This window comes from Castor canadensis, chromosome 16 (assembly GCF_047511655.1).
Source record: "Castor canadensis chromosome 16, mCasCan1.hap1v2, whole genome shotgun sequence".
In the NCBI taxonomy this organism is placed as follows: domain Eukaryota; kingdom Metazoa; phylum Chordata; class Mammalia; order Rodentia; family Castoridae; genus Castor; species Castor canadensis.
The window spans coordinates 16242501-16362176 of record NC_133401.1 but is presented as its reverse complement, the minus strand read 5'-3'; the positions used below and the strand labels follow the sequence as shown (position 1 = coordinate 16362176).

General features: G+C 54.6%; 7 protein-coding genes and 1 long non-coding RNA gene across 14 annotated transcripts in view; 4 read left to right on the top strand and 4 right to left on the bottom strand.

The window, feature by feature from the left end:
• Positions 1 to 1361: 1361 nt before the first annotated feature.
• On the bottom strand, positions 1362 to 3813 carry LOC141417989 (uncharacterized). Its single transcript, XR_012442605.1, has 2 exons — positions 3462 to 3813; positions 1362 to 2185 (listed from the first exon to the last, which is right to left on the bottom strand). It is a non-coding gene; the product is annotated as an uncharacterized lncRNA (long non-coding RNA).
• Positions 3814 to 4636: 823 nt separating this feature from the next.
• Positions 4637 to 13620, top strand: Ckm (creatine kinase, M-type). The gene is made up of 8 exons (XM_020172963.2): positions 4637 to 4781; positions 6428 to 6637; positions 7499 to 7653; positions 8169 to 8301; positions 10214 to 10385; positions 11440 to 11563; positions 12097 to 12286; positions 13136 to 13620. Exons 2-8 carry the CDS (start codon positions 6445 to 6447, stop codon positions 13312 to 13314), a joined length of 1146 nt encoding a protein of 381 aa, XP_020028552.1. The 5' UTR covers positions 4637 to 4781; positions 6428 to 6444; the 3' UTR covers positions 13315 to 13620.
• A 3888-nt stretch (positions 13621 to 17508) lies between these two features.
• Positions 17509 to 47962, bottom strand: Mark4 (microtubule affinity regulating kinase 4). 2 transcript variants are annotated; one of them, XM_020172967.2, is made up of 18 exons: positions 47634 to 47749; positions 42946 to 43146; positions 39441 to 39494; positions 39255 to 39303; positions 38593 to 38658; positions 38429 to 38499; positions 37540 to 37596; positions 34817 to 35053; positions 30824 to 30943; positions 30309 to 30408; positions 28268 to 28377; positions 28008 to 28167; positions 25619 to 25836; positions 23507 to 23610; positions 20953 to 21231; positions 20714 to 20793; positions 19708 to 19752; positions 17785 to 17993 (listed from the first exon to the last, which is right to left on the bottom strand). In XM_020172967.2, the coding sequence occupies exons 1-18, from the start codon at positions 47682 to 47684 to the stop codon at positions 17929 to 17931; spliced, it is 2067 nt and encodes a 688-aa protein (XP_020028556.1). In that variant the 5' UTR covers positions 47685 to 47749; the 3' UTR covers positions 17785 to 17928. The 2 variants fall into 2 exon arrangements, with proteins under 2 accessions (XP_020028554.1, XP_020028556.1); XM_020172965.2 differs by lacking the exon at positions 20714 to 20793 and having other exon boundaries at positions 17509 to 17993; positions 47634 to 47962.
• A 4025-nt stretch (positions 47963 to 51987) lies between these two features.
• On the top strand, positions 51988 to 74950 carry Exoc3l2 (exocyst complex component 3 like 2). 3 transcript variants are annotated; one of them, XM_074057606.1, is made up of 12 exons: positions 51988 to 52117; positions 56194 to 56729; positions 59163 to 59796; positions 62225 to 62336; positions 63641 to 63742; positions 64080 to 64180; positions 64350 to 64460; positions 66995 to 67130; positions 70515 to 70637; positions 70828 to 70983; positions 71948 to 72069; positions 74286 to 74950. In XM_074057606.1, exons 2-12 carry the CDS (start codon positions 56210 to 56212, stop codon positions 74575 to 74577), a joined length of 2409 nt encoding a protein of 802 aa, XP_073913707.1. In that variant the 5' UTR covers positions 51988 to 52117; positions 56194 to 56209; the 3' UTR covers positions 74578 to 74950. The 3 variants fall into 3 exon arrangements, with proteins under 3 accessions (XP_073913707.1, XP_073913706.1, XP_073913705.1); XM_074057605.1 differs by lacking the exon at positions 51988 to 52117 and adding an exon at positions 54061 to 54596; XM_074057604.1 differs by lacking the exon at positions 51988 to 52117 and adding an exon at positions 54062 to 54591.
• Positions 74951 to 92522: 17572 nt separating this feature from the next.
• Positions 92523 to 94815, bottom strand: Bloc1s3 (biogenesis of lysosomal organelles complex 1 subunit 3). The gene is made up of 2 exons (XM_020172932.2): positions 94564 to 94815; positions 92523 to 94162 (listed from the first exon to the last, which is right to left on the bottom strand). Exon 2 carries the CDS (start codon positions 94151 to 94153, stop codon positions 93554 to 93556), a length of 600 nt encoding a protein of 199 aa, XP_020028521.1. The 5' UTR covers positions 94154 to 94162; positions 94564 to 94815; the 3' UTR covers positions 92523 to 93553.
• Positions 94816 to 95098: 283 nt separating this feature from the next.
• On the top strand, positions 95099 to 103288 carry Trappc6a (trafficking protein particle complex subunit 6A). Of its 2 annotated transcripts, none has more exons than XM_020172933.2 (6): positions 95099 to 95248; positions 101380 to 101447; positions 101577 to 101694; positions 102123 to 102206; positions 102345 to 102438; positions 103061 to 103288. In XM_020172933.2, exons 1-6 carry the CDS (start codon positions 95117 to 95119, stop codon positions 103090 to 103092), a joined length of 528 nt encoding a protein of 175 aa, XP_020028522.2. In that variant the 5' UTR covers positions 95099 to 95116; the 3' UTR covers positions 103093 to 103288. The 2 variants fall into 2 exon arrangements, with proteins under 2 accessions (XP_020028522.2, XP_073913701.1); XM_074057600.1 differs by having other exon boundaries at positions 95109 to 95248; positions 101305 to 101447.
• Positions 103289 to 104714: 1426 nt separating this feature from the next.
• Nkpd1 (NTPase KAP family P-loop domain containing 1) lies at positions 104715 to 112736 on the top strand. Of its 3 annotated transcripts, none has more exons than XM_074057591.1 (5): positions 104715 to 104853; positions 105675 to 105793; positions 106912 to 107346; positions 109426 to 109557; positions 110666 to 112736. In XM_074057591.1, the coding sequence occupies exons 2-5, from the start codon at positions 105703 to 105705 to the stop codon at positions 112465 to 112467; spliced, it is 2460 nt and encodes an 819-aa protein (XP_073913692.1). In that variant the 5' UTR covers positions 104715 to 104853; positions 105675 to 105702; the 3' UTR covers positions 112468 to 112736. The 3 variants fall into 3 exon arrangements, with proteins under 3 accessions (XP_073913692.1, XP_020028500.2, XP_073913693.1); XM_020172911.2 differs by lacking the exon at positions 104715 to 104853 and adding an exon at positions 104961 to 105050; XM_074057592.1 differs by lacking the exons at positions 104715 to 104853; positions 106912 to 107346 and adding an exon at positions 104961 to 105050.
• Positions 112737 to 115815: 3079 nt separating this feature from the next.
• The window catches only part of Ppp1r37 (protein phosphatase 1 regulatory subunit 37), a 35378-nt gene continuing 31517 nt past the window's right edge, over positions 115816 to 119676 (bottom strand). The window contains exons 7-13 of the mRNA XM_020172969.2: positions 119538 to 119676; positions 118819 to 118931; positions 118027 to 118168; positions 117763 to 117929; positions 116913 to 117675; positions 116566 to 116655; positions 115816 to 116480 (exon numbers count right to left, since the gene is read on the bottom strand). The exon at positions 119538 to 119676 is cut by the window's right edge and continues 17 nt beyond it. Coding sequence (XP_020028558.1) covers positions 116573 to 116655; positions 116913 to 117675; positions 117763 to 117929; positions 118027 to 118168; positions 118819 to 118931; positions 119538 to 119676 — 1407 coding nt within the window. The 3' untranslated portion in view covers positions 115816 to 116480; positions 116566 to 116572. The remainder of the gene's footprint in view (positions 116481 to 116565; positions 116656 to 116912; positions 117676 to 117762; positions 117930 to 118026; positions 118169 to 118818; positions 118932 to 119537) is intronic.

Genomic DNA, 119676 nt, shown 5'->3' with positions numbered 1-119676 from the left:
AAAAAAAAAAATGATGGCCACCTATTACCTTAATCCTAGCTACTCAGAAGGCAGAGATCAGGAAGATCTCAGTTCAAAGCCAGCCCCAGGGAAATAGTTCATGAGACCCTATCTCAAAATACCCAACACAAAAAAAGGCTGGTGGAGTGGCTGAGGTGGTAGAGAACCAGCCCTGCAAGTGTGAGGACCTGAATTCAAACTTTAGTACCACACACAAAAAAATTTAAGGTCTATATATTTAGACTTTTTTTTGTCGTACTGGGGCTTGAACTCAGGGCCTGAACTTTGAGCCACTCCACCAGCCCTATTTTTGTGAAGGCTTTTTTGAGATAGGGTTTCACAAACTATTTGCCTGGGCCTGGCTTTGAACCTCGATCCTCCTGATCTCTGCCTCCTGAGTAGCTGGGATTACAGGCGTGTGCCACCCGCACTTGGATAGACATTTTGTTTGTATACAGCATAAATCAAAACAAATCTGTAAGTGAGAAAAATGAGGCATGCTTTATAAAGGAGGTTATAAAATATGCGCTGAAAGAAAAAGAAGATAAATTTTCTTCTTTAAAGATGGCTGTGATTCCAAAATAGGAATGAGAGATAGGATGCAGAATTAGCAAGGGTTTGAAGTAGCTGTGAAAGTGGTGCCAGAAAACACTGGGGAGGCTGAGGCAGGAGGATGGCGAGTTCAAGGTCAGGGTGGCTACATGGCAAGTTGAAGGCTAGTCTAGAATACACAGTGAGACCTTGTCTCAAAAAGTAAAAGTGTTTCTGGAATTAAAGCCTGCCCATGCTCAAAGGCTGATATTTGGGAGATGAGAGTTGGTGGGAAGGGATGAGGTTCATCCAGGGGTCAGCAATCATTTTTGGTTTTGTTTTTGGCAGCACTGGGGTTTGGAGTTTTAACTCAGGGTCTCATACTTGCTAGGCAGGTGCTCTACCACCTGCCACTCTGCCAGCCCTGTTTTGTGAAGAGTTTTTTCAAGATGGGGTCTCATGAAATATCTGCTTGGGCTGGCTTTGAACCACGATCCTCCTAATCTCTGCCTCCTGAGTAGTTGGATTAAAGGCGTGAGCCACCGGTGCCCGGCTTGTTTTGTTTTTTTTTGACACAGGGTTTTGCTATGTAGCCCAGGCTTGCCTCAAATTCATGATCCTCCAGCCTCAACCTCCAAGTGTCGCAATTACAGGTGTAACAGTGAAACAAAGGGTTTTTATAGGTCCCCAGTACCATGGAAAAAGGGGACTTTTTTAGGGAGGGAAAGGAAAGGGAACAAGACAATTGCTGTGATTGCAGAGGTTCTTGACCCAAAAGGGCTCAGGAAAAGAATGAACAGACAAGACACAAATCGAGAGGACCAGAAGGCTGATGACCAACTGGCAAATTTTAATTTTTGCATCAGGCTTATAAGCAGTACAACGCAGGAAGTTCTACAAAGCAGGAAGAACTTCTATGCCTGGGAAACAATGCCCTGGCTCCAACCTCCCTGGTTTCATAAACAAAACCCGGACCTCCCTAGTCTCACCTAGTTTCTTATACAAAAACCCGGACCTTAGCTGCCAAGGACATGTCACCTGTTCCTGACCTTTCTGTCTTGCTCATACTAAAACAATACCTTCAGGTTATCAGTCTCTTTTCTCCAGACAAAGGAAGCCCCTCCATGTTCCCTCAAAAACCCCAGTGAGAGACGAGGTGCACCTGCAGTCCCCGACCTTGTCTGGATCCTGCTAAGCAACAACCTTGTCAGATTGAGGCTCATGGCTCCCAACAGACAATGGACAGGAAGACACATCCAAGATGTGTCTCCTTTTTTTCTTCTTCACCTCTTGGTCGAAAGAAAGAGAGAGAGAGAGAGAGAGAGAGAGAGAGAGAGAGAGAGTCTCCACTATGTAGCCTAAGCTGACCTTGAACTTGACATTGATCTGTGTCAGCCTCCCAAGTGCTGGGTTGGTTGATACTTTCCCTGTAAAATGTAATAACCTTTTCTTTGTTGCTGTCGTTGTTGTTTGTTTTTCGCAGTGATGGGGTTTGAACTCAGGGCCTTGAACTTGCTAGCCCCACTTGAGCCACTCCTTTTTTGTGAAGGGTTTTTTTCAAGATAGAGTCTTGAGAACTATTTGCCTGGGCTGGCTTCGAACTGCGATCCTCCTGATCTCTGCCTCCTGAGTAGCTGGGATTACAGGTGTGAGCCTGTAAAACAGACAGGATTAAATGTAACAATGAACTCCAAATTTGCTTAAACTGAGAACCGCTCCTTCTAATCTCATCTGCTGCTCAGATGTGGCTGGAAGGATTTTGTCACTGACTCCTGGTCATCTATCCCTCCCTTCCAGAACATGGGTCCAGATCAATTCCAGAACCAGGGCAGGTCCATTCTGGCAAGCTATAGGATGGTGGACCAGTGATGTTTTCAGAGAAAACGGAGTCAAAATCAAAATGGAGTCACTTGTGTCAGCCCTACCACAAAGCAAATACAGCCAGAGGCCTGCCTAGCAAGTGCAAGGCCTTGAGTTCAAACCCTAGTACCACAAAAAATCATGAATAAATAAACCCAAAAATAAGTAAATCCAGAGATTCTGAAGGAAGGGTTCTTATCCACAAATGCCAGACACCGGAAGCAAAAGCCCACTTATCAATTGCCTGCTCACAGCAGAGCACAGCAAGAGGAGACTAGGGCACAAGGACCTGGCCTCTGATTGGCTGAGCCCAGATCACATGACTGAACCGTGGCTACAAGGGATTCTGGGAAACTGAGTTTTGGGTATTTTTGGCTTCAGCAAAGGAGGCAGGCTTAGAATGGGGACTTAACCAAACATAGAAAGGGCTAAAAAAGAATGTCAAATGTTCCACAAGGGGTTTTCAGGCCCAGGGGGGCTCAGCTGTGCCACCCAGCAGATATGTGACATGGTTGGATCCTGCCTCTCTGCCCATAATCTGTAATGACTCTCATGCAGAGGAGGATTGAAATTCCTCCCATGGTCCCTAGGGCCCCTCTCCAACTGAATGTTCTTCCTCACACACTCCTGGCCCCTGGCCTCCAGCCTGTCCTCAGATGTGTCACGCCACACCCACCTCAGGCTCTTTGCACCTGCTCTTCTCTTCAGATTCTGGACACAGCTGGCTGTCCCTCATCTTCTTCAGGTCTCTGCTCAGATGTCACCTCCCTGAAGAGGCCTGCCTTGACCTCCTCCGTTGTGACACTACTACCATCTGTTACCCTTTCCTTGGAAGTCCTTGTTGAAATATCACCTCCATTAGGGAGACGGGGGTGACTATATTCTGCTGTTTCTCCAGTTTGTGCTCAATAAAGAAAAGCACACAGCCCACTTCCTTTTAATTCTCTGGACCTCACCTTCAGTAACCCAGAAGGAGGTCTTTGCTAATCTGACCTTGCTGGGAAAGGAGCAGAAACCAGGAGTCTGGGGAGAGGAGAGGCTCCCTTTTCCCCATGCCAGTCCTTACTTGCCTGCAGAGAGATGGGGAAGACCCAGGAGACCCCAGGAGGAACCAGGGGTGAGGGAGGAGAAGAACATTCTCTTCTTTACTGAAATCTTTACTGGAGGAGGTGCTGTGTCAGCCTGCAATCCTGGTGTCTCCCAGGTGGAGGAGGCAGCTTCTTCAATACTATCTTCCATTTGACAGAATCCTCTTCTCAGCTCTTGAGGTCCCTAGTCACATTTGGGGTGCTACGAGTGTCCCTTACACCTCAACCTGCTCAAGTACAGTCCATGGTAAATGGCTGGACTACCCAGCCCATCTTACTGTTTCTGGGGGTGGGTGCAGCCACATGGGGCCTGAGCTGTCCTTGTAAGGAGGTAAAGTCTGGGGACACCCGAGACACCCAGTTATAATTAACCCGGACACGTGCTCCCCGCCAACACCTGCTGCCCATGCCCCCTCCTCGCCAGTGCCCGGGTCTCGGCCTTTGCAAAAGAGGCAGCAAAGTGTGCTCTAAAAATAGCCCCCTTCCTTGCTGGCTGGGTCCCTCCCTGTCCCCTCTGCCACTGCAATCTCCCAGTGGCACCAGAGGGTGTGGAGGGAGGAGGGCAACCACTGCTTCCAACCATAGCCCTGAGTTTCCATCTCTCCAACTCAGCCCAGCCTCAGTTTCCTTCCCCCTCATCTGCCCAGAGGAGGGGCAGCCCAGTGACCCTGGGGTGAGGCTGCCTTGGGTCTCACATGTAGCTTTAGTCACTGCTCTCCTTGGACTTGGGTGGGAGCAGGCAGGTTGCACACCTCTCTGGCTGGGCCTCTGTGTCCTTCTGGGGCACCTGTCCTGGGACTGTTGCAAAATCTCCCCTGGTGTTGGTACCCAGCCAGCAGGGAGGCCCAGGGATGAGCATTTGGTGTGGGTCAAGGCCGTGGGGGGCCAAAAGGGGAGGATGCTGTAGGCTCAGGGCCAGGGGAGGGAGGCTTCTACGTGCCTGGGACATCTAAAAGCACTGTCCCATGTTCCCGGCGGGAGGCCAGTTGTCCCCTGCCAGCCCAACTCAGCATTTGGTCCAGGGATCAGCTTGGTGTGGATGAGGTCTGCGCCCAGCCCCTGGGGCAGCCCATACAAGGCCATGGGGCTGGGCACAAGGCATGCCTGAGTCCGGGGTGGGCAGAGTGCCCAGGCAATGAGGTGAGAGGCTCCACTGCCCTCTGGGCCTTCCTCCCTGGGGACAGCCCCTCCCAGCCAATCTCACAGCCCAGGCTCCCTATATAAGGCCAGGGCTGCAGGCCCTTCCTCTGGGTCGGTGTCACCTCCAGGATACAGACAGTCCCCTTCAGTGCAGCCCACCAGGTACTGCCTAAGAGGGAGTCAGGGTGGCAGCCACAGCTGGGGTCCCCATGGGTGGCTCAGGAAGAGGTCTTATCAGCCCCTCTCATCCTCCTGCACACAGAGCTAATTGTGCATGAGCAGGTGGACCTTGTGCATCCAAGTCCCCCCACCTGTGAGCCTGCCATTGTCACTTGTGGCTTTGCAGCCATATGGGGAAGGATCCGGGAGACACTGAAGATTGTGTGTGCATGTGTGTGTGTGTGTGTGTGTGTGTGTGTGTGTGTGTGTGTGTGTTGGGGGGAACTGGGGTTTGAACTCAGGGTTGTGTGCTTGCAAAGCAGGCGCTCTACCACTTGAGCCATACGATAAAAGGAGTCTTGACAGCTGCCACCTGTTACCCCTGCAAGGGGTAGCTGGGTTAGGCCTCTTCATTGTGATTTGTCACCAAAACTGGGTGCCACAGAGTGGCAAGTGTCACATGTCACTTGCCACTCTATCAGAGACTGCAAAAGAAATGTTGTAGTTTCTTCGTGTTTGTGATTACGTAGTCCCTGTTGTGTCCCTATGACCTTGTGTCTGACTGTTCCTCCATCTCTGTGTGGCCCTGGGCTTAGTGGCGTGACCACATAACTCGATTTCCAGTGGGAGTTGGGGAGGCCATGGCCTTGTGGGTGTTTCTGTTTGTGTGTCTGGGGGTCACCTGCTTTGCCTCAGTGCTCTATCCTGGGGTGTCCCTGGCAGGGATGAAGTGGGGACGCCCTCTGAAGGGAAGGGTTCGGGCTGGAAGCCCAGGATGTCCTTGAGCTTTGAGATCTGGCTGCTGCATGTCCTCCCAGCCACCCTGGTCCACCTGTCCCACTGCTGACTTGGTGCAAGCCGAGCTGGAATGTGGGGTGGGGCGGGTGGCAGAGGAAATGGGGGACAGAGGCGCCAGGATCTAAAAATAACCACTGGTTATTTAAAATAACCAGGGCTTTGGCAAGGGGTTGGGGGCCCTCCTCCTGCCCCACCACCTTGCCCTGCAGTCCCTTCCCATAATTCCCCTTGCCTCTCATCACTGAGCTGAGCATGGGGGTCCCCCACTATCTCTGTGGGAGGGGGTACTCCCACTCATTTCCCAGTTAGGGAAACAGAGTCCCAAGCAAGGGTATTAGTCTTGGGAAGAGGTTTTTTTTTTGTCTTTTCTTTTTTGGTGCTGGGATCAAACCCAGGGCCTCACGCTTGCTAGGCAAGTGCTGTACCACTGAGCTACATCCCAGCCCTGGGTATTAGTCTTGTTGGGCACTGGTGACTCACGTCTGTAATGCCAGCTACACAGGAGGCAGAGATCAGGAGGATCGAGGTTCGAGGTTCGAAGTCAGCCCAGGCAAATAGTTCATGAGATCCTATCTCAAGAAAACCCATCACAAAAAAGGGCTGGTGGAGTGGCTTAAGTGGTAGAGCACCTGCCTACCAAGTGTGAGGTCCAGAGTTCAAACCCCAGTACTGCAAAGAAAGAAAGAAAGAAATGTTATTACTATTATGTCATTGAGCTGGCTAGGCTTCCTGCCAAGGCGCAGGGGTCACTTGCTCCAAGTGCACAGCCTGCCTGACCCCCGCATCTCACTGGGCTCTCTTGCTGCAGTTGGCTGGGCATCAGCTCCCTTCCCTGCCTTCCCATCCCCCAGGTCCTCCAGCCGCCACCATGCCTTTCGGCAACACCCACAACAAGTTCAAGCTGAACTACAAGCCTGAGGAGGAGTATCCAGACCTCAGCAAGCACAACAACCACATGGCCAAGGTGCTGACCCTTGACCTCTACAAGAAACTACGGGACAAGGAGACGCCCTCTGGCTTCACCCTGGATGACATCATCCAGACAGGTGTGGACAACCCAGGTGAGCCTCCGGATGGAGCACCGAAGGACCAGAGAGGGGCTGGAGGCTGCCAGCCAGCCCCAGTGTCCCCCCAGAGGGAGCACATTTGTGGGGAAGTGGTGAGACCCCCGATATGTAAACACAGTAAAGGGGTTTGGGACAGGATGGGGTGCACAGTGAACCACTCACACAGTTATAATGCAACCCCCTGGGCCCCAGTTACCTCACCTGAAAAATGGGCACACATTCTGGAAAAACACCACAGTCCATTCACATCCGGGGCTTGGAGTGGAGCCTGGCATGATATGTGCACACTTACATGATTTTTTTTTTTTTTTGGTGGGAGTAGGGTTTGAACTCAGGGCCTCCTCTTGCTAGGTAGGCACTCTGTAGCCCAGGCTGGCCTTGAACTCATGATCCTTCTGCCTCAGCCTCCTGAGTGCTGGGATTCTCTTTTAAATTTTGAATTTTTATCATTATTGAGTTGTGTTGGTGCTGGGGTTCGAACTCAGGACCTCGTGCTTGCTAGGCAGGTGCCCTGCTACGTAAGCCACGCCCCCAGGCCGTAAGCGGCTCCTTCAAACATCGTATCTTCACCCTCCTGACGCTGATCGCCCCAGACTCGCGGCGTTTTAGGCTGAGATGCCATGGTCCGGAAACACCGAAATGCTAATATTTTCGGCAGCGCGATCCTTGTCCCCAAGGCCCCCTTGTCCTTGCCGCTCCCGGCCTTTCCTCCCCAGTCCGTCCCCTGGCTTCCGCTTCTGACTTGGAGGTCCTGAGCCTGCGGATGGGCGGGTCGCACGCGCACTTGCCCTGCCACCGAGATCCCGGGCCTGCCTGCTGGGGACCAGCACCTCTGACCTCGGCCCGACCCTCCAGGTCACCCCTTCATCATGACCGTGGGCTGCGTGGCTGGGGACGAGGAGTCCTACACGGTCTTCAAGGACCTGTTCGACCCCATCATCCAGGACCGGCACGGGGGCTTCAAACCGACGGACAAGCACAAGACCGACCTCAACCACGAGAACCTCAAGGTCAGCGGCCCCCACGGCGCGCTTCGCTTCTGGGGACAGAGGACAGAGGAGGGGACACGGAGATGGAGGGGCAGGGGGAGCCAGAGGCAGAGCTAGGGGAGCAGAGCCCGGAGGGCTCAGGGGAGAGGCAAAGGAATGCGCGGAGCTAAGAATCAGCCTGGCAGACCCAGGATCTGGGAGAGACCCCCGAGAGGTGGAGGGGCTTGGGAGGATCTTGGGGAACCCTAAGATTTGGGGGAGACCCCAGAGATCTGGGGGAGCCCAGGGAGATCTGGGGAAGATCACAGAGATCCAAGGGAGGCCCAAGTATCTGGGGGGAGCCCCATGGAGAATCTGGGGGAGACCTCAGAAATGTGGAGACCTGGGGGGTGGGTCTTAGGGAATCCTAGGATCTCGGGGAGACCCCAGAAATCTGGGAGGGGACCCAAGAGGATCTGGGTAAGACCCAGAGACCTGAGCACACTGGTGCTGCACTCCGGAGAGTCTGCCAGCCCTGACGCCACACTGCTCCCCAGGGCGGAGACGACCTGGACCCCAACTACGTGCTGAGCAGCCGCGTGCGCACCGGCCGCAGCATCAAGGGCTACACGCTGCCCCCGCACTGCTCCCGGGGCGAGCGCCGCGCGGTGGAGAAGCTCTCCGTGGAAGGTGAGCCCGGGGGGCCCCAGCCCCCCATAGATCGGAGTGCGTGGTAATCAATGGCTGGCTGCATTTACCTGCATTGAACAGCTCTAGGATCTCATATTCATTCATTCATTCAACAAACATTGGTTGCCATAGCCCTGTGTGGGGAGGGGGCTCCTCCACAAGCATGGGGACAAGGTCATTGCTGCTCTGGCAGAGCTCTCCATCTGGTGGAGAGGTAAGAGGAAGCAGAAACCAACAAATGAACAATTCAAAAAGTGCCCAGAACCAGAGAGAGGGAGAGAGGGAGAGGGAGAGAGAGAGACAGAGAGAGAGAAAGAGGGGGAGAATAGCTGTAAGCAGCTTCCCTATAAAGGAGGAGTTGTGACCTTGGCAGGAGGGAGTCTGCCTTACTGTAGGTGCCAAGACCCTGAGGTGCACTGTGGAGCAGCAAGGAGACCAGTGTGGCTGGAACAGAGCCAGGGCAGAGCAGGGGATAAGGTCAGACAGGCATGGATGGTCAGACTGCTACCTTGTAGGCTGGCCAGAGGGCTTTGAATTTGGGTGAGGCATGGAGGGTGGTGAGGAGAGAGGTCAGGTTCACACTTAACGTGGATTCCTCTGGTTGCTGACTTTGGCTGTGCAGGCAGTGGTGGGACCAGACAGACCTTAAGGGGGAATGGACGTGGTCCAGGCAAGGGATGAAGAACAGGAAGAAAGAGTGGGTGTGTTTTGGAGGTAGAGCCACCAGGGCCTGTGGCAGCATGACTCTGGTTAATATTTAACAACTGGCGTTTAGGGACAATTGGCTGGGTGTGGTGGTACACAACTGTAATCCCAGCTACTCAGGAGGCAGAAGCAGGAGGATCACAAGTTCAAGGCCCACTGGGACAAAGTTAGTGAGACACTTTCTCAAAAACAACAAAAGGGCTGGCCATGTGGCCCAGTGGCAGAGCACTTCTTGAGCATACATGAGGCCCCAAGTTCAATTCCAGTACTACGGAGGGGAGAGGGGGGATCCCTTATTTGCAGTAACTGTGATGTAAATTCTCCTACTACAACCAATTTTAAGCTGTCAGGGTGACGTCACACAGACATGAGAATAAATGCCATTACACACTATTTCCTCCACACAGGTACAAGAGACGAAAATAACTAACGTTACATAGGACTGGGGTGTGGTGCAAAAGGTGGAGCAAGCGCCCGGAGGCCCTGAGTTCAATCCTCAGTACCGCCAAAAATAAGTATACACAGATATAATTATTTAAGTAATAAAATATATATTACATAATAATCATGTAGTTTATTATAAAGCATAAAATATATATAAATATGTATTACAAATATATATTATCATGTATCTGTGCAAGTGTATTCTTTGTGCACAGAATATATATTTTATCTGTGTGAATATATGTATATCATATAGACTATTTTAGGATACGTTTTACTAGGAGCTCCTCAAATAAGATCTTAGGTGGTGATCATCTGTCCCTTGCCTGTGGGTTTGTTGGTTGTTTGGGATTTTTTGTTGCTTTTCTTTTCCTTTTTTTTTTGGCAGCACTGGAGCTTGAACTCAGGGCCTCACACTTGCTAGGCAGGCGCTCTACCACTTGAGTCACTTTGTCAGCTCATTGGCTTTAGTTTGTTGTCAGATGCCAGGGCAGGCCTCAGACACAATCCTCATGCCTTGGGTTTGGAGTAGCTGAGGTCACAGGCATGTGCCCCACACCCTGTTGGCTGAGTCTGCTTTCTGTTTCTGGGGGCCTGGGTGGATGGGGGAGAGGAACAGATTTAGGGGGCAGGTCATGATTTCCGGTGTAAACATCCATGAGATCAAGGCCAAGACCACTGGGGCAGCAGTATGGGGTCCCTGGGATCCCTGTCCCAGCTGCCATGGGACAGGCTGCTGACCAGACCCTCCCATGCCCCTTAGCCCTCAACAGCCTGACGGGCGAGTTCAAGGGCAAGTACTACCCTCTGAAGAGCATGACAGAAAAGGAGCAGCAGCAGCTGATTGATGACCACTTCCTGTTTGACAAGCCCGTGTCCCCACTGCTGCTGGCCTCAGGCATGGCTCGAGACTGGCCTGACGCCCGTGGCATCTGGTGAGGCCCTTTGTCCCTCGGTTCACTCTTCCCCTGGTTTCTTTTAGTCCCCCATGACCCTCTTCCACCAAGTAGAGACCATGATCTTACCCTCCAGCCCTGTCTAGCCTGCCTAGGCTTGAGCTGAACTCCCTGGGCTCAAATCCCAGCTCTGTCACTAGCTGTGTGACCTGGCATGCCTGTAATCCCAGCAACTCCGGAGGCTGAGGTGAGATCAGAAGTTTGGGATCAGCGTGAGCAACGTAGGAAAGCACCGTCTTAAAAAAAAAAAAAAATTCATTCAACTGTGCCTTTTTTTGGCGGCACTGGGGTTTGAACTCAGGGACTTCACCTTGAGCCACTCCACCAGCCCTTTTTTGTGAAGGGTTTTTTGAGATAGGGTCTCACAAACTGTTTGCCCAGGGCTGGCTTTGAACCGCGATCCTCCTGATCTTTGCCTCCTGAGTAGCTAGGATTACAGGTGTAAACCATTGGCGCCCTGCCAATTTCAAATTCTGTGATTCCATGGTTACAAACCTTTCCAGGTCTTCATAGTCTATCATTCTAAGAGGATTTCTCAGATGTTATGATTCAGAGGTGAATGCCATGGGGAAAATGCTCTGATCCTGGGACCAGACGAAGAATTTACAAAAGTTAGCCATTCTGTTCCAGGCTTCTGTTTGCCAAAGATTCTAAGAGTCCAACGGTCTTAAATTATTATTTATTTATTGTCCTGCTGGGGCTCCAACCCAGTGCCTTGTACATGTAAAGCAGGTGCTCTACGGCTTGAGCCACTCCTCCAGTCCATTTTGCTCTGGGTATTTTGGAGATGGGGGATCTTGCAAACTGCACAGGCTGGCCTCCAACCGCGATCCTCCCAATCTCAGCCTCCCATGTAGCCAGGCTTAGTAAGTGCGATTTTGAGGACGCCGATGTCATTTGATGGCCCTCAGCCCGCTTCCCCCCGCGGGGAATTGTGTTTGGGTAATGGGGTGGGAAGGGAAGGGAGTGATGGGATTTCTTGGGGAATGGGGCCCCCGCGGATCTGACTCCTTGGCCTCTTGTCCCACTTTAGGCACAATGACAACAAGAGCTTCTTGGTGTGGGTGAACGAGGAGGACCACCTCCGTGTCATCTCTATGGAGAAGGGCGGCAACATGAAGGAGGTTTTCCGCCGCTTCTGCGTGGGGCTGCAGAAGGTGGGTTAGCGGCCGGAACGCCCCACCCACTTTCCAAGGCCACGCCCTTTTACTGTATCAAGCCCCGCCCCTCCGTACCTGTCCGCCCACTTTCCATGCCCCGCTCTTCAGAACCCGCCCACTCACGTTCCAAGCCCCGCCCTTCGGACCTCCCGCTCCGCTCACGTTCCAAAGTCCCGCCCCAAACCAGGCTCCTCCTCTATCCCCAATGCCAGCCTCTAAGAACTCGCTTTCAGAATCCTCAAGCCACGCCCCGGCCTAAGCCCCGCCCCATTCGTAGCCTGTGCCAAGAGCCATCTTCTAAGAACACCCAGTCCTCAAGCCACGCCCCCCGGAATAGAATCCCGCCTCCATCTGTGTCGTCGGGCCAATCAGCGCACAAGCTCCTCCATCCCCAGTTTTCCAAGTCCGCGTCCTCAGAACCCCGCTTCAGCCCACGTCCTCACGCCCTGTCCCTCCAAATCCTGTCCCGATCGCGGGTGTATTTGGGGGTTCCTGCTGCGCTGACCCTTGGTGCTCTGCCCCCACCTCAGATTGAGGAGATCTTTAAGAAGGCTGGCCACCCCTTCATGTGGAACGAGCACCTGGGCTACGTGCTCACCTGCCCATCCAACCTGGGCACCGGATTGCGGGGCGGCGTGCACGTGAAGCTGGCTCACCTGAGCAAGCACGCCAAGTTCGAGGAGATTCTCACCCGCCTGCGTCTGCAGAAGCGGGGCACAGGTACGGCCCTGCCTCCCCTGCGCCGCGGCGTCGGGGGCGGACCCTTTGTGATGGTGGAACAGGGAGGTGGGACATCCCGGAGTGCCCAGGTGGGTACTGTTTCTTCCTCTGTAAGATGGGCATCAACACGTCTATCTCATAGGAGTTATATGATAACTCACCATGGTTATATGATAGTCACTTTGCATACCATTGGGCCTCCCTTAAGGCCTCAGTTTCCCCACCTGTAAATGGGTATGGTCAGGATTTGACTCCAGACAGTCCGATTGCGGACTTTTTGTTTTCTGGTGTGACTGGGGTTTGAACTCAGGGCTTTGCACTTGCAAAGCAGGAGCTCTACCGCTGGAGCCACCCCTTCAGTCCATTTTGCTCTGGTTCTTTTGTTCTTTTTTTGTTGTTGTTGTTAGCACTGGGGTTTGAACTCAGGGCATCACGCTTGCTAGGCAGGCACTTTTACCACTTGAGCACTCTGCCAGCCCTTGCTCTGGTTCTTTTGGAGATGGGGTCTCGTGAACTATTTGCTCAGGTTGACCTCAAACCACGATCCTCCCGACCTCAGCCTCCCAAGTAGCTAGGATTGCAGACGTGAGCCACAGCGCCCGGCCCAGAGCCCATTATGTCCAATATGCTATATTTTCACGTTGGGCGGTTGAGGAGTGAGGTACCTACCATACAGAAAGATGGGCATGGGGCCCTGGAGTAGACAGACATTAAGAAGGTCTGTGTGGCGGTACCTTGTCACACGGTAAGGCACTCAATACATGTGGCTGTTGCTGTGGACACAGGGCCCAATCCCGGCCCCTCTGCTCCTCTGCTCCCTCCTCATGTGCCTGCCCTCTGTTCCCGCAGGTGGCGTGGACACTGCTGCCGTGGGCTCGGTGTTTGACATATCCAATGCCGATCGGCTGGGCTCGTCCGAGGTAGAACAGGTGCAGCTGGTGGTGGATGGTGTGAAGCTCATGGTGGAGATGGAGAAGAAGCTGGAAAAGGGACAATCCATCGACGACATGATCCCTGCCCAGAAGTAGGCGTTCCGCCCCGGCCCGCCCGGCGGTCGCGGTCAGCTGGAGACCGGCGCCTGGGAGGACCTGGCCGCTGGAGCCCCGCCCCTTCATGTCTCGCTCCGCCCCCTTCCCCGGAGTCCCGCCCATAAAGTTTCATCCCTCGGGGCGTTCGTTCCACTCAGAGTTCCAACCAATGGGCTCCATCCTCTGGATGGTTCTGGCCAATGAAAACCCTGCTCACAGCCTCCTCTGGGTTCCCCAGAGCCCCGCCCACCACCCGGAGCTCTGGCGCTCCATGCCGCGCAATGAATAAAAGCGATGATGGCCTTAGCTTTGCGTGAGAAAGGCATGGACCGTCACACCTCCGAATCATTCACGCTCAGATGTCAGAGTCCATAAGGGGCGGAAGGGACACAGGCCGAGAAAACATCTGAATCTGGCCTGCGGGCCTCCAATTTGAAACCTCGTGTGCATCTCAGCACACCTACCTCTATTATATCGTACTGGTTTCCTTCTGTCGGGTCTGACGTTGATCCCCCATACCTACAAGTCTAAACTTTTTTTTTTTGGATCGGGTCTTGCTCTGTAGCCCAGGCTGGCCTCAAACTCACGATCCTCTTGCCTCAGCCTCCTGAATGCTGGGATTAAGTTAGCAGCAGTCTTTTGAATTTATTTTGTTTAAGAACCTGCCGTGGCTGCTGACACTGCTGTTTTTAGTGATCCTTCCAGGCCACACGGAAATCACACCATCTGGGGAAGGCTCATCTTTCCCGTTCTTTTCCCATTATTGTCCTTACAAGTGCCACCTCTATGCCTTTCCCAAGCTCTCCCCTCCTCCCAACCAGCACTGGCGTCATAAGCATCCCGAGGCGGCATTTAGCTACGGGTCTTTTAGAGAGCTTGGTCTCAGGAAAGAGCCAAACGGGAGCTGGCAGAGCAACTGGGGGAGAGAAGTAGGTAATAGAAGTTAATTCATATCTGAACGTGGATTGGTTGTTGGGCATGTCAATTAACTCCATTCAGCCAAACAGACCAAAGCCTCCAGTAAGAATAATGGGTGGGCCCCAAAAGAGACACAGATACCAGGGTGAAGAATGCAGGGCCCTTGGAAACCTGGCTGAGAACCCTAAGAGACAGCGGTTAGGACCCCTTAGGTAGGTAGGCCAGGTGGTGCACGGCCGATGAGATCAGCACTTGTGAGACTGAGGCAGGAGGATAGAGAGTTCAAGGCCAGCCTGGGCTATATAACAAGATCTTTTGTTTAAAAAAAAAAAAAAAGCCCTTAGGGGTAAACAAATTGTTTTACAGAAGGGAAACTGAGGTTCAAGGATGTCCCAAGAGTTTTCAGAATTTCTGAAACAGGAAGGTTAGAAGACGCCTGAAGCTGAAGGGTGGTTGGGGTGTCAGATGCCAGCCAGCCCAGCCCTTAGGGTATTGTCCTTAATTGGAGACCCCCATCTCTTATCCTGGATGCACCCCCCAGGCCACAGAGACCACAAACACTCCAAGGGGACAGGCTAAGCCAGCCAAACCCAGCACAGGCAGTTACCATTTCCTGCCCATTGTGCCTCCTAGGCCTTTTTGCCCCTAGTACTGACCCAGGGCTACCTGACCCACGCCCCCAGCCCTTTTGTTTTTGAGGTAGACTCTCCATACCTTTGCTTGGCCTTGAACTCAAAGATCCTCCTGCCTCTACCTCCTGAGTTGCTAAGATTACAAGTGGGTACCACCACGCCCAGCTTCATAGATCTCAAATCCACCCCTTCACTCCCCACCTGCTGTTCTACTCTGACCTCCTTTGCCCCATCCATCCACTACCCAGCACAAATCTTCCTGACTCTCCCCTGCTCTCCACCTCACCATGGTTCCTCATTGCCCCTGAAAGAGCCCAGTCCCCTTCTAGCAACATTCAAGGAACTGCCCACATCTCTAAGGTGACTAAACTCACCCTGAATCACAGAAAGCCTTTCCAGCCATTCTACATTTACTTCCCTGTCTAGAATACAAGTCCCCACCTCTCCTCCTCCAGGAAGCCCTCCCTGACTGGGGCAGGCGCCTCTCTGGACTCTCCTACACCACCCTGACCACTGTTAATTAGAAAGCAGGACTGGGGCTATCCAAGCATAGAAGACACTGTTAGGGCCAAAAGCCACTCCCTGCACCAAGCCCTTCCCAGCTTACCAGGGATTTGCGAGAAAGTCTAGCCTGGCTGGTGGAGTGGCTCAAGCAGTAGAGTGCCAACCTAGCAAGTATGAGACTGTGAGTTCAAAGCCTAGCGTTGTACTGCCTTCCCTCCCTGCTTACTTCTGTCCAGCTAACATTCCTCTCATACTCATGTCTGACCTTCTGCGGAGCCTAAGTGCAGCTCAGTGGGCCTGGCCACTGTAGCCACCATGACTGGCTCTGGAGTGATCACATGACTTATCTGGGCCAGACTCTATCTGCCCCAGTCTTTACTGGAAGCTGGCAAAAGAATCTTTCTCTGCAGAACCTAAGGGCAGACAGAAGCTTGAAACCACTGCATCATCTTACAATGAGTTAAATTTACACTAATTAAAGCAGAGATGAGATGACCTGATGCCTGGATGCAGCCATACCTGAAGTGGGGTTTTTGTGTGTGTGATGCTGGGGTTTGAACTCAGGGTCTACACCGAGTTATGCAACCAGCCGTATTTTTGTACTTTTTTTTTTTGATAGGGTCTCAAGAACTACTTTGCCCAGGTTGGCTTTGAACCGCAATCCTCCTGATCTCTGCCTCCTGAGTAGCTAGGATTAGAGGCGTGAGCCACCAGCACCAGGCTACCTGAAATTTTTTTTGTGGGACTGATATTTGAGCTCAGAGCTTCATGCTTGCAAAGCAGACACGATACTGCTTAAGCCACACCTGTCAAGCATCTGTTCTGGTCATTTGGAGATGGGGCCTCATAAACTACCCCCAGGGCTGGCTCTGAACCGCTGTCCTCCCAATCTCAGCTTCCCAAATTGCTTCGCCACTGGCTTCCAGCTTCATGCCAGAAGTCTTAAGTGACATAAGCCAGCAAATACTGTTTGCTTTAAGCAGTGTCGATGGATTGTTAGGCCCAATACAGCATTTTGTTGTTCTTTGAAAGGATCTGGCTATGAAGCCCAGGCTTAAACTCGCAATCCCGTCTCATCCTCCCAAACTGGGATTATAGACGTGTGCCACCACACCTGGCTAATACAGCATTTTTCTTATTCTGCACACACACCGAACATAGTAGCCACACTGAAATTGGTTCTCTGAAGTGATGCCATGCACTTCCAGTTCCTTCTAGGCTTTTGCTAGCATCATACCCAACGCCTGGGCAACTCCTACTCATCCTTGAAAACCCAGCTTCAACATCAGTTCCTGGGTCTTCTTTCCCAATCCTGCTTGGGTTCTTTTCTGGGTTCTCTGGTGTTTGTCCCCCATAGACAGGGACTGCCGTCTTGGTATCCAGCACTGGGCCTGGCATGGAGTCGGCACCGCTCAGTGACTGTTTATTGAATAAATGTACTATTGGAGAAGGAAGAGGCTTCAAGTCCAGTGTAACATGACGGGCAGGAGTGAGTGGACAAGTGTGTGTGGGGGGCTGAGTTCTTTTCTGCCCTCTTCCATGGTCATCCTTGCCCCTCCCATCCCACCCCTCCCATTCTGCAGATGAGAAAACAGGTTCAGCAAGAAGTTCTGGCCAAGGTCCCCCACTTCCTCAGCTCACCTGTGGGGAGGGCAGGCAAGGAAAACCCCAGGTTGGTGGGGGTGGGGAGGGGGCTCTCCTACTTTATTGGGCAACAGGCTGCAAGTGAGGGGCTGACAGGAGGGTGGGGGTAATAACTTAAAAACCGAGGTGACAGCGGCAGCTCCCCGAGAGACCTCTGCAGAGGGAGGGGCTATTTACAGGGATTTGTACAAAGTGCCCCGCGCCAGCCTGGGGCAGGAAAGGGGTTCAAGCATGAGGGCTGGGAGAGGAGAGAATCTGCCTCTCGACCCCCACTCTCAGCTCGTCTCTAGGCTCAGCAGCTGTTCCTGCCCAAGGACTCACTCTTGAGCTGTTGGGAGGAATGAAGTTTCATTTCCCTTCCTGCCCCTGCCCTGCCCCCAAAGTCTTGTCAGGTGTCCCACGGCAGGGTGATGGGGGTCAGGACTGGCTGGAGGCTCCAGGAGGGTGCCAGCTCCCCCACTAAGCCTCCTCATCCCTCTCTCTTGCCAAGTGGCCCTGGAGAACAGCAGAGGGGACAATGTGACCCCCAATCTAATCCAGGGAAACCGAGGCGATGACAAAATAGGGGATCCCCTCCCTGTCCCCTTTCCTTCTGGGAAGAGACCAAGGGAGAGGAAGAGGAAGGGACCTGGGCCGTTGGTGGCTCAGAGCTCGAGGTCGTTGGAGATGCGGGTGACCAGGGTGCGGAACGCCAGGGCGGTGCCCGCCACGCGGCGGAAGAGAACGCCCCGCAGGCCTGGCCGGGGCAGTTGGCAGACCTCCACTTCGAAGTGGGACAGGGGCTCGGGCCCGCCCGCACCCCCGTGCAGGCAGGCCAGCAGGAACGGCTGCGGCTGGCGGCAGCGACAGCGCGCGGCCGCCGTGGCCTGGCGCAAAGCTGCCATCAGGGCCTCGGGAGGGCGCGAGCTGGTCAGCTTTACACTCCAGGGGAATCGGAGCAGCCGGGGGGCGGTTTCCGCTTGATCCCAAGGTAGATGGCAACTGAGGCAGGAAGACAGCAGAGGTCAGAAGGGGGAGAGAAGGGAAAGGGTGAATGACAATTCGTCCCACTTCAGGACAGGTGCCTAGCTGTCCCCTCAAACACCATCCTCCTTTTCCCTCCCGTGACAATTTCGGCCCCGCCCACAGGTGCCCAGATGGAGATCACATTGCAGACAGGTGGGCCCTTCTCTCTAAATTCTTTTTTTGGGGGGGTGGCGGAGTTCTAGGATTTGAACTCAGGGCCTTGCACTTGCTAGCAAGTGCTGTACTCTTTGAACCACGCCCCCAGCCGTTCTGCTTTTAGTTCACTTTTCAGAGAGGGTCTTGTGCTTTTGCTTGGGAGGCCTGGGACCTCAATTCTCCCTGTCGCTGCCCCCCCCCCTCGAGTATCTGGGATTACAGCAGTGCTGAGGTTTCTGAATTCTGGTATGTGGGCAAAAGTGAGGTGTGTAATTCCTGCCACCTGCATGGGATACTGTGTGCCCTGGACCCTTGTCTGCCCACCTGTGAGCCAACTGGGCAGTGGCCTGGGCCAGCGTTGCCTGTGCAGATGACAGTGGGGCTACCGGGCTTAAGAGCTGGAAGAAACCACATCCCCTAACAACTTCATAGAACACGGTGGCCTTGCCAAATGGCTTGGCCACATGGTTTGGGTGAGAAGTTGGTTTCTGTACTTTTGGTCTCCTGGAACAGCTGAACTATATGGTATCCTAACACACCCAAATTCCGGTAAGGAGAAGTACGTCATCGCTGGGAGACCAACCTCTTCACTCTTCCAGCAGTCCTGTCTATACAAAGTGGTGTTTAAAATTTCCAAGGGTTTTGTGTGCGTGTGTGTGTTTTGAGACAGGGTCTCCCTAAGTAGCTCAGGGTGGCCTTGAACTCAAGATTCTCCTGCCTTTGCTTCCCTGGTGCTGGGATTATAGCTCTACATCACCAAGCCGGGCTTCCAAGGACCTTTTGACTGTCACAATATCTTGGGATGGGAACACTGCCAGCGGCGTTTATTAGGTTGGAAGCAGGGGCAGATCAGGGATGATAAAAATTCTACAAGGTTCGACAGGGCCCTGCACAGAAATGATGCCCCGCTGCAAGCAGCAGTCCCGACCCTGCCTCCCGGGCTCAGGTGGAGTGGCCCCGCCCCTCAGCTCCACGAGAGCGCCTGACTCTGTCCTAGCCAATGAGAGCATGTTCCCCCCCTGACCACCGTGATTGGCTCAAGGATAAGCCTTAGAACCAAACCTGACCAATCAGAATGCTTCACCCTCTGGCAACAGGCATTGGCTTAGAGAAGAGCACGTGACCTGGCAGCAGCCAGTAAGAGCCATCCTAGTATTTGGATGGAACTTCTGGGAAGGCGCAGAGCTGCTAAACTAGAGCAGGACTTGGCGCACCAGAGCGCTGCCTGCTTTGTAAATAGTTTTACTGGGGGCGCAGCGCATCTGTTTTTGTACTGAACACGGCTGCTTTTGCAGGAGAATGGCAGACGCAGCAGGCGTGGCACAGACTGCGTGCCTCTCAAATGCTAAAGTATTTACTGTCCCCTGCAGAGATGGCCACGGGAAGGTGCTCAGGGTTCGTGGCGTGAGAGGCGTCAAGTGCCAGGGTGCAAGGAGGCGTCCTGGGGCATTTCAGGAAGTTAACCTCGGAGGATGCGACATGGGTCCCCTCTATGCATGTAAGGTTAGGTGCTGACGGGGTGTGAGGCACTCACCTTGTGACCTCAGGTCCCCCGATTCTCTCAGGTTCGTCTGCGACCCTGAGGGAGGGGAGGGGACAGACTGTAAATCTGGACACAGGCAGCCCTCCTCCCCTACCCTTGGCTAAGGGGACTCTGTTCAGCCCCGGCTGCAGCCCAGTCCTTCTCCACTGGCTGGAGCTGAGCTGGCGACAGCGGGATCCCAGATCTGATCCCTCCATCCCCACATGGGAGGCTCCCTCTGAAATGGTTAGTGCAGGTCACAGGAAAGGTACTGAAAGATTTGGAGGATGAAAGGAGAGGTGGCAGGTAGACTCATACTTACATACAGGGGCGACAGAGAGGCACACACACGCATACACCGTCTGATGCTCAAGTGACAGGTACCTCCTTAAGAGAGGGGTACCTTCTCCTCCCCATCCCAGGATCCCTCCGCCCTGCTCTACTTTTCTTCTTAGTATTTGTCACTAGGTAGTGAGTGACAACTGGTTTATACGTCACTTGCCGCCTGAGTCCCTTACTAGAAGGTTGGCTGTTTCAGAGCAAGCATTTCTTACATAGCTACTAGGATGGTGCCAGGCACACAATAGGTCCCCCCCAATGAATATTAGTAATGAATAAAAGTAGCAAACATGTTACGTCTTAGTAATACATTAGGAAAGACCTTCTCAAGGCAATGTTCTGAGCTCCGTCCAGACACCTCCTCATTCAGTCCTCACAGAAGCCCTCCGAGGAAGGTTCTGTTATACTATTCCATTGTCCAGAAAAGGAAAGTGAGGTCCAGAGAGGTTGAGCGACTTGCTCAAGGTCACTCAGTTGAGCTGGTGCCTGGACCCCCAGGATCTGACTCCAAGGGGCTATGCTTCTTCTGGCTGCTCTACTGTTTATTAAAGGAGCAGATAAACACCAGATCCCAGGTACAGGTCCTGTACCCAGCTCCCATCCACAGGGCCCTCCTGATGCCCGCGCACGCAGTCAGACATGCAGACAGGGAGGCAGAGCCAGCGAGGGCGGGACTTACTGATCTTGGATCCCTGGGGCAGAGAGGCGCCCGAGACACAGCGGTTAGAGTTCTGCCGTTTAGAGGGATCGAGGGTAACCCTGCAGCATGAGGAGGAAGTGAAGGGTGACAGGGGGTGCAAGGAGGAGGAGGAGGAAAAGGAGGAAGAGAAGTCAGGGTGCAGGAGGCGGAGCAGAGTAGAAGACAGGTTAGACCCAGCCCCCTGCCCCGTCCCACCCCCATCTCCCCTCTCAGCTCACCGTCGGGTCAGTTTGGAGGTCAGCTTGGTGAAGAGGTTGGTGGTGGGGCGCGATCGCCCGGAGGGCAAGGGTGCAGCCTCATGGGCCAGCGTGGGAGAGGCAGGGGGCCCGTTCTGCACACCCCCGCCCCCTCCGCCCCCTGCCCGCCGGTCCCGGACCTGGCCACCATGGAAGGTGCTGCGGATGGTGGAGCCCCGTGCCAGGCGGCTCCTTTCCCCTGATGGGGGAGCCAGGCTGTGACTGGAGGGAGAGGCAGGGGGCACCCGTGGGGTGCCCGAGCTGTGGGCAGAGAAGGATGGGTCAGGGTGGAGCTCCAAGGCAGGCCAGCGCCCTAGTCCCTGTTTCTTTCTTTTCTTTTTTCTTCTTTCTTTTGTGGTACCCAGGACTTGTCACGTGAGCTATGCCTCTGGCCTCTGCTCTGTTGAGTCCCTACACCCCACCCAGGCTGAAGCTCAGAAACTGGGCTGCCACGTTCGGTTCAGCAGGCAGTGCACTGCAGAATCCCATCATCATTTTATTGATTCTGCCTCCTTCAGAGTTACCTCTTATTTAAACTATCCCTTTTTCAAATTTGCCCACTCCAAACTGTCTCCTATTCCAACACTCCTCTCTCCAACTCAGCAGCTGAACAGATTCACATGCATTTTTGGAGGACTCTCTCTCTATTCACCAAACCTTAAGAGTCAAATCAGCTTGACAAAGATTTTGCTGTCTTAATGTCCACTATCCAACCTCAGGCAAGGAATAGAAGTGAAGGTCAAAGGCACCCACAGTCATTACAACTCCTTGAAGGGAAAAATAAAGAGGCAGGGACCCCTTTTCTAACTCCCTCAACATGCTATGTAGGCAGTGGGAGCCCCACTGTCCTTGGACCCTCCTGCAGCCCTTCTAACCTTTCCAGTGCTGCAGCAGAGGGCAGACCTCCAACTTTTCTCATCCAAGCACCCATCAGGCCCGATCCTGCTTGACTTCCAATGTCAGACGAGATTGTAGGGGTGCTCAGGGTAGAATAGCCCTACACCATACCTCTGATTCCTATCTTCCCAGAGCCCTTCAAGACTAGCTTGGCTCTCAGCAGAAACCCTGACTGTAGCAGAGGCAGCTGCCTCTCCCCCATCCTCATGTTCTACTGTTGGTATCCAAACCCCTAAGAGCAGGAGCTCTGCATAAGGTCTCCCAGCCACAGACTACACTCCCCAGCCTCCCTTGCAGCAAGGGGCAGTCATGTGACTCTGCTCTGACCAATAGCATATAAGCAGTGGTGCTTTGTACTATTTCTGGGCCATGTCTTTCAAAAAAAAAAGAATGATGCTTCGCCCTCTACTAGGTCCCCACTTCTTGCTGGTTAGGAAACACTGGCAGTTAGGACAGTGGCCTCAGACCATGGGAGCTCCTATGGAGCTTGGCAGAATCAACCTGGACCCTTAGAAAACCCTCACAGTCTACCTTCATATGCTTCTGTCCCAGAAGCTCAATGTCCATGTTACTTAAGCCACTGTGCCTTCCTTACTGCTTTAAGGAATCTAACTGATCTACTGTCACTTGACCAGAACTGGAAGGCTACGAATTACAGTGGTTACAAACAAGACACTCCAGGGATAGTCTGGAATCCTTGCTGTTTGATTTATCAACTGTGTGTCCTTGGACACATTACTTAACCTCTCTGTGCCTTATTTTCTCAGCTGCAAAATGCAGACAATAGGATTTACTCAGTGTTGTTAGAAGCATTAAGCCAGCCAATGGATGAAGAGGCTTGGCACATAGTTGTTGCTTCATGAATGTTCACTATTATTATTTTTATTTAATAACCACGAAAAAAGCTCTCAGTAACTAATGCCTACAATGGACCAATGACTCTGTGCCAGGTACAGGACACACCTGATCTCTCTCTATTGGATCACTCTCATGGGGCCCGGATGCAGTTAGCATGGGCTCCATTTTACAGAGGAGAAAACATAGGCTCAGAGATGTGCCCAGAGTCATCCTGCTAACAGTGCAGAGGCAAGGCTCAAACTCAGAACAGAGTAGTCACACAATCACGATTGTCACCCAGTGTTACCCTGCCTGTGCCAAACTGAACCACCTACATACATATACACACGCTTATCAGCTGTGTCCCAGATTGCCCGTGTGTGCCAAACCAATTGCATGCCCAGAGGGACAGGAGTGTGGACTCCTGAAGGCCACCCTCTCCTGGGCAGGAGTCAGTTCCCTCTCTTTTCTGAACTCCTCCCTCACTTGGCAGCTGAGAGACCTCAGGCCTTCTGGCAAGCGCCACGCCAATGAGATGCTGTGGAAGTGTGATAACCTGCAGCTTCTCTCGAGTTCTAAAAACAGATCATTCAGAAACTCCATTTGGTTCCCAGGCTTGTGGGTGGAAAACAGGGCAGACTGCGTTCCTGAATGCTGACTAGTTCATTAAGTGGGGGTATCTTCAGGGGTGCCTGGCTAGATTCTGCCAAGAGAAGGAGCCTGTGGTACCTTCGTCTTCTCCATGGGGTGGGGAACATGCTCATCTGCCTGTTTCATCCCTCCCCCATAGTCCCCCTAATACCTGTTCTCTTTGCCATTAGACAACAGGGATGGACGCTCAGCCCCCGGGCGTTCTGTGCAAACATAGGTGTTCCTGCGGGTCATCATGCTGGGAGGGAGGTTGTTCTGCAGGAGGGAGATATGGCCAGAAGGGAGAGGTGAAGAGATGTCCTTACTGCCTCCCCCTGACCCCTGCCCTCCCTCATGATGAGTCAGTGAGAGTATGGGATGGGTAAAGGCACGAAGGATATGAAAGGAGAATAATGGGCTGCTCCGCTGCCTCACCCCAGATCCATCCTTTCTCTTCTACTCTTGGTATCCAAACTCTTAAAGAGTAAGAGCCCTGCACATGGCCTCCCAGCCAAACTACATTTCCCAGCCTCCCTTGCAGCAAAGGGTGGTCATGTGATTCCATTCTGGTCAATAAGATATAAGCAGTGGTGCTCTATCCCATCTGAACCACGCCTTTCAAAAGAATACTGCTCACCCTCTACTCTGTCCCCATATCTTGCTGATTGGAAAACAGTGACAGGACAGTGGCCTCAGACCCAGAGCAGAAGCCTGGCAGAATTGATCTGGAACCTTGGAAAATCTTAATGGTCTTATTTTTGAAGTCAGGAGACCACTGGAACTTATAGGAGGGGGGGAAACTGAGGCACAGTAGGTTGAGAGGTTCCAGAGGCATTCTTGTCCCCCTCTCCTCTCCACAGCAAACTCCTGATGAATACACTACTTCACGCCACACTGTCACCCCCAGGCTGTGCAGCAGTTCAGGAAACCCCTCCTATGTCCTGCTCCCAGGCAGTCAATCACTTTGTGACATCAACTGCTGCTCACAAATGTGTTGGGCAAAAATCCTGCCTTTTGTGTTCTCTGAAAGTTTGTCTAAGGTTGGAGTTACATGTGAGAAACTCTGGGTTCAATCCCCAGAACCATAAAAAACAAACAAACTGGAATTTTTTTTTTTTGCTGCAGGCAAGTGGTTCAAGTGGTACAGCGCCTGCCTAGCAAGCATGAGGCCCCGAGTTCAAATTCCTGTAGTGCCAAGAAAAAATTTCTAAATTTCTTCTTTTTTTTCTTTTGTGGTACTGGGGATCAAACCAGTATCAAACTTGCATATGTATAAGCATGTGCCCTATCACTGAGCTACACCCTGAGCCCTGGAATTAATTCTGCAAATGCATGCAAGAATTCCACCACTGGGAGCCATCTTGACCTGGAATTTTTTGTTTTTTTTCTTCAGTACTGGGGTTTGAACTCAGGGCCTTAACCTTGAACCACTCCACCAGCCCTTTTTTGTGATGGGTTTTTTCGAGACAGGGTCTCTCGGACTACTTGCCTAGAGCTGGCTTCAAACCACAATCCCTCCTGATCTCTGCCTCCTGAGTGGGTAGGATTACAGGATGAGCCACTGGCACCCAGCTTTTTTTTCTTTTTAAACTGGTTTTGTTGAGACTTGGTCTCATTTTATGCAGTTCATGCTGGTCTCGAACTCTGAAGCCCAGGCTTACCCTGAGCACTACCACACCTGTAATTGGGCTTAGTGGGTCACTTGTGTTGTGCGGTTGTGACTGCTGCTCTGTTAGGCCCAGCCCACTGTCTGCTCCTCCAGTCCTTCCTATGATTTTGAACTAGGTCAGCTGGCCTAATTCCCTGTATTAAGGCCTTCCTGCTAAAGCCCCTAGGATGCTTCTTTTTTTGGCAGCACTGGGGTTTGAACTCAGGGCCTCACATTTGCTAGGCAAGCACTCTACCTACCAGTTGAGCCACTCCACGAACCCCTTTTTTTTGGTGGGTTTTTTTTAGCTAGGTTCTCACAAACTACTTCCCCAGGGCCAGCTTTGAACCTCAGTCCTCCTCATCTCTGCCTCCTGCGTAGCTGGGATTACAGGCGAGAGCCCCAGCGCTGGTTCTTTCTGTTCCTGACTCCAGCAGACTTGCACACTAACACTGTATGCACGCTCAGGCCAATACACAGTACTCAGTGATACCTGTTGAGTGACTGCATCAGTGAATGGATGTCAGAGTCCTGAGTAATGATCTGGGGGCCTGGATGACCTCATGGTCTGAGAAATGTGATGCAGACTGGACCACTGGTGGCCACAGCCACCCTGTCCCCAGCCCAGCCACTCACAGGGGTACTCGTGCTGTCCTTCCGCCGCTCAGGGATCTCAGCCTTGTTGGGGTTGTGGGCGCTGCTGACCATGGGACTGGGAGGGGGCAACCCGCGGCTCCCGCTGCCTGCTGCGCTGCAGCTCGCCTTTCGGCCTGGCAGTCGCTCCTCCTTCAGCTCTGTGTCCCCCGTGCTGGTCGGGCTGCGCTTGGGATGCAGTGGGGCAGGAGATGGGCCGCCTGGAAGATACAGGGGAGCGGTTGTAGCAGGGGTCACCTGAGAAACCTGCCCTCGCGCCTTATGTTGTCTGCGCAGGACATGCTGAGGATGTCATCAAAGCTGTCACTGCGTGTGCACTGACCCAGAACCCTCATGTAAAATGGCCTGATATGTGCACAGGGGCTCATGGCATGATTTTTCGTTTTGTTTTTGAATAGGGTCTCATTATGTAGCCCAGGTTGACCTTGAACTTGAGAAGCTCCTGCCTGACTCTCAAGTGCTGGGATTATAGACATGTACCACATATCAGGCTTCTTTTTTGTTTTGTTTTGGTTTTTGGGTGGTGGTAGTGATGAAAACCAGGCCCCCCACTCACTAGGCAAGAGCTCTACAACTCAGCTACACCCACAGCCTTCTTTTTTTGGTGGCACTGGGGTTTGAACTCAGCCTCACACTTGCTAGCCAGGTGCTCTACTACTTGAGCCACGCCCCCAGCCCTGTTTGCTTTCATTATTATTATTTTTGTGGGTTTTTTTTTTTTTTTCAGTACTAGGGCTTGAAATCAGGGCCTTCACTTTGAATCACTCCACCAGCCCAATTTTTTGTGATAGGGTTTGTTGAGATAGGGTCTCTGGAACTATTATGCCTGGGCTGGCTTCGAACTGGCAGCCTCCTGATCTCTGCCTCCTTAGTAGTGAGGATTACAGTTGTGAACCACTGGCGCCCAGATGCTTTCATTATTTTTTAAATAGGGTCTTATGTTTATTTCTGGCCCAACCTGGACCACAATTCTCCTACTTATGCTTTCTGTATAGTTGGAGTGATGGGTGTGTGCCACCATATCAGCTTTTATTGATTGAGATGGGGGTTTTGTGAACTTTTTGCCCAGGCTGGCCTGGAACCACAATCCTGCTGATATAAGCCTCCCAAGTGGCTAGGATTGCAGACGTGAGTCACCACGCCCAGCCTCCAGTCCTTTTCATAAGTGTCCTGGTGCCAGCCTGTAATCCCAGCAGTCAGGAAGATGAGGCAGAAGGATCAAGAGTTCGAGTAAGCTTAGGCTACACAGGAAGACCATGTTTCAAAAAACAAACAAAAATTTGGAAAAGCCTAAATGCCCTTTAACAGGGGACTGGCCAAGTACACCAAGGTGTCTCCATAAGAAGCCAGACAGTGTAGGATTCTATTTGCATGAGATCTTTTTTCTTTTGAGACAGTGTCTCACTATGTAGCCAGGCTGGCTTTGAACATTCAATCCCCCTACATCAGCCTCTTGAGTGCTGGAATTACAGGTGTGAACCATCACACCTGGCTGAACTGAACACTTTAAGTGGGTGAATTGTATAATAGACGAATTTTATCTCAATAAATCTGTTTTTAAAAATAGACGAAGGAGCTGGGTGCTGGCGACTTACACCTGTAATCCTAGCTACTTGGAAGGCTGAGATCAGAAGGACAGAGGTTTGAGGCCAGGCAGCGGAAGTAGTTCTCAAGATGCCATAATAATCTCCAAAATAACCGAGCAAAATGGACTGGAGGAGTGGCTCAAGTGGTAGAGCGCCTGCTGCAAGAGTGAAGCCCTGAGTTCAAACCCCAGTGCTGTCAAAAAGAAAAAAGAAAAACCAGAGGGAGCTAACATTAGGTGAGGATATGGGTAGCAAACCACTGAGTTCCAGGCTAAGTTGCAGTGGTGGAGTCTTTACTTTCGGCAGCAGTTGTGAGCAATTGCAGAATGTGCAGTATGGTGTGGTGTTCCCCAACCCCTCCCACTAGGAAAGGCCTCCCTTCACTTCAGTGTGGAGAAAGGGCAAGAAGGAAGGTTCTCAGCAGCCTCTTTGTGCAATGTGTCCTGTGTCCCAGCTACAGTGGATTAATCTCAACTGGACTCTGATATCAGAGCTCCACCCCTGACAAATGGACTACACAGATTCTGGATACTATTTGGACTCTACAACTGGTATGTAAGAAATGTGTAAGCTGAGTGATCAAGAAAAAGATGAGACAAAGGAAAAGCCAGTAGCAGAGAGAAAGGAAGCCACTGAGAGGCATCTGCTCTGGGCCTGGCTGCTCTTCCAGATTTAACCGTGTGAGCCGGCTCCCAAATCCCACCCAGTGCCCCGGGCTCTGTATAAGTGAGACATTCCTCCCAGGGCAGGGTGGCCCTTCACTGCACCAAGGGGCAGGGACTCACAGAAGTCACTGTGCCTGCGCTGGCGGTGGTAGGTGGAAGAGGAACTCCGCTGCCCTTTGCTGTGGCTGCTGCTTTTGCTGGAGCTCGTTCCGTTGGTGGTGTCGCTGGGCGCCCGCACCCGTGCCAGGGCCAGCCCCGGGGTGCCCCGGTCCCCACCCTCCTGCGAGAAGATGACAGGCTCTCAGCTCCCTGCCCCGCAGCCCCCTCAGTCCCTCCGCCCCAGACATCGCGCATTCCCGAGGGCCCCTGCGCCCCCTGACCTCAGTCTTCCTGCCCAGCAGGAGGTAGGTGGCGGTCACTTCGTTGTACTTCTGGCTGGTCAAGGCCTCTTTGATTTCTTCCCGTGTGTAGCCCATACCCACCATCACCTCTGGGAGAGGGGTGGAGAGAAGGGTCAGCCTCCCCACGCCTTCCCTTCCACCCGTCTGGGTCCCTCGGCAGTGTCCACTGTTCCTTCTGCAGATCGCACCTGACATTCCTTGGAAGAATATTTCAGGGCACCAGATAGCTGACCCCGCCCCCCCACCTTCTCCCACCCAAGGGGCAGGCTTTGGACAGATTTGGCCAATCAGAGCAGTCATCCCTAAGGACACACTGATTGGCTCACGGCAGACATATGACACAGGTCTGGCCAATCAATGTTCCAGCCCCCAAGACCACACTGATTGGCTCATGGAGAGCCAATGGCTATCAGCCTAGAGCTTCCATTGGGAGAACACTAGGACAGTGGCTTCCCTCCTGACAGGGTCTCCAGGCGACCGGCATATGCTGTCGCCAGCTCGCTTGCTCTGGTGACAGCCCCCTGGAAAGGAAGTTACCACGGAGACCATCCCCAACAACTGCTGGGGCATTTGGATCTAGTTATGCCTGAAGGTTCAGAATCTTGGCTTTTGTAGTTAGGACATGAATAAATTATTACTGTATTAAAACATGGGAAGCTGAGCCAGCACTCTTGGCTCCCATCTGTGATCCTAGCTACTCAGGAGGCAGGGATCAGGAGGATCATGGTTCAAAGCCAGTCTGGCCAAATAGTTTATGAGATCCTATCCCGAAAAAGCCCATTACAAAAAAGGGCTGGTGGAGTGGCTCAAGGTGTAAGCCCTGAGTTCAAGCTCCAGTACTGAAAAAAAAAAAAAAGGCAATCTTATGTGGCTTCACTTACTGATTTTTGGCTCAACCCGTCATTATTATAAATATTATTGGGTCTGAGCCAGAGTGACCTGGGTTTCCTCTTGAAAGTCCTGACTAATGTGGCTGGGCTCCCAGGATGCCCTACATCACCTGGCCGCATAAGGAGGTCTTTTAGATGGTTAAGGGGGCTCTTCCTGAGCTAACACTCTGGGGCCCCCGAATACTAGGGTTCCAGATTAGGGAGGAGAATAAGAGGAATGGAGGTGTGTACCAAGGTGGGGCATGCAGATCTCTGATGCCTTGTGTTCAAAGTCTTCTAGAATTGATTTGTGATTTCTTTTTTGCATCTTTGTTTTCTTGAGACAGCATCTCGGTATATAGCTCTAGGCTGGTCTTGAACTCTTTTTTTTTTTTGCAGTACTGGGGTTTGAACTCAGGGCCTTCACCTTGAGCCACTCCACTAGCCCTTTTTTGTGAAGGGTTTTTTTGAGATGGGATCTCATGAACTATTTGCCCAGGCTGGCTTTGAACCGTGATCCTCCCGATCTCTGCCTTCTGAGTATCTAGGATTGCAGGCGTGAGCCATTGGCACCCTGCTGGCCTCTTTTTTTTTCTTAATAGATTTTTTTCTTTCTTTCTTTTTTGTTTTGGTGGGCCTGGGGATTGAACTCAGGGCTTTGCACTTGGAAAACAGAAGCTCTACTGCTTGAACCACATCTCCAATCCTGGTGTCCAACTCTTGGACCTCCTACCTCAGCCTCCTAAGGGCTGGGATTAAAGGCATGCACCACCACGCCCAGCTCTTTTTGTAGCTTAATAGTCAAAGCTACCATGCATCAGTATTTATTATACACAAGGCACTGATGTAAGGGTTTTGGTAGCTCTACTCATTTAACATGCCAATAGCTCAATGAGGTAGGTTCTATAATGATTCCCATTTTACAAATGAAAATCTAGAAGCACAGAGAGGGAAACCACTTTCCCAGGGTCACACAGCTGGGAAGGGGCAGTACGGGGGCTAGAGCCCAGATTCCTCAGCTGCTCTCCCTAGTCTGCTTGGCAACATTGTACTAGATGCTGACCACAGAAGCTAGATACTGGAGGCTCACAGCCCTGCCTCTGCAGCCTGTGGCTCTGAGTTTCTGGGCACCTGCCCTCCTTGAACCTCACCGATTCTCTTGGTGTCCCCAAAGTCCTCCTCAGGCTCTGTGTATGGCTTCAACTCCTCACCCTCATAACCGATATTGATCCATTTGTCTTTCATGATTTGCTGCGGGTGGGGCAAAGAAGGGGGAGACAGGCATTAGAAGGAAGCATTAATGGCACAGCCTCTCACCTGCCAGGTGGGCCACATCTCCAAGGCCTAACACCCGGAAATGGAATGGAGGGCTTGCTTGAGAGTACCACATGTCCTCAGCCCCCTCGGAAGCCTCAATCCCACCCACTTCATTTGGGTCCCTGGCACCCTCTAATCATCCTAGGAGCTCATTAGCTAATTACTGGTGTGGCGGGGAGTGGGTGAGGCTGCCAGGGGTGGTGATGGGATGGCTGGGAGTCTCTTCCTGGGCCCCCATCTACCCTCCCACGGAGGAGGGCACAGAGGAGGAGAGGGAAGGGCAGGAGGGTGGCTAGGGGGAGGCAGAGTCTGGGGGAGCTGGGAGATGGGAGGGGCCCAAGGGGCTCACCTCAAGAGTACAGCGTTTAGCAGGGTTCAGCACCAGGAATCTGCGCAGGATGCTCTCACAGTCTGTGGACATGTAGAAAGGGACCCGGTACTTCCCTCTGAGCACGCGCTCCCGCAGCTCCTGCAGGACAGGACAGGAATACTGGGGGAGGGGACCCCTGTCTCCCCACCCATCATACTCACTTATCTGCATCCCACAAAAGTAAGAGAAGCACCAAGTCCCAATCCCAGTGAGGTGGGTAAAACCTGCCCCCCCAGCCTCAGTTTATCATCTGTGAAATGGGAACACTACAGATGCAATGATTTCAAAGTTTCTTTTGAGACAGGGTCTCCCTAGGTAGCCCAGACTAGCCTCTAACTCAAGATCTTCCTGCCTCCACCTTCTGAGTGCTGGAAATTACAGGTATGCACAACCATGGCAGACCTTTAAAAAGGTCAACTACTTGGGACATGGAGGTAGGACACGGTCCATTTGAGGCCAGTCAAGGCAAAAGCGTGAGACACTATTCAAAAAATAATTAAAGCAAAAAGAACTAGGGGTATGGCGTAAATGGCAGAGCACCTGCCTAGCAAGTTTGAGGCCCTGAGTTCAAACCCCATGACTACCAAAAACAAACAAAAAAGTTTCTTTTAAACTCCATAACTTTTCATTCAGAGGAAATCTCAGAGCAACTCTGCAAGCCACATAAGAGGGCAAGTGAGTGGGGCTCCAGGGCCTCAGGTTCCTCATCCCATAAACAAGCATCACAATCCTGTACCAGCAGCTGCTGCCAGAGTGAAAGTGAGCTATGTCTACAAGAGGCTTAGCACAAACCATCGAAAGGCACAGGGACTCTGTGGTGGCCCCAGTCGTGACTGTTACTCTCTGAACACTCCATATATTTACACACTGGCCTCTGGTTATTACGAGAAAGGGTATTGCTGTGTACCCCAAGCTCATGATCCTTCTGTCTCAGCCTTCCAAGTGCTGGGATTACAGGAGTGAGCCACCATGCCCAGTTCACACTGGTCTTTTTTAATAGAGTCCATCATGAGGGTCCCCACGAAGGCATCAAAAAATAAAACACTCCTGGCTCCATGGTCTGGCAGACCAGGGGAATCACCCCACACCTGAGTGGAGCAGTGACGTGGGCGAGAGCAGGTGAGGATGATGCGTGTGTGAACAGGTTCCCTTGGGCAGAGTGTAGGGACTGAACTGGGAGACACCTTCTGAAGTATGCTCCTGAAGGTTTGTGCCCAGCAGCCTCAAGGGTTGTGAGTGAATACTTCATGTAAATGTCAATCTCAGAGCAATTTTTTTTTTGCCATATTGAGATTTGCACTCAGGGATTGCAAGGCAGGTGCTCTACAACTGGAGCTACATCCTTGGATTACAGCTGTGTACCATCACACCCAGCTTATTGGTTGAGATGGGATCTAACTTTTTTTGGCAGTACTGGGATTTGAACTCAGAGCCTACACCTTGAACCACTCCACCAGCCTGTTTATATGATGGGTTTTTTTTGAGATAAGGTCTCTCAAACTATTTTCCCAGGCTGGCTTTGAATTGTGATCCTCCTGCCTCCACCGCCTGAATGCTGGCATTATAGACAGTACCACCATACCTCAAGGGTATGATCTCAATGTCCCCATCTTACAGGGTCAGAAAGGGACTTTGCCCAAAGTTGCCCAGAAAGGAAATGACAGAGCTGAGGTACCCGGTGAGAAGCCAGGACAGCAGGAGATGACAAGGACCTGGGGCAGGGGAAATGGTAATCTGTTCTGGGAAAAGGCCTCTTAGCTTCACACTCAGGGCTCGGAAAAATCATTCCCTGACAGGCCCCTCCCCAGGCTCTGGGTACTTCCAGTGCCCAGGCCTGTGTCAGCGAGCACCTCGAATCATTGCCACAAGGTGGCATATCTACGGTCTTCACTGAGCAGGGGGAGACTGAGGCTTGGAGGGAAAGGCTGTCCAGCCCAGACCACTGGAGGGACAGGCTTCCTCCTCCGCTCTGGCGGCCTGTCCTCAGCAACGGCTTGCTTACTTCCTGGACACACGGCGAGGAGAGCAGGACAGAGCATGTCCACTGCACAGTTCCTCCTGCAGGGTGCCTCCTGAATCCACCCAGCTGAAGGACACTCTGGCCTGAACTCAACCACACACCAAAGCCAGGAAAGACAAAAAGACACTAAGAATTGTTCTAGAAGCCTGGAGACAAGAGACTGGATGCACCCGGGATCCCTGACCAGGAGGAAAAATAGCCACCAAGCACATTCCTGGGATGACTAACAGTATTAAGTATATCAATGCTGCTTATCTCGTGGGCGACAATTCCCAGGAAAATCTCCTGCGCTCACGAGATAACCTACTACGGCCTTTAGGGACAGAGGGAAAGCATGTCTAGTGTTCCATCAATAATGATAAGGACCCGGCATGATGGTGCACGCCTGTAATCCTAGCTATGTAAGAGGCAGAGGTAGGAGGACTGGGATCCCAGCCAGTCCCTAGCAAAAACCAAAAGACCCTGTCTGAAAAATAACTAAAGTGAAACGGGCTAGGGGAATGACTCAAGTGGTTAGGGCGTCCGCCTAGTAATGCAAGGACCTGAGTTCAAACCCCAGTACTGCCGAAAAACAAAAACTAAGAGGAACAATACTGTCACATGTGAACAGTGACAGACCCAATGCTCATTTCAGTATGTCCCCACGGGACTGGCCAGCCTCTCACACAGCACCTCGCTCGCTTCTTTTGTTTTCTGCCTGGCTTGCTGCTGGACTGGCAGTCCACGGGATGAAAATTTTTTTTGTCCCAAGTGCTCAGTTGCAGGGATTTCAGGATTTTTGCTGAGTGGTGTGATCATCAGCACAATGAATTAACTTGACAATGTTTGTTGTCATCACCTCAAAAGCGGCCATGACCCTCTGGCTGTCAACCCCAGCTCCCTATCCCCCATCCCGGCCTCAGGCAACCACTAATCTGCTTTTGGTCTCTGTGGATTTGCCAATTCTGGACATTTCACAGAAATGTAATCACTCTGTGGCCTGCTGTCACTGGCTTCTGTCACCAGGTACATCGTTTTCAAGCTCCACCCATGGGATTGCATTTATGAGGCCAGGGGTTTCTGCTTCTCCTATTCTATTTGTTTGGTTTTGGGGGTACTGGGAATTGAACCCAGGGCCTCACACTTGCTAGGCAGGAGCTCTACCACTTGAGCCACTCTATCAGTCCTTTTTTGTGATGGGTTTTTTCGAGATAGGGTCTTGTGAACTATTTGCCCAGGCTGGCTTCGAACCTTCTTGATCTCTGCCTTGTAAGTACCTAGAATTACAGGTATAAGCTACTGGCACCTGGTTAGATTCTTTTTAGTATGGGTCTCCTGTTTTTTCCCTCAAACAGTGATCTTCCCATCTCTGCCTCCTGAGCATCTGGGATTTACAGACAGGTGCTACTATGCCGAACTGTATGTGTATATATATATGTATATATATATATATATATATATATATATGGGGTTTTCTCAAGACAGGGTCTCTCGAATTATTTGCCCAGGTTGACTTTGAACCGTGATCTTCCTGATCTCTGCCTCCTAAGTAGCTAGGATTACAGGTGTGAGTCACAGGCACCTGGCTCTATTCTGTTTTTAAGACAGGGTCTTGCTAACTTTGCCTGGGCTGGCCCTTAACTCCTTAACTCTGAATTCTCCTGCCTCCCAAGTATCTGGGATCACAGACGGACACCACCACACTCTTACTCACACAGAGCGGGACCCAGAGTTGGGCAATGACTATTTCCTGAGTGAGAGAACTGGGACTGGAACCCAAGCTTATCAGCTGCCTAGCCCTTGCTCTGAGCTCCAACTGCACCATCATTGTAGGGGCTTGGGTCCTGCCTGCTCTCTGTCTGGTGATGTGGTCAGGTGGGGACGACTGGCTTCCTGTGGCCCTTTGCAGACAAGGGGTGCAGGGACAGGGCCTGACGGCAGAGGGAGAGCCCCACCCCAGCCGCGCCTGGCACCTTGAGGTTGTGCCCATCAAAGGGCAGGGAGCCGCTGACGAGGGTGTACAGGATGACGCCAAGGCTCCAGATGTCCACCTCTGGCCCGTCGTACTTCTTGCCCTGGAAGAGCTCTGGGGCGGCGTACGGGGGACTTCCGCAGAATGTGTCCAGCTTGGAGCCCAGCGTGAACTCATTGCTGAAGCCGAAGTCTGCGATCTTGATATTGGCCTCAGCGTCCAGCAAGAGGTTCTCAGCCTGGAGGCAAGGGAGGGCAGAGGGTGGGCCATGGGATTGCTCCCCAGCCTGGCCCCTGCCCCCGTGTGACCTTTTGCGGGCTCTTTACCACCCTGGGCCACAGTTGCTCATTCCTGGAGTCATGTACTACTCTGCTTCACAGGGCAGTTTGAGAGTTAAGTGAGTCAATCCACATAAATGGCCTAGAACACTATTTTGTTCCCTGCAAGTGCTATGTGATATTACTTTCCCCACATGTCTGCAGAGCTGGGCTCTTCAAGAAATCTCTCTGAACCTCAGTTTACCGAGCAGAGAAAAATGAAAGCAAGGGCTGAGGGTGTAGCTTGGTGGAAGGGCACCTGCCTAGTATGTGCAAGGCTCTGGGTTCCATTCCCAGCACTGCAAAAAGGGAAAAAAAAAATCATTCAAGCCCCATAAAAATGAAAATTGTTTATCTACTTTTGTGCATTTGTTATGCCCTGGGCTTTGTGGATTATTACACAAAAGAGGGGCTGCAAGACATGGTAAGAGTACAGTTTCTGAGCTGGGCACTGGTGGCTCACGCCTGTAATCCTAGCTACTCAGGAGACAGAGATCAGGAGGATTGGGGTTCGAAGCCAGACCCTATCTTGAAAAAACCCATTGCAAAAAAGGGCTGGTGGAGTGGCTCGAGGTGTAGGTCTTGAGTTCAAATCCCAGTGCCAAAAAAAAAATAAAGTACAATTTCTGAGTCAGGCATGGTGCCTTACACCTGTCATCTCAGTTACCTGGGAGGCTGAGATTGGGAGGGTCAAGGTTCCAAGTTAGCCTGAGCAAAAAGTTCACAAGACCCCGTCTCACTGTAAAAAAGCTGGGTGTGGTGACACACACCTGTCATCCCAGCTACAGCAGTAACCCTAAAATAGGTGGATCAGGGTCTGAGGCTATGCAAGACTCTATTTCAAAAATAACTGTGTGGGAGGCATGGGTCAAGCCGGAGAGTGCATACCTTGCAAGTGCCAAAAAAAAAAAAAAAAAAAAAAAAAAGTCAAGTAGAGATTCCTGAAGAATCCCAAATTCACTACTTGCTTGCTGTGTGACTTTGGCTGGGTTGCCAAGCCTCTCTGGGCCTCAGTTTCCCTGCGAGTAGTCAGAGCACCTGCCTTCTAGCTTGAAACATCTCACATTTGTATCATACCTGGAAAATAGTTATCACTCAATAAATGCTTCCTATGCCATATGATTTCACCTGTTTTTTGTGGCATGTAGTCTTGTGACTGTCATGTGACAGGGGAAGAAACTGAGGCTTAAGGAGGCCATGTCATGCCCACTGCTAGAAGTGGCAGAGCTGGAATTCAAACACAGCCAGTCACCTAAATGGCCTGAGCACAAGAGGGCCTTCCAGCATCCTGACACTTCCAGCCTGTGGCTACAAATCCATACTTCAAAATGTCACCCCCATGTGGCCTGTCCTGTGCAAGGTCCTTCCCTAGCTCATTTTGTTTCTGTGCCTGCCCCTCCCTCCTGCCCCACAAGGGGAAGAAACCTGTAGACACACCTCAGTCAGCCTGTCCCCAAACTGGAAGCCACCAGCATCAGCCTGGCTGGGGGGTGGCGTTTCCCTTCCTGGTGTCTGAGGCTCCACCTTGCCTCTGGTTCTGTATGCAGTCACAGCACCCAGAAATTCATTTTGGTCACTTCAAGAACCCGCCACGAGGGGGCATGTGACCTCCAGGCTAATCCTCGGCTCCCTACCAAGCAAGACTTGGCCTGTGAGCCGCACACAGGGAGGTGCCAGAAGGTTCTATAGAATTTGCCAGTGGATTTTGTGTCTTTGGAGTCTCATAAAAATATTTAAAATTAGGCTTGCATTTTGTATGCCTGTTTTATCTCATTTTTTCTGCAATTCGCTTTTATCGTATTTTACATAAGTACATATCTACAACAGAAGAGTAATCCTCCTGCTGTCTTACCCTCCCGGTGGACAATTTTTTAATTTAATTTTTAAAATTTTATTTTTAGGTACATTTACTTATTTATTTTTGAGGCAGGGTCTTACTGCGTAAGCCCAGGCTGGCCTGTATCTCCTGATCCTCCTGCCTCAGCCTTCCCAAGTGCTGGGACTACAGACGTGCACCACAAAGCTTGGTCCTTCGTGGGCTCTAACATCCCTGTGCCACGTGACTTGGGCTCTGAAACTCAACTTCTCATGGACCCTGAGTGCTCTCATGTTGGAGAGATGCCAAGGCCCTAAAGGCTGAGAGTGACGGCTCTTTACCGCGTCCCAGTGTCCTCGTACAGCACCCGTGTAACCATCTGGGGACAACCTAGGACACTTTGTCTCTTTCCTTTGTCCACTCCCCCAGTCCAGTGGCTTCCCTTTGGTCACAAATGCTTGGGGCTCTGGGTGCTGAGGGGCAGCTGGCGAGACTGCCAGTGGGCACAGGGAGCCGTGGAGGGCAGGCTGGTGGGGAGGCGGGCTGGGAGGGCTGAGAGGGGTTTCCCAGGGTCACAGTCGGGGGACTTACCTTCAGGTCCCTGTGTACAATGTTTTTCTGGTGACAATAGTGCACAGCCGATACAATCTGGAGGAGAAGATGAGTTACTTGTGGACCCCAAAGCCCTGTGTCCTGCGTCCCTCACAACCCAGCCCCAAGCCCGCAGGCCTCCCCCAGACGCAGGACCCACACAGACAGTGCACCGAGACATGGGGACTGAGCCCTCCTGCTTTCCCAGGAGGACTCCAGGGAGAGTGCTGGGCTTGTAGACAGGCATGGCCCCCACCACTCACCAGGGTGATGACCCTTACATCCAGGACACCGTGTCAGGGAGCTAGACAGTCCCAAAGTGACATCCCCACTCACACACTGTACATCCCCACGCCACACATGCAGACATGCACACCCCCAACCTGGGCCCTCACCTCACACACCTCTTTGCCTACCAACCTCCATTCTCACACCTGGGTCCCCTCCCACATTCTTGTGGGCATCCTCACAGACACACAGCTGGACACCCACATGCTGGCATGTCCTCTTAACCTACAACTAACACCTCCACACCCTGCCCCTCTCACTCATCGACCTAGGCTGCTATACACTCTCTTACCTACACACCCACACTCCTGGGCGCCCACGCACCTATTTCCCACACATCTTCTGATACATCAGCCTGGCCACCCTCTCACTCACAGGCCTATGCGCTGGGCACACCTGGACACCACACATCCAACACCTGTACATCTTGGTGCCTTCAGGCACAGCCTGATGCCAAGCTGAGCACCTGTACAGCGACACCTGGACACCATCACACCTGCCCTGTGCATCTCCACCCACCCACACAAAAGCTGGGCCCTAGGTCACTGCCCAGCCTGACCTGAGGCCCTGGGAGCAGCCTGGCCCCCACCTGGCCTCTGACCTGTCGGAACTTGGCTCGAGCTTCCTTCTCTTTCATGCGGCCGTGCGACACGAGGTAGTCAAACACTTCTCCTGCAGGCAAAAGCCAAATGGGGGTCAGAGCAGGGTTGGGAGCATGGGGCGGGGCCAGGGTGCAGGGGCGGGGCCCGGGTGGGCGGGGCTCACCGGCACTTGCATATTCCATCACCAGGTACAGTGTCTTCTCAGTCTCGATCACCTCGAAGAGCTTCACTGCCATGATGGGGCAGGGGAGGCATCGGGTTAGGTGGAAAGAGAAGACCCCTCGCCTCCCCTCACGCTCGGTGATCTTATGGATGTGTCAACCATCACAACCCTCCTCAAGAACCCTCAGTGGCTCCCTATTGACAGCAACATTTTCCAAACTGCTCAGCCCCGTTTGCCCCCATTTCCCCTTTTCTCCCTCACAGCCTGTCGGCTCAGGAGGCCTGGGCTCTGCATCTACCCTCACTATGCCCCCGGTGAGTAATAAAACCGATGGCTGAACAATGCTGCTGCCATTCTAGGCCAGGCTCAGTAAAGCCCCATCTGCCCCTCTGTCTGATGACAATGGCAACAATGCCCCTGCTGTAAGGAGTCCTGAACAAAGTGTTTTAGGTGCACCATCTTATCCAATCCTCACAATGAGCTTGAAAGCCCTTTTTATCCCCCTCACAGGCTCAGAGAGGTTAAGTGGCTTGCCCTATATCACACAGCAGTGATTCCACTTTGAGGACCCAGGGCTGTCTAACAGAACCATCAGACCCCGCTGCCCCTGACGCCCTCCCATGTGCTGGTGGCTTCTGAGCCCGCTCCCTGCCCCTCCTCACCGATGTTTGGATGGTTTAGGCCCTTCATGATTCGGACTTCTCGGAACAGCTGGACAAGGCCAGAAAGGAAGACAGACAAGGGTGAGGGTGAATGGTTTGGGGGACCCCTCCCCCACCAGGCCCAGGCAGGTCACCCTGGGGTCCCTGAGACCTTGCTCGCACCCCGCTCCCCTCCGTGGGTCTCACCTTCTGTAGGCTGCTGGGATTTAGCTGTGTTTTATCAATGATCTTGATAGCAACCTAGAAGTGAAGGAAGGAACAGGGAAAGGTCAAGGTTCCACAGACCCCTGAACTAGGAGAGGTCTTACAACTCAGATCATGGAGGTGTCCCTCCTTTGTCCCCTCTCAAGAGAACCCTTCATCTAGGCCATTCCCAGTGATGGAGAAACCTGCCTCAGGACCTTTGCACATGTGGCATTCTCACTTCCAGTGCTACCCTTACTTTTGCAGGGAAATGTCCCCCATTTGGGGTTGGGGCCTGGACGAGGCTGTTTCAGGGGCTCTTGTGAGAGTGTGTGTCAGGGTGACCGAGATTTGAGGGTCCCCTCATGTGGGCACCACAAATCTATCACCCCAGTTTTGTTTTCTCACACAAGCATACAATAACCCTGTGGCAAGAGTGTAAGGATTATCCTCACTCACAAAAGGGGAAACTGAGGCACAATTCAGGCCAAGGTTATACAGTCTGATAGAGTCCACCTCCTAAACACTGAAAACTTTGCTGTGGGAGTGGCTCAAGTGGTAAAGCGCCTGCCTAGCGAGTGTGTGGCCCTGAATTCAAACTTCAGAACCACACACACACACACACACACACACACACACACACACACACACACAAACACTTAAAACTTTAAAATTTAAAAAAAAAATCTTCTTGTATGCACATATGAATAATAAAACAATAAAAAAAAAATCTTCTTTCTGGCAGCACTGGGTTTGAACCCAGGACCTCACGTTTGCTAGGCAGTTGCTCTTACCTGCTTGAGCCACTCCACCAGCCCTTTTTTAAAAAATTTTGAAACAGGGTCTTGCTATGCAGGTCAGGCTGACCTTGAACTCTCTATCCTTCTGTCTCAGCCTTCTGAGTGCTGGGATTACAGGCACGCACTACCAATGCCCAGCTTAGAAGATTTTTTTAAAATCATTGAAAAAGATAGGAAAAATCAGAATATTATTGACTTCTCCTTATACTGGTTTTACAGTTCAGTTTCTATTTTGAAGTACACGTTGGGGTCAAAGATCAGAAGCCTTTCAGCAGTGAATGGCATTTAAAAAGTCTTTAATTTAGGACTGGAGGTGTGGCTCAGAGTAAAGCACTTGTCCAGCAAACACGAGGCCCTGGGTTCAAAACACCGCCAAAAAAGTCTTCTTCTTCTTTTTTTTGATGTGACTGGGGGTTTGAACTCAGGGCTCCACACTTGGAAAGCAGGTGCTCTACTGCTTGAGCCACTCCTCCAGTCCATTTTGCTCTGGTTATTATTATCTTGTTTTTTTTGTTTTGTTTTGTTTTGTTTGTACTGGGGTTTGAACTCTGGGCCTTGTGCTTGCTAGGCAGGCGCTGCTCTGGTTATTATGAAGATGGGGGTCTCTCAAACTATTTGCCCAGGCTGGCCTTGAACCTTGATCCTCCTGATCTCAGCCTCCCAAGCAGTTAGTGAGCCACTGGCACCTGACATTAAAAAACAAGTCTTAATTTAACCTCAGGGCTGTAGTTCCCCAAAGGGTTTTGGGGCCACCCCCAGATCCACAGGACTAAAGACCTCCCCAGAGAGACCTTGTCCCCTAGAATCAGGTTCTCAGAACCTCTGGAATGGTGTGTGACAGCCGCATATGGTGAGCGCCATGCTGTGTGGGGGAGGGCTCCCTGTGCCTTCTTCACAATCTCACGAATAGATTTTGAGAACTTTTGTCAAACACTTTTCACGCCAGTATTGGGATGGTCATATGGTGTCTCTCCTCTAATCTGTGAGCGTGGTGAAGAGCACGAATACATTGTCACGCGGGAAAGAACTCTGCCTTCCTGGGAGAGACCCAGCTGCGTCACTGCATGGCTTTCTGGCATGGATCTGCCAGATTTGATCTGCTAATATTTTATGTAAGATTTGTGGTTTGAGGCCAGTTTTAGGCAATATACCAAGACCCCGGCTCAGAAAAATTTTCTTTTTTTATTGTATCTATGTTCTTGGGTGACTGGCCCATCATTTTGTTTCTTTTTTCTTTTTGTTTGAACTCAGGGCCTCAGGCTTGCTAGGCAGGGGTCTACCACTTGAGCCACTCTGCCAGACCTGTGTGTGTGGTACTGAGACTTGAACTTGAACTCAGGGCCTTCACCTTGAGCCACTCCACCAACCCTATTTTTGTGAAGGGTTTTTTGAGATAGGGTCTCACGGAACTATTTGTCCGGAGCTGGCTTTGAACTGTGATCCTCCTGATCTCTGCCTCCTGAGTAGCTAGGATTCTAGGTATGAGCCACTGATGCCTGACTTCCATCATTTTGTTTCTTGTCTGGTTTGCTCTTATGGTCAAATACACAAAAGCATTTGCCTAGCGGAACCTCTTTCTTTAGCCTCTGGAGAATCTGAATGATGTTTGAATGTCTGGTAGAATTTACTCATAAAACCAGCAGGGCTGGCACCAGTGACTCATGCCTGTAATCCTAGCTACTTGGAAGGCTGAGATCAGAAGGATCATGGTTCGAGGCCAGCCCCATCTCCAAAATAACCAGAGCAAAATGGACCGGAGGTGTGGCTCAAACGGTAGAGCACCTGCTTTGCAAGTACGAAGCCCTGAGTTCAAATCCCAGTTCTAACAACAACAAAAACCTAGGTGGGCCTGGTGTCTCTGAAGTGTGGATGGCTTCAGGCAGGGGTCAGTCACTTTCTAAAGCTGAAGGTAATCAGGAAACCACCCGCCACCTCTTTCTCCTTTGTTCATGAACCTGAGGTCTCCTATCTGAGTCCGGAGCTCTTTCTGCAATGTCGCCATGTCAGGCCAGGGGCCTGCTTTGGGGAAGGAAGGGGGAGAGTGGGAATGTGTAACTGAGAACTCGGCAGCAATCAAGAGCACTGGGAGAGTTGCAGGCGCCAGAATCACCACTAAATGTGGAGGCGGGGGCTGGGAAAAATAAAATAAAAAGGGGAGGTACCCTGAGTTTACACACAAGGAGTTCTGCTCCTTTTACTAAGGAGTTGTGCCTCCTTAGAAATACAACACATCAGCCAAGTTACAGGGTTCTTGCCTATAATCCCAGCACTTGGGAGGGAGAGGAAGAGGATCACAAGTCTGAGACCAGTCTGGGCTACAAAGTGAGACCCTGCCTCAAAACACCAGCTACTCAGGAATCAGAGATAGGCCAGGTCTAGCAAGACTGGGAGACCCTATCTGAAAAAGAAACTAAACAAAAAGGCTGGTGGAGTGGTTCAAGCAGTAGAGAGCCTGCCTAGCAAGTATGAGGCATTAAGTTCAAACCCCAGTACTGCCAAAAAATTTTAAAAAGCCAAGAAAGAAATACAACAGACTCTGCTTATGATCAGAGGTTTCCTGATGATTTCAGGAGGCCTGAAATTGGTTCTCTCTTCTCACTAGGACTGTTCGGGAAAAATCTGAGCGAGCCGGGGAGTTACCTGACCTCTTCCATCCTGGAGCCCCAGTCTCAGGATCCCACCCTGAGCCCAGGCAGCCCAGCTCTCACCTCCCGGCCAGTGAGGATGTGGCGTGCCAGCTTGACCTTGGCAAAGTTGCCCTTCCCGATTGTCCTCAGCAGGCGGTAGTTACCCACGTGTGGCTGTTCCTCAGGGCAGGAGGCAATGGAGTTCCGGCAGCGGGCGCCCAGGGAGCGGCTGGACCAGGATGGCCCTTTGTCTGAAGATCGGCCACTGCCCAAGGTGCCATGCTGGGTGGGAGAGACCAGTGTGAGCCGTCCCATCCTCCCTCCATCAAGCCCTGGCCACTGGCCCCCTGGGGCCCTGTTCAAACTAGGGCTACAGACAACTACACCACCTTCAGGTCCTCCACCTCACAAAAGAAGGCCTCCGAGAATAAAAACTCCAGGGTAGCTGGGCGTGATGGCTCACGCTTGTAATCCCAGCTACTCAGGAAGGCGAAATTGAGAGAATCATAGTTTGAGACCAGCCTGGGCAAAAAGGTTAGCTAGACCCCATCTCAACCAATGAGTCAGGTATGATGGTGCACACCTGTTATCCCAGCTACACAGGAGTCCATAGGTAGGAGGACTGTCCCAGCCCTGGCAAAAGCATGAGACCCTATCTGAAAAATAACAAGCAAAAAGGGCTGGGGGTGTGGCTCAAACAGTAGAGCACGTGCCTAACAAGTGCGAGTACTGAGTTCAAATCTCAGTACTGCCAAAAACTAAAAACTTTAGGGCCTCAGACACCAGGCCTCCTGTGTCTCGGCCAGGCTTCCCCAAACTCCCTTCTTTCATTCTGGGTACTGCCAGCAGTTCACATATTCTTTGGCACACTACAAACTTCAACCCCATCGATGGTGACCTTGACCCAGATGCACGGCTCTGCCGTGACCATCTCTGGTCCTGACTTCTAGTCATCCATCGCCATCCCCTCCAGCCCCCAATTCTACTCCACACCCCAACACCCGTGCCTAGTCCCAGCTGGCCCCTCAGTTTACCCTTGTCTCTGCCTTAACCATGGTTTTGCTTTCCACAGACTGAAAATTTTGTTGGCAGCACTGGGATTGAACTCAGGGCCTCGCACCTGCAGGTGCTGTGGCTTGAGCCCTGGCCCAGCCACACAGCTGCGTAACACTGGAGAGAGTGTATTCAGCGTTCACTTGTGGCTTCAGGTGGTGTCCGAGGTCCAGGAAACACACCCACTGTGGATAAGGGGGACCCCCACACTCCAATCACTATGGCTCTGACTCTACCACAAATACAGAAACCAAGCCTTCCATGTGGCCAGCTTCCCAGGCCAGTCATCCTCACTATCTTCAATGTGAAACAATGTTTTGTCCCCGGCCACCCTCCTCCACCCTGGCTGGCTGGAAGATGTGGTCCTGACCCGCTGGCTCCCACGCCATCGCTTCTCGCTGTCCCCAGCGTTCTGTTCTTGCTGTCCTGTCCCTCCTGGGCCTCTCCCCCGACAGGTCACCTGCCCTGTCCTGATTGTGAGTCTCAGAGACTGGGCCTCCTTTCAGAGGTGGGGCCCAGGGTGCCAGAGGCCCAGCCCGGCTCAGGTTGAGCTGTCCAGTGCCCACCTCAGGGCTGGGGATGGGATGCAGTAGGACAAAGGACCCTAGGGAAGAGAGAAAGCCAGGCAGCCAATGACTTGGGGACTGGGTCTGTTCCTTGTGGGAACCTCTGCCAGGCCATTTCATGGCTGTGACAACCAGAGTGAATGAGTCCCAGACATGGCTGCAGCTTAATGCCAGACCATCTCACAGGTGGTTAGACTGAGGCTGAGCAGGCATTGGAACCCAGCCAGCTTAGCAAGCTGACATTCTTCATGGCCACCACACTGACCTGGCCTGAACTCAGTTTCCACTGTATCCCTCCACAAGGCGGAGGGGAAACTGAGGCTTGGAGACAGGAGGTACCTGGCCAAGGTCACCTGGCTGGCTCATAAGGAGCAAGACATGATGTCCCCCAGGCTGGGCAGTACTGACCTCCCCTTCAGATGCCTGCAAATATGGGTCCAATTTTTGCAGGGGACCCCAAAGGCTCAGGCAGTGACAGTACACTGCCAAGGTCACAGAGCAGATGGAGCGGAGCGTCTGTACCACCAGCTCCTGCCTGCCTAGCTCTTTCCCAGGTCCCTGGCTGCCTGCCTGCCTGCTTCCTCCCAGGGAAAGAGGGAAGACCCAGAGATAAGGCCTCTGATCTCCACCAAGATAAGGACTCAGAGAAAAGCACCTCAGGTGTGTGTGGGGTCACTGCATGTGGGATGGCACCCACTGAAGGCAACCTGGCTAGGGACTCCCATGAGGGCAGCTGAGGCAGTGGGGGACACAGCTCCCAGGGGCCAGGGTAGGAGCTAAGATTGACAGGCACCATCAGCTGGCCCAGATTCCTCCAGCCCTACTGGCGCCTGACCCCAGGAACCTGGAGAAGGTGACCCCTAGTGGGGGGCCCTAGAACTTAGGGTGGGAGAGCATCACCCTAGGTGGTTGTTACCATAGTAACCAGGTGTGGTGGGGGAGGGAAGAAGGCCCAGCATCAGATTCCAGAGGGAGAAAGGTGACTACCAGCCAGGCCACACTGACTGGAGTCTCAGGCCAGTATATAACCAAACACCCCCAAATCCTCATAGCACCAATCTTATTGACAAAAGAAATAGGAAGTCCTAATATGGGCTCCATTTTACAGATACAGAAACTGAGGCTCAGAGAGGTGAGTTCACTGGCCCGAGGTCACAAAGCTGGGGAGGAACAGAAACTTGACTTGAACCCAAGTTTATGTGAACAATTATTAAAGGAGTAAGTCATTTAATAAGTCATTTCCTGAAAAGGTGCTTGACAGGGAGGTGTTGCTACCAACCCATTTAGAGACAAGGAAACTGAGGCTGGAGCAGGCTCTGCCAGCTCCTGCAACAACTAATGACAGTCCTGGTGGCAAATGCGAGGTCCTCTGACTCACAGCCGCCGTCATGCCAGCAGCTACCAGCAAGAGCGCTCCTATGTGCCAGACTTCACCCACATGGTCCTGGATTATCCTCTGAGGGACTTGAATCATCACACCCATTTTTCAGGGCGGGAAACTGAGGCTCATAGAGGGAGGCCCACTTGTTTGAGGACACAATGCAAGCTGACACGTGCGGGCAGCATTAGAACCCAAGACCGTGGACTGGGTACCTCCCTGTAGTGATTAGGGAAGAGAGGGGGGTGGGTCTCACAGAAGACTCCAGTTGGAAATCTGGCTGACAGCAATAACAGTGGGGGGACAGAGAGTGAGGCAAGGCATCTAAAGACTAGCCAAACAGAAGTCTGGGATTGGCTGGTGGGCTGTTCTTTAGGGCATCACAAGGGATCGGAGACTTGGGAAACAGGGAGGGGGCTGCAATGTAGGGGCAGGGTAGTCCTGGGGATGGTGCAAAGGACAGAGCCACGAGGACAGAGGACAGTGGGAACTAAGGCCAGGAATCCTGGGCTAGGGGCCTGAGCCCTAGAAACTGCCAGAAATAAGAATGGGAGCAGTCCTAGGGACCAGAGACAGGCATGTGGCCTGGAAGTCCCAGGGGAAGGGGCTTCCTGGGCACAGAAGGAATAAGAACTGTGCCTTTGGGAGGTCAAGAGGTCTAGAAGTCTGGGGAAAGAGTGTCTGGCTGAGTGATCCCAGAGAACAGGACTTAAAGCCAGGGCAGGACCAGAGGGTCTTCTGTAAGCAGGACCTGGAGTCAGGCCTTGGAAGCTGAGGGGGCTTCCTTGAGAGCCCAGACCCCCAGCAAATGGAGGAGAGGAGGGATGGGAGAAGGGGTGGAGACCTGGAAATTTAGGTGAAGGAATGAGGCTGGTTGGGAAGGGACTCTAATCTAGGGTCTAGGAGATGGGGTGGTCAAGAGCTGAGGACTTGGGGAGGAGGCTTGCCTGGCAGTAAGTAACTGATACAGGGAGGAGAAGACCCAGAGTTCGACAGGTCCAGGGCCTAGAAATTGGAGCCTGGGCCAGGGGCTTGAAGGCTGGAGGCTGGAGGCTAAGGCTTCCTAGAAGAGGAACAGACCAGAGAGGGTTGGTGTATCTTGGAGGTTGGGGGGCTCTGGGAGAGGGTGAGGTGGGGAATCCAAGGACAGGACTGGTTGGCAAAAGGAGAGAGGACCAGGCCTGGGAGTGCAGAGACCTTGAAGAAGCCAGACAGGGCCCTGGGCCCAGGAAAGGTGGCACCCAACTTCCTGTGAGAGGCAGTCCATGGGGGTGGGATGGCTCCTGGAGGAGCAGAGGACCGGGCTCCTGGTTGGCACCCTGACCCAGACAGGAAGGCCGGAGCCAGAGGCAGGGCCTGGCCAGGCCTTGTTGGGACAGGGCCAGGGCTGGGCCTGGGGGGTCCAGGGGCGCTGAAATCCGGGAAGGGGCGAGTTGTCCACTGCGGACGCCAGGAGGGGCCAGGGCTGCTGGAACAGTCGGGAAGGGAGGGGCTGATGCAAGGCAGGGGAGGGGGCTTCCTGGAGGGGGCAGACCCAGGCGGAAGCCGTCTGCAGAGGGATAAGAGAGGGGACCTGAGCGAGAGGCGCCCCCAGGGGTCGGGCTGGGGCTGGGGCTGGGGGGGTGGGGGAGGTGGGAAGACAAGCAAGAGAGGCCTGGAAGTCCTGGAAGGGTCAGGGGCGATAGCGAGTCCGGGTCCAGCCTGGGAAATGAGGGTGGGGTGAGGACCGGGTGAGGGGGTCGGGGCTCCCCGAGGGGCCGGGCCCCACTCACCGTGTCCGAGTTCCGATCATTGCCCGGGGCCAGCGCCGTCCGCGAAGACATCTTCTCCAGGTCCCCTGGGGACAGGGGCGGCCCGGTGGGGGGGGCGGGGATCCCGGGGGGGGACCCCCTGTCTTCCCCTCCCCCCCCCGCCGGCCGGGGACGCGAGAGCTCAAAAGCTGGGCGCTGTGGACGCCCGAGTCCTCGCCGCGCCGCGGGAGAGGGGGCAGGGCGAGGGAGGGGAGGGGACGCCGAGGGTCCTAGTGGCCCCGAGCACTGGCGGCTCGGGGCGCCATGGGGGCGACCGGCTGGCTGGCGGGCGTGCGTGCGGGCGGGGGCCAGGGAGGGGGCGCGGAGCCGGCCGGGGCGGCGGCGGAGGGAGGCGGCGGAGGGGCCTGGGAGGAAGGGACGTCAGGGGGCGGGGCGGACAGGGGCGGGGCCTCTGCGGCCCCGCCCCCGCCGCCGGCTCTTAAAGGCGCAGGCCCGGGCTGGCCCGGGTGGGCTCCGGGGGCGGAGGCAGGTCCAGGCGCGCCGACAGCGAGCAAGTTGTCACAGGAGCGCAGCGCCTCCCCGGAAAAGAGAAGGGCAGAGAAATGTTGGGGCAGAGCGCCAGAGACGGGGGGAAAGATAATGAGAGATGTGAAGACAGACAGACAGAGACAGGGAGACAAAGAGACGCAGAGAGGCGGGGACACAAAGAGATGAGCAGAGAGGATAAGGACAGAGACAAAAAGACAGGGGACAGGCCGGGCGCCGGTGGCTCACACCTGTGATCCTAGCTACTCAGGAGGCAGGGATCAGGAGGATCGCGGTTCAAAGCCAGCCCAGGCAAATAGTTCGTGAGACCCCCCCCATCTCGAAAAAACCCATCACAGAATAGGGCTGATGGAGTGGCTCAAGGCGCAGGCCCTGAGTTCAAACCCCAGTATTGCAAAATAAATTTTAAAAGACAGGGGACAGAAAGAGAGTGAGAGACTAAAGAGAGAACTGGACCTGGACAGAGATGGAGCGACCATTCCTAGAGACGAACCAGGAGAACCAGGAGGATGAAGAATCAGAGACCTGAGCAGAGAAGCCCCTCGCATCCAAAGGCAGAGCCCTGAACCGGGGCTCACCCCTAGCACCAGGTCTTGGGGTCCACACTCTTCCCCAAGATGGCTAAAGTTGCTAGGGGCTTGGGGGATGGAATGGTGGCGCCAAACTGTGTGCTGAGTCTGGCGAACAGACCAGAGAGGGCAAGGGCTTTTCTGAAACCACACAGCACTGTGGGAACTGCCCGTCCTCTAGACCATGGTGGAATGGAGGAAAGAGTCCTGGCCCCAGAATCCCACAGCCCCACCTCTGTCTATCTGAAAGTTGGCTTGGCCATCCCGAGCCTCAGTTTTCCCTTTCTGTGATGACAGCAGTGTGCTAAATGAGTGTTGGCTACTGTGTATCTGTTCCCAGAAATGCATTCAGTAATGTCACTTTGGTGTACCTTGAAATTAACCAAATGCTACAAAGCAAGGCTCCCCCACCCTACCCCCAGGCTCTGAGTGCGATCCTTTGGTCCTTTCTGCCCCATTCTTATCAGCCCATTTGCAGATGAAGAAACAGAGGCCCAAGAAAAAAGAGTCACACACCCAACGTAACACAGTGAGTGGCAGGGCTGGGATCTGAACCGAACTGCTCCTGAACTCCTGAACCTGGACTGTTAATCACGATGGTTTCCTGTTCCAGGATAATGACAGAAAATCAACCAGAATATATAAGTAAGGCGCTTCAGAGAATTTCATTATTGTTATTATTAGTTAGCTATTATTTTATTATTAGCAAGGGAGGCCAGAGGAGTATTAAAGATGGAGGCAGAGAGGGAGGAGCTCAGGATGGGATTCTAGAAGCTTTGTGGTCCCAAAAGCTCTGCAGGGTGAGGGATAGGTTCATGGGGGTGAGAGAGAGGCTGAGTCCGCCCAGAAGCCGGTCCCCATCGTAGCGCTGATGGCTGCAGTTCTCCTTTTCGCCACAAGAGGACAGCACATCGCCTCCCTACACACCTTGGACACATTTTGGGGGGGGGTCTTCCCTTTCCCAACACTGTCTTTGCCCCATTTTTTCCAGATGGGATCGACTGAGACTTACAGAAGATTATAAACCTGGAAGATACTGTTTAGTGAAAGAAGTGACTCACAAAAGGTCACAAGTTATATGATTCTGTTTATATAATACGTTCAAAACAGGCCAATTCACAGCGACAGGGTCGTTGCCAGGGGCTGGGGGAAAGAGGCTGGGGGACTACTATGGGTCCGGGTTTCTTTTGGAGGTGATGCAAATGTTCTAGAATTAAGTAATAATGATGACTGGCACAACCTTCTGAATATACTAACACCTATAAGGATTGCAAGCTATGAAGGTGCATTTTATGATATATGAATGACATCTCAATAAAAAAATTAATTAGCCAGGTGTGGTGGCACATGTCTATAATCCCAGCACTTGGGAGGCTGAGGCAGGAGAATCCCCAGTTCAAGCCCAGCCTGGACTACATAGGAAGATCCTGTCTCAAAAATAAATTAATGAATTAAAAAACTAGGACTGGGTGCTGGTGGCTCACACCTATAATCCTATCTTCCCAGGAGGCAGAGATCAGGAGGATCATGGTTCGAAGCCAGCCCAGGCAAATAGTTTTCAAGACCCTATCTTGAAAAAAACCCATCACAAAAAAGGGCTGGCAGAGTGGCTCAAGAGGTAGAGCGCCTGCCTAGCAAGCATGAGACCCTGAGTTCAAACTCCAGTACTGCCAAAAAAAAAAAAAAAAAAAACGGGAATAGATCCTACAGAGGCCACAGCCGTGATGGATTACTGGTGACCACAGCTCTGCCTGCAGAGGTTGAGCTGGGGAAGCCAGGCCAGCTCCTTCTCCTTCCCACACTGACCATCCAGCCAGTCCCTTCTCCACCTTCCCCGTAGCTTATTATCCTGAAAATTGGGTCCTTGAAAATTGGGTCTTCAGATATTGGACAATGAACTCTGCCCTCTTCCCCAGCCTCTGTGTCCACAGAGCTCAAGGATGTCCTAGCCAGGACTTTGTCTGGATTGGTGATCACTTGTCCCAGGTCCAACACACAAGCCTAAAACCCAACCTTCAAAGTGACCCTAGGGCCTGGGTTGTGGCTCAGTGGTGGAGTGCTTGCCTGGCATGCCCAAGGCCCTGGGTTCCATCCCCTGCACTGCAAAAAAAATTTTTTTTAAAAACCAATGAAGCTGCTTTGGTGCACTGACAGTACAGCGGAAAAGTCAATGATTCTGAAAAGGAGAAAGAGGATCTGATTTTTTCAGGCTGTGGAAGGCACCCTACAGGAGTTGACAAGTCAAAGCCATGTTCTTGGGAGAACAGGGTTGGCCAGAGGGCCAGAGGAGACCAGAATGATAAGGATAGCAGGGGCAAGCCAGCCATTGTGGTGCATGTCTGTAATCCCATGAATCAGGCAGAGACAGGAAGATATTGAGTTCAAGGCCAGCCTGGGCTACATAGTAATACCCTGTGTTGGAAAAAAGAAAGGAAAGAAGGAAGGAAGGAAGGAAAAAAGGAAGGAAGGAAGGAAGGGAAAGGGAAAGGAAAAGAAAGGGAAGGAAGGAAAGAAAGAAGAAAGAGAGAAAGAAAGAAAGAAAAGAAAGAAGGAAAGAAAAAGAAAGAAAAGAAAAAGAAAAGGCCAGGTGCCAGTGGCTCACTCCTGTAATCCTAGCTACTCAGGAGGCAGAGATCAGGAGGATTGTGGTTTGAAGCCAGCCTGGGCAAATAGCTCACAAGACCCTATCTCAAAAAATACCCAACACAATAAAGGGCTGGTGGAGTGGTTCAAGGTGTAGGCCCTGAGTTCAAACCCCAGCACCACAAAAATAAAAAAGAGAGAGAGAGCGAGGGAGAGAGAAAGCCCAGGCTATGCTCCTAAAAACACAGCCTTTCTTTAGCAAAAGAAAGCCATGAACCCAAAGCCATGTCCTGTGCCACCTCCTTTGGGCCCCAATCCCAGCCCCTGGAGCGAGCAGGACTTTCAACCAAGTCTCCATCTGACCCATAGCAGGGGACCCCAGAGGCTGGCCAGCTCCTTTGGCGACCCCACCCGGTTCTCTCTCAGAGGCCTTGGCCTTGCCTGGGCTGGGGAGCGGCTCTGGGCTCTGGTCCAGCTCAGGGGTGTCTCCCTGGGGTGCCCAGGATGGTGTTGTCACCTTGGGAGGCGTGAAGAACAGGCAGGGGGGCGGGCGGATTCCGGCTGGGGCCCGGAGTGAGGGTGGGGACAGGCCATGGCACTTGTCCCTCCCAGTCCAACCGCAGGCTGGCCTGAAAGTGTAGACAGATAAGGAGTCCTTCCCGCCCCTGGCCCCAGAGAGGGAGGGGTTTCCCGACAGGAAATTGTCCTCCTCCAAGCACCCCCCCAGATCCAAGCTCTCCGCAGTCCTGGCAGAAGTAGCCTGGGGCAGGACGGCAGAGGGGACAGAGGGACAGGCACAGGACAGAGGTGAGTGTGCTGGGGGAGTGGGGAGCATTCACACCCCCAGCCTCTTCTGCACTGCCCCCGGAGTTGGCTGCACCCATGTTCTGTGATCCTCTACCTTGAACCCAGAAAGGGCATGGCAGGGGGGCAAAGAGAGAAGGTGAGGCCTGACCCCAGTGGGAGTCAGTAAGGAGAGGGAAGAGGGTTGCAGGGGAGACCTTGGGGACCTTGGGGGCACAGACAGGTGAAGAAGGAGAGTTTGAAGCCACCAGCAAAGAAGAGAGATAAGTGACATTGGGTCCAATATACTGTGAGTCCAGATGGAAAGACTGAGGCTGGGCAGGGATTGAGTGGTTGTTTTTCCTAAGAGATGGGGTCTCAGAGATGGGAGATGGCTGGATTGAGATTGACATGGGCTGGCCGATGAGAAGGTGTGTTTGGGGACCAGGACTGGACTAGAGTTATATCGGTCAGAATTGGAATTTAGGGACATGCAACTGGGAAAGACAGTTCTCAAACTAGTATAGTGGTTCGCATCTGCAATCCCAGCACTTGGGAGACTGAGGCAGGAGGATTGAGAATTCCAGATCAGTCTTGGATACATCTCCAGACCATGCCTAAGAAAAAAAGAAAATAATAAAATAATGCAGACCCTGAAAGCAGAAGTTTGTGCAAACAGTGCGGAGGGTTTGGGGCTTTGGGAAAAGCTTGGCATGGAGGAAGAAGGAGAGGAGCTCTGGGGAGGGGGAGCTCTGGGGGCCCGAGACATCCTGCAGGGGCCAGGAGGCTGGGGGCTTGACGGAGGGGAGGCCTCGGAAGTGAGTCAGGGGCCCGGGCACCGGGAGGCAGACACGGGCGTCGGAGCGAGCAGGATGTCGGAGCCAGGAAGGGTAAAGAGGTCTGGGCCAGTTTTGGGCCAAGGTTGCTGCCAAGGTTGGGGGGTGTCGGAAATGCTTTGGGAGTGTTTGAGTTAAATCGAATCTTGAGGGGGGGGCTGGAACCTGTCCTGGGGATGATGAAACCATTTTGGGGTGAGGTGTGTGAAAGCCAGTTTGGAAGATGAGGACAGAGAACTCGTGTGCAAATAGACGTGTGCACACTCTGGGTGGGGGGAGGGCTGCACACGAGGGGTTGCTATGACGACTGCCTCCTGGGGGGGACAGGGGACCATGAAGACTGCAGAGAGGTCAGATGGCATGTCCAGAAACAGAAGGGCCTACAAGCAACAGCTGAGGTCTAGAGGGTGAAATACAGGGAAAAGGGGGGACTTTGCCCACCATCAGCCAACCCAGGATCCTCTAAAATCAGCCTCCTTCCTGGTCTCCTGTCCTGACCCTGACCCTCATCTGCTCAGACTCCTGTCCAGGTTACAAACAACCTGTGGGTCCAGTTGTAGAAGAATGAGTGAACCACTGATATTTTATTCACACAGTTTTCTCATAGGCACAGGGTGGAATATTATGCACCCCTTAACACAAATGAGCTGGAACTTTATTGATGGACATGGGTACATCTGACAAGCTCATGATGTGAGCAAAAGAAAAAGGAAACATCCAGTTGGAGGGTACAAATAGTTTGATAACTATTTCTTGAGCATTTGAAGCCACGTAAGGTGATATATTTTTTCTGGCTACGATGCTATGCAGGCAGATGGACAGACAGCACATTCCAGATACCCATTTTTTTAGGAGAAAGTTAGATGCACTGGCACCCAGGATGGTGTTCTGGAGCTGCAGTGCACTGAACTCTCATTTTCTGCTTCTGCTTCCTGAGTGCTGGGATTACAGGTATGCATCACCATGCTTTTATAAAGCTGGGTTCTTAAAAAAATCTAGCTGGGCACTGGAGGTACACACCTATAATCCTAGCTACTTGGGAGGATGAGATTGGGAGAATTGAAGTTGGAGGCCAGCCCATCTCAAAAAATCAGAGCAAAATGGACTGGAGGAGTGGCTCAAGTGGTAGAGCGCCTGCTTTGCAAGTGTGAAGCCCTGAGTTCAAACCCCAGTTCTACCAAAAGAGAATCATCTTCCTATGACTCTCAGTGTCCTCAGGAGAAAGGCCTTGTGTGGCCTGCTCTCCACCCACCCACCCCTTCCAGAACCACTCACTGTTCCTGTCCCCCTCCCCAAGGAATGAACTGTCAGCCTCCTTCCTTCCTTCCTTTCCTGTTTAGCACCCATGCCCGAGTGCCTGCTCTGTGCTTGGAGCTGGGGACACAGTAGTGATTGAGCCAGCCCTGGCTGTGCCCTCCTGGGACTCCTGGTTCAGTGTGGGACACAGACCCATCCCCAGTGACAACCTAGAGTGGGCAGGCAGGGAAGGGGGAGCCCCAAGAGGGGCTCTGACACAGCCTTCGGGGCAGGGAGGGCCCCCTGGAGGAGGGCGCCTTGGGACTGGATTCCAAAGCATGGAGAAGAGGCTTCTGTGTGGAGGAACAGCAAACTGAAACTCAGAGGAGCCTGGAGTCAGGAGGCTGAGGAGGCAGCAAAGCGCTGGTGAGGTATCAGCTGCCAGGTCACACAGGCTGTGGTGAGAAGTCTGAGCTTTGGCTGGGGGTACTGGGGAACCATAGAAGGATGAGGAGGAGGGGAGGGACAGGTTTGTGCTACACTGTGTCCGCAAAGTAAGATGGAGGCACCAAGACTGGAGGATTGAGACCATAGAGGGGTCAGGGCCACAGGGGATCCAACAATGGGGCCACAGTTCGGGGGAGACTTAGAGATGGAGTGGCCAAGACTTAGGAAGTTGTGAGCCTGTGACAGCAGAGACTGGACTGGGACTGGCTTGGTCACCACTCTGTCCCCAATGCCTGCATGGGAGGGGGAGGTCACAGACCTAGTAAGTTTCTTTTCCTCTTTCTCTTTCTTTCTTTCTTCCTTTCTCTTTCTTTTTTCTTCTTTCTTTCTTTTCTTCTTTCTCTCCTCTCTCTCTCCCTCTCTCCTCTCTTTTTTTCTCTCTCCTTTTCTTCTTTTTTTTTTTTTTTGCAGTACTGGGGTTTGAACTCAGGGTCTTCACCTTGAGCCCCTCCACCAGCCCTTTTTTGTGAAGGTTTTCTTTGAGGTAGGGTCTCACAAACTATTTGCCCAGGCTGGCTTCAAACCATGATCCTCCTGATCTCTGCCTCCTGAGTAGCTGGGATTACAGGTGTGAGCCACCAGTGCTGGCTTCTCTCTCTCTCTCTCTCTCTCTCTCTCTCTCTCTCCCCTCTCTCCTCTCTCTCTCTCTCTCAGTGCTGGGGATTGAACCCAGGGTTTTGCACATGCTGGGCAAGTTCTCTACCACTGAGCCTCCCCCCCTCCCCAGCCCTTGGAGCTCTTTCTTTTGTTTGATATTTTTGAGACAGGGTCTCACTATGTAGCCCAGGCTGGCCTCAAACTTGAGATCCTTCCACCTCAGTCTCCCAAGTTAGCTGGGATTATAGGCATGAGCCACCATGGCTGGCTATACCCAGAAAGTTTTGCTGCAAGAACGAATGAGACAGAGGGGAGAGGAGAAGCAGATGGACAGGAAGATGAGCAGGGGAAGGAGCTGAAGTACGGGTCCCACTCACTCACTGTCCAGCCTGGATGTCTGAGTGGGTAGATGGTGGGTCTGCCCTGGGCAGGCTGTGCCCCCTTGGGAAAGTCCCTTCCCCTCTCTGTGCCAGTTACTTCATGGAGTAGGAAGGGCAGTGCCGGGGTTTGAACTCAGAGCCTCATGCTTGCTAGGCAGATACTCTTATCGCTTGAGTCACACTCCTGTCTTGCACTGATCCTTAAGGATGAGGCAGGAGGAAGGCAGAGAAAGGTGCTGACTGCGGCTACTCAGGGGGAAGAACCCAGGGTCCAGGGTCAGAGAGCAGTGATTACAAATCCCAGCTTTGTTCCTGAATTACTGTGGACCCTTAGGTCAGCGCCTTTGCCTTTCTCACCCTCACTTTGTCCATCTGTAAAATGGGTACAGTAATAGTCCTTCTCCCGATCCCCCAGAGGGCTTTGGGGACTAAGGGTTACTAAGTGCCCACTTAGACCATGCCCCAAAGTGCTCCGCACACAGGGTCATCGTCACCAACACCACCATGGGCACTGACACCATCGATGGTCCTTATCTTTCCCCAGGTGTCCACCGGTCAAAATGCCCATCCTGAAGAGTCTAGGGGTGGCAGACCCTAAGGTGCCCCGGGCGGGAACCCTGCCCCTGAGGTCCTCTCGGAACCCCTTCGAGGAAGTTCCAGGGCTGGAGGAAGAGGCTGGAGAGCTGGGGACGCTCCCCAATGGGACGTCTTGTCGCCGCCGTGCCACCCTGGAGAAGCTGGCAGGCCTGGCCCCCTTCCGGCTGGGCTGGTCCCCAGGCCGGCGGGCTGGCAGTCCTGGGGACGGGCCACCCCGCTCTTTCCTGGGCCGGGTGCTGGCACCAGGGATTCGAAGGGGCTCGGCAGATTTCGGCCTCTTGGCCAGGCTCCAGGGGACCCGAGCCCACGGTGACGATGAGGCTGCCAGGGAGGCTGCTGGGAGACTGGCCTTCCTGCGCCTGGGGCGCGGGGCCAAACCCCGGCGCGCGTCCTTGGCTGAGAGGGTGGTGCCTGCAGGCGAGGCCGCCCCCGAGCCGCCACCCAAGGTCCCGGAGCCCCCAAAGATGAAGGAACCGCTGTCAGGTGAGTGGAGTGGGGGGAGGGGTCCTGGTGAAGACTTGAGGGTGACGCGATGCTGTGGCCATCTGCCACCTGTGATGCCCTCCCCACCCATCCTCCATCTGCCCACCCACCCCAGTCCATCCTCCTCTCCCCAGGGGGCTTCAAACTGGTCCCCACGTCCAAAGCCAATTAAAGCCCCAGGGGACCTCCCCGTGTTCAAGAACCCATGGGGGTTCCATTCCTTCCTCTCCCCAAGCCCAGCCTGTCCCCCCAGGACACCCCACCCCACCCCACCCTGTCCCCTAACTCCACCTTCAAGTTCATCCGACTCCATCTTCAAATTAATCCTCTACATCCTCCCCCACAATCTGGCCATCTAGATTAATTCCTAGGGCCACCATAACAAAGGACCACAAACTGGATGGTGTCTGAGCTTCCAGGGAATGTGGCATTCCTAGGACTGTGATGCATCACCCCAACCTTTCATCCTCATGTAGGGTACCCCCGCCTCCTTTTTGGCAGTACTGGGACTTGAACTAAGGACCTCACGATTGTCAGGCGGGTGCTCTACCGCTGGAGCCACTCCACCAGCTCCTGCCGTGTCTCTTTACATTGTCTGTCTGTCTGTCCCTGTATCTCCCCTTCCCCAGACCAGCCATATGACATTAAGTCCTATGATCCAACCTATGACCTCTAGAAAGTCCCTAACTCCTACTAAGGTCACATTCTGACCCTGGGGATTCGGACCTCACATGTCTTTTGGGGGACACACAATTCCACACATGACCCCATCCCATCCCCATGCTCACCCAATCCTACACCACACACGGGTGTCTTCCTCTAGGACTTTCTGGTCCCACCCCATATTAGGTCATCCGTAATAACTCCTTGCCTGCTCCCTTCTGCAGATTCCGACTCCATCCCAGTGCTGCTTTCCTGACCTTCATCCCCATCCCAGACACTCTCCCTCCAGCCCCATCTTGACCTGGACCCCAGCCCCAGCCCCTCCTCCCGCCAGGCCCCTGCTGCCCCTGTGCCCAGGACCTCCCCGCAGCCTCTTTGTCCTCTGGTGCCCTCCACATCCTGGCCAGAGGCTATTTCAGCCCCAGCTCCCTGGGGACTGGGAGGGCACCGCAGGGAGGTGAGGAGGGGGTGACTGGAGCCCCCGCCTTCTGGAAACGGAAGGGCAGGAATAGCACTGGCCAGGAAATATTTTCCCTGCCAGGGAGGAAGCAGAGGGAGGGGAGGTGTGGAGGGTAACTCTGGGCTGCTGGGACCCGGGACCCTCCCTCTGCCTCCACTGGAGGTCTCCCAACTTCAGGACTCCCCTTTTGGAGTGGTGAGTCTGATCCATCAGAGTGCGAGCTCACCCCCACAGTCACCCCATCCTGAAGACCTCAGCTCTGGTCCCCATATCGTCCCCATTCCAAGCTTGTCCCTGTTGCTGCCTTTGCTGGGCTCCATCTCTCTTTCTTCACCTGACTTTGACTTTCTCCCTCTGTCCCCCTCCATACCCTCCTCCGTGTCCTCATGCCACCCACCTCTCCCATCCCGCCCTCTGACAGAGTGTGCTTTTCTACTCCTACCCCCCCCTTGTCCCGGCCCCTTCACCTCCCTCCCTCCCTCCTTCTGTCCACCTTCTTCCTACTCTCCTGACACCTGCTAACATTGTGGCAGAGATCCCTGGGCAGGTTTCAGTTCCGTCTGCCTGCTCTAGCCCTTGTCCTTGCCCCTGTCCTCCCCCCCTCCCCCCCTGCCCGTGTCCTGGCCCTGTCCTCCACCCTCACTTCTCTTCCTCCCTTCCTCCCTCCTTTTCCTGGACTTCCTCCTCCACCTCTCCCCCCCCCCACCAACTTCCCCATCTTCCTCCCTCATCTTACCCACTCTAGGGACCTCATATGCACTAGGCAAGGGCTCTACCCTGAACTACATCCCCAGCCCACAATCCTGCCTCCACTCTTGTTGCCATGCTGGGGATTGAACCCAGGGCCTGGCACTTACATTCTATCATGTCCCCAGCCCTTTTTTGGTTTTTTGGTATTGGGGCTTGAACTCCACAAGTACACAAAGTGTAGTCCCTACATCTTGAACCACTCCACCAGCCCTTTTTTGTGTTAGGTATTTTCGAGATAAGGTCTATTTGCAGGGGCTGGCTTTGAACCGCGATCCTCCTGATCTCTGCCTCCTGAGTAGCTGGGATTACAGGCGTGAGCCACCAGCGCCGGGCTCTGTTGTTATTTTTGAGTCCAGTCTTGGTGGCCTTGAACTCGCCATCCTCCTGCCTCCTACTCCCGAGTAGCTGGGATTATAGGCGTGCACTACCACTCCCAGCTCATCCCATCCCTCCCCTGGACTCCTTTCGCCGCCCCCACGTTTTCCCTCTGTCCAGGTCCTCTTGCCCTATGTGGCACCCTCTGCCCCCAGCTCCATCCCGCGCTGGCTTTGTCCCCGCAGTGCTGGAGATCCTGAGCCTGATCCAGCGGCGCGAGCTGGCGCGAGCTGACGAGCACATCCTGGAGCTGGAAGCCGAGGAGCTGGCGTCGTCGGGGGGCGGCGCCCCGGGGCCACCGCAGGCGGAGGGCGCGGGCGGCGGGCGCCGTGCGCGGGATGTGGCGCTGCTGTACGAGGCCCTGCAGCGCGAGCTGTGGGCGCTGGTGCGGGAGACGCTGGCGGGGCCCGGGCTGGGCGCGGGCGCGGGCGCGGGCGCCGTGGCGCAGCTGGGCCAGGTGCTGGTGCAGGAGGAGGCGGCTGACGGGCGGCGCGGCCCCGGGGCGGCCCGCAGGCTGCGCGCGCGCTGGGCGGAGGCGGTGGCGCGCGCGGCGCGCGAGCGTCTGGAGGCGGCGGCGCCCGGGGCGGCGGGGGGCCTGGCCGGCCAGCTGGAGGCGCTGCGCGCGCGGCTGCTGGAGGACATGGCCGTGGTGCGGGGTCGCCTGGCGCCCGCCTACCCCGCCGGCCTGGGCGCCTTCGGCGTCTACCTGCGCGGCTACCACGGCGCGCTCGCCGAGTGGCTGGCGACCTCGGCGCGCAGGAGGCTGGCGCTGGCCGATCGCTACGCTCTGCTGCACTGGCACAACCAGGTGTACCCCAGGTGAGCCCCTGACCGCGCGGACACCCCAGCCCCACCCTCCCTCCCCAGACCACAGGGACCTGCGATCAGCCAGCCTGTCCACTCTAGCTGGCATCCGATGGCGACACCATGCGCCCTTGCAGTCCTCAGCACGGTGGCACTTTTTCTATCATTGTCGTGCTGGGTGGGGGCACATGGCGGCATTTGCCGAGGTTCTTCCAACGTGTCAGCCGTATCATACCCAAATTCACCCCTTCCACCGCTCTTCTGGGTACTTTTTTTTTTCTGTCGGTACTAGGGCTTGAACTCAGAGCCTACACCTTGAGCCACTCCACCAGCCCTTTTTTGTGATGGGTTTTTTCAAGATAGGGCCTCATGAACTATTTGCTGGGGCTGGCTTTGAACCGCGATCCTCCTGATCCCTGCCTCCTGAGTAGCTAGGATGACAGGCGGGAGGCACCGGCGCCTGCTCAGCACAGTGGCGCTTAAAATCCTAGAGCAACACTGTCCATCCCCTCTGCTGCACCCTGGATCCTTCCAGAGCCTCTGCAGCCTCAACACTCCACCCTTCCATCCCTAGAATCTGAGCACCTTTAATCCTTCCAGAACCCGAGCATGGTGGAGCTACATTTCTAGAATCTTAGTGACATTGACCTGTCTTCACATCTGAGCACTGTGCACTCTTCCAGACCTATCGGCACCATAAATGTTCCAGTTCTAAACTCTCAGCGCAGTTCTGAACTTCACAGTCCTAATAGCTCAGTGAGGTGGAACTTTCCAGACAAGAACATAGCCGGGTGTGGTGGTACACGCCTGTAATCCCAGCATTAGGGAGGCAGAATCTGCCTGGGCTACACAGCTGAACCCTGTCTCCAAAAAAGAAAAAAGAACATTCCATCCATGAGAGTTAAATGACTACTGTCTTAGCTGTCACACTTCCAGTCCTAGGATTTCAGAACAGTGGGTCACTCCCCTGCTAGAATCTGACTCTCAACCTTAGTACAGGTAACCCTTAGAATTCGAGAATTTTGCTGGGGATGCGACTCATCCCCAGCAAGCAGGAGGCCCTGAGTTCAATCCCCAGTACTCCCAGAAAGAATTTTAGAATGCTTACACAGCAGGCTCAGCATTGCTCACTCTTCCAGCTTTAGAACTGTGCCATTCACACACAGCTCTGTCACCCCTAGAACCATAGTGTAAGGAGTCAAATCCTGCACCTTAGCCTCATCCACTGTTTGGCTCTCACCCCCAGGGTCAGAACTTTAGTGAGTTCTGTGGAGCCACTGACTCTCCCAGTCTAAAAATTTTTTGGTGGGAGTGGGATTTGAACTCAGGGCTCTGCACTTGCAAAGCAGGAGCTCTTCCACTTGAGCCGCTCCTCCAGTGCAGTTTGTTCTGGTTATTTTGGAGATGGGGGTTTTAAGAACTATTGCTTGGACAGGCTTCGAATCTCGATCCTCCAAATCTCAGCCTCCCAAGTAGCTGGGACTGCAGGCGTGAGCCACCGGCGCCTGGCAAAACCCTTCTTGTGCGGGGTGTTGAATTTGGTGCCCAGCTGTCACTGGGGCACATGTCCTCTCCAGGGAAAAGAGAGTTGGCCACCCCCAAACCACATGTGAGAGATGCGGTGGGTGGTTCTCCAGTAGAGCCAGGATGGCTGGGCAGGTAGCAGCTACCAGTATGGACCATGGAGAGCCCAACTGGGGACCACACTAATCAAGGTCTCCGCTCACCTGTGAGAGGTGGCTGCAGAATAGGGTTTCTGGAAGCTTCCTGGAGCAGTGGAATATGGGTTAAGTCTGATTTATAAGGAGAGTGTGTTTTGGGGCTGTGTGTTTTGGTTTTGGTTTGATTTTTGGAAACAGGGTCTCTATGTAGCCCATGGTTGGCTGGGAACTTGTGATCTTCCTGCCTCAGCTTCTTGAGTGCTGGGATTACAGGCATGAACCACCATGCCCAGTTTGGAAGATGATATTTCTGATGGAGTAGATGCCGTGAGCAAAAGTCTGGCATGAGGGTGGGTGGTGGGAAGCGTGAAGTGACTATGGTGATGCTACTCAGTCCTGGTTTGCACAGAAGTAGGAGGAGTGTGGGGGCTGGACTGGGAAGGCCCCAGGGCCAGGTGAGGTGCAGGACCTAGGAGCAGAGGCACAAGGGAGCTTCAGTCTAGCAAAGCTGACCGTGGGGGAGGCCTTGCGTGTCAGATCATCAAGCCTGAACTTGACCCCTATAAGTCTTGCCCAGACACCATCCATCAGGGAGCTGACTCAGAGAGCTGGAGCCAGGAGGTAGCAGTTCCAAAGACTTCCTTTAAGTGATAAGCAAAGCTGGCCCAGAGAGAGGAAGGGAGTGGCCCGGGGTCACGGGCTTGGTGGGCGTGGGGACGTACTCAGGGGGACATGCTTAGCCACCTCTCACAGACCTCCCTGTCTCTTCTCCCCACCCCCAGAGAAGTCCTAGGGCTGGTGGACATGGTTGCCCTGGAGAATGGGGAGCTGGGGCCCCTTCTGTCCCCCGGCACCCTGCTGGGTTTGGAGGATGAGTGTGTCACAGATGTTAAGGTACCTGGGACTTGGGATTGGGGTGCATTCTGAGAGAGGGAGGGGTCACAGTAGGCCTCGGGGGCTCTTCTCTCCATTCACTGTTTCTGTTTCTCTTCAGCTTTGGGAATTTCTGAGTCCTGTCCAAAGGCGACACACATACATAAGCCCATAGTGGTCATTTCTGTGTTCCATGTCACCTCCCAAGCACACACCTCTAAGGGGAGTAGAGACACTTAAAAAACATTGAATAAAGTCAGAGCTTTCAAGTCTTAGATCGAGAAGCCAGGCACCAGTGGCTCACGCCTATAATCCTAGCTACTCAGGAGGCAGAGATCGGGAGGATCGTGGTTTGAGACCAGTCCCTGGCAGTTAGTTCATAAGACCCTATCTGGAAAAAACCCAACACAATAAAGGGTTGGTGAAGTGGCTCAAGTGGTAGAGCACCTGCCTAACAAGTGTGAGGCCCTGAGTTCAAATCCCAGTGCCACCAAAAAAAACTTTTAGAGCAAGACGACCTTAACTCAGCAATAGGGCGTCAAAGGATCTTTGCTCATGAGCAGATGATATGGTTAATGACAGGCTGGGCACAGGCACCACGGAGTCCATTGGCCCCTGCCATCAACCTGCAGCTGGCCACAGTGGCGTTTCCCGTCTGTCAGTCTTGCTCTAGCCATGGCATCCAGATGCAGATTCCTCCGGGGCCTGGTGGAATCACACCTAGTGACTGCACCTAGTCACTTTGACTTGTTAGTTGAAAACAGCCCATTGACCAGTGATTCAGAGGTTCACAAAGCTTGCAATTCTTTTTATTTATTTATTTATTGGTACTGCGATTTGAACTCAGGCCTCACGTTTGCTAAGCAGTCACTCATACCATTTGGGCCATGCCACAAGTCCTTTTTTGTGTGATGGGTTTTTTTTTTTGTGAGATATAGCCTTGAGAACTATTTCCCTGGGCTGGCTTCGAACCACGATCCCCCTGATCTCTGTCTCCTGAGTAGCTGGGATTACAGGCATGAGCCATCAGGGCCTGGCTAAAAAATGACTGTGAGATGGAGGAAGCTGAAAACCACAGGCTCTTTACAGAAAGCTCAAACCAGAGCTGCTGGAATGCTTTAAATGGCGGAGCACACTTGCCTAGCAAGCTGTGAGGCCCCGAGTTCAAGCCCCAGAAACACCAAAACAAACAAACAGAAAGCTCAAACTTTAGGCAGGAGGGGAAGGCCTTGGGGAAGTTTTCTGGCCCTGCCTCTCTCCACAGCAGCACCTTGAGCTTAGAGCTCCTGGCTGGAATCCAGCCTGTCCCCTTCTCCCCACTGTAGGCTCAGACACGGGCAGCCCTCCTTCGAGTACTGCAGGAGGACGAAGAGCGATGGGGTGGTGTGACCGATCACCCCAGCAACCTGGCCCAGGATGTGTGTGAGGTAAGAAGGAAGAGTGTGGGCGCTGGTGGCTCACACCAGCAATCTTAGCTACTTGGGAGCCTGAGATCTAGAGGACTGAGGTTAGAGGCCAGCCTGGGCAAATAGTTCGTGAGACCCCATCTCCAAAATAACCACAGCAAAATTGACTGGAGGTGTAACTCAATCAGTAGAGCACCTGCTTTGCAAGTGTGAAGCCCTGAGTTCAAATCCCAGTCCCAAAAAAACAAAACAAAACAAAAAGCATCTGATGGAGGTCAGATGGACCGTGCCGAGTGGGTGGGGAAGGAGCACCTTGTCCACACCACTGCACCCCTTTTCTTCCCTCTGGCCCGTGCAGCTGCTGGAACAGCACACAGAGAGAGCCCCCCGCATCAGCAAGGAGTTTGGGGAACGCATGGCGCACTGCTGCCTGGGGGGGCTGGCGGAGTTCCTGCAGAGGTAGGAGACTGGGGCTAGGTGCGGGGGGAAGGCCGGGGCATCAGGACTGGGGATGTGACGGAGGAGATGATGGGCAAAGGTACTGGGGTCAGATCACAGGCTTTGGCAGGTGGTGGGGGCAGCCCCGTGGGTGCCCCGTATACCATGTCAGTTGTACCTTCCCCCCCAGCTTCCAGCAGCGCGTGGAGCGATTCCACGAGAACCCAGGAATCCGGGAGCTGCCACCTGACTCCTACATCAGCAGGACCATCGCCCTGGTCAACTGTGGGCCCCCCCTGAGGTGAGTGCGTGGCAGCTGAAGGGAAGGGGGCCCCATTCCTGGGTGGGGATCCCAGAGCTGACCCATGGTAGGGCTGAAGGCATGGCTCAAGCTGTAGAGTGCCTGATTAACCAGTGCAAAGCCTTGAGTTCAAACCTCAATACCACCAAAGGAAAAAAAAAAAAGCACCAGAGCTGACCCATGGAAGCTTAGAAGCATAAAATCTGGAGCCAGGCACCGGTGGCTCACGCCTGTAATTCCAGCTACTCAGGAGACAGAGATCAGGAGGATCATGGTTTGAAGCCAGCTGTGCAAATAGTTCACCCGATCCTATCTTGAAAAAAATCCAACATAAAACACAGCTGGAGGCATGGCTCAAGTAGTAGAGCACCCGTGAGCAACCCTGAGGGCCTGAGTTCAAACCCCAGGTGCTACAAAAAAGAAAAAAGTAGCATAAAAAATCTGCAAGTTGTAGAAATAGCCCACAGCATCCTGGAGGATTAAAATTACAATCAGAATATTGACATGTTAGGATTATGGAAACCTAGATGCTGCACTCAAAGACTAAGAAATATATATATGCCTTTTTATCTTACTTAGTTTTTTTATTAACTTGTCTTAAATTGCACTTAGTCTTATTTACTTGCTTATTGGTACACCCTGAGCCCTTAAATTGCATCTAAAAAATTGATAATGTAGTCAGGTGTGGTGGTTCCTGCCTGTAATCCCAGCACTCAAAACATGGATCTCGAGTATGTACACACATATACACATATATTTCTTGGGGTGGCACTGGGGTTTGAACTCAGGGCCTCACCCTTGCTAGGCAATCGCTCCACCTGAACTACTCCCCCAGCCCTCTGCTTCATTATTTATTTTTGGATTTTGGTGGGACTGGATTTTGAACTCCGGGCTGCATGCTTGCAAAGCAGGTGCTCTCCTGTTTGACCCACACCTCCAGTCCACACCTCCAGTCCAGTTTTCTCTGGTTAATTTGGAGATGGTGTGTGGTGAACTGTTTGCCTGGGCTGGTCTCGAACTTCAGTCCTCCCGATCTTAGCCTCCCAGTAGCTAGGATTATAGGTGTGCACCACAGGTGCCTGGCTTGCTTTGGTTATTTTTAAGATAGGGTCTCACTCCATATTAGGCTAGGCTGGCCTGCACTGTGATCCTCCTACTTATGCTTCCCGTGTAGCTGGGATGGCAGGTGAGCACCATCACACCCAGCTTTTGTTGTTGGAGATGGGGTCTTGAGAACTTTTTATCCAGGCTGGCTTCCAACTGAGCTCTGCCTCCCGAGTGGCTGGGATTACAGGAGTGAGCCATCTGTCCTGACCTGGATGAAATTTTTTTCTGAATACTTTCCAGCCGAGGCTGGTTGAGGATACAGAGGACTGACAATGCAAATAGAATATTGTGCCTGCTTCTCCCTTTTCCTCTTAACAGCATGGTGACCTTTCCGTTATCACCTAAAGACTCCTCATCCTCTGGAGTTGGGGTGCAGCTCAGTGGTGGAGTGCTTCGGGGCATGCCAGGCCCTGGCGCCCAGCCCCAGCCCCGCAAAACAAAACAAAACTAAACTAAAAAACTTCCATTGCTCCATTTTTTGTTTATTTGGTTTTGGATTTTTTTTTTTTTTTGAGACAGGGTCTCACTCTGTAGTCCAGGTTGGCTTCAAACTCAAGATCCTCCTGCTTCAACCTTCCCAGTGCTGAGATTACAGGTGTGCACCACCACACCTGCACCCTCGCACTTTTTAAATATCTGAACCATATCCCACTGGTCGACTGTCCTGTCAGTGATTTAGTCATGCCCATAGACAAGAACCCTGCACACGTGTCACCTCTCATAAGTGTGGGGCCTCTGAGGGGTACACTTCCAGAAGGAGGTCTATAGGAAGGAAGGGAGGAGGGCTAGGAGGAATTCCAGAATCGCAAAGCCAGGTTTGGTGGTGCACAACTATAATCCCAGCTACCTGGGAAGTTAATGTAGGATTGTGCTCCGAGCGAGGTCAGCCCCAGGCAAAAATAGAGACCCTATCTAAAAATAAGCAAAGCCAAAAGGGCCGAGGGCGTGGCTTAAGTGGCAGAGGGTCTGCCTAGCCAGCATGAGGCCCTGAGTTCAAATCCCAGTACTGCAAAAAGGAATTTCAGAGTTGCAGAGGTATATTTAGAATCACAGAGCTCTACACTTTCACCAGAAAACAAGAAGAGAAACAAAAACCCAGGGAGACCTCTTCCATCCCCCAAATACCCAAGACACCCCAAGACAGTTCAGCCTCAGCTATCCTCCCAGATATCCTCCATATCCCCAAAATTCCCCAGACCCCAACATCCTCCAATCCTAAACATTTTACAACCTCCCTGGCACCCCTAGTCCCCAGATGCCCCAGCCTCCTGGGCACCCCGATAATTCTCAAACCCTCATCTTCCTCACTGCCTCACCCCCAGTCACTCCTGTACCCCACAAAACAAGTTCATCTAAGGGAAGAACACTCCAAGCAGCTGGGCTGAGATTTTGGGGTTCCTTGACTTTGGCTCCACTGATCCCCGCAGGGCTCTGGCCGAGCGCCTGGCCAGGGTAGGACCCCCCGAAAGTGAGCCTGCCAGGGAAGCTTCAGCCAGCGCCCTGGACCGTGTGACCCGGCTCTGCCACCGTGTCCTGGCTGACCTGCTGTTCCAGGAGCTGCAGGTGAGCAAGGCAGGGGACAGGGAGGGGCTGGGCCAGGACAGGGAGTCCCCCCAGTTCCCACCAGCCCAGGACTCGGTGTTGGGGGAAACAGGGTGCAGTGGGGGTGACGGCCATGCTGGGGCTGTTTGGGGGGGTACAGGAAGGAAAAGGTGGGTGGCTATGGCCCTGGGGAGGACAGCTACCAGCAGGAGGGGGGCTTAGGCACACTGAGCTGCCCCAAATCATACCCAACTCTTCTACGTCTTTGAGCCCCATTCCCAGTCTCTTGGGGCCCTTTGGTGCCCTGAGGGACTGGGTTCAAATTCTGCAACTAGGCCGTGATGAGGGCTCCCCTCTGAGCTCCAAATTGTGTCAGAACAGCCAGAGCCCACAGAGCAAAAGCCAGAATCCCTGTCATGGCACAAGTCTGTCCCTTCCTCTCTTGGACCTCATCTCCTCCCGCCTTCTGCCTCACACACTGCACTCCAGCCATACCAGCCCCTTGGCTGCCCCTTAACTCAGCCAGCACCTTCCTGGCCCTGGCCCTTGGTACTTGCCTTTCCCTCTGCCTAGCATGCTCTCCCTCTGAGAGCCCCGTGGCTCCCGTCAGCACCTCTTTCAAGTCTTGGCTCAAATTTCACCTTCTTAGTGAGGCCCGCCTCCCTGATGATTTGAAGTAGTCCTTGGTAAGCAGGGGACTGTAGTGCACATCTGTAGTCCCAGCTATTTGGGAGGCTGAGGCAGGAGGGTCACTCGAACCCAGGAGATCAGGGCCAGCCTGGACAACGGAGCAAGACCCCCATCTGTTAGAAGAAACTTGAGACACCCCTCCCCTCCTAAAGCATTTACCCTGGCCTACCTCTCTAGATAGTGTTGCTTTCTTGTTGTTCCTCCCTTTAAGATTCTGGGTATGGAACCCAAGGCCTCCCGTGCTAGGCAAGCACTCTACCACTGAGCCCCAGCCGCCCCCTAAAATCCGCCCCCTCCCACTGGACTGTATGCAGCTCCAGGGCAAAAATTGGTTGGCATTTTTTGTGGGACTGGGATTTGAACTCAGGGCTTTGCGCTTGCAAAACAGGTGCTTTATAGCTTGAGCCACCCCTCCAGTCCATTTTGCTGTGGTTATTTTGGACATGGGGTCTTGAGAACTATTTGCCCAGGCTGGCCTCAAACCCTGATCCTTCCGATCTCAGCCTCCCAAGTAGCTGGGATTACAGCTGTGAGCCACTGCTCTCGGCTCCAGAGAACCATTTAGAATCCCCTAACATTATGTCATTTCATCAGTTGACACTTCAGCAAATATCTCCAAAAGATAAGAAATCCTTTTATAAACAGTTATAGCCAATAATGTCACTTGACACGTTACAAATGGAGCAGCAATAGAAGCTGAGGACATCGGGTGACTTTATTCTCAGCACCTTCCTGTGACATGGGTCTAGTGTCGGTTTCATTTTACTGAGGGCCCGAATAAAGCACGGCCTCAGTAATCCAGCTCAAGTCTATGGGGTTTTTCCTAATTTGTTTGTTTTTGTGACACTGTCACTTTTGTGAGGATGCCATTTTGTAGCCCAGGCCGGCCTTGAATCCTCTATCCTCCCGCCTCAGCCTCCCGAGTGCTGGGATTACAGCCTGCACTGCCACACTCGGCTCAAGTCTGTCATTTTAATCTATAAATCTCTGTATATGTTCTGAGGCAGAGAGGGCAAGAAGTAGGGAAAGTCTGAGCAAACAAGGTCGTTCTGGGAGAAAGGAAAGGAGAGAGATTGGGAGAGACAATGTGACAGAGGGGAGGGGACATCAGAAAGGGACAGGGACTTGTAGAGCTGTGTTCAGATGCCATGTGATTGCCATGAGTTTGGGGAAGTGTGTGCGCACATGTGCACAGGTATGCAGCGTGTACACGTGTGCTGTACGCATGCGTGCATACATTGCATGTGTGCGTGCGTGTGCATTTCGTGTGCGCACGAGGCGGGTGTGGTCTGGGAGGACCCTCCCCCAGGGTCACTTTATGCCCTGCTTTTCCATGAGTTCCCCCACGCCCCGCTTTTGGAGGTTCAGAAACAGGGCTGCTGTCAGGATGAGGTTGCTGAAGAAGTGAGGTATGGGGACCTGCTTCAGACCCCTGGATGTCACCTCAGTAGTCTCAGCCCCTCACATTCCCTGTGTCCACCCAGGTTGCAGTGTCACCCCCCCCAGCTCCATCTCAGGGACAGACCCATTGCCACCAGCCCCCAGGCTCTTCTGCATGCCTCCCCTACATGTGGGGCTCAAAACGCCTATGAATTCAACCACCTGGATCCCCCTTCCTCCTGCCCTCCACCTCCAGCCTCCTCCCTCAGTCCTCCCATCTGTGGTAAAGCACAAACCTAGCTGGGCACTGACGGCTCACACCTGTAATCCCAGCTACTCAGGAGGCAGGGATCAGGAGGATCACGGTTCGAAGGCAGCCCAGGCAAATAGTTCACAAGACCCTATCCTGAAAAACCCTTCACAAAAAAAGTATAGCCCTGAGTTCAAACCCCAGTACTGGAAAAAAACAAAAAACAAACACAAACCTGACCTGGTTTCTCCTTCCCCTGCTCAAAACCCACCATGGCTCCCCAATCCCTGTCCTCCCTCCCCCCCGCCTCGGGGGGAAGGCTGGCTCTCCTCTACCCTGCATGCTGGGCCCTGCATGGCTGGTCTCCACCCTGCATCTTGTACCACCTGTGAGGTCACTGTCTTAAAATTCCAACCGTCCCCCACCTGGGACTTGCCTTGCTAGGCAGGAGCTCTACCCCAGAGCCACACTCACATCCCTTCTGTTTGTATTTTGTCTCAAATCTTTGCCCAGGCTAGCCTCCGTGGTTCATCCTCCTGTCTCTGCCTCCCAAGTAGCTGGGATTAAAGGCATGAGCCACTGCACCTGGCCTAAGAGTCTTACTTGTTGTAAGCGGGTGCCCAGTTTGCATTTTGCACTGTTCCTGGTGAATTATGCAGGTGGTGTTGTCAGTCACATGGATCTCTGCCCTGGTCCTTGTCCCCTCACACCCATCTGAAATCTGTAGCTCTTCCCTCTGATGGAGCCATGGGTCCCCTCACTCCTCACCTGACTAGCCATGCTCATTCTCTGATTCTCAGCCTCCAATTCCCCCCCTCCAGGAAGCCCTCCTTGACTGCTATGCCAGTTAGGCATCCCCTCTGGGCCTCCCGCACTCATGGGCCCTGCAACTCTGTGCTGTTACTATCTGGGGACCAATCTATCTGTCCCTCTGAACGGCGAGCCCCAGGAGGGCAGGGCAGGGGCTTTCTCCTCCCTGATGTGTGCCCAAGCACGGCCCAGCCGGTTCGGCTCAGCAGGGTTTAAAGCGGGAGGAGGGGCGGGAGAAGGGAGAGAGGGTGACTCCCCCACGCGCTGTCCCCCAGCCGCACTTCAACAAGCTGATGCGCCGGAAGTGGGTGAGCAGCCCGGAGGCCCTGGACGGCATCGTGGGGGCGCTGGGTGCTCAGGCCCTGGCCCTGCGCCGGATGCAGGATGAGCCTTACCAGGTGAGCGCGAGCGGGGGCGCGGGGGCGCGGGGGGCGCGGGGGGCGCGGGGGGGGGGGCGGGGAGGCGAGTCCCTGGGAACAAGGGCGACACGGGCAGGACAGTCAAGAGAACACTCGGGGCGAGGTTGGCGCGCCGGGGTCCCGATCGGTGTCGCGGGTGGGCGGGGCTCACACCCTCCGCGGTCCCCAGGCGCTGGTGGCGGAGCTGCACCGGCGCGCGCTGGTGGAGTACGTGCGGCCCCTGCTCCGCGGGCGTCTGCGCTGCCGCTCCGCGCGGACCCGAGGCCGCGTGGCGGGGCGGCTGCGGGAGGACGCGGCGCAGCTGCAGCGCCTGTTCCGGCGGCTGGTGAGTGCGGCCCCGGCGGCGGGCGCGGGGACGCGGGGGGACACGGGGGGACACGGGGTGCTGGGCGGGGGGTGCCGCTGTCCAGCGATCGTGGGAATCCGATCGGTGCGCCCAGGGCGCGCTCTCCAAGCGCAAAACGGAAAGAATGGTCCCGGCCCATTGTCACCGGGATGCCATCGGCCAAGTCCCGTTAATCGCGTTGCAGAGTTGACAAACGCTAGCCATTCTTGTGAGCACATCTGCAAGCTAAGTGCGACAGAAACTCGGAACCCTAACCTCTCCAAGTCCAGGAATCTAAAGCCACCAAAGCTGACCCCGTTGTAACCCGCCGGGACCCACTTCAAACTTTTCCAGTTTCTGGGCTGCAGTTCTTGAAATGTTTTGAAACTCTTTAAAGAGATAATTGCGGATTTGTAGGCTGTCCCAAGAAAACAGAGGGCACTGCTCCCCCTGGACACTTTGTCCAGTTTCCCTCTAATGGTAACATTCTGTGAACTTGGACTTGGTGTCGTCCCCACCTGACCACATCACCTCCCCCTCCCGGCTGGGGACGGAGCCCAAGGCCTTGCATACGCGAAGCTAGCGCTCTAGCTGAGTCACAGCCCTTGGAATAAGTTTTGTCTCTATTTTTATTTTTTTGCTTTTGTTGTTTTGAGACTGGTTCTCCCTATGTAGGCCAGGCTGGCCTGGAACTCACCATCCTCCTGCCTCAGCCTCCCGAACAGTTTTGTCCAGCTCCCAAATTATCTGCAAATCTGGAAATAGATTAGCTAATGGATTTTCCTTCAAATATCCAAAAGTCTCAGCTAAACAACCCCTGGCCAGTCTTGACTTCAGATCCTTTTTATAGATGGGGAAAACCGAGGCCAGGAGGAGTAAGGCTGGGCCTTGGGAGAAGGGTGGTGGTCAGGGGAGGGGACATGAGCAAAGTGTGAGCTCTGGGCTGTCCCCACCCTCCCCGCAGGAGTCCCAGGCTACGTGGCTGGATGCGGTGGTGCCACACCTGGCTGAGGTCCTGCGGCTGGAAGACACACCCAGCATCCAGGTGGAGGTCGGGGTGCTGGTGCGGGACTACCCAGACATCAGGTGAGCGGGCCGGCCACCCCGCCGTCCCTGGCCCAGGTCCCCGGCGGCCTTGGCATCCGTCCCTGCGTTTCCTGCCTCCCCGGCGGCGAGGGAGGCGGCGAGCGTGTCTGACGGCCGTTTCCTGCTCGAGTCAGGGCATTATTAATAAGACTTTCCTCCCGCCGCCACCACCACCACCAGGTCTTGCAAACAAACAGGCGGCCACAGGAAAGCCCAGGGCAGGGGGGCTGGCGGCAGGAAGGGCCAGCCCGGCAGGGAACCGTGGGGGACACGGGGACACGCATGGGCACGCGGGCGCACACGCAGCAGGCGGTGGCAGGCACAGGCACCATCCTGCTGGGCCACTTCCTTTCTGAGTGACCTTGTCCGAGCCTCAGTTTCCTCTTGGGCTCCCTAGGGGTAATAGTACCGTCCTTGTACGATTATTACAATTCATCTTTCAGTGTCATCTGAGCCTGCGATAACAATGCCACTTGTTCTTTGGCTGTAGTAGGATTTGAACTCGGGGCCTCGAACTTGCTAAGCAGGCACTCTACCACTTGAGCCACTCTGCCAGTGCTTTCCTTTAGGTTATTTAGCTAATAGGGTCTCACTTTGATGCCTGGACCTCTGGGCTCATATTTACGCTTCCCGTGCAGCTGGAACGACAGGCAAGCCCCTCCCAGGCTTTTATGGGTTGAGATGGGGTCTTGCAAACTTTTGCCCAGGCTAACCTTGAACTTCTATCCAATCTCTGCCTTTGGGTTAGCGAGAATTGCAGGAGCGTCACCCTGCTCAGTTTTGCTCATTGAGTCTTTACGTCAGTTCCAACTCCCTGGCAGGCACAGTTAGGACTGGGGGGTGGCCCAGTGGTAGAGCACTGGCCTAGCGTGTGTAAGGACCTGGGTTCAAACCCCAGTACTGCCAAAAGAAAAAAAAAAACGAAAAAGTTAAATTAAATTAGTTTAGCTGGGTGCTGGTGGCTCATGCCTGTAATCCTAGCTACTGGGAGGCTGAGATTGGAAAGATCAAGGCTCAAGGCCAGCCAGGGCAAATAGTTCAGCAAAATGGACTGGCAGAGTGGTTCAAGTGGTAGAGCGCCTGCTTTACAAGTGAGAAGCCCTGAGTTCAAACCCCAGTCCCACCAAAAAAAAGAAAAGTAATTTATTTTAGAAAATATTCAGGGAGCAACTCATCTGTGTCAGGCAGAACCCATGCTACCAAAATTCCACAGTTAACAAGGTGATGCCCTTGGGACTTGAACCCAGGGATAGACTGGCTCAAAAGTCAGGACACTATACTGTCACACCACAGTGCTCTCTGTGAGTGCCAGCGGCCCTCCCAAACTGTGACCCTCCCAGTCTCTGCCTGTCAACTAGCCAGGATTACAGGAGTGAGCCAGTGCACCCAGCCTTCAAGCTGCATTTAGGATGTACGTTTTGGAGCTTCAGGGTAAAGGGTTATGGGGGGCGGTAAAGGCACTGCTCTGGGGGGTGGGGAGGAAGGTGGCGTTTGCCAAGGCCCCAGATCTCTGTATGAAACGAAAGTTCTGGAAATGAATGTCGGGGCTCAGAATCTTAAGTTGAAATATATGGTGATTCTGGAGGTGTGTTTTGGATCAGTGAGCTGGAGTTGAGGTGGGGGACAAGGGGACATTTCTGGTGGGTTGGATGGGGGGTGGAAGGGAAGGGTCTCTAAGGTGACTTTTACTCCTTGGAGAGAAATTTTGGTGGCCCTTGATTCTGGGAATGGGTTGGGCGTGGTGGTGAAGTGAATATTCTGAGGCTAAATTTGGGGAAGAATGTTCTAGAATGACCTACGTGGAGAGGCACTGAATGGAAGTTTGGATGATGGTTTCAGAATTCAGTGGTGCGGAAGGCTCTAGGCTTGACCTGGGGGAGGTGAGGGTTGGGGGGGGTGACACTTCTGGGCTAGGTGTAAGTGGTGACAGTGGGGCCCTTAGAGAGGACAGGCACCATGAAACGGGTTTGCTTGGAGTTGAGCGGGTGACAGGAACCAGGCTGGACACAGGAGCCACCTGGGCTCCCGTGGGTGGGGACTGAGTTAGTCTGGAGTGGAGGGAAGACTCCAGAGCAGGGATCTGACATGAGGGAAGGGAGGGGACAGGCGATGACACAGGACCAGGGGCAAATGAGCTCCAGAGCTCGGGCAGGACACAGCTGGGGGTCACACGGAGCCAGGGACCCCCGTGGACCTGTCTGTCCCTCTGTCCCCAGGCGGAAGCACGTAGCAGCTCTCCTGGACATCCGCGGCCTACACAGCACGGCCGCCCGCCAGGAGATCTTGGCGGTGGCCCGGGACCTGGAACTCTCTGAGGGTGGAGCCCTGTCACCTCCTCGGGACCGAGCTTTCTTCTCCGACATCCCTGTGCCCCGCCCGTCTTTCTGCCTCAGTTTCCCTCTCCTCTTGGGTCACCTCCCTGTCTCCCGGCTGGCCAGGCCCAGTCTGGCCTGTCTGCCCCTGCGGCCTCGGCCTCCATCTCCAGCCAGGCCTCGGGCCCGCCGCTGAGGCTCCCCTCCCAGCCCCTCGCCTCAGTGTCCCCCAGTCTGCTGCTGATGCGCCATCCTCCCCTGGGGTCCCCTATGACTCTCTGCCTGGGACTCAGAGCCCTGGGATGGAAGGGGCCTCAGAGTCCCCACCCAGCCCCAAACACACCCTACAGAAGGGAACCGGAGACCAGAGGGAGCAGAGCCCTGCCCAAGGCCACCGACCCCATTCCCAGCACCCCTCCCCCACAGCCCAGTGTGGCCAGTGGCCTTCTGGAAGGTTCTTCAGAAATTTCCCAGCCCCACTCCCCCTTCCCCTAACCTCAAGGTCTGGCCTGAATCCAACTATTAAGAATGTTCGATACTTACAATAAAGAGGTTTCTATTTAACTGTAGGAAGGGCTGAGCCCAGCATGGGGGAGGAAGGGCCGGCAGGGCCCCGGGCCAAGGGCTTCTCACACGCCCAAGGCCGGGCTGGGCTCCAGCTCCCGGGCAGAGGAGCCCCGGGAGGCCTGAGGGAGGCCAGGAGCTGCCGGTGCCCTGGGCTGTGTGGCTCTGAGGTGGGCCCTTGGCTACTCTGAGCCATAGTCGGTTATTTTGTCCAGCCCAAAGTGTTTGCCTTTCTTCTCTGGGCCTGGTGGCACCACCTTGGCATGGCCTCCTCATCCATCCTTGGCGGGAAGCTGTGTTCTGAGAGGAAGGAGGTTGGGGGTAGGGCCGGCAGCATCCAGGGCGCCCTCCTGGGTTGACACAGGAAGATGTCAGGGTGGGAAAATGTGCAGCCTCTCACCCCCAGCCCCGCCGGATCCTGGTCCCCACAGAGACCTCGAGGGCATCTCTCTGCTGACCCCTGTGCCTCCGGCCTGAGCTGGACAGGGAGTGATGGATGCTTCCTGCCCTGTGCCATTTTATTTTATTTTTTTTTTCCCTGAGAAGTCCAAAAGAGGAGGCAGCCAGGGGTCAGCCCTGAGACGGGCTTGGAACTCACGCACGTTTGAACTCAGAGACACGGAGACTCTTGGAGCTTCCGGGCTGTGTGACAGCGGGCAGGAAGCTGCCCCTCTCTGGGCTGTGGTTCCTGTCTTTCCCTGGGAACTGCTTAACCTCTGTTTGCCCAGGCTGAAGTAAGATGTCCAGAGAACATTAGCTGGGCGCTGATGCTTCACGCCTGTAATCCCAGCTACTCAGGAGGCAGAGATCAGGAGGATCAGGGTTTGAAGGCAGCCTGGGCAAATAGTTCTGGAGACCCTATCTTGAAAAAACCCATCACTCAAGGTGAAAGCCCTGAGTTCTAACGCAATACTGAAGAAAAAAAAAAAAAAAAGTCCAGAGGACTTCCCCTTCTCTGTGAAAGTGACACTTTCAGTGGCTTTGATGTGAGCACCAGGAAGTCGGAGTTGATAGTATGTTGCAATTTGTGGGTGTTTATATAATTACATATGCACACATCTCTAGTTGACTGGATTCTTTGCAGATTTAAAAACAGCTTTGTTGCTGGGCCTGGTGGTTCCTGCCCATAATCCCAGCACTCGGGAGGTTGAGGCAGGAGAATGGAGAGTTTGAGGCCAACCTGGGCTGCACAGTAGGATCTTGTCTCAAAGAAAAAAGGAGGACATCATTCAAAAAAACCCTTCTTTTTTTTTTTCTGGTGGCACTGGGGTTTGAACTCAGGGCTTTGCACTTGCTAGGCAGGCACTCCACCATTAGAGCCACACCCAGCCCTTTTTGCTCTGGTTACTTTGGAGATGGGGTGTCACGGGACCAAGATCCTCCTGTTTTATGCTTCCTGCTGCCTCTGGTATGACAGGTGCACACCACCAAGCCCAGCTTTTTTTTCTGTTGAGATGGGGTCTTGCAAACTTTTTTGCCTGGGCTGGCCTCGAACTGCCATCCTCCCAATCTCAGCCTCCCAAGTAGAAAGGATTACAGGTGTGAGCCACCGGCACCCAGCAAAAGCCCTTCTTATATTCAGCTGGGCAACTATCACCACAATCAGTTTTAGAACAGTCTCATAATCCCCAAAAAGAAGCCACACACCCCTTCACTGTCACCCCAAATCCCTCCATCCCATCTCCACTCCCAATGAACACTTTTTAGTTCTTTCTAATTCGGGGCTATTATGAGTTTGGTCCTCTATTTTTCTAGGCTGCAAACATTTTCATGGGTCCTCTGAGAAGCTCTGACCTTTCTTTGAGCCTCAGTTTGCATTTCTGTAAAATGGGGGGACAAGCCTAACACCTGCACTGATTGAGCGCTTACTGAATGCTTAGTACTGTGCTCTGGAATTCACTCAGTGCTCTTTGCAAAACACTTCCAGACTTGGGGACAGAGGAAGGAATTGCAGCTCAAGTCACCCACGGGACAGGAGCTGGGGGCCCACGTTAGGATAGTCTTGACCATGGGACACAGAACGTATGACGATTAGCATCTGACTCAGACAGAAGTGGGTTCAAATCCTGACTCCGCTGTGGGATGAGGCAGGGTTGCTTTACTTACCAAGCGTCTGTTAAATGGCGCTGAGTGGGCCCCAAGTCCCCCAGGCCTTGGGAGCAGGGGCTGTTCCCAGGGATGAAACAAGCTCAGAAGGCTGGGGACGTCAGAGGCAGAGTCTGGGATTTGAACCTCTGCTCAACTGTCAGAGAGACTGAGGCCTTCAGCCACTGAGCCTTCACTCTGTGACAAGGCCTGGCACTTGCTCAACTGTGCCCAAAGTGGAAACCACATAAGTGTTCATCGACTGACACGCGGGTGGATGAGACGGGTGCCTGCCCCGTGGAAGGCTATCCCACGTCCAGTGGAAGCCAACTGCGCGTGAAGTGAGACTAGAGGGAGCGCTTCAGTCGGCCGGGCCCCTCCGGCCGCCCTGGGCGACAGGAAGTGAGGCGCAGCTTTCTGGGGTTGATAGGGTTGGGAACAGGATAACTCCACTTCAGTGACAAAGAAAGTTGCAGTCAGGACCCTACAGACTGGACAGAATATTCTGGGGGAACAGAGGCATGGGGACAGGGCCAAGCTGGCTCCACCCTGGGGCCGCCCAGGCCAGAGTGAAGGGACTGGGGCCTCCTCTGGGCACCAAACTCTTTCTGATTAGCTGTGGACCCAGGCAGGGAATTTTCTAAAGAATTCTCTAAGGGGCACCCTCTCTTGGGACCCCCCCATCAACTCCAAGGGCTCTACTCTCCCTCTTTACACTTTTCTATCTCAATACTCTCGTTCTACACTGTAAAAAAAAAGAATTCACTGTTTAAGAGAGCCAGGCGTGGTAGTCACTGCTGTAATCCCAGCACTCTGAGGCTGAGGCAGGAGGATTGCATGCTTGAGACCGCATCTCAAATGAACAAGCAAGCAAACCAAAAAGATGTCTCCATGAGCCCCTGGGCAGTGTGGCAGAGCCCATCCCCAAGGGGCAGGGACCAAGGCCAGGGCAAAGGCAAAGCCTGCCCTCTATGTGCCTGAGCAGGATAGAGTAGGTGACGTTTGAGAGACAAGCCGGGCATGGCGTTGTCCATCTGTAGTCCCAGATACTCGAGGGGTAGAAGCAGGAGGATGGCAGACAAAGTCAGAGAGACCCTGTCTCCAAAACAGGATCTCACCCGGCACCAGTGGCTCTGCTATAATCCTAGCTACTCGAGGGGCGGAAATCGGGAGAATTGAGGTTCCAGGCAAATTGTTCCCTCCTTCAAAATAACCAGAGCCAAGTGGACTGGAGAAGTGGCTCAAGTGGCAAAGCGCCTGCTTTGTGAGTGTGAAGGCCTGAGTTCAAACCCCAATCCCATCGAAAAAAACAAAAAACAAAAAACCTCCCTGAGATGCCGCCCACTGCCCAGTCTCCATCTTCCTTCTTGAGATCCTGGTCCATTCTTGGAATCCCTCCTACTCCTCATGTCCCCCTCCCGCCCTCCCGCCCCCTCTCTGTGTCCCCTGAGTCCTGTCCGGTTGCTTGGCTGCCTCTCACTCTCCCACTCGTTCCTCTCCATTCATTCCATCCGTCCATCCATCCATCCAAGCTCATCCTGCATGCCCAGACTTCTGTGGTGTGGCACTGAGGACACTGTGGTGGCCTCAAAAGCCTTGGTCTAATCTTTATGGGACTGACAGTTTGGTGAAAGAGACATTCCTATCACCAGAGTGGTCAAGATTAGAGTGGGACCAGATGTGGTGACACACACCTGTAATCCCAGCACTGGGGAGGGTGAGACAAGAAGACTGCAAGTTGGAGGCCATTCTGGGCTACCTAACCAGACCCAGACTCAAATCAAAAAAAAAAAAAGATTGGTGCGGGGGAGCTCAGGATGCTGGGGGAGGCCAAGGGGTACCTGATCCTGTGAGTCAGGAGGGCTTCCTGGAGCCAGAGGCATTTTCACTAACACCTATCTCGCACCTGGACCACAAGCAAGAGGCCTTGCGGGTCACGACCCTCCGGATCCCCAAGGCAGACAGGGAGGCGGCGCTTCGCAAAGGAAAGGTTAATGGCTGTACTCTGCCGTTCCAGATCCGTGCCCGACGCACAGAGGTGCAAGGCGACACTAAAGATAGAGCCAGGCCAGGGTTCAAAGTAGCAAGGATGGTGCGAGGCCTTGAGTTCAATTCCCCGTATCGCCAAAAAAAAAAAAAAAAAAAGGTAGCAAACATGGAAAAGGGCCCGTGGGCAGCTGGTTCTGCTGGGTCTGATGCAGCCCAAAAATGAATACGAGGCCGGTGCGGTGGCTCAAGGTGTAGCCCTAAATTCAAATCCCAGTACCACAAATAATACTAACCTGTGTCCCCTGCAAATCAGGAATCTGCTTCCCATTCCTGTGGGGGGGCCACCATTACAACATGCCGGAATTACTTCTCCGTCCTCTTGGGGAGTCACATCTGGGACTTTGGGGTTTTTTCTTGGTGGCACCGAGGTTTGAACTCAGGGCCTCACAACTGCTGGGCAGGCGCTTTACTACTTGAGCCACTCCACCAGTCCTTTTTTAGTGATGAGTTTTTTCGAGACAGGGTCTTGAAAACTATTTGCCCAGGCTGGCCTTGAACCTAGACCTCCTGATCTCTGCCTCCTGAGTAGCTGGGATTACAAGCGTGAGCCACTCGTGTCCAGCTCCAAAGTAAGTATGTTAAACCTATAAATGTCTAAGCATCACTTTATGCAATGCCACATAGTTCAACACATTTTATTTTGAGGTCTGGTCTCTCTGTGTAGCCCAGCCATCCTCAAACTGCAACTCCTCCTACCTCGGTCTACTGGGATTACAGGCAGGCGCCATCACGCCTGGCTCCTATTTTCTCCTTCCTTTACAATTACGTGGTTTCTGTTTTCTCTTTTGATTTCTTCTTTGGCTTCTGGGTTATTTACTTTCCAAATACTTGTGGTTTTTGGGGACATCTCCAATGTTATTGATTTCCGTTATGGTCAGAGAAAGAATTTTGTAATATTTCATTCCTGTAAACAGCATTTAGCTGGGTCTTGACCTTTTATTTAGTCTGTCAGCCCTGGCTTCTCACTGCAATGCTTAATTTTATTTTTATTTTTTTGCAGTACTGGGCTTTGAACTCAGGGCCTTCACCTTGAGCCACTCCACCAGGCTTTTTTGTGAAGGGTTTTTCGAGATAGGATCTTGGAAACTATTTGCCTGGTCTGGCTTTGAACCACGATCCTGCTGATCTCTGCCTCCTGAGTAGCTGGGATTACAGGTGTGAGCTACCAGCACCCGGCTCAAAATAAACTTTTTAAGCGGGAGGCGGTCAGGAGTTTCTCGGGCACAGCAAAGGCTGAAGAACTAGCAGCAGACAGACACGGCAAGGAACGCACTGAAGCCCTGGGGCAGGGGAGAACCAGCAGATGGAAATCTGGGTCTACAGGAATGCCTGATAAGCAGGACACATGCTCACCACGTGGGAGACAGACAAGCTGTCTTTCTTCTTCTTTCTTTCTTTTTTTTTTTGGTTTTGTTTTGTCTTGCAGTACTGGGGTTTGAACTCAGGGCTACACCTTGAACCACCCCAGCCTTTTTTTGGTGAAGGGTTTTTTTTTTTTTTTTTTTAAGATAGGGTCTCAGGAACTATTTGCCTGGGCTGGCTTCAAACCTCGATCCTCCTGATCTCTGCCTCCTGAGTAACCGGGATTACAGGTGTGAGCACTGGAGCCAGCTCTATTTTTTCTTATTTAAATCTCTTTCAGAGCAAATGCAGTGTTTGAACAAAAGTGACGCCCATGTGTTTGGGATTGTGACATGAGAAAGCAACAGCGTGACAGCGCAGTACAGAGGCTGCATAGGGAGAAGGGCTGGTCCAGCCCCTGAGGTCCCTGTGCCATCTGTGAACCAGTGGTCTGTCCCCTGGAGGATGTCTGTGACCGGTTACAGAGGTCCTCAGTGAACCCCAGAGTTGCCGCTAGAAAAACAAAAGAAAGAGCTGGAGCAAAGAAACCTACAAAGAAAATAAAAAGGAATTAAAAAAAAAAAAAACTTCACTAATCCCAAAGACAGTGGAAGGGCTGGTGGGGTAGCTCAAGAGGTAGAGAAGTGGAGCGCCTGCCTAGAAAGCCCGAGGCCCTGAGTTCAAACCCCATTGCCACCAAAAGAAGATGGGGAAAAAAAAAAGAACAAAGCTTACATGGAATAGGGAAAATATATTTACAATGATCTGTACAAATGTTACACTGTACTCAAACTGTGTAAATACCCAGTGCTGATTTTGTTTTGGTGGCACTGGGGTTTGAACTCATGGCCTCACGCTTGCTAGGCAGGCCTTTAGCACTCGAGCCACATCTTCAGCTCAACCAATGTCCAATTACGAGACAGAGATCATCAGATTGCATAAAAATAGTTAGGCCCAAACATATGCTGCTCCAAAGAAATGCATATCAGCTGTGTGTGGTGGTCACGCCTGTAGTCCCAGCTACTCGGGAGGCATTGATCAGCAGGATCGGGGCTCGAAGCCAGCCTGAGCAAATAGTTCTCTAGACCCTATCTGGAAAACACCCAACAGCAAGAAAGGTCTGGTGGAGTGGCTCAAGGTGAAGGGCCTGAGTTCAAACCCCAGTATTGCCAAAAAAAAAAAAAAAAAAAAGTTAGTGAGACCCCATCTCAATCAACAAGCTGAGTGTGGTGGTATGTGCCTGTCATCTCAGCTACACAGGAGGTTGTAGGTAAGAGGATCTCTGTCCAGGCCGTGGCCCCAGGCAAAAACACATGAGACCCTATTTGAAAAATAACTAAAGCAGAAAGAACTACACTGTGGCTCAAGCAGTAGAGACTGCCTAGAAAGCAGGAGGGCCTGAGTTCAAAACCCGGGTCCTACCTCAAAAAAAAAGTCAATAGCCAGAAAAGAAAAAGCAAACATTTCACTAGAGGTAGCATGCCCTGGTGGCGGTCAGGGGGACACAGGACCCCAGCAGGGTTCCAAGAGCCAGAGGCCCAGCTCCTGTCCCATCAGCATGCCATCCTAGCCTGCTGGGGTCCCTCTGCCTGGGGACTTCAGGATACTTAAGGACACAGAAGGAGGAGCGGGAAGAGGATGGTGACCCCCTGAGCGAGCTGCTGTCCCCCAGGACATGGGACAGCCCTCAGTGGAGGTGGCCCAGGATGAGCAGCGGGACACCCTGGGCTGCTGAGGACAGGACACTGGTCCCCACCTGCTGGGCTTAAGCCACCCCACCAAGGGACCATACAGCTGCTGATGTCCCTGGCACGTGACCCACGCCGATGCTCACATGGAGCGAGCCTGGACCTCAGTGTCCCTCTCATGACCATGAGTGAGCTGACCCTGGTCACTGTTGACTCCATGTACAGCAGGGGTCTGTCCCCTCCCCCACAGCCCTGTCCCTGGAGGTCACGCTGACGATGGCCATGGATGTGGGTGACCTGGAGATGCTGACCACTCAGGAGCACTGGCTCTGGCCACCCCAGCAGACCTGTGCGAGCCACCAACTTCTGGCCATCAAGGTTGTCACCTCCAGCGCCAGAGTGGAGTGGCTCTTTCTGTGGTCATCCCCCAGGTGGCAGTGGAAGCCCCGCCCAGCACTCCTGGACCCCTCCAGGCCCCCTGCCCATGGCCTCCCTTGCTGTCTGGGCAGCCAGGATGGGGTCCAGTGAGCAGGGGGACTGAGACAGCCCAGAGGGAGGGGGCTCAGTTTCTCAGATTTTCCCCTCCCCTTGGGGCGAGGTCTCCACTAGCCTGCCTCAGTTTCCCCTCCTTAGTAGGCTGGAGGCATTCCCTGCCCCCGTTCCCCACCTCTGCCCTCTGCCCAGCCTCCTCACAGTGAAATAAGCCCTCCACCCACAAAAAAAGACAAAAGTGCAAAAAAAAAAAAAAAGCCACAGCAATGTCACTTTCCATCAACTGAACGACTGACATGAAAACCGAGTGGGCCACGCAGTTACACACATCGGCCACACGGTGGCGCCATCGCCTTCTTCCCCAAGGAACCCAAGCGATCCCCCCACACCTGGTCCCAGCTTCATCCGTGTGTCACAAACACCCAGCAAGGGGACGCAGCGCAGGCGTCCACGCACGCGTGCATCATAACCACGAATGCGTGCCCGTAGGCCAGGAGGGGCAGGGAACTCTGTGAGGCTGACTGCTAAGTTCATTGTCTCCATGGTGGGGACAGGGTCTTGCTTTCTGCATATGTCAAAACTGATTGTAAGCGGGGCGTGGCGGTGCGCGCCTGTAATCCCGGCACTTAGGGGGCTGAGGTAGGAGGACCTTGCGTTCCAGTTCAGCCTGGGCTACACAGCAAAACCCTGTCTCAAAAAAAATTCACACTTTCTGATTTCAAAATAGAAAGAGGTCAGATCACAGCCTGAGACAGGGGAGTGGTAGCCAGATCGCTGTGTGTTTCTGGTTTGGGCCTTGCCTGGGATGGCGGGAAAAGAAAACAGCCCGGCAATCCCAACCACTCAGTGCCACCAAAAAAAAAAAAAAAAAGAGAGATTTTTGTTTTTGTTGTTTGGGTTTTTTTGTTTTGTTTGAGATTGGACTCTCACTATGCAGCCCAGGGTGGTCTGGAACTTGGGATCATCCTCCTGCCTCCTCCTCCTCCTGAGTGCTGGGATTACAGGAGTGCACGCCCAGCCTATTTCAGCGTTCTGAATAACGTGGTGACAATGGTAACTGCCTGCTGCAATCTTTGTTGTTCTTGTTTTTGAATCAGGCATTTCAGGGTCAACCCGAGGTTCTTAGGAGGCAGTCAGTTGAGATTTTTGTGTCTCTCATCTTTCTTTTAGGTTATAAAATGGCAGCTCTGGGGTTTGAACTCAGGACCTCACACTTGCTAGGCAGGTGCTCTACCACTTGAGCCATGTCTCCAGTTATTTTCAGGTAGGGTCTACCATTTTTACCTGGATTGGCGTGGATTGTAATCCTGCTACTTAGGCCTCCTGTATAGCTGGGATGGCAGGCAGAAACCATCAAGCCCACCTTGTTAGTTGAGATGGGGTCTTGCGAACTTTTGCCTAGGATGGCTTCAAACCCAAATCCTCCTGATCTCTATCTTCTGAGTGGCTGGGACTACAGGCGTGAGCCACACTTGGCTTGAACTCCATAATATTGAATATTAATTCCTCCTCACTGGTAGAACCATAGTTGGACCCTATACAAGAAAAGCTAGAAATTTGAGCATAAACATAATCAGACTATTTCTTTGTATAGTATTATGTTAAGCAGAGAAATAATAAGGGGCATTTTGTTTTGTTTTGTTTTGTGGTGTGACTGGGGTTTGAACTCAGGGCTTTGCACTTGCAATGCAGGAGCTCTACCACTTGAGCCACACCTCCAGTCTATTTTGCCCTGGTTTTTTTGGAGATAGGGTCTCGAGAACGATTTGCCCAGGCTGCCCTCAAACCTCGATCCTCCCAATTTCAGCCTCCTAAGTAGCTAGGATGACAGGCATGAGCCACGGCACCCGGCTGACATTCCTCCCCACATCTGTGCTATCCTATAATTAGGGAAGCAAGAGGAAATGTCCAGCTTTTAACCAGTTCTTTTTCGTGGGTTTTTGTTCCTATAATACTTGAAAATCTTTAGGAAAATTTGTAGCTACGTGGTTTTCTCTCCGTGGATGGTTTTATCTTCTGGACCAATTCGAAGGCAGGAGAGAATTAAAGGGGTGAATTTGCTTGGCTAGAAAATTAGAACTGCTTCTAATTAACTGAATTTTCAAATTACACCAACACCCGTATTACTTGCCTAGCAGTACGATTGAGATTACAGAAAACGGGAGGCAGAGATCAGGAGGATCGCGGTTCGAAGCCACCCTGGGCAAACAGTTCAGGAGACCCTATCTCAAAAAATCCCATCACAAGAAAGTGCTGGCAGAGTGGCTCACGGTGTAGGCCTGCCTAGCAAGTGTGAGGGCCTGAGTTCGAACCCCATTACTGCCAAAAAAGAAAAAATTAAAAAGGAAAGAATACCAAATACAATGGAGGTAATCCACCAGCCCTGGTCAGTACCAGCGAATTATCTGCGGGTTTCCAGCAGGGGGCGGTGGAGAGCCGGGCTTCTCCCTGTGCATGCCACTTTGCTCACTGAGCGAGGACTGTGGGGCACAGGTGGGAGGGGAGTGTGGTGAGGCTGTGACACGGTTGGGGACATACCCAGGACTTCTCTCTCCAGCGCCCTGCAATCTTCTGCCTCCCTCCATGGCTGCTTGGAGGACAGGAGGGACCCCCAGCGCACCTTGCTTCTGTGTTTCCAGTGACATAAAATTCAACATACTCAGCATCTGTGTCTGTTGAGCACCTGCTCTTTCCTGTGGGGGTGGAGGGTGCTGTGGACACAGGGAGACCAAGACAGACCAGGGTTCACCCCTCACCCCCACCCCCACTCAGCAGCCAGAGAGCTCTGGCTAAAGTACAAACCTACACCCTGCCTAGAACCTGCTGTGGCTCCCCAGTGCCCTTGGGACAAAACAATGCTCTTCAGATGGGTGTGGTGGTGCAGGACTATAATCCCAGAACTCGGGAGGCTGAGGCAGTAGGATCATGAGTTCAAAGCTTGCCTGAGCTCTATAGTGAGCCCCTTCCAAGGGAGCCTAGGCTCCACTAACACCCCCTGGATCTTCCTGCCTCGGAACCTTTGCACATGCTGTTCCTTTTGTCTTGAGTTGCCTTTCCCCTGGAAACACAGCTGTGGAATGAGTGTTGGGAACATGCGGGTGCCTTTCTGACCCTCCCAGCTTGCGTGTCACAGGGTTGATGTGTTACGGGACCAGGTGCCCCTCAGCTTTGGAGGGAGGCTGTGTCCAAACTCAACATTCCAGAAAAGGGCTGTTTATACAGACTCTCCTCCCATAGTCCCTGCTCGTGGCACGCCCAAACCAAAGCGCCATCATTGTGGTGACTCCCACATTGGTCAATCCAATGCCACAGTCCTGGCACCTCTCAGGGTGACCGCCACCCACAGACGGGCTCCTCCTTCCGGCTCTCAAGACCTCTCTCTTCTCTGCCCCTGGCATCTCTCTCTCTGTCTCTCTCTCTCTCTCTCTCTCTCTCTCTCTCTCTCTCTTCCTCTCCCCACCATTCCTCTCTTCTCATTTTCTGCACCTCATAACTTTGGGTGCTCCGGGTTAACCTGGATTCTGCCTCTCCTCTCCATCTGAAGACACCCTGTGGTCACCCTATTATTTATTATTTGTTTTTGAACAGAGTCTCCCTATGTAGCCCAGGCTGGCCTGGAATTTGTGATCCTTTTGCCTCTGCCTCCTGATGGCTGGGATTACAGACGGTAGTGCCAAGCCCCTTTCCTCCCAACCTGCACCTCCTTCAGCCTTGGTCCAGCTCTGTCTCAGTCCTGGCAGCCTCTCATTCAAGAGGCTTTTTGGGGGGTCATTTATTTTATGAGACCAGCATTATTCCAACACTGAAAACCAAACAAATATATTACAAGAAAACTGCAAACCAATATGTATCGTAAACATAAATGTAAAAATCCTCACTGAGAGTTGGCAGAGAGGCTCAAGTGGTAGAGCGCCTGCCTGGCAAGCATGAGGTCCTGAGTTCAAACCCAAGTGCTGCCAAAAAACAAGTCAGGCAACGGTGGCTCACGCCTGTCATCCTAGCTACTTGGGAGGCTGAGATCAGGAGGATTGACGTCCAAAGCCAGCCTGGACAAATAGTTCAGGAGACCCCATCTCCAAAATAACCCGAGCAAAATGGGCTGGAGGTGTGGGTCAAGTGGTAGAGCTCCTGCTTTGCAAGTGCAAAGCCCTGAGTTCAAACCCCAATCCCACCAAAAAACAATCATCAGAATATCCAAAGGAACTGAAGTCAGTATATCAAAGAGACACTGCACTCTGCCACTGCACCGCTGTTCACGATCCCCAGGACATGCGGTCAATTTAAGTGTCAGTTTGTGGATGAAAACATGGAATGTATACACAGTGGAATATTATTCAGCCTTTACAAAGAAAGAAATACGGTCGTTTGTGATATGAGTGAACTTGGAGGACATTAGCTAAGTGAAAAAACCCAGGCACAGAAAGACAAACGCTGCATGATCTCACTTCCATGTGGAGTCTAAAAGACTGATTCTGGGAGAAAGAGAGTGGGAGGGTGGTGCCCAGGGGCCCAGGGTCATATGCTGATCAAAGGATAGGAAATTATAAAAGAAAAAGTAAAGGAAAAGGAAAGGATACAAAATTTCAGTTAGTCAGAAGAGCTAAATTCACCATTCTGTAACATAGTGACTCCAGTCAGTACAATGTCTTCTTTTTTGGAACATTTCTAAGAGTGTAGATGTTTATTGTCACAGCACACACACAAAGAAAACTCAGTGTAATGTGCAATGTAAACATACTAAAGAGCCACACACCAGTGGCTCACGCCTGTAATCCCAGCTACTCAGGAGGCAGAGATCAGGAGGATCTGGTTTGAAGCCAGCCTAGGCAAATGGTTCTGAGACTGTATCTTGAAAACCCCCCCACTGAGTTCAAACCCTAGTGCCCTCAAAACAACAAACATACCAAAGAGAAACAGTATGATCATCTCGAAAGATCACCTGTTCATGAACACATTCAGGAAACCAGGTATAGAAAGGACCTTCCTGTTTATCCAGCTCAAGGTCCTGAGTTCAAACCCCAGTACTGCCAAAAAAAAAAAAAAAAAAAAAGGAAAAAAAGAGACCTTCCCAACGTTGTAAAAGGCACCTCAACTCTGTGGCTGATGCAGCCTGTAATTCCAGCACTTGGGAGGCTGATGCAGGAGGACCTTAGTTCAGGACCAGCCTGGGTCCTGTCTCAAAAAACCAAAAACCGTCAGAAGCCAGTGGTTCACACCTGTAATCCTAGCTACTTGGGAGGCTGAGAATGGGAGGATTGTGGTTGCAGGCCAGCCTGGGCAAATAGTTCAGGAGACCCCATCTCTAAAATAACTGGAGCAAAATAGACTGGAGGTGTGGCTCACGTGGTGCAGCACCTGTTTTGCCAGTGCAAAGACCTGAGTTCAAACACTGGTCTCACCAAAAAACAAAACAAACAAACAAAAGCAAACAAAGGGCATCTACCTGAACAAAGTAACGAATGACTAAAGAACCAAACTCACTGCTAACATTGCAGCTAATGGCTAAAGGCCGAGCCACACTGGGGGTGCAGCTCAGAGGTGGAGTGCTTGTGCATGGGGGAGGCCCTGTGTTAGATCTCCAGACCGGGGGACGGGGGATATGGAATCAATAAAGATTGAATGCTGCCCCCTAAGATCAGGATCAGGGCAAGATGAACTAGCATTTATTTGCTTTTACCATTCTCTTCAACATACTGGAGATGCTAGTGCAATATGACAAGAAAAAGGAATTCAGAAAAGGAAGTGCCAAAACTTCCTTTTCCATTCACAGATGCATTCCAGAAAGAACCCCAAGAAAAAAAGCTACAAGGACTAAGAAGTGAGTTTAACCAGGCTTCAGGTTAAACCAGGGTGAAAACTTTGTGCTCATCTCCTGTAAATCTTGTCCGCTCTATCTTTGGAAGGAAAATCTGAGAACTTTCTCTCCCATTTCTAGGGCTATACACAAGTCAAAGTTGCCACCACCTCTTGCTTGGAAATTGCAAGAGTCTCTTTTCTGACCCCTATTTCCACCCTTACCTGCTTCGGGATTACCTCTCTCTTCTACTCACAACCCTCCCATAGTCCCTCAGTCAGTAAATGTGACAGTCGCCACAATAACCTACCAGGCTCCCCATGGTCAGCCCTGAAAAGGCATCTTAGCTCCCATCTCCTACTGCCCCCTCCCTCTCCCTCTAATAAAGCCTCAGTGGTCACCTTCCTGCTTCTCCAACAACCAGTGTCCCCTACCCCAGGGCCTTTGCACTGGCTTTATATTTACTCTCAATCTCCTGCTTTCAGTTATCCCTGTGGTTCCCTCCCTTCTCACCTCCTTCAGGTCCACTTTCATTGTCACTTCAGTGAGACCTTCTTTGACCACCCTACAAAGAAACTGGAAGTTGGACGCCAGGGGTGTAGCTTGATAAAGAACGTACTTAGCATATGAGAGGCCCTGGGTTTAGTACCTAGTACTCACCCCAAAAGGAGCTTGTACAGCCCCAAGAGTCCCTGTCCTCCTTCCCTGATTTTTCTCCTTAACTCTCCGCACCATTGACATGTCATATACTTTATTTCATTTACACACATCTCTCCTTACTAGAACATAAGTTCCTTGAGGGGAGGGATTTTTTTTTTTTTGGCAGCTCTGGGGTTTGAACTCAGGGCCACACACTTGTTAGGCAAGTGCTTTACCTTTTGAGCCACTCCACCAGCTCTTTTTGCATTGGTTATTTTTGAGATAGGGTCTCACTTTATGCTTGATCAGGCCTAGACCATAATTACTCCGTTTGTGTTTCCTTGAGTACCACGGTGCCCAGCCACTGATTGAGATGGTGTCTCAAGAACTGTTTGTCTGGCCTGACCTTAAACCATGATCCTCCCCATCTCCACTTTCCTAGTAGTCAGGATTACAGACTTGAGCCACCTCACTCACTTGACTTTTTTTTTTTTTTAATTTGTTGTTTGGATGCCAGTACATAAAGATTCCTGGCACAAAACAGGTGCTGGATAAATACCAGTTTTGTTTTGTTTTTTTTTCATAGGGTCTTTTGTCAGGCACTGGTGGCTCATGCCTGTAATCCTAGCTACTTGGGAGGCAGAGATCAGGAGGATCGTGGTTCAAAGCCAGTCCCCGGCAACTAGCTTGTGAGACCCTACCTCGAAAAATCTCATCACAAAAAAGGTCTGGTGGAGTGGCTCAAGCACCAGTGCCGCAAAAATACAAATAAATAAACGTCTTGCTATGTAGGTAGGCTGGCTTCAAACTCCAGATCCTCTTCCCTCAGACTCCCGGTTTCTGGGATTCCAGAAGTGCATCACCACACCCCCCCATCATGAATGAGGTGGTAGACGCCCGGTGGAAACACCTGCCCCCAGGTGAAGAAGGGGGACACTTAGGGAAGGCTTCCCAGAGTCGCCCTCAATCTACTTGGGGCAGCTGATTATAGGCTGGTGGACCAGAGAAGCTTCCATCAGCCTTGTGACTCCAAGGACCCCATCACTTTGTGCACATAAAAACACCACCATCTCCAGTGGGCAGAGGAGGGACAGCCTCCGCCCTGACAGGCCCTGCCGAAGGACCCTGGCCCAACATCAATCCATCCCCAGATCCTCCCACGCTGGCATCCCCCCAGGCCATCCTGGACCCTCTCCCTCTGTGTTCTTGTCCTCACCTCTCATCTGGCTGGCTCTCCCACACCTCTCCTCTCACCTGTACAGGGGCCTCTCTTGTCCTGGTCGCCCCCAGCCTTCACCTGTCTTGCTTTCCTTCCACCAGTCCTGGTCAGGGCTCTCACGTGTCCCCTGACCTCAGTCCTGCAGCTCTCACCCCTCACCTGGCCGGGTTCTGTACGGCCTGGAGCCACGGGGCGCCCTGGCATAGACACAGACTCTGTGGGACAGCCACCAAGTCACCCGTCACCTCGCGGTGACGGCCGCACGTGCCGCCATTGCAGCCCAGCTAGCCCCAGGAGAACTAGGAGAGAGCCTTGGGGAGCAGGCCTGCTCTGCATGCCCCGCCCCTCGCCACAGCCACGCCCCTCTCTAGAATATCCTCTCGCGTTGGCCACGCCCACAGCCCTAGCACCGCCCCCTGCGCTCAACGCCTGGCACCCTGCACTCAGGAAGCAGAGGACTGAGGAGAGGGAGCTTGAGGCTAGCCTGGGCCACTTAGGGAGACCCTGTCTTAAAAAATGAACAGGGACTGGAGGAGTGGCTCAAGTGAAGAGAGAGAAAAGAAAAGAAGAAAAAGAAAGAGCGGAAGAGCAGTTTTCCAGGGGACTGAGTATTAAAAGGGGCCTCTGTTTCTGCCACACCTCCTGGCCCAAGTCTGCCAGCTGTTGAAATCCAAGGCCTTGGGGCTCCACCTTGGCAAATGGTGTCAAAGATGAATGGAAGTTAGCTTTCAGTTCTGCCCTGGCGGTTCCCAGGTTCTCTCTGGACACTTTTTTTTTTTTTTCTTTTTTTATGGTACTGGGGCTTGAACTCAGGGCCTACACCTTGAGCCACTCCACCAGCCCTTTTTACTTGTGATGGGGTTTTTCAAGATAGGGTCTCGAGAACTATTTGCCCGGGCTGGCTTTGAACTGCGACCCTCCTGATCTGCCTCCTGAGTAGCTTGGATTCAGGCATGAGCCAACAGCACCCGGCTTGGACTCTGTATCTCAAAAAGGATGTTTTTTTTTTATTGTTGCTTTGGTTGCTGTTGTTTTCTGCGGTGCTGGGAACAGCCCAGGGGTCTTGCCTGTGGGAGGCAAGTGCTCTCCCACTGAGCTCCATACTAAATCAGTGTTTTGAGTGTTTTTCAGAGGTGGCTACACTGCCGAAGCAAAGCACAGCTGGAGGCTCCTCCAGGAGGTACATGGGACATCGGGGAACACCAACACACCATGCCTGGCTCAGCAGCCCACCTTCCTTGGGGCCCTTACTGGAGCCGCACTCCTTCAACTCCCCACTGCCCTCCCACCTCCAGGAGGGCAGAAGTCACTGCCCTCTGCTACTTCAGCAAGTGCTGGAATGTTCTTACAAGTCATGTCAATGACTATGGGGACATGGTGGAAACTTTAAGAGGCGGGGCCTAGTGAAAGGAGCTATTGGGGGCGTGTCCTCGAAGCTGTTGGGACTCCAGCCCCTCTTCTTTCTCCTGCCCTCTACTGTGCTGTACTGCTTCACCACAGGCCCAATGACAACAGGGCCAAGTGAGCATGGACTGAAACTTCTGAAACCATGAGCCAAACAAACCTTTCTTCCTTGTGAGTTGACTATCTCTGGTATTCTGTCACAGCAAGGGAAACCTGTTGAACACTGATAGGCCATGCCCCTCCTGACCCAGGGCCTTTGCATATGCTGTCCCAGTGTGTGCAGCTCCTCTCCAGCCCACTCCCACTTACCCCATGGGCACCTCCAGGGCTGAGACATCACCTGTCACTTCCTCAGGGAAGCTGTGCGACTCCCCCCTCCCCAGGTCACACAGATCCCATCACACCTTTCCCAAGATCCTTCTTAAGGACTCTAGTGCCAGAAAAAGTTACGACTATACTATAATTATGAGTCCTAGAACTATTTATAGACTATTCTAGCAATGTCTGTCTCCACTACAGAGCTAGGAGCGAGGGTTGGAATTGGCTTTGGACCCCTAGACGCAAGCACAGGAAAGGTGTCCCCAAAATGTGTGTTGAATTTAGTACAAGTAATACACAACCAGGGCAAAAACAAGGGGCTTCACCGTCAACAGGCCAGGCATGGGGGTCTTTCGTGTGTGTGTGTGTGTGTGTGTGTGTGTGTGTGTGGCGGTGTTGGGGATTGAACTCAGGACTTTACACTTGCTAGGCAGGTGCTCTACCATTTGAGCCACTCCTCTAGCAGCATGGGGATCTTGACACCCCTGTGCACAGCGAAATCACCAACCCAGCCTCCCAGCTCAGGCGGGGACAACACGAGGCACTGGTCACGTGCGGAAATGCTTTGGACTTTAATGTGGGGGTGACAGGGCCCTTCCATCCTGGGGCCGAACAGTAAGCTGGGGGAGAGAAGTGGAAGTGGCCTGAGGTGCTCTAGCCGGTCCAGAAGCAGGTAAGAAGGGGCAGAAAGAGGCTGTCGCTCCCAGGTCCCAAGCCAGGTGAGGAAGCCAAGTCCACGTAGCATCCAGGCACCAACACCGAGAATGCCTGGCACATTCTTTTCTGCGGGGGTTGTTGTTGGTGTTGGGCACAGAACCCAGGTTTTTGCACCTACTGGGCAAAGGCTCTACCACTGCCCTGGACTAGCAGCCCATAGACGCCTTATTGAGCCCAAAGCTCTGGCCAGGGCGGGACTGGACTGGGCCCAAGTGCCTGAAGGGTGCCACACTGGTCTAGGGGAGCTGGGGGAGGACACCTTTTGGTCAGGAGGGGCCATAATTTTGGGTCTTAGAAAGGAAACTATAGGGGTCCCTGAAGCCCAGGACCAGGTAGGTATTATAAGCAGGATGAGAAAAGCAAGGCAAAGTAAATCCTATCTTAAGGGTGCAAGGGGACTCCGGAAACAAGAAGAGGCGGAGCTAATCCTAAAGAGGAGGAGCCAGGAGACAGCAAGATCTAGAACCCGGATGCAACCAGAGCCAAGAAGCCTGGGTAGCCAAGAAAGACCCACACTGTACTGGATATGTGCTGGGGGAGTGGGGTGTCGGGGATCACAGAAGTTGTGCTAGGACTGGAGGCGGAGCCAAGCGAGTGGGGAGGGGGTCCAGACAGCAAGGTGGGACACGGTGAACTCCAAACCCCAAGCTGCAGGTGAACAGACCAAGCCCCATGCCAGTCCCAAGAGCAGAGCAGGATCAGGACCAAAAACAGAAACTAGAGACCTGTCCAGGAGGCTGGGCTAGCCCTACGGTTACAGCAAGCTGAGTGGGGGCAGTAGTAGAGGACACAGGGACAAAGCCAGATACCAGAGGCTGCACGACCCCCAAGGAGCAGAGTCAGATGGGGACATGGGGTCTGGCTAGGCCCTCGGTCCCGGGTCCTGCTCTGGCTCGGTACCCGGCACACCGCGGATGTCCGGCAGCAGGCGACAGCCGGCCACGATGTCCAGGCGCTCGGCCAGCGCGCAGAGGTCCCCGCGCGCCAGGCGCACGCTGTGTGCGGCCGCCAGCCCCGCCGCCTGGGCAGCTGCCAGCCTCCCGGCCAGGGCGGCCACATCGCGGCCCGCACGGCGGTACACGCCGCTCACCGCGGCCGCCACGTCGTGGTCCAGGCGCGCCTGGCTCTCGGCCAGCCGCATCTGCAGCAGCGAGCGCGCGGGGGCCGGGGCCGGGGTCTCCTCGGCGCCCCAGGCCTCCCCCGCCGACTCCCGCTGCACCACGAGTGGGGGCAGGTCCCGCGGCGCGGCCGTCGGCTCCGGATCGGGGTCCGAGTCGGTCTCCGCGGCCTCCCCGGCCACCCGCAGCCCGGTGGGACGGCCGCGCGTCGGGCCCGAGGGACCCAGGTACAGCTCCTCCTCCGACGAGGACGCAGACAGCTCCGAGTCCGTCTCGGTCGCCTCTCCCGGCACCACCGTCCCCGGCTTCCGTGGTGGCCTCCGCCGACGACTCTGGGACGCCATGGCGCGGAGCTGGGGGGCCAGAGGGGCGAAGGGACGGCGTGAGAGGGGAAAGGCGCAGGCGCAGCCCCTCCGCTCATTCTCCTGAGTGCTTCCCATCTGGGCCTCGGTTTCCCCTTTTGTACACTGGCTGGTGATGGGGGCTCTTCAGTGTACATATGGGGAAACAGAGGACCAGCCCGATCAAGGATTCGGGGCCCGAGCTCCCAGACTCCCAACTGAGTTCTTTCCGAATTTGCCTCCTAGCAGAGGCCACACCCTCCATATCATCCTGCAGGCCGGTCTCGGGCCCGGAAGCACGTGGGCTCGACAGCCGCTCAGGGACCAGTGCCAGTCATAGACAGGACGACAGTCCTAGGAGGGAGGGTGCACTAACGAGCATGGGGGAGCAGCGCAAACCCCGAAGGCCATACCAGGTCTCTGAAGCTCCGAGTCCACAAGATGCGCTGCCTGGCGGAAGAAAGGCGGCTTCACCACTGCAATCCCAACCAATAGGAAAGCGGAGTAGGTGGGCGTTGGCGACACAGTCACGTGGGGTTGCTCGGCTACCAATCAGAAAGCAAGTTCTCAGCCCCAGCTTTGAGGGCACGTGTGCGGCCGAATCACATGAATGGAGGAACGGCCAATAGGGAAGGGGTTGGGCAAGCGCTTCCGTGTTATGCTTCGAGGAACTTCTGTAGTGGACAAATTAGGGAGCGTTAAAGAAAACGACAGTGGCTGTGTTATCAGGATGTGGCCAATGAGAATGCTCAAGGGCGCGGAAACAGTGAAGGAACAGAGATAAGGGCGGAACATATTATCACATTTGGCCAATGAGAGTCGGAGTTGGCCTGGCCCTGCCCAGGCTCACGCGCGCACCTCGTGAGCCTGCGGAGAGAAGGCGGGGCTAGTTTAAAACACCAATGGGAGCAGGGATAGGCGGGCTCTCGCTGGAACGCAGGAGGCGGGACTTTTCCAACCGGACCAATGAGAGGAGGAAGCGCTAGGCGGTCGGTAGGCGCGCGAGTTTGGCGCATGGCGGATGCAGTGCTGTTCGAGTTTCTACACACCGAGATGGTGGCGGAGCTGTGGGCTCCCAATCCCGATCCTGGCCCTGGGGTGAGCTCCGGGCCTCGGGAGGAGGAGGAAAGACCGGGTGGAGGCTTCGGGGTGCGCGGAGGGTGTATCCGTCGCTCGGATTCGGACCCTTGACCCCTTCCCTGCCTTGCCGGGTGACCTCGGCGCTGGCTTTGTGAAGTCGAGACAGCACCTTGCTCGCGGGTTATAGCTGGGATTGAACGAGATGACTCAGGGTAAAGCACTTAATTCAAGGCCTGGCACAGAGTAAGCGGTTGGCAATTATAATAATTGGTTAATATCGGGCGCGGATGAGGACTCACCACTCACTCAGTGACTTAATCTTGGTGCCTTTCAGTTTCCTCCTTTGAAAATGTGTGCCTCCTGCCAGCACCTGTGTCTTAGTGTGGGAGGGTCATTTATTCATTCAACAAATACTCATTGAGCTTCTAGTGTATTTCAGGGAGTCTTCTAAGATAGACAACATGCCAGTCCTGGTGAAAAGTAACGCTTTAAGCAGAGGAGTCACACAAACAGCGAAATATGCCATCAGCTAGTGAGTTCAACAGAGAAAGCTTCAGGAGAGTCTGAGAGAAGAGGGATGGCGGTGAATGACGACGGAGGAAGCTTTTATGAGTTGGTGATTGGTGGGGAGAGAACATTCTCTTCATTCCTGGCTGAGGGAAAGGAAGGGTGGCGGCCTGAGGGAGGAGCAGGCGTGGCATTTTGGAAGTTGGTCCTCATGGGGAATAAACGAGCTAAAATTTGAAAGCACTGGGTATGTAATCAGCCCACAAACTCTGTCACCTGGCTGGGGATGTAGCTCAGTGGTAGAGCCCTTGCCTTGCATGCAAGAGATGGCAGGTCACATCCCCCGCACCTGGAAGAAATCTTGCCAAGAAATAAGAGTTGGGGAGCCCTACGGAGTACAGGTGCTTAGTGGGCATTTTTTCACTAATTCTTACTGTGCTCGTGGTCAACGTCTGTGTGCAAGACGTACAGGAGCCTCGAGGAGGGTGTTGCTTATCATCTCGGGGTGGTTTCTCCTGAGTTCATTCATTCATTCAACAGACTTTTTCTAAGATGTGCAAGGAAGCTGGGCTCCGGTGGCTCAGGCCTGTCATCCTAGCTACTCAGGAGGCAGAGATCAGGAGGATGGTGGTTCAAAGCCAGCCTGGGCAAATAGTTCTCCAGACCATATCTTGAAAAAACCCATCACAAAAAAAGGGCTGGTGGAGTGGCTCAAGGTGGAGGCCCTGAGTTCAAACCCCAGACCTGCAAAAAAAAAAAGACACATAAGGAGGGGCCTTCTCTTGGGACCCGCCCATCCCCAAGCTCTGGGGGCTCAATTCTTCCACTTTATACTTTTCTATCTCAATAAACTCTCCTGCTTTTCTTGTCCCTCCCCCCAAAAGAAAAAGACATGCAAGGAGGGCCAGGCATGGTGGTACATGCCTGTAATCCCAGGTACTTGGGAGGCGGTGATAGGATCGTTCAAGACTGGCCCTGGCCCAGGCAAAAGTACAAGATCCTGTCTGAAAAACAAACTAAAAAGCAAAAGCACTGGGGGTGGTTCATGTAGTAAAGCTTTTGGGTGAGGCCTTGAGCTCAGTCCAAAAACAAAGACCTTCAATGTACCAGGCCCTGCTGTAGGCTCTGGGGATGCCTCAGTGAGCCACACAAAAGTCCTCATGCTCCTAGAGTGTGTGGTATAGTGGAGGGACACAGACAAATGACATTATGACCAAGCCAGGTCTGTGATGTGGGCAGGGAGACATACTATCTGAGACCCCCTCCTTCCTGGCTTTCAAACCAGAAACGCGGGGGCCTTGCCCGTTCTGTCACTAAACATTTCCTGTGTGCCCTCTCCTGCCCTTGTCCAGTGTCACTCCGCCCCTTACTCCCCTGTCACATCTTTACTGAGTTGATCCTGTTAATCTGAGATGTTCAAATGCCCCTTCCCCAAGCCCCCAGGAAAATCTGGGTCTCCTGCATCTGTTCCCGCAGCCTCCTCCTCACTCCCCCTACACTTAGCCCTCATCACAACAGGGTGTATCTGAATTATTATTATTTTGTGTGTGTGTGTGTGTGTGTGTGGTACCGGGCTTTCCATTCAGGGCCTATACCTTGAGCCACTCCACCAGCCCTTTTTTGTGTTAGTTTTTTTTCAAGATAAGGTCAGCCCAGGCTGGCTTCGAACCGAGATCCTCCTGATCTTTGCCTCCTGGGCAGCTAGGATTATACAGGTGACAGCCACTGGCGCCTGGCTAAGATTTTTTGATTTACATCTGTCTCTGCTTGCCAGACTGCATGCCCATATGAGCTGAGACCAGATCTGTGCCAGTCATCACTGTGCGCCCTGGCACACGGTGGGAACTCAGTGTGGACATCCCTACCTGGTGCTGTGAGGGTGGGGCAGGGAGGTTATTCCAGGTTGCAATATGTATTGTTACATATTGTATTGTTTCAATATGTATTGTTACAATACATATTGTAACCTGGAATAACTCCTGTGACAAGGTGAGTCCTAGAGACAAGAGGGGGACCTAGACTCAGGCTGGGAAAGACTTCTTGACTTCACTGCAGAAAGGAATGGAAGGACGAGTTAGCCGTGAGAATTAAGCAGGTTTATTAGCAAAGAAAGCACACTGTCCGCACTGTCGAGGGTGGAGCGTGAGCGGGAAAGACTCGTTCTTTAGTGGCCATGGAGGCCTTCTTGAGGTGTGGTCTGCAGACTGTGACTGGACTCCTCCTGTCTTACCTAATGATTCCTGTCCTTATACCCTGTGACTTCAAACAGTTAGGGGCCAGACCAGAGAGTGTGTCACTTTTTACTGTTATTTTACAGGAACACATTTGGTGCTGTTAGTGACTCTTTGACATGTTTTCCTTTAAGGTCCAGTATGTGGGATTTTTTTGGGGTTTTTTTTTGGCAGCACTGGGGTTTGAACTCAGAGCCCTGCTCTTGCTAAGCAGGTGCTCTACCACTTGAGCCACTTCACCAGCCCTTTTTGCTTGTTTATTTTTCAGACAGGGTCTCTCACTTTTGCCCAGGCTGGCCTCTAAAATCCTAACCACACTGCTGTACCACATAACACCTGGCTTTTTTTTTTTTTTCCCAGTATTGGGGCTTTAACTCAGGGCCTCATGGTTGCCAGGCAGGCGCCCTACCAATTGAGCCACTCCACCAGCCCTTTTCCTGTTTTTCTAGACACAGTCTGGCACATTTGCTCAGGCAGGCCTCAGACCACGGTGCTCCTACCTGCCCCACCTGCTCAGTAGCTGGTACTAAAGGCTGTGTCACCATACCTGGTTTATTTTTGACATAGCCTCTTGCTAACTTTTGCCCAGGCTGGCCTTGAACTACAATCCTTCCAACCTCTACCTCTCAAGAAGCTGGGATTACAGGCATGAGCCACCCCGCCTGGCTCAGACTTTTTTCCCCTTGCCTTTAGTTCCTGAGCTATACAGCATAACAAGTACTTACATGTCATCACACTGTAAATGTCATGGTATTTAACACTCTGTGAGTGCTATGTAATATGCTGTGTCACCAGTCTTTTACATTACATCCACCTAGAGATGAGCCACTGTCTGTGGGAGGGCTGGGGACGTGGCTCTGTGGTAGAGCACTTGCCTAGCGTGAGCAAGGGCCCAGGTGCCATGCTTAGACCCCCCAAAAGAAGAGCTAAGGCCGTGGGAGGATACAAGTAGGTTATATGCAAAAAGATTCCAGCATCCTTGGATTTTTATCTGTGGGATCCTGGAGCCAATAACCAAAGACATAGTTTTACCTGACTTAGCCCTCAGAACAACTCTCCAGCGTGGACCTCATTGTCCTGGTTTATTTATTTATTTATTTATTTTGAGACAGGGTCTCATTGTGTAGCCCAGGCTGGCCTTGAACTCACAATCTTCCTGCCTCAGCTTCCTAAATGCTGGGATTACAGGTGTGGCCACCATACCCGGCTCTTCAGAAGTTCTATATAGAAGAGGTGCTGGGGCTTGGGAGAGGAAGGGCCTTTCGGAAGTGCCACAGGCACAGTTAGGGGCAAAATGAGAACTTGGGCACCTGGGCGGCACAGATCTGTTTTCCCCACTGGCTCCTGACAAGTTTGGTGGCTGCCATTGTCCCCACCTTGCTCACACTTTCCTTTCCTTTCCTTACCCTTGGTGATTGGGAACCGGGTGGGCAATCCCAGAAAGGCATTGTGTCTGGGCCAGGCCCGGCCTGCTCACGTGTATGGGAGAGCCCTGCCTGTCCCGGGAAAATCACAAATCCCAGGCCCCAGAGCCCTTCCAGGGACTTGCAGGCTAGTTCAAGTTTTCCTTCTGTGGACTCAAGACTCCCAGGCTAAGGGAGGTGACTGTGATAGTGGCAGGTGGAGGCCTGTCCTTACCTCCCCCACCCTTTCCTCCTTGTCACCTGCTGGTTCTCTGCCCCTTCCCCCCACTTCCTCTTCTCCTTCCTCTCTCCATCGTCCTCTGTACCCTTTCTGCCTTAGCATTTTCCTTTCAGCAGGTATTTCATTGGCCCCTGTTGAGGGCCAGGCACAGTGGGACCAGCAGTGACAACAGATGTGCTTCAGACAGTCACCTTGTGCCTGTCACACCACCACTGTGAGAAGGTAGTGCCACAAACTCCATTGCACACGTGGGTTAACTGAGGCACGGGGTCACTGGATAACCTGCCCCGGGCTTGCGTGCAGTAAATGGTAGAGCCAGGATTCAAACCCAGGTGATCTGAAGTTCACTACAGGAAAACGTGAACTTGCCGCTAATCCTTCTGGCTCCCTTTCCCACTCCTTGTCCGGCTGGCTGACCCTGGGCTGCCATCCTGGCTACCACCTGGGCTTGGCCCTGCCCTGCTCTCTCAGCCACGTCCAGGTGCCTGTCACCTCGCTAGGCACAGCAGACCTGCTCCTGGGACATCACCTAGGAGAAGTGGCCACCAGGTAGTCCCAGCTTAGTGACAGCCAAGGCTGCATTAGGTGCTGAGATGTGGAGCCCCAAAACCCCTTCCTTTGTGGGGTTTTCCTGCAGCCAAGGGCTTTATCCCAGGTCAGCCAGGGCTTCATCTGTCACCTAGCTTGAGGGATGAGGCTGTGTGCTGGGGCTGGGGAGGCTGGGAATCCTCCCCATGGCTAGGAAGCAGAGCATCCCGTGCCCATGCACACACAGGAAGGAGCCTGCCTCGTCTCCCAAGGGTGGGTGGTGGCTCGTTGATGGCTGAGGGCAGGAAAGGGCCTGGTGACTGCAGTTATCTGTGGTGGAGCCCAACAGAGGGAACAATTCCTCCCAGCCTGTCCTCTGCTTGTCCCCTTCTGGTCTGGTGGGTTCTCTCCAAGCATGGCACCCCCACCATGATTCGTTCTGGGACTCTGGATGTCCCCAGACTGGGCCTTTTGTCACTCCGCTCTGTCCAAGTCTCTCAAGTAAAGAAACACATACAAGCCGGGTGTGGTGGTGCGTACCTGTAACTGCAGCTACTCAGGAGGCGAAGGCAGGGGAATCAAGAGTTTGAGGCCAGCCCAGCAGAGTTAGTGACAGCTATCTCAAGAACAAAATAAAAACCGAAGGGCTGGGTGCATGGATTACGTAGTAAAACCCTTGTCTCCCATGTGAGAGACCCCGGGTTTAATTCCAGGAAGACAAAAACTTCAAACATGCTGTCCCCTCCCTGGGCCCTTCCATCTCAGCCCTGGCCCAACATGGGATCCTCGCTGCCCCTGGATACCACGTGGCACTGCCAGGCTGCTCTTGCCTTCCTGAGCACCCAAGCGCACATCTCCCTCGACCCCTTGTGGCCTCCTGGGGGTTGTGGCTGACTTTCAGACTTGATGGTGACTTTCATGGCCACCCTTCCAGTGGCCCAGCCTGGATTCTTGCCACTTGACCTGGGGATCGTTTCAGGAGATCGAAAGAACTCACTTCCAGGGCTTGTGGTACGTGTGAGCCCCCGGAGACACAGAGCCAGAGGAGTGGTCTGCAAAGCAGGAGGGGATGGGCCGGCCACCCGCTCTGAAGTCTTCCATCCGCTCCTGCCTGGCTGGGCAGGAGGCCTCTCCTCTCCTCACTTGCTCTGTCCTGGATTACAGGTCCCCTGCTCTTAGGGCTCCCTTGCAGCTACCATCCCTAGAAGCTCTCTGAGCCTCTCTTTGGTGGCCTTCTAGGGACCCAAGATGAGCCTGTCGGTCCTGGAGGGCATGGGCTTCCGTGTGGGCCAGGCTCTGGGCGAGAGGTGAGAGCTGCCTCCCCGCTCTGGCTGGGAGGGTGGGCAGGGCCTGGGGCGGGTCCCTTGCTGGGTGGGGAAGGTGACATGGCTCCATGTACAGATCTCCCCCCCGCCCATCGCCCCCCCCCCCACCAGGCTGCCCCGGGAGACCCTGTCCTTCAGGGAGGAGCTGGATGTCCTCAAGTTTCTGTGCAAGGACCTGTGGGTGGCCGTGTTCCAAAAGCAGATGGATGGGCTCCGTACCAATCACCAGGTGGAGACCCCACGCAGGGAGGCTGCAGCCGTGGCCTCTGCACAGTCCTCTAAGGGAAGCCAGGACTGCAGTTCAGAACATGCAGCAGCCTCCCAGGAGTGAGCCCCAGAGCAGGCGGAAGTGTGGCTGGCAGCTTCAGGCCGTGGCGTGACGCCGCTTGTCTCACACTAGTCCCTGTTCCCATTGAACACCCACGCTGTGGTCGCTTCATGGGCCAGGTCCCCAGCTTCTCCCGGAAGCCACACAGCCAGCTGGGTAGGGCAAGTGCTCCCTGGGGGGTGAACGCCAGGGCTAACTCTGAAGGATGGGCCTGATCATAGGGTGCTGTGGGGGGGGGGTCCTTCCAGACCTCAGCCCAATGGGACAGGGTCCTGGCTTCCCCACTCCCCGGGTGATGGCCCACCCCCATGGCTCTCCTCTGCTCCCAGGGGACCTACGTCTTACAGGACAACAGCTTCCCCCTTTTGGTCCCCATGGCCTCGGGCCTGCAATACGTAGAGGAAGCACCCAAGGTGAGAGGGGCTGGGAGTGTCCCCTTTGGTTCCCACCTGCCTGGCCCACCCCAGGGTAGGCCTCTCCCCAGGTTCCGGGGATGGGACCTGGGTGCTGGCTTCCCCTCCTCCCACAGTGCTCTGTGTCCCCCACCTCAGTTCCTGGCCTTCACCTGCGGCCTTCTGTGTGGCACCCTCCATACCCTGGGCTTCCAGAGCTTGGTCACTGCCTCCGTGACGGCCCTGCCTGCCTGTGAGTCACTGGCGGGAGGGGGGGTCTTCTTATGCCTTGAGTGCTGGTTCCAGGGTGTCACTGGCCCTGCTCCCATATGGATGCCAGGGAGGCGACCCCAGGCTGCTGAGCCCACGGGACAGATGTGGGAGTTAAGGCCCAGAGTTTATATTACTTTCTCAGGCCACACGGCCAGTATGGGCCCGTCTCTGCTCCCGGCTCTGGGACAGCCATAATTTCAAGCGTTTCTTCCCAGCACAGAACCCGGGGGACATAATAGACGTACTGGTCGGTTTCAAAGGAGTGGGAATGTGTGGCCCCTCTCTGACACCTTCCTGTTCCCTCGGTCAGTGGGGGGACCTGGGCTGGGTGACGGCCCGAGTAGCAATGCCAAGAAGCCCAGGCCGGGCCCTTCCCAGCCTCCTGTCCTGCGTGCTTGGCCTGCCTGCCCCTGGCCTCCCACACAGCCCTGGAGTGCCGGCCACGTGGGCAGGGCAGCATCCCCCTTTGACCCACTCACCTGGCAGCCTGAGGTGTGGCTGGGCCACCAAGGCCATCGGGGAAGGGCAGGGGTGAACATCTGCTTTCTGTCTCTTTCCCACATCCCAGCCTCCAGCTAAAGGCACCATTCCTTCTCTTCCAGGCAGGTTCCAGGTGGTGATTCTGAAGTCCTGAGGACCTGGCCACCCCTGCCCAACCTTGGGAGGCGGTCTTGAGGCTGGCGCTCCCCAGGCTCTGGGGGCCCCATGTGCCCAAGACGAGGGTACCAAAGGGAAGTGGGGGATCTGGGAGCAAGGTGGTCCCACACAGTCAGGACTGGTTGGAGGGACCTGGGACTTGTCATTCAATAAAGGTTCTGTGTATGGGATAACAGTGGCAGTGAGCCATCTGTACAGCGGCAGTCAGGGGTCCCTCTGCCCCCCGCTGGTGACCTGAGTTCTTGGGCTTTACATCTGGTCCTGGTTCCTCGTTCCTCCACCACCCCCCAGGCTTGCTGGGTCTCTGCTTGTCACCAAGTCTGGAGCTGCCCTCTGCCTTGGTGGGGCACTGAACACAGCCCTTCCCCGAGGACCAGGACTGGGGTACCCAGAGTGTAGGCAGGAACAGGTCTGGGGGACAGAGAGGTCTAACACCCTCCATGTGCACTGAGTCATACCCAGGACAGCTGCCCCATCCCTGGCTGGGGCTGGCTTCTCTGCCCTCACTGTCGCCTTCATTCAGCCGACTCTGCTGTCCACTGCCTGATGCAGTGCCTCGGCCAAGGTGGGGTGAGACCCCAGTGCTACAGGAAGGGTCTCTGAAGTGTGGCCAGATGTCCCACTTCCTGCCCCTCTCCTGCCCCACGGCTGAGCTTTGTGTCCCCAGATCTGCTTTTGTCCCCTTTGCACATGCTGTTCCCTACCTGGCCCGCTCCCCAAACCTGCTTCCCCATCTGTAGCCAACAGCCCTCGGGACCTCTGCCTACCCACCACCTTGCCCCTTCTGTGTTTGAACTCAGTGGCCCCGAGGGTCCACCTGCACACATTGCATGCTTACCTGCACTGCCCCTGCCTCCATGAAGCTGGGTGCCTTCAGAGTGAGGGGCTGGGGAGGAGACTTCCCAAAAGAATGGGCTTGAAGGAGCCGGGTGCTGGTGGCTCACACCTGTAATCCTAGCTACTCAGGAGGCAGAGATCAGGATTGCAGTTTGAAGCCAGCCCAGGCAAACAGTTCTTGAGACCCTATCTTGAAAATACACATCACAAAAAAAGGGCTGGCCGAGTGTCTCAAGGTGTAGACCCTGAGTTCAAACCCCAGTGCCACAAAAAAGAAAAAAAAAAAAGTTTGAAGGCTGAGGGCAGGAGAGACAGAGCTGCTCCTGCGGACGGAAGAGGACCTGGGCATCAGACGACTTACCTATCCTGGCACACCAGTCACCATGAGGAGAAGACCCTGGCCAGACAGAAGCCCTGCTTTCAAGTCCCCAATCTTGGCCTCAGTTTCCTCGTTTATGAAGTGGACAGCACTGTAGCCCCTTGGGCGGGGTGAGAGTGGAGGTCACCGAGTGAGCAGGCCCATGTGGGTGCTGTTGCCATGGTGATATGTGAAGCATCCCCAGCCGTACCTGGTAAATGGGTCAGCGGCTGCTATTGCTAAGGCCAGGCCCTGAGCTGGGTGGACTCTTACCTGGTCCCTCCTGACAACCCGAAGAGGCAGGTGCCAACCTGGCCCTCTCAGCAATGAGGAAGCCAAGGCCCAGAGGAGTGAAGTCACTTGCCTAAGGTCACACAGCTGGGTAGCAGAGGAACCAGCCACTGGACTGGATCGTGTCCTCTTCTGCACTCTTCCTCCACATCCCACCTCCTGTCCCCACGGCAGGAGGACCTGTCACTGGGGACAGACCCAGTGACCATGTGTGAGGAGTGCAGTGGGCTCCAAGTCCATCACTGTCCTGGGGTACGTGTGGCCATGTTGGGGCACCCAGTCCTAGAGAGCACCGAGCCAGGCAGCTGCCAGGAGGGGGCGGGGACAGGCGGGCAAACCGGTCAGGCGGGCGGCACAGGGCACCTGTTGGGCCTGCGCTGACAGTCGCGGGGCTGGCCCGGCAGCTCGGGGCTGCGGGTAGGGAGCTGGGGCCGCGAGGCCGCCGCCAGGTACGGATCAGGGCCCGGGGCTGGGGGAGGCAGCGGGCAGCGCCCCGCACCTGGCCCCCAACCCTCACCACCCCACTTCCTCCTTCCCTCCCACCTTCACCTGTTGCCGCCAGCCACGCAGCTTCCTTCCCCAGGTTCGGCTTCTCACCGAACCCCATATGCCCCACCTTGCCCGAGTATGCCCACCAAATCTCACGGCTCCCCAGGTCTCTCCTGCCTCCGCGCCCTCATTCAGCCCGAGGTCTGCCTGGCTCTGATGTTTCAGTCGCCCCCAAGCTCAGATTACATCAGCCTTCCCAGCCCCCCAACCATTCTCCCTGACGCTCCTCAGCCCACTGGCTCCTTGTCCTTGGCCCACATCCACTCAGCCCCCATCCAGCCCCTAAGCCACCCCCACCCCACGCCCATCCTCCTTCCTGTGGCTGTGCTGACCTCTGGCTTTTACTTGGGGAACACTTACTGTGCACAGCCTGGTGACATCAAGACCCAGCATCAGGAGAGGACCTCTCACCTGTCCAAGTTCACCTGGGGCCATCCTAGGGCAGGGCAGGGACCCCGACCTCAGCTCTCTAACCCATGTCCCGGGGGGCTGGGCACTGAATCTGCTGTGACCCTCCTGCTCAGGGGCAGGCCCTCGACATCACGGCCCGCCATGCAGAAGCACTACAACGTCCACTTCACCAAGAGTGCCCGGAGCCCCACCGAGCGCTACTTCTTGGATCCTGAGTTGGGGCACCAAAAAGGTAAGGGCTCAGTTTGCAGGGCCAGGGGTGGTGCTGAATGATGGTGGACGAGGGGAACTGCAGGCCTCAGGGAGAAAAGTCACCAGTACCCCCTGAGGTGGGTTGTTTTTGTTTTTGTTTTTTTTTCCCTGCAGTACTGGGCCTTGAACTCAGGGCCTTCACCTTGAGCCACTCCCTTTTTTTTGTGATGGGTTTTTTCTGAATAGGGTCTCATGAACTATTTGCCTGGGTTGATTTCGAACTGCTGTCGTCCTGATCTCTGCCTCCTGAGTAGTTAGGATTACAGGCGTGAGCCTCCGGCACCCGGCTTTTTTTTTTTTTGAGACAGGGTCTCACTATGTAGCCTAGGATGGCCTTGAACTCCTGAGCTAGTGGTCCTCCTGCTGAGCATCTGGGAGCACAGGTGCCCACCACTGTGCAGGACCCCTATAGAGGCATGGTGGGGTCCTCGGGGTGTGGCACAGGCCCTGGGCAGGGGTAAGGGGGGGCGAAAGGTGTGCGTCTACACTGGAGATGGGAGCAGGGGAGGCTTCCCCAAAGCTCCATGGGGGAACAGTGTGGGAGGAGGCAGGGGAGGTGGGGAGCCTCTACCCAAGTGTGTCTGAATGAGGAGGGGAGAGGGGGAGGCTTAGTCTCCTGTGGTGACTGCAGGTGTCCCTGCTGGGGTGGGGTGGGGACAATGACATGGCATTATGTTCATTCAGCCTCCCCAGGTTGGGAGGACCACCAGCCTCACTGGTCAGTTCCTCCCTGTACTGTGGTCTGAGCACGAACAAGACCCCACCCCCAAACCTGGCCTATCTCCCCTCCATCAGTCACTCTGGCCTTGCAGTGGGAGAGTTCCTCGCCCACGGCCCAGGCACCTAGGGTGGCAAGATGTCGTTTAGGGTGACAAACCTAAGCCAGTGTGTCTTCCTCCCACCCCTGGAGGACAGAGATCCTGTCCACCCCCCCACACCCATAGCCTCTCCTCAGTGTACCCCTACCTCCTCAGGGCCTCTGGTGCCCCAGGGATGCTCTGGCTCAGCCTCCACCTGAAGACTCAACCTGGTTCATACCAGTGACCCCCCAGGGGGTCAGGGATCCAGGCCCAGTCACCCCCACTTCCTTCCTTTCAGGATGCTGTCATCAATGGCGCCAGGACCCCAAGGCCCCTCGAGCCCATGGGCCCTGTTGGCCGTCCCCCCAGTCACACTGGCAGCAGGCCAACCATGGCCACCGGGGGGGCAGCACCTGGCACCAGGGCCCCCAGAACCCCATCCTGCAGCAGCAGCAGCAGCAGCAGCGGCAGCCCCCACCCCCCAACCCGCTGCGGCAGCGGCTCTGCCCCATTCATGGGGCCCAGAAGGGTCCATCTGCAACCGCCACTGCCCCCATGAGACCAGCCAGCGCCCCCCAGCCGCCCCCTGCACCCACCACGGCACCAGCCACGGCCAGCAGCGGCCCAGCCCCGCCGTCTGCAGCCCGCACCCTCCTGGAGCCCAGCCATCCCACCGATGCCCGGCCCCTGCCGGCACCCGCAGCCTGTGGATCTTTCACCTCCTATGGCTCCGGTGCTCAGCCAGGCCTCCCAGGGGCTCCGCTGCCGCCTCGCTTCGCCTGGGCCTCTCGCTCACTGGCTAGCAGCTGCCTAGGGCTGTCCGCATCCCGCGCTCTGGGCCATCAGGAGGGGTGCTCATCCATGTCCCTGGGTCCCAGGCAGCCACCTCTGCCTCACCTGTTGGGGTCCGCAGCTTCCGAGCCAGGCCCATGCACACTGCCTCTGTCCCCGCTGGGTGGCAGGGGCCTCCCTCTCCCGCTGCTGACACCCTGGCTCTGCTTTCTCTCTCCCCAGCCCTCTCTCCTCTGGCCCAGGAAGCCAGGGAGGACATGGGGCAGGGGGTGACCAGGACATGGGGCAGCTTGTGGCCAGCTCTGGTGTGGGGGAGACAGGTCAAACATGGAGGTACAGTAAGAGGTAGGGAGCAGACGGGGGAGAAGGGAGCAATTCAGCTATGGGAGGGACGCAGCCACCCTCCCGCTCCGTCCATCTGTGACTAAGTGTCACACAGTACGTGTGCCGGGCAGCCAGGCACAGGGCAAACATCTGTCTTCACGGACAGATGCGGGGAGTGGGGGTGGGCACAGGAAACAAGGTAAATGAGGAGAGTTTAAAAGTGTGACACCAGGTGACAACCATATGGGGGACAAACAAATCAGGGAGAGGAGGGGATGTGAGAACTGTAGATGAACTTGGGCCATCGGACCAGGATGCATTATGGTAGCATCTAAGCACAACCTGGGTAGCAGTGGCCCTGGGGACTTCTGACTTCTGAGCCAAGACCAGATGTCCTCAGAGAAGGGGCTGAAGCTGGTGCCTGGGGAGCGGGTGGCTGCAGAGGAGGGCGGGAGGTGCTGGTGGCCTGGCCAGGGTGGTTGGCCATGGAGGTGGAGACGCATAGTTGTTTCAAGGTCTGGTTTGAAAGTGGAGCAATGTGATGAAGGCGGGTACAACAGCCCTGTCACCAGAGCCTCAGGGACAGGATGTCCATTTCACACACAGGAAAATAGAGGCTGAGGGAGGTGAAGTCACCCATTGATTAGGTCTACCTTGGCCACCTCAGCTGACCTCATCCCAAGTCTTCCTCCTGTCTTCCCAGCTCTGCAAGCCATGCCTGGTCCAGGTCCTCTGAAAGGGACCTGTGTTATACATGACACTATGTCCCATGAGGCTACCCCCCAACTGAACCCTACCTCTCTTGGATTTTTTTGTTGTTTGCGGCACTGGGATTTGAACTCGGGGCCTACATCTTGGGCTACTCCACCAGCCCTCTTTCGTTATGTTTTTTTCCAAATAGGGTGTGGAGAACTGTTTGCCCAGGCCGGCTTTGAACCACCGTCCTCTTGATCTCTGTCTCCTGCGTAGCTAGGATTATAGATGTGAACCACTGGTGCCTGGCTTGAGTCCTACCTTTTTGACACCCCAGTTCCAGGTCCAAGAAGTGATGCCCAGGGAGCAAGATCCCCTCTGCTAGGACATTCTCATGCTGTGCCTGGGGCCTCACAGGGCCAGGAATCTGTGCACTAAATGTCACTTCAACACAAGAGCATCAACCTCCATATTCCCTGGGATTAGTGACTGGTGGGCGTGAGGTCCTGGTTGGGGAGAGAGGTCAGGGTCAGGGTCAGGGTGGACAGGAGCCTGTGCTCCTCAGGAACCAAGTTAGCAGAGGGGGCAGACAGGAGCTGACTGGCGTGGGGACTTTGACAGACGGTGGGAAACAGTGTCTTAGCATCAGAGGGCCTGGTGTTCCAAGAAAGGCACTGGGGATCTTCCCAGGAGGCCACGGGCAGGTGGCTGAGCAAGCCTGGTGCCCTAGGGTCAGGACAGCCAGATTTCTTCAAGCCTGTGGGCTAGGGACGGGACAGTTCAGCCTTAGCCTGGTTGGTCAGAGCCTCCAGGGGACATAGTCTGGAGCACAAGGGGCAGAGAATTCTTTACAGCAGGATTTGACCTGAGTCGCCTGGGCCAGTCAGGGACAGGATGCTGGTGCAGAGCAGGGCTGGAGGCGGGCTGTGGAGGGCAGATGGGAGGAGGGAGGGTGGCACCTGGCCAGCCTCATTGACTCAGTTTCCCCACCCCGTCCCCCCAGACATCTTGACAGAGGATGACATCTACTGCAGCTGCCTGGCCAAGACTCTATGCCATGTGCCCGTCCCTGTGACTGTGGGTTTCTATGCCCCCTTTGGCTGTCGCCTGCACATGATGCTGGACAAGATAACCAGTGAGTATCTGGGAAGGGGGATGGGAAGCAGAGCCTCTGGTCCCTGCCCAGCTCCAGGCTGCCCATAGATCCGGTCACTCAAGGCCTGCCAGTCCCAGCCCAGGCAACTGTGACTCAGTTGTCACCAGGTCTTTTCCATGGCCACAGCCTCTGCGCTGTCCCTGCCCTTGCTGTCCTCCCTGGCCTCCTCCAAGCCTTTGCCCTCTTTCTGTCACCTCCATCCCCACTCCAAGGAATTTTCCTAAAATACAGACTGGTCCTGTCCCTTGGCTGCTCAGTGCCCTACAGAGAAAGCCCAGGTCCCTTGCTGAGGCTATAGACTCCTGCCTCGCATCCCCAAGATACCTGTGTGGTTACAGAGAAGGAAAGACCAAAATAGAAGGGCAAAAAGGCTGTTATTTTCCTGTTCTGGGCTGGATGACATTCGAGGTGACAGTCCTGCTCCCTCCCTCACTGGCCTCATAGAACCCGTCAGGGAGTTCTCACAGGATCCATTCCTCAGATGCTCCCAGCATGTCCTTGGTATGCATAGGACACAGTGGTGGCTTAGTTTACCAGTGTCCTGCCCTCCCTGGGCTCACATCCAGCAGGGGAGACAGACTTGACCTCAGACAGTGATGACCCAGAATGGGAAGGGATGAGGGCCTTTGGCCCAGCCTGGGGTCAGTGGGGGCTCCCTGGAGGAGGAGATAGCAGAGCCAGGAAAATAGACCTAGGCTGTGGTGTCCCTGCTAGGGTCCCCTCTTGGAGCCTCTTCAGTACTGCTTAGTCCACCTGCCGCCAGCCTCTTGCCCAGCCCTGGCTCTTCCTCATCCCCCATCCGAGGGCTCTACTTCTGCCCTTGCCCTCCAGCCTTGCCCTCTGACCGCTTCCAGTGCCAGCCAGACCCCAGGCCTCCCACACCCCACCTTCTGCACCTGGTCCCAGCTCTTCAGGGTGGGCGGGCGTGGCTCACCTTCTAGAGTCCGGGGCGCCTCCTGGCGCTCAGTCCTGAGACTTTGCGCCACGTGTCTCTGCAGGGGCGCCCCGCCCCTTCCTGGCCCCGCCCCCAGGCCTGTCCGCCAATCACGCGGCCTCCCGCTCTCTCTCCCTCCTCCCTCCCCCGCAGCGCTGATGCAGCAGGAGGCCCGGCAGCGCGAAACCGAGGAGCTGCGGCGCGTGCAGTGGCGGCCGCGGCCCGTGCGCGGCTGGGGCGTCCCGCAGCTGCTGTGGTACCTGGTGTTCCTGCAGCCCATCATCACCGAGCTGCACCTGCGACGCAAGAACGTGCAATTCCTCTTCATCCGCTTCAGCGCCTGGCAGTACGCGGGCACCGACAAGCTGTGGGCCGGCCTGGTGACCACGCTGTGCGAGGGCATCCGCCACCACTACGGCGCGCTGCCCTTCAGCGTGTACTCGGTGCTGGGCAACAAGCCCACCACGACGGCGACGAGCTTCTGCCAGCGCGAGTGGCACTGCCGGCGTCGCGTGTGCCTGGCGCTGCTGGCGCTGCTGGCGGCGCTCTGCCTGGGCGTGGGGCTGCTCTACCTGTCCCTGGGGGGCCACGCGCTGGGCCCCCACGGCGGCGCGAGTGGCAGTCTGCTCAAGGTGTTCGGTGGCGCGGCCACCACGCTGTCGGGCTCGGGACTGCTCATGGCCGTGTACTCGGTGGGCAAGCACCTGTTCGTGAGCCAGCGCAAGAAGATCGAGCGGCTGGTGTCGCGCGAGAAGTTCGGCAGCCAGCTGGGCTTCATGTGCGAGGTGAAGAAGGAGGTGGAGCTGCTCACCGACTTCCTCTGCTTCCTGGAGATCTACCAGCGGCGGCGGCTGCGCGTGGTGCTCGAGGTCACCGGACTGGACACGTGCTACCCGGAGCGCGTGGTGGGCGTGCTCAACGCCATCAACACGCTGCTGTCCGACAGCCACGCGCCCTTCATCTTCATCCTGGTCGTGGACCCCAGCATCCTGGCCGCGTGCCTGGAGAGCGCGGGCAACATGAAGGGCACGGCCGACAACGGCTACCTCTTCCTCAACCGCACGGTCACGCTGCCCTTCTCCGTGCCCATCATGGGCCGCCGCACCAAGCTGCAGTTCCTGCACGACGCGGTGCAGAGTCGCGACGACCTGCTGTATCGCGAGATCACGCGCAAGCTGCGGCCCCCCGGGGGCGAGGGCGGCGGAGGGAGCGAGGGCGCGCAGCTGCTGGCCGTGGAGACGCAGGCCGGGGCGGAGCGCGCGCAGGGCCGCATAGACGCGGAGGCCGCGCGGCGCATCCAGGAGGCGCTCTTCTGTCTGCACGACGAGCGCGACTGTCTCTACGAGTACGTGCCCGACAACGTGGTGTCCATGCGGCGCATCGTCAACACGGTCCCCATCACCGTGCGCCTGCTGCAGCAGCAGCAGCAGGCTGACTTCGGGGGCCCCACTCCCCGCCAGGCTGTGGCGTGGGTCGTGCTGGCCAACCAGTGGCCCTGTCGCCTCAGCTGGGTACTGCAGTGCCTAGAGGACCGGCAGCAGGCCGGGGGCGCGCCCGATGGCCGCGCGCGCCTTTGGGACGTCTTCTGTGACAACAGCCGCGAGCTGCACACCATGACCAAGGCGTTGCAGAATGTGCTGGACCTGGACGGCGACCCCGAGCTCTTTGAGCGCTTCCTGGGCGCCGACTTCCCCTTCACGGTGGCCGAGGCGCAGAGCCTGCTGCGCTGCACGGTCAACCTGGACCACTCCATCCGTCGCCGGATGGGCCTCATCCGGGCAGTCAGCGCGCTCAAGCCGCCCAGCCCGCCCAGGTCCCCTACCCAGGCCTCCCCCACCGCCGCCAGCGGAGCCAGTAATGCGGGCCGGATGGCTGGGCAGGCCACTGAAGCCCACCACCACCACCACCACCACCGGGACCGAGCCCACCAGGGCAAGTCAAGGCCGGTGGCCTGAGCCGCTTCGCCCCAGGGTCCAGCCCAGGTGGACCTGGGATGGGAACTCCTGCCCTGATGAGGGAGGAGGGAGTGGGACTGGCCTCAAGGCCCCCCACAGAGGAGGCTCGCTGTGGCCACACCCCCTCCCTCTAGGTATTGCGGAGGCAGAGAGGGAGGCAGGCAGGAGCCTCCAGGAGTGGGCGGGTGGCAGTGCCAGTGTGTTGACAGCGGAACAGAAGGGCCAGTGAGGAAAGCAGGGTCCAAGTGCAATAAAGATGTGGAAAGCTGGGTTGGTCTTCATGTCCTGGATTCCCTGGCTTGGTGAGGCCTCAGGACCAGGCACGCCCTGCCTTGCCCTGCCCACTTCCTCCTCAGGGAGCCAGTCCTCTGAGCTGTGTCCTGGCAGCCCAAACTGGCATCCTGGGCGGCAGAAGAGCTGCGGGGGCGGTGGGTGAGGCTGCGGAGGCCAGAGAGATGAAGGGCAGGCCGGCCACGTTGACTCAGGCAACGGGAGTGCCTGGGCCTCAGGGGATCCCAGTCCTTGTCCCCACGCCCTACCTTGGCTGCTGTGGGCAGGGCAGGAGCTGGCATTTCCGAGGGCGGTGCCCCAGGTGGCCTCGAAGGCTGCTCCATTTCAGCACCGTGGGCCAAATAGGTCTCAGCTGGTGGGGTGGTTGGCATTGCCTCCCCAGACGAGTAACTGTCTAGGAGGAACCTGTCACTCCAGGTCTGCACACTAGCGCCACTTCACCAGTCCCCAGACAACTGGAAAGTTGAGGAACAGGGATTGGGACATTTGCAAAAAGGAAGAATGAGTCAGGCCAGGTAGAACACATGCACTATGGCCAGGCCGGGCCCTGCCAGTAGGGGGATAGAGGCCTAGGATCCAGTGTTGTCTCCCTGGGCAATCCTTAATTCCTCATTGATTAGGTATGCAGACACACAGGGAAGCCTGTGAGGTCCCTGGCCCCGTGTGGTGATGGGGACCAGAGGTCGAGGGCGTGACTTCTGACCCAGGGTCCTGAGGACTGAAAGGACAGTCCCCGAGGGCCCCAGAGCTGTGAAGGCATCTGCCTTCAAGCCATGTGGCCCAGGGGTGGGGACCTGGCCTCAGATCCCTCAGTCCAATTCCCCAGGCCACAGTGATTGCTGCACAGGTGGGCACAAGTCAGAGTGCCCCTGTGACTTTCAGGAACTGTCAGGACAGAGGCACCACTTCAGCCCTGGTTTGGCTAAGCTGGTGGGATAAGCCAGGATGGCTGGGAGATGTTTCACAGTGGGGGAGCGTCTGCCCCAGTGGAGGGGAGAGAGGCCTTGGACCCCATCAGATCAGTCTGGATGCACTGCTGGGGCTGGCCACCAACCTTTTGCCCTCATTTAGGATTTGCTTCTTCACCACTCAGACCAGACAAGTGGGTCCCAGGGCAGGGTCTGAGAGTGCCAGGCACTCCAGCAGATGGGCTGAGGCTGGAACAGGCCGCCCTGTAGCCAAAGCTGCAGTCACTTGTGTGGTGCCAGGCAGTGGCTATACTGTCTACCAAAGCTGGAGTTTTGGGTGACTTTTGTCTACAAAACCAAAACAAGAGGTAAATGGCTTGTGCGCTAGGCTCTGCCAGCAGGACTCTTGTTCCGTGGTACACCATGGAGCCTGGTTGGCAGTAGCACAAGGTGAGGCCTTCAGCCTGCAACCCAGAACCCCCAGAAAGCAGTCAACAGCCCTATGGGGTTGGCGTATCCCTTCCCCAGGGCCGTCACGACAGTCCCACAGGACTTTGTTCTTCACCAGGTGGCTGAAGACGGCAGACATTTATAGATTATAGCCCACTTATAGGTGTGGGGCTCCGAGGTGAAGATCAGGAGGCGCCCTTCTCTGCCTCTTCCTGGCTTCTGGCGCACAGCTGGTGACCTTGGCCTTTAGAGGCCTGCAGACATATCCTCCAGTCCTGCCTTCAAGTGGCGTTCGCTCCGTGACCAAATCCCCCCTTTTGCTTTTATAAGAGATGAGGTCTTCCTATCCTAGCCTGCTCAGGGTGGCTTTGAACTCCTGGTCTCAAGTCATGTTCCTGTCTCAGCATCCCAAGTAGCTGAGACTACAGGTGCGCACAGAGCTATGATTTTTTTTTTTTTTTTTTCGTGCTGGGAATGCAGCCCAGGGCTGGCACATCCTCTACCACTGAGCTACACTCCCAGCCCCAACTCCCTCAGTCACACTGGCTTAGGGTCCACCCCAACAAACAGCTAACACGATGACCTTGAACGGAATATTTCCAAATAAGGTCAGCTATCGGGAGCTTCTGGGACTCATGCCTTTGGCGCCTATTTTCGAGTGTGGAGAACCCAATCCAACCTGTAGTATTTGCAAAGGCCCGATTCCTTATCCCAAGGTAAATTTAGTGCGAGCAAGGTCAGGGGCAAGGCTGGGCAGAGAACCCCAGCCCCCACAGGCATCACGGTCAGGCAGGCCATGTCCACTGGGCCTGGAGGTGGAGGTAAAGGGCAGAGAGGATGGACCCCTGCTGGGCCTCGGCCTAAGGTCTGCTTCTGCAGGGACAGAACCCAACCAAGGACCGTAGTTTCTTCCCAGCCTGGGGCAAACCTGTCTCACTCAGAAGGGGCTGGAACCAGGGTGGCTCCTCCTGCTCCCACCTCCCATGTGGCCGCAGCAGAAAGGGTGACACCAGAATTGTGGTGTTTCCCAGCTGCTTGAGGAACAGGATAGGATAGACAGTAGACAGGTGACGTGGCTGGTAGTGGCTTCTGTGTACAGCTTCCCTGAGCCCTCACCCAAACAGGAGCCCTAACTGGCTGACCTGGAGAGTCATGAGGGCAGTTGTAGTTCCAAGTGACCAAAGTGCAAACCTATAGCCCTTAAATAAGCCTCTGGGAGAGGACTGTTTGGGCTTGTGAGGAGCCAAAGGACACAGGGGCTCTGAGCAGCGACCTCTAGCCACGCCAGCCACCTGCGCCACACAGGACACCAGCGGGCGGTTCTCCAGGTTCCATGGGGTAAAGACTTCCCAGAAATGCTCTCGGACCTCCCGCTGCAGCTGGTTGGTAACGGGACAAGTGGCCTGATGCAGTATGGCTGTGGGCTCTGGACGAACACGGGCAGGGCAAGCCCTGTACCCAGCACCCTGGAGACCTGAAGCGGGGTGGGGAAACCCTCAGGCCGCTCCTGGAAAGAAAGGGGAGCACAACGGGGATGGCTGTGTGGGAGATGGTGCGCGTGGACGTGGGAGGATGGGGGACCACTGGCATCCAGCCAGTGGGGAAGTGCTCCACAACCAGGGGCCACAGAGGCTGTGCCCACCCTGCCCTTGCCCCAGCCCCTTGCAGGAGCACCTGGGATCAGTACCAAGCAGAGGGCAAGTGGTGAACCCAGCCCCAGTTTATTAGAAAAGGTGTGAACACAGCTGCACCGACAGGAGTCGCCCCTCCCCAGCCCCTGCCCCTCACCCACGCCACCCACCACCCACAGATGTAGTGCCTCCCAGGGCACAGCCTCAAGTGGCCTGGGTGGCAGGGTCCCCAGAACCCACTGCTGCGTGCCCCAGCTCCCTGACAGGTTTATTGCACTTACGAAAAAGAAAGCTCTAACCCACTGCACCAGCCCCAGCCCACCAGGCCAACCTCTCAGGGCCTCTGGTGCTGTCCACCACTGCCGCTCACCAACCCCCAGCCACCTGCCTACTTCTGTGCGGGGCTGGGGGCCACCCACTCCCACCCTGGACTTCTGCCTTCAACAGGGCAGGCCTGCTCCAGTGGGCCCTCCAGAATGGGGGGTGGGGGAGTGGGGGGTCTTGTGCCAGGTGACCTTGGAGCTTTCCTCCTCCTCCCATGCCCCCAGCCCCGAGTCTGAGTGTCGGCTGCAGACACATAAATAGAAGTGTTGAGTCCACTCCACAGCACCAGCACCGCTGTAGCTGCTGTGACAAGCCCGGCTGGGACGCCCCTGCCTCTGGCATCCTGGGCCTTGGAGGGCTGGGGGAGGGAAAAGGTTCTCATGGCTCTGGCCTTGGGTCATCGAAGGAGCTGAGGGACAGAGATGGGGAGGGCTGTCAGAGCAGGGACTCTCACCGTGCCCCCCCATCCTCCAGTAGCAGCAGCTGTCACCCACTTAAGTGTCACAGTGTCTCCTGTGCGGCCTCCTGACTAGCCTCCAGAAGCAGCTTCTCCAGCTCCCTGTCATCCTGGGGGCAGTGCAGCTCTGTGGGTGGCAGGTGGGATGGCTTGGTCAGCCAGTAGCCAGGGCAGGTGCACAGCAGCCTCCGTGGGCCAGCCCTGCCCAGCTGAGGGCCCCAAAGCCACAAATCTCACTGGCCCCACCCATGGGAGAGCTCTGGGACACAGGGTGAGAGCTGAGAACCACATCCCACTTGTCCCTGTCCCTTCATGGGCCAGGTTAAAGAAGGGGAAAGAGAGGCACCGATGGGCTAAGCTTGCCTGGGTCCCCAAGCCTCTCACCGTGCTCCAGGCTGCAACTGCCCCCCTTGGCCTCCAGCCCCGGGGGTGGCTCTGGGGGCAGTGCCAGGGCAAACTCAGGCTTCAGGCCGTTGGGTAGCAGTGGCCCTGACTGAGGTGACTCCAGCTGAGGTTGAGGTTCAGGTGACCCTGGATCCTGCGTGTCAAGGGGCTGAGCTGGCGATAGGATGGGTGAGGTGGGTGGGGAGGGAAGGGAAGGTGGGGCTGGGGAGACAAAGGTGGGAAGAATGGGGGGCTCTGCCCTCTCAGGTGGACTCTCCACTCGGGTCACCACAAACACTTTGTGACCCCGCCCTGGGCTAGACACCGAAATACGCTGCTCAGTGGGTGAGGAAGGCCTGCCTGGGGGGTTCCTGTCCCCAGGGCTCAGGGAGTCCGTGGGGGGAACTAGGGCAGGGCAGGGGGCCTGGTCACTGCTGGCCTCATCCGTCTGCCCATCCTCCTCGTCCTCCTCCTCCACGTTCTCGGCCTTTTCATCCTCCTCAGAGTCCTCCTCAGAGTCCGAGTCCGAGTCTGGGGCTGGCCCGGGACGTGCAGCCCCATTCTGCGCCCCTGCAGTGGGCACATCCCCAGGCTCCTCGAGAGGCTGAGGCTCGGTGATGGTGATCTCGGGCATGGAAGTCGACGGCTGCAGCTGCTGCTCCTTCTCCTTGCACTCCCGCTCCCGCGCCAGCAAGAAGTTGCGCTTGCAGCCGTTCTGGATCTCGGTCAGCAGCGCCTTCTGCGTCTCGATGAAGCTCTTCACCTGTGGGCAGTGGAGCCTGGCTAGCGCCCATGGTCACCGGCCTTCCACCCACTTGGCCCTGCGCCAGGCCACAAGAGCCCCGCTCACCGCCTCCTTCTTGGGCTCACGGTCGAGGTCCATGCGCAGCAGGGAGTGGTTCACCTTGAGGGCCAACGACAGTGCCATGAGCCCGCCCGTCTTGATCTCGTTCTCCCGCAGGTCCAGTCTCAGGAGGCGGGGGCACTCGGCGATGAACTCTGCCACCGCCACCGCGCCTGGGAGGGTACCGCAGGGGCTGGCCACGGGCCCCACGCCCGGCTGGCCATCCCTCTGAGCCTGGTTGGCCCCGCCGCACCCCAGCCCGCACCCTACCCTCGCACGTGAGCTTGGTGGAGGCCAGGCCGAGGCGCACCACGCTGCGGTTGCCGATCAGCCCGTTCTTGAGGTTGCGCACGCCCTCATTCCCGATGGGGTTGTGGCCCAGGTTCAGCGTCTCCAGGCTCTGTGTATGAGGCTGGAGGAGATGGGCGTGAGGGTCAGGTGGGAGTCCACAGGCGGAGGAGAGGCCTGGAAGGCCGAGTCAGGAAAGAGGCCGGACACAGCACCAAATGTGCGCTCTTCTCAGTGCACCTGTCAGTGATGGCACAATCCTGCCCAACCACGGGCGGGAAAAGTCGAGTCCCTCAGGTGTTTGAGGTTGTGCCATGTTGTCGTCCCTGTCCACGCCCCGGTCTCCAAGTGTCCAGTTGGTTGCCACACCCTCAGCCTGGCCCCACCCTCATCAGAACATGTATGCCCGAGCTGAGGCTGGCCCGTGGGCTTGGCCTGACCCCCAAGTGGCCTAAGAGACCCTGAGGAAGCCTGCACACAGGGACTGTGAGTTGGGTGCTGGGTACACCAGGCCCTGCCCTGGGAGTCTCTGCACCTGCTTGCTTCCTGTATGTACTGGTAGTAAGAAGACTGAAAACTTACTAGGCTTCCGGAAACATTAACTTTTAGGAAAATGTTCCAGTCTGTTGTGCAAGGTGATTAGAGAATCGCAGGGTGCAGAAGCCAGACGTGAGGCCAGAGGTGTTAAAAGGCGGCCAGCTCCGCTCACTGCTGGATGAGCAAGCGGGGAGCCAGCTGGGCTGGGGACAGCTGTCGGCCGTGGTAGGGACTCACCAGTGTCATGCCCAGGAAGGCCATGCCCGTGTGCGTGAGCTGGTTGTTCCACAGCACCAGGGTCGCAAGCCCCTTCCTCTGCTCCTTGAGACCCTCACAGATGTAGGCCAGACCTAGAGAAAGCCTGATGTCACAGCCCTGTCTGTGGACTGGGTGTGTCCCCAAAGATGCCTGTGATCCTCCTCACGTGGCCTGCCACGTCCACAAGTTTTGGCCCCCTGGCCCTAATGTTTTGGGGGGCAGGGATGCCCCCCTCCCCCAGGCACTGAAGGTCTTTGCTCAATGGGCAGCCGGCCGCCCCATCTCAGGGCCTGTTCATCTCACTGTCTGGCACCCTGGGCATTTCACTCCTCTCGTTTCTCTTCCTCCTGGCTGGGCCTGGCACCACCCCCAATCTTTCTTACATAAAGCCAGGGGACTCAGGCCATCACTGCTCCTCCAGAGTAGAGCCAGAGCCTGTCCTGCTGAATGCACCTCCCTCTCCTCACCCTCTGCGCACTGGGGTTCCCCCAGTATCAGACATCCAAGCCCTGTTGGCCTCTCCCATGCTGTCCCATGGCCTCCTTTCCAGGCTTCCAAAGTGGCTGGTTCAGTTCTCAGCACCCAGTTCCTCAGAGGGGTGCGCGGCCCCTCTGCCCCTCAGGCTCTTCAGGCCCAAATCACTGGGATTAGTTGCTCAAGCCCTCCCCCGCCCTCCAAGCGCCGGGGCTGGTGCGCACCTGAGTCCAGCACGTGGTTGTTGCGAAGATCCAGGATCTGCAGCGAGCAGTTGAACTTGAGCAGGTTGCCCAGGTGCGCTGAGTCCTGCAGCCCGTTGAGTTTGTTGTCGGCCAGGTACAGCTCCCGCAGGTTCACGTT

What these genes read in the sequence shown, in the direction of transcription:
- Bloc1s3 (XM_020172932.2), bottom strand. Translation starts at nt 94,153, where the DNA reads ATGGCGTCCCAGAGTCGTCGGCGGAGGCCACCACGGAAGCCGGGGACG.
- Ckm (XM_020172963.2), top strand. Translation starts at nt 6,445, where the DNA reads ATGCCTTTCGGCAACACCCACAACAAGTTCAAGCTGAACTACAAGCCT. An exon ending in TCAACCACGAGAACCTCAAG is followed by an intron (nt 7,654 to 8,168) that starts GTCAGCGGCCCC and finishes ACTGCTCCCCAG; the next exon opens with GGCGGAGACGACCTGGACCC. An exon ending in TCTGCGTGGGGCTGCAGAAG is followed by an intron (nt 11,564 to 12,096) that starts GTGGGTTAGCGG and finishes CCCCCACCTCAG; the next exon opens with ATTGAGGAGATCTTTAAGAA.
- Trappc6a (XM_020172933.2), top strand. Translation starts at nt 95,117, where the DNA reads ATGAGAGGAGGAAGCGCTAGGCGGTCGGTAGGCGCGCGAGTTTGGCGC. An exon ending in GGCTCCGTACCAATCACCAG is followed by an intron (nt 101,695 to 102,122) that starts GTGGAGACCCCA and finishes CTCTGCTCCCAG; the next exon opens with GGGACCTACGTCTTACAGGA. An exon ending in CGTGACGGCCCTGCCTGCCT is followed by an intron (nt 102,439 to 103,060) that starts GTGAGTCACTGG and finishes CTTCTCTTCCAG; the next exon opens with GCAGGTTCCAGGTGGTGATT.
- Exoc3l2 (XM_074057606.1), top strand. Translation starts at nt 56,210, where the DNA reads ATGCCCATCCTGAAGAGTCTAGGGGTGGCAGACCCTAAGGTGCCCCGG. An exon ending in CACAACCAGGTGTACCCCAG is followed by an intron (nt 59,797 to 62,224) that starts GTGAGCCCCTGA and finishes CCCCACCCCCAG; the next exon opens with AGAAGTCCTAGGGCTGGTGG. An exon ending in AACTGTGGGCCCCCCCTGAG is followed by an intron (nt 64,461 to 66,994) that starts GTGAGTGCGTGG and finishes TGATCCCCGCAG; the next exon opens with GGCTCTGGCCGAGCGCCTGG.
- Mark4 (XM_020172965.2), bottom strand. Translation starts at nt 47,684, where the DNA reads ATGTCTTCGCGGACGGCGCTGGCCCCGGGCAATGATCGGAACTCGGAC. An exon ending in GATGGAATATGCAAGTGCCG is followed by an intron (nt 38,500 to 38,592) that starts GTGAGCCCCGCC and finishes TTTTGCCTGCAG; the next exon opens with GAGAAGTGTTTGACTACCTC. An exon ending in GCGCAGGCACAGTGACTTCT is followed by an intron (nt 25,837 to 28,007) that starts GTGAGTCCCTGC and finishes TGTATCTTCCAG; the next exon opens with GCGGCCCATCTCCTGCCCCA.
- Nkpd1 (XM_074057591.1), top strand. Translation starts at nt 105,703, where the DNA reads ATGCAGAAGCACTACAACGTCCACTTCACCAAGAGTGCCCGGAGCCCC. An exon ending in TTTCACCTCCTATGGCTCCG is followed by an intron (nt 107,347 to 109,425) that starts GTGCTCAGCCAG and finishes CCGTCCCCCCAG; the next exon opens with ACATCTTGACAGAGGATGAC. An exon ending in GATGCTGGACAAGATAACCA is followed by an intron (nt 109,558 to 110,665) that starts GTGAGTATCTGG and finishes CCTCCCCCGCAG; the next exon opens with CGCTGATGCAGCAGGAGGCC.